Source organism: Ranitomeya variabilis, chromosome 1, assembly GCF_051348905.1.
Source record: "Ranitomeya variabilis isolate aRanVar5 chromosome 1, aRanVar5.hap1, whole genome shotgun sequence".
In the NCBI taxonomy this organism is placed as follows: domain Eukaryota; kingdom Metazoa; phylum Chordata; class Amphibia; order Anura; family Dendrobatidae; genus Ranitomeya; species Ranitomeya variabilis.
In genome coordinates this window covers 725724190-725868368 of record NC_135232.1, presented here as the reverse complement: position 1 = coordinate 725868368, position 144179 = coordinate 725724190, and the positions used below count along the sequence as shown (strand labels likewise).

The 144179-nt window shown below is 44.2% G+C and overlaps 1 protein-coding gene across 2 annotated transcripts; it reads left to right on the top strand.

Annotated features, from left to right (window-relative positions):
* Positions 1-58112: 58112 nt before the first annotated feature.
* PRIMA1 (proline rich membrane anchor 1) lies at positions 58113-142950 on the top strand. 2 transcript variants are annotated; one of them, XM_077268245.1, is made up of 5 exons: positions 58113-58723; positions 65755-65870; positions 67009-67177; positions 111885-111996; positions 140827-142950. In XM_077268245.1, the coding sequence occupies exons 2-5, from the start codon at positions 65787-65789 to the stop codon at positions 140897-140899; spliced, it is 438 nt and encodes a 145-aa protein (XP_077124360.1). In that variant the 5' UTR covers positions 58113-58723; positions 65755-65786; the 3' UTR covers positions 140900-142950. The 2 variants fall into 2 exon arrangements, with proteins under 2 accessions (XP_077124360.1, XP_077124368.1); XM_077268253.1 differs by having other exon boundaries at positions 58114-58723; positions 67009-67156.
* The last annotated feature ends 1229 nt before the right edge of the window (positions 142951-144179 follow it).

The following is a 144179-nucleotide window of genomic DNA, read 5'->3' as shown; positions in this document are numbered from 1 at the left end:
CCTAACGATCCCTGTGTGGCCTATCATTAAAAAAAACAAAAAAACACATAATCAGGTTCCTCGTATCATGTTCTCATACACTTTATGCAGTTAATAGCCCTCTGTGTCTGTACTGTTACATACTTAGGCAGTTAACTGGTTCATGCAGCTTTACATGAACACCCGAGCCTTACACTATGGCTGGTCCAAATAACTAAAGCAATTGTTACCATCCACCTCTCGTGTCTCCCCTTTTCCTCATAGTTTGTAAGCTTGCGAGCAGGGCCCTCATTCCTCCTGGTATCTATTTTGAACTGTGATTTCTGTTATGCTGTAATGTCTATTGTCTGTACAAGTTCCCTCTATAATTTGTAAAGCGCTGTGGAATATGTTAGTGCTATATAAATAAAATTATTATTATTTATTATTATGTTAAGCCATCCGGACCTGGTGATTTTTTGGGCCGGGGCCCATTGATCGCCAGTCTCACTTCCTCTTCTTTGATCGCTTCTGCCAAACCGCCCAGCAAGAGGTCAGCCCCTGGCTCAGGAACAGCTTCAGCCAGGAAAGCCGACATCCTGTCACGATCCAGTTCCTTCCTTCCCAAGAGGTGCGAGTATTATGAACTGACGACCTCCAAGATCCCTGATCTGTGCCTTCTCAGGGATCCCGTACTGTCCATCAGCCCCGTCACTATCTTACTATTCACTGACATCTTGCAGCTTCTGTAAGGTTCGGGCGAGTAGTACTTCACGTAGTCCCTCTCAAAAACCAAAGATGCGTGCCTATCGTACTGACACCTCTTTAGCAAGGAATTCACACTGGAGATCACCTCACGGCGACCCCCAGTCGAGACAAGATGCTCGAGTTTCCTCCTCAGGCTCTGATATAGGCGATCCCTGTTCAGGCTTCTGAGGTTCGAGAGTTGCCGGAAGAATCTCGCCACCCGATGTTTGAACATCTCCCACCACTCAGACTTAGTGTTACTTAGGCCCAGCAGCAGTACCTGGCTCTGAAGAAATTCCTCAAAGGACCGTCTTACAGCTTCTTCCTCAAGGAGTGACAAATTCAGCTTCCAGTAACCTCTTCCCATTCGAGGAGTCTCTGTAACGCTCAGAGAAAACATAATCAAACAGTGATCGGAGAACTCCACCTCCACAATCGACAACGGCGAGGAGACGGCCTCCTCCTTCAAATAAAAACTGTCTAACCTAGAACTGCACTGACCATCTCTAAAAAAGGTGAACCCCGGGTGGCCTGTATTGTGCCGGTTGTGGACATCCATCAGGTGTGCCTCACTTACTATCCTATTTAGTGCGACGCAATCGAAAGCCAGCCGTGACGTTGTTGAAATCCCCTCCAAAGACCACCTGCCGACTCGAAAATAACAAAGGTTTGATCTTCATGAAGAGACACTTGCGGTCCCACTTGGACTGGGGACCGTAGATGTAGATGTTAATGAGCCGAAGCTCCTGTCCCCCCCATGGAGACATCTAGGATCAAGCATCTCCCCATTTCTAACTCGATCAATCATCTGCATTCAACCACTGCGTTCTTAAAAAGGACTGCCACCCCGCTATACGGCTCGGCCACAAGAGACCAGTAGGAGGGCCCATGCCTCCACTTCCGCCTTGCTTTATGCATGGTTGATAGGTCAGTCAACCTGGTCTCTTGCAAAAACAAAATGTCGGCGTCAAGTTGGCCGAGAAAATGAAAGGCCGTGTACCTTGCCGCTTCTGACTTTATGCTGGCAACATTAATGGTTGCCAGCGTCAACGGGGTGGGTGCCGCCATCATGATTGATTGAATTAGATAGCCTTTTTCTTCCCACCCCCAACAGTTTCACCCTCTTCCTCTGACAATGATGAGCTTTTAGTGCGCTTAAGACAAACAGACTCATCCATTCTCTCCTTACATACACTCTGGCCCTTGTCTGGTGGTCCTGAGGTAGTCCCCCCCAGAAGGCTTTGTATTTGCCCCCTGAGAAGAAGACCCAGCGACCTCCTGAGCCCCAACAACCTTGTCCGCAACCTCCGGGTCCCCATCACCCCCCTCTGGAGGGGAGTCCTGGAGGGCCCGGAACCGGTTAGAGAGATCCACCAGAGGGGGGGCGGCTGGACCTTCCAATGGCACCTGGATCAGGGCTGGAGAATCAGAGGGGTCACGAACCCCGGACCCTTTTCTTTTGCTGTGACCACTCCCCCTCTCCCTCATTCAGACTGTCACCTGATGAAGGTTCCTGGGCAGACATGGCGTCCTTTTGCTCCTCCCTTTCAAGTCTCTTGACTTCCTCGCTCAATTCGCTGTCTGTAGGATCCTCAGCTGCAAGTGAAGCACCCGGGTCAGAGTTTAGGATCATTACTCCCTGCCCCCTGTTCCCATGGCGCTGCTCGTGCCGCCTGATATTGGATGGCGGCAGCCTGCTCCTCACCGGTTCCCTGCCTCCTCTGCCCCTACTGGTCCCGGCGAGATTAATCCCGGCTTTCACCTGTCCCGCACTTGCTGCTTTCAGGACCGCATTGGCAAAGGAACGTGGACAGCGACTGAACGGGTGACCGAGGTCACCACACAAGTTACACCTAATCCTGCCACAGGTAGCAGCGAGATGGCCGAGGTCCCCACACAGTGCGCATTTCTGGGTGGTACACTGCACACTGAAGTGTGTGGGGCTGTCGCACCTGTGACAGACCTTAGGTTGCCCCCGGTAGAAAATCAAGATCCTGTCTCTTCCCAAAAATGTTGAGGAAGGGATATGGGTAATGGTGTTTCCTGAAACCTTCAATTTCACCATGAAGGTCCAGGCTCCTGACTAGATACCATGCTCGTCGAGGGTCTTTTCGGGAATACCGACGATGTCGCTGAATCGTCCAACCCAGGTGGAGATGTCGACACAGAAAAGTGACTCGTTACTGGTCAAAACGGTCACCTCCCTGACTGAGTTCTGGCGGAAAAACCGTGTCTCTCTATCCAGAAAGACAGATCAACCTCCCTCCCCTCTACATTTATGGAACTCTCCCCTTTCCTCAGGGCGTCCAGGAAGTGCTGCTGCAATTCACCATCCTCAGGGTCACCAGACAAGGGCGCACTACTACCCCCAGCAGTGACAGCTCTTGAATAGCTTGGGCCTGAAGCCCCCGTCACCGCTGGGGGGGCAGCGGGACCACTACCTGCTTCCCCTCCACCAACACCAGTAATGCTCTCCTCATTCACTCCACCACTACTCCCATCATTTGCTACATCACTACTCCCATCATTCACTCCACTAATACTCCCATCATTTCCTGCACAGCTCCTTTCATTCCCCTTACCATTGCCACCACTTCCCGTCACTTTATTACCAGTATTCTCACCACCATTTGTCCCAGTGTTCTCTGCACCTTCCACAGTCACATCCATTCCTTCCTCACTTGTGTCTGGCTTCTCTGCACTCACACCTGCTGGACCGGGGGAGGGGTGCAGCACCACACTCGTTTTCCCTTGATTGGTGCTCTGTTGTGTCTCTGGAGCGCCCTGCCGCATGCCTTTTCTGTTGAGACGCACTGCGCCCGTCACAACAGTGCGCCCCCCTTTCACCGCACCATGTTCCTTAGACCTGCTCCCCACAGCCCCGGCCAGCTCAGCTGCAGTGAGTAGGGATGGAGTCTGCCCACACCGTCCCCCTTTCGCAATGGTGTGGATAGCCCCCTCGTCCTCCCCGGCCCCGGTGATAACCGGCTTAGCCGCAGAGGGCAGGGAGGGAAACTCCTCGGGGTCCCCTATGTTCAGCGCTGTGAGTACCTCCACAGCCTCGCCCCCTGCACTGTTCCCCGCACAGACGGCAGCACCGCCGGACGTCCTCCTCCTCTCCCCACCTTGCCTATGCCCCGGACCGACTGCAGAGCCTGTGCCTTTAGGTTTGGTGGGGTTTACACAGGAGGTGGTAGGTGTAACATCAGCCATAGGTACATATTTGTAACTCACCACCTCCCATGCAGTCTCCTTCGTCTTCTTCTTCCTCTTCTTGGTTTCCTCTGCTGGCTTATCCTCACCAAAGGAAAAGCGGTCCAGGTTTACTGGAGACTCCAGCTCTCGGATCTCCTCTAGCAGACCGCACTCCTCCTCTTCCTCCGCTGACACTCCAGCCTGTGCTGTCAGAGTCCTCTGCCATGCTGGGATGCCGCTTCCCTGTTATTGGCTCTACGACTTACTCTCCCAGCTTGTTCCAGCTTGTAAGACTCCAGTCACAGCCACATCATCGTCCTCCTCCTCCTCGTCACTTAGGACACCGGCTGGTGGCTCTCCTGAGGTATTTAACCCCTTCATTTCTGAGAACCGCCACTGGTTCTTAAACCTCTCCAGGAAGGGACCTGCCCTTTTCTCAATCCCCTCCCAGAGGAGCACTAACCGGACCACCTCATCTCTGAGGGCTCTGAACCTCTGGGAGGTTGCAGGTCTCTCCTTGTTAGAGGCTCAGGTGTTCAGGATCTGAGCCACCCACAGCTCCTCCTTCAGTGCTTTGCTGGCGTCCTCATACTCTCGAGGCATGGCGGCCACTCAGGAGGAAAAGGAACTCGTGGACACGCCGGACCTCTTTTCCCCCCAGGATGTTCGTGGGCTCTTCTTCCTGGGGCCTGGGGTGCCCCTGTCTCCCTCTCTGGGCAGACGATGAGACATCTCGGGGTTGGTGTAGGTGTGTATGGTTTTCCTCACCCGTTCCGACCTCCTCACTCCCTCTTAAGCCGGTTGCTGCTGCTGCTCTCTGTCCCCCGCCAGCACAGACCGGGGACCAGAAGCCTGGGAAGCCATGCCGGCCTCCCAGGAAGCCTGCCTCTCCCTGGGGAGAAGAGAGGCAGACTCTGGGCCTCCTCCTGGAAGTGCTGGAGCTCACAAGACAGGTGCTGCTCCTAGCAGGGTGTGACTGATTGGGGGCACCTGTCATACAGTCTCCTCCCCCAGTAATGGCTGATAACAGGGAGTAATAGGTTGTAGTCATCTGTCCAGCAGCCAGCCCCTCTCATGCTTGAAATGACTGATAACAGGGAGTAATATTTATGGCTTCCGTTTTTTAATTTTGTTCTTATAAATTCTTGTTGAAATAAAGATCTATTTTGTCTATTTGTTTTCTATGGGAGTAATTTTTTGTAAGTTTTCCCTCCAGTCTAAAAAGTCTAAAATTGGGAAAGTTAGTCCAGTGGATAATTTCAAAAATAGAAGAAAACGAAGGAGTTTCCAACTTTAATATGTAAACAGACATTTATTCGCTTTACGTGTGTTACATAGAGTCGGGAAAGTACCGGTAGTGAGGATTCCGAGAATATCCTGACTTACATCCGTACAACTCCCGATGCGTATGATCAAGGTGATGGTGGTCACTTACTGCGGTATAAAATCTGGTATGCGGCGCCGCTATGTTTAGTGAGGTTACAGTTACATACAGGTCAGGATTCCAAAATAGAAATAACTGGAAGCCATTTATATCAGAGATGATAAAATATTCATCCATGTTTCCAATTATACACAACTCCGGCCTAAAATAGAAAAGCGCCAGTGATGCGCGATACCAGAGGGATGCAGACTGCGCAGGTTAAATTAATTCCGGTTTTCAGCACAATCCTAAAAGACATATTGCACATCATTCACTTACGCTCCATCATAGAGGAAAGGTTTCTGAAGCATCGGGGAATCCATTAAAGGTAAGTAGTAATCAAAAGGGAAGTTAGTGGTCCAATGTTATGTAAATAAAGCTAAAAATGTGCACACCGAAGAGTTCTGCAACTTTCTGATATACTAGGTTTTTCAATTCTTCATTATTTTGAAGATCTCCTCTTCATGTCAGTGATTGAAAACCTTGTTTACATCCAAAGAATACTCCTGGAATAACTTTGTTACATTTGTATCCAGTCTAGACAAACATCTGTGAGCCTGATACCATGTGCCAGTGCAGGTGAAATGTACCAAACTATCAGGACAGGAGAGATTTGTGCTGCCAACAGGTTCAGATTTCAGATCTATAATAAATTAGTGGATACGATGGAATTTCTGAATAGCGCTATGGAATATGTAGGAGCTATGTAAATGAGAAATAATAAAAAAGAGTTTCTAAAATGTACATAAATGAGGTGAAAAAAAGCAAGAAATAAGAATAATGTCTATCCTCCTCCCAGGACACTCTATTATAATTATATCATTCATAATTAAAGGAATATTCATTAGAACTAAATACATAGTTTAATCATTACCAGACTAAGAAACGAAAGCAGAAGATATACCAGATGATTGCCAGGTTATGCCAGCTGTACATATATAGTTATATATAGGAGATACCCAGGTTATACCAGTTGTACATATATAATTATATTCAGGAGATGCCCAGGTTATTCCAGCTGTACATATATAATTATATACAGGAGATACCCAGGTTATATCGGCTGTACATATATAATTATATACAGGAGATGTCCAGGTTATACCAGCTGTACATATATAATTATATACAGGAGATGCCCAGGTTATACCGGCTGTACATATATAATTATATACAGGAGATGCCCAGGTTATACCAGCTGTACATATATAATTATATACAGGAGATGTCCAGGTTATATCGGCTGTACATATATAATTATATACAGGAGATGTCCAGGTTATACCAGCTGTACATATATAATTATATACAGGAGATGCCCAGGTTAGGCTAGTTTCACATTAGCGTTTAAATCCACAGCGTTTAAAACGCATCCGCAAGTGGTGGAAAAAACGCATATAAACGCGTACAAACGCAGCATTTTTTAGACGCATGCGGTTAAAAAAACGCCGCGTTTGTACGCGTTTATATGCGTTTTTTCCTGCGTTTGCGTTTTTGGTGCGCATGATGAGAAATTTCACAAGAGAAAAATCAAGATAACCAGACACCGCCAATGGGACTACAGAGGGCGTGTATTATGGGATCTCTATATATAGACCCTAGGGCTACTGAAATTTTAACAGTTTGCTACTGTATCCTGTGTCATGATGGATCTTCGCATGGAGCGCTTTTATTTCAACCTGGATTTCAGCTTCAAGCTGTTTCTTGCCTGTGCTTTTGCTTGGGAGCAAGACAGAAATCGTGAAAGATGGAGAAGGAGACAACGTAGACAAACAGAGAAATGATCCAGCTGGAAGTGGAGGCAGTTTAGACTTTGTGAGACTAAGAAGTCTTACTCATGATCTCAGATCATGAGTAAGACTTCTTAGTTGAAACGCGTTGATCCTCCTCACTGGTGTGCCAGGTGTTTGCTATGTAAACATTTTTCTTTTTGAAGAACTATTTATCGCTTTAGTTGTCTAATAAAGTCTCACAAAGTCTGAACTGCCTCCACTTCCGGCTGGATCATTTCTCTGTTTGTCTTCATTTGCTGTGGGCGCTCACCCCGAACCGTGCTGGGCGTTGGCAGGTCTGGGGATTTTGTCTAAGACCGGTAAGCTGACTACATTCCTTTTTTTTTTTGCTATTCACAAGGAGACAACGTAGGCGTTTTTGGAGGCACCCCATTATCGAACTACGTGAGAGCCGTGGAGCCTATCACATGCTCTATGCCGAGCTTAATGCCAACCCGGAGAAATTCCAGGAATACACACGAATGTTGCAAGACTCGTTCCGGGATTTGCTTTCTCGTGTCCAAGGAGCCATACGGCGACAGGACACCCAGCTCCGTAGAGCGATTCCACCGGAGGAACCTCTGCTGGTTACATTAAGGTACGTTCAAAATCTAAACCAATGACAGTCCAAATTTAGTGTTTTCTGACATGTATTTATTGGCTATTTTCCTTTCTCTCTTTAGCGTAACCACACCATAAAAAGAATAGATTGTAATGTTTTTTGTGTGTTTTTCTTCCAGATTTCTGGCAACTGGAGAGAGTTTATCATCCCTCCACTTCCAATACTGGCTTGGAATATCCACCCTGTCCGGAATAGTTGTGGACACCTGCCGGGCTTTGTGGAATGTACTCCGGGATGAGTTTATACCCCTACCCACCTTGGACATGTGGTTTGAAATTGCGGAACAATTCTGGAGTGTGTGTGATTTCCCCAACTGTTTAGGAGCGGTGGATGGAAAGCACATCCACATTATCAAACCAGCCAGAAGAGGATCGGAGTACTTCAATTACAAAAAATATTTTTCTGTTGTGCTCATGGCAATTGCCGATGCGAAGTGTCGCTTCATCGCCGTGGACATTGGAGCTTTTGGCCGTGGCAACGATTCCCAGACTTTCAAGAACTCGGATATGGGCCGCCGTGTGTATGGCAAAAATTTCAATTTTCCCCCGACACAACCTCTCCCCAACACTCAAGGTCCACTGATGCCATTTGTTATGGTTGGGGATGAGGCCTTTCAGATGTGTGAAAACCTACTGAAGCCCTATTCCAGTCGGGACTTGAACCACACTAGAAGGATCTTTAACTACAGACTGACCAGGGCCCGAAGAACTGTAGAGTGTACCTTTGGCATTCTGGTCGCTAAATGGCGCATTCTTGCATCAGCCATTAATCTAAAAGTGGAAACAGTCGACGAGGTGGTCAAAGCCTGTGTGGTTCTACACAATTACATAATGGTTAAGGAGCAACCCAACATTGAACTGGATGAACCAGTTGCAAACCCACTGCCCGATTTCCAGCATCACCCACTGCGGTCAACTGCAGCAGTTGGTAACATGCGGGACCAATTTGCTGCCTTTTTTGATTCAGATATTGGACGTGTGTCATGGCAGGACAACGTTGTGTAAATGTCCTGTTGTAATTACATCTGTAGCAGTAATTTTCTACAATGATAATAATATTTCTCATTAATAAACTTTAGTTTTGGTTGTGTTGACCGTGTCTCCTATCTTTTTCCTCTCCAAACCAAGGCTGTCCTAAAACTGCCAGTATTTGATCTGTATTTAATATCAGTTTTTGTAATCCAAAACCAGGAGTGGGTGATAAAGGCAGAGGTGCTAGTTAATATGTTAATATCATAATTTACCTCTAATTGTTCCACTCCTTGTTTTGGCTTACAAATACTGATATAAAACACTGGCCACATACTGCTAGTAATGGCAGCCATGTTTCTTTATTGGTAAGCTTGTTGACGTCATTGCGTCATGATTCTCTTCTCCTGTATCCATTGAACACAGACTGAAGAGACAATGACTGTCACACTATCTATACTCATCAAGTCAGGTGTCAGAAATAAGGAATTCATGATAAACATATACAGGCTCATGAATTCACTATTTCTGACACCTGTGCAGGTAAGCATAGATATGTAGTGTGTGACCACCATTGTCCCTCAATTTGTGTGTAATAGATTATGTTTAAAGAAGAGAAAATGGTGGTTATACAAGGCAGTTCTCTACTCACCAGGTCAGGGGTCATAACTAATGAGTTTTTTGACACCTGGCCTGTTCAGTAGAGGTCTGCACTGTATTTCCACCATTTACTCTTCAGACTGCCACACTAGGCACAGACAAAAAGAGATTATGGAGATACATGTAATATTTTTTGGCCCACCTCATATCTGTATACTAAAGACACAAAGCTGCAGTCTTTTTATTTTTAACTACTGGAGATATGATGTGGCCCAAAAAGTAAGTGTGTGGCGAACTTTCTTGGCGCACGGTGTGTGTTGCCGGAGGCGGAAGACACAATTTACCAAACATAATTTTGGCAAATCAAACTTTTTTTATTTTGTTAACAACTAAAAAATGTATTTACTGCGCCGGCTTGGGGTAGAGTGATGTAAACGGGGGGTGTGAAGCACTGAGGCCTGGCTAACCGTGGAAGACGCAGAGATAGCAGGAGAAGGGGCAATTAAACTAGAAGGGTCTGGAAGTTCGGGGATGGGGCTTGACACATGAGAGGCTTGAGACGCACTGGAAGGGTGAGACAAACCTGACATTACAGACACATTGGGAGGTGAAGGGGGAGGAATGCTAAGAGTCCTCTGTTTTTTTTTTCTGTGCTTTTTTTTTTGGTTTGCCTGGTTGTGGGAGGTCTTGGTGGGCTCATATGGCGTGGCGTGGTGGCGGGTGACCTGTCAGGGTCCGGCTGCACTGTGTCAGAGTCCATAGTGCTCGTAGAGCGTGCAGCCATGCCAGAGTCCATAGTGCTCGTAGAGCGTGCAGCCATGCCAGAGTCCATAGTGCTCGTAGAGCATTGTAACTCCGGAGAAAAAAGAGCAATCAGGTATAAAAATATGAAAACGTTTTATTAGTGAATGATAAACAGGAAAACATACAATAAAGTGCATAAAAAGTAGCAGGGGAGGACCCAAAGGGAAACCGCAGGACTCTAAAACTGAGTGCCCAGACACTAGACGCACAGCACGAGTTCAGCTCTCAACCTAGCATAAAGTGCACAGTGCATGGTGCAGTAACAATGCCGCATCTAGGCAGCATGTCCGGTTTTTACCCCATCAGTAGCCGCATAGTGCTGAGACAATATAATAATAAATGACCCCTAGGGGTGGAATGCTTACCAGGCAATAAGTTGAAGGAGTCCCGGGCCGGGTGTGCGTGTCCCGACGCGCGTTTCGCGGGTAACAAGCCCCGCTTTCTCAAGGGAATATAACAATAGCCCAGACAGGACCTTATATTGGCCTTTGACCTGACATGTGACATTATGCCGGCCAATCACAGATGGGGTTAGCGGCGCATGCGCACCGTGATTGCCAGACTCTCGGCCAGAGAAGCAGAGCGTCATCGTCGTCACATGAGAGAGGGGAGGAGGAGCAATCCCCCGTCTCATGGAAGAGGATAAAGACACGCCGCTGCACAGCCGAGTGCCGGCACCGCAGCACGCACGCGCGCCCCCACTGCGCCACCACTGTAGAATGTATGTACACAAAACGTGTCTGAAAGTGCAGAGAGACAGTCCTAAGAGACAGAGTATAAATACTATACATGTAAATGCAAAACCATATAGGAATAAGATATGCCGGTTCCAATGTGATCTGGAGTATACGGAGTTGCATGGTGTCCCATCTTTTATGCATATTCAGACACTCCAGAAGCAGAAGTATTTCAAACATGGGCGGGTTGATGGTAAACAGCCATATCCAATAAAGGTATCATGCCTGGGGTAACAGAAATAATGAAAAATGGACAAAAACAAAAAAGGTTAAAAACAGTGAAATAAAAACAAAAACCACACGCCCAAGCCCCAAGGAGAGGGCAAGAAGACAGGAACAATAATTTTTCTTTTTTTTAAAGGAATAAATATACATCTATGTGTAGACCAAAAAATACTCAGAGAAAGGAGGAAAAAGAAAGTGACTCATTTAAACCTCTTGGGATCATGGTGTCTAAAACCACAATCCATTTAGCCTCTACCTGTGCAAGTATTTTTTTGTAACTCCCCCCTAGGATCCCCAGGTGAATAACGTCGATACCCCGCACCATCAATGATGTGGGGTCACATCCATGAAATTGCCTGAAGTGGCGCGGGATGGTTTTAAGGAGGGATAGATCAGTCACTGTCCTGGCCGCGCCAATGTCCCGCACGTGCTCACGCACACGTACTCTAAGTTCTCTTGATGTCAAACCGATGTAGATTTTTGAACAGCCACACGTGGCATAATAAATGACATTGGTGTTCCCACACGAAATACGGTGCCTAATATCGAATTCTCTTTTACCATCGGATGATTTAAATGTGGTACATCGCAGGACATTCGCGCATGCCAGGCAGTGACCACAGGGTATGGATCCAACAATGGGCCCTCTGGACCCAAACGGATTAACTCTAAATGGAACATAATGACTTTTCGCCAGAAGGTCTTTTAAATTTTTTGATCTCCTGGCAGTCATAGAAGGACCCATCCCTACTGATGTTTGTAAAGAGGGTTCAGCCCCCAAGATGGATCAGTATTTTTTGAGAATATTACGCATCTCCTCCCATTCATGATTGTAAGTCGAGATATACCTAATCGGGCCATTGTCACGGGTCCCTTTTCTCGTCCTTGAGGGCTGTAGTAGATCATTACGAAAGGTCTCTCTAGCCCGTTGGTAACCCCGTTTGATGCATCTATTCGAGTAGCCGCGTGCGGAGAACCGTGTTTTAAGATCCGCACACTGGCTCTCGAATTTTGCATCTGACGAACAGATCCGCCTCATCCTCAGGAACTGGCCAACCGGGACGGCCCTAATCATAGATGGATTATGAGCAGAGGATGCAAGGATAAGTGCATTAACCGATGTTGGTTTGCGATAAACATCCGTCTGGATGCGACCAGTGTGGTCCACCTCAAAAGTGACATCCAAAAAATTAACTTTTTTGATGTCATAGGTATAAGTTAGACGGATATTTAAAGCATTCTGGTTAAGTGTCCCCATAAATTCCCCGAGCTGCTGCACCGTCCCGTCCCACAAAAAGAAGACATCGTCTATATAACGATGCCAGCACAGCACATGGGAGGCGGCCCGTGGGCCCTCGTCCCCAAACAAAAATCTCTCCCAGGAGCCCAGGAAGAGATTTGTGTACGAGGGCGCACAGGCCGCGCCCATGGCTGTGCCACGCGTCTGGAGGTAAAAGCAATCTTTAAAGACGAAGTAATTGTGGGTAAGGATATAGTGCAGCAACTCGAGGATAAGCTCACAAAAAGGGCCGTCCCGGTTGGACGCACCGAGGAAGAGGCGGACAGCCTCAATACCATGTTGATGATTAATGCAAGTATATAGGCTTTCTACATCTGCTGTCACCAGCAACGTGTCATGATCCACAAGAATGCCATCAACCCTCGCCAGGGCGTCCGTCGTGTCACGTACATAGGATGGAAGTGTTTCCACCAAAGGTTTTAGATAAAAATCTATAAATTGGCAAATCGGATCACATAGACTGCCGATTCCTGATACTATAGGACGCCCAGGGGGGTCGACGGCATTCTTGTGGATTTTGGGCAATAAATAAAAAGTTGAGATTTTAGGAAACCTAACTGTCAGACCCTCAAGGACTTGTTTAGTAATTAGACCCTCATCAAGGGCCCTAATTAGGATTTTTTGGAGATCCAATGAAAACGTGGATGTGGGATTAAAGGACAGTCTGCGATAAGTATCTCGATCCCTCAATTGGCGAAATGCCTCGCGTTCATATTTATCTTGAGGCCAGATGACTATGTTGCCCCCCTTGTCAGCCGCCTTAAAAACGATATTGGGTAATTTTTGGAGATCTGAGATGGCCGTCCTTTCATCTTTTGTGAGGTTATCAAAGCGCCGTCTAGTAGACAGTTCCTTGAATTCCTCTGTTACCAATCTCGTAAAGATGTCAATAGCAGGACTGAGTGACAAGCGGGGGAACCTAGCCGATCTGGCCATAGCGGAGGATGGAAACCTACTTGTACTGGGGCCCTCCTGCTCCTCCAGGAGGTCCTCCAAGTCATGAAGGGTCTCTCTCTCGATCTCAGACATCAGTTCACATGACTCTTTCTTATGATGGAGTTTTCTGAGAAGCAATTTTCGAGAGAATAAGTTGAGGTCCTTCATGGCTGTAAAAAAGTTGAACGAATTAGTAGGGGCAAAAGAAAATCCCTTACTCAGTACCCTTACTTGGGTCTCAGTTAGTGTATATTGGGAGAGATTCACTACCTGTAATCCTCCCTGCTGGTTAGAATTCCCTCCAGTTTGTTTTGATTTAGTTGTCTGTCTTGTGGTACGTCTAGCGGTAGATGTATTTGTTATGGAACCACCTTGTGAGGAACCCAAGACACCACCAGACAGATTAGATCTCCTGGAATTTGATCGAGATCTTAAATAGGAGGAATTTCTCGACTGAGGCCTTGACCGACTGTACGCATTTCGCCACTTATAAACACGTTGGGAGTTTCTTGCCACGTCTCATTGAAATTTCTTCGTTTTAAGCGACTGTACCTCTTGTACCCATTTTTGAGAAAGAGTATCAATTTCCTCATTGAATTTTTTTAAAGCATCATTACTCAACTCACGATGAAGTGTCACCTGAATATCCTCAATCTCTTTTTCAAAGGAGATTAGAGTTGCAGAGTTCATATCTCTGAGGAGTTCGAGGAATCCTCTAGAGCAGGCATTCGCATAGTTCTCCCATCTATTCTTAAAACCCTCGTCCAGAATCGGGAATGACGGGAAAACCTGTACTCTGAGCCCTCTTGGTATCAGGTCTTTTTGGATATATTTTTCTAGGAACGCATGGTTCCACCAGACTCGAATCCTTTTTCTATACAAATCCTTAAATTTGTTAATATCGTCCTGTACAATCTTATCAATTCCCCCAGCATACCCCTCGGGGTCGTCCTGCATCACATCATTAATTAAGGTGCGCCACGCATGGTCACGTGCGCGAAAATCCATCTCAGGTTTGAGGTCAGCTGTGAGAAACACAGAAACAATTAATAAATAACACAACCTCAATGGCATCATGTCAGTGCCACACATGTCATTCAACACAGATATGACAGGAGCCACACAACAAAAGAACCCGCTCAATGGAAGATATTGTGACTCCGGAGAAAAAAGAGCAATCAGGTATAAAAATATGAAAACGTTTTATTAGTGAATGATAAACAGGAAAACATACAATAAAGTGCATAAAAAGTAGCAGGGGAGGACCCAAAGGGAAACCGCAGGACTCGTAGAGCATGCAGCCATGCCAGAGTCCATAGCGCTCGTAGAGCGTGCAGCCATGCCAGAGTCCATAGTGCTCGTAGAGCGTGCAGCCATGCCAGAGTCCATAGCGCTTGTAGAGCGGAAGGCCATGCCAGGGTCCTGCTGCATCGTGGTGGTCACTGTACGGAAGGCCATGCCAGGGTCCTGCTGCATCGTGGTGGTGGCGGTACGGAAGGCCATGCCAGGGTCCTGCTGCATCGTGGAGGTGGTGGTACGGAAGGCCATGCCAGGGTCCTGCTGCATCGTGGAGGTGGCAGTACGGAAGGCCATGCCAGGGTCCTGCTGCATCGTGGAGGTGGCGGTACAGAAGGCCATGCCAGGGTCCTGCTGCATCGTGGTGTCAGTGGAGGAGGTCCAAGCAGGAGCAGCGGATGTCATGGTGGTGGCGGTGGGATGTCCAACTGCACTCGGCATGGTGGTGGTGCTGTAGTGGTGTCCGGCTGTGGAAGGAATTGAGGTGGCCGTGCAGTGGGATGCAGCAGAGGTCGGCATTGAGGACAATCGTGACAGTGAAGGCACAGGTGGATATGCCCCCACTGTCTGCTGGAAATACCGACTCTGCTGCATAGCCTGCTCGTAAGCAGCATTGCAGTCCTGTATGACACTCAGCTGGAGATCAGGAGTAAGGTGTTCCAACATGCCCTGCACAATTTGATTAAAAAAATGATGTGCTGGCCTCTGGAGGTTGGCTTTCACTTGATCAAGGCTTTTGCTGACCTCCTGGATACGTGCATTTAAGAGGTTATGTGAAACATCCATTCGGTCACCCAAAGCCTTGATTGCGTCGTGTAAAACCGAGCTCAAGTGCAAAAACTCGGGCATGAGTGACCTGTCCGCAGCCCTCTTCCACTGCCGGGAGGAGCCCCCAAAAAATGGGGCAGTGGAAGAGGACTGCGAAAGGGGAAGACCTGATGGACCAGCTCCCTGGTCTCCAGTTAGTGTGGAAGGCCCACTTGCTGCTGCGCTGCTGGATGGCTGGGACGGGTCCGTGGCTGTCGGATGAAGGACCGCTCCAGAACCTGGGCCAACAGTAGTGCGGTATGTGCTGTGAAAAAAGGAAAAAGAAAATTACTATCAAAAATTAACCAGACGCAAAATCCTGTGGAATGTAAAAATACAGATTATGGCAATACAATACAACCTAATGCACGTGATAAGTACTTACGTTCTCTGGGCAAGGACCGGTCTTAAAAATGACAGTACTCGATGGTATTTGTATCGTCTGATCCTTGCTCCTGAACCACTGGGAACACGGCTCTCTTGACGCAGGTCCTTGTTGAAGCGGTTCTTCATCGAACGCCAACGTGTTTTGACTTTGGCCACTGTTAAAAAAAAAAATTGTCGTCAGAAAAAGTACTTTTGGCCGTGCTCACACAACTGTGTGTGATGAGAGAAACTCCAGAGAGTTTCTTTCATCACACACAGTCGAGTGAGCACGGCCAAGGTCTCTGCTACTTCACACTGCAGTGCAATACTTACCAAATGCAGCTCGGACCCGTGTCGGGGCGTTGTCCCAGCCATCCCACATCGCTTGGGCCACCTCATTCCATAACCGCCGGATCGTGACGTTGTTTGAGTGCAGTGGATCCCGGGTATCCCACAACGGGACTCGCTCCAGGACCAGGGTGATAAGGAGGTCATTCTCTATCAGATCATCCTCCCGTTGTGAAACCTAAAAATTAAAGAAAGTCATTAAAGTTTGCTCAATTAACATAAGGAAAAGAAAGAAAAAAGATCCTGAGAAATGGCATGAATAGGAAAGTCAACATACAAAAGGAATCCAGAAGAAAAATGTAAAGAAATACGAGTGGAAAGAAAGGAAGATTCAAGAATATTACACTGAGGACAGTCAGCCTTGTATACGTACCCGCTGCCGTCTTGCCACCGGACCTTGACTCCGCTGCTCCTGCCCTGTCTCTGCCGCAGTAGAAGAGCTCTAAAAAAAGGAAAAAATCAAATTGTCACATGTGTCGATGTGACAGTGAATACTTACCAATCTGACGAGGCAAATACTCACCTCACTGACATGCTCCACTTCCGACTGTCCTTGCCGAAACTCCTCACCAGATGAAGAATCCAAAGAAGACATTCTGATGCATGTAGAAAGAAAGAAATGGCAGAAATTAGGACATGTAGAGACAGAAAATAGAAAATGAAGGCATTGGCTAGGATATACTCACATTGTTCAGGGTCTTGTTTTCCTCCAAGATGTAGCCTGTCTGTGTCTCGTCTGCTTCAGAGTCTGGTGAGAAGTGACCTGCAACTGTCCACACCCTCCATTTATCACCTTGATGGTGGGGGGTGGCTTATCAGTGTCTAGACATGTTTTTCTCAATTGAAACGCATGCATTCAAAAACGCAACAAAACGCATGTGCTTAAAAACGCATGCGTTTACATTGACAGCGATGCGTTTTTTTGTCGCAATCGAACGCATGCGTTTCCTGGCTGCAAATAGACGCCTCTAGAAACTACTACATGTTGCATTTCCACGCCAAGCTGCAAACGACGGGACGACGCATGCGTCGTCAAACGCGACAAAACGCGAACAAAAAAAACTGCATGCGTTTTTAATGTTAAATATAGGAAAACACGACGCATGCGTTTATATGCGGTGCAAACGCTGCGGCCACAAACGCAAATGTGAAACCAGCCTTATACTGGCTATACATATATAATTATATACAGGAGATGCCCAGGTTATACCGGCTGTACATATATAATTATATACAGGAGATGCCCAGGTTATACCAGCTGTATATATATATATACATATCTAATATATAAAGCTGAATGTGTGTGTGTGTGTATGTATGTATGTATGTATGTATGTCCGGGATTGGCATCTGAACCGTAGCAGCTACAGCCACAAAATTTTGCACAGTCACACGTCTGGACCCCGAGAGCGTCATAGGCTATGTTGTGAGGTGAAATTTTAACCCCGCGCTTTCCAATTCACCAAACAATTTTGCCCCTATCTACATAATGGGGAAAAAGTGAAAGGAAAAGTGTTGGAGGCGTCGCAGCTACAGGCACAAAATTTTGCACAGTCACACGTCTGGACCCTGAGAGCGTCAAAGCTATATTGTGAGGTGAAATTTTAACCCCGCGCTTTCCAATTCACCAAACAATTTTGCCCCTATCTACATAATGGGGAAAAAATGAAAGGAAAAGTGTTGGAGGCAAATTAACAGCTGCCAGATGTGAACAAGGGGGACTTAAAGAATGACAGCGATGGCACCAAAGAGTATATACTGTACAGTTGCTAAGGTGGGGCCCCAACATGGGATAATCACACCACCACGGGGATATGAACACACACACAAAATGCGCCACACACTACCACGTGCTCGAACACATATACCACTCTCAGTGCACATTTCACCACACATACACCAACCTCGCCACATAAAAGTAGAAACACAAAAGTCGCCGCTCAAAACTCGCCACGCGCAAAACTCTCCACATGCAAAACTCGCCACACGTGCAAAACTCGCCACACGCAAAACTTGCACACGCAGAAAAATTGCCACACGCAGAAAAATTGCCACATGCACAAAAGTTGCAACACATGCAAAAGTTGCCTCACACAAAACTTGCACATACTCAAAAGGCACCACACATAAAACTCGCCACGCGCAAAACTCGCCATGCGCAAAACTTGCTGCACACAACTTGCTACACTAACCTGTCACATGCAACTCGACACACAAAAAGTTGCTACACGCATGTCGCCACACAAAACTCATCTCACAAAAGTCCCTACATGCATGTCGCCACACGCAACTCAACACACACAACTTGACACACGAAACTCGCCCTAAAACACACACAAGTCTGGTATCCTTCAAAAATAAAAATCTGATTAATAAGCAGACAAACTACAAGAGCAACAAATGTACCATATAGGAATCCGGCAGCTGTCAGTCACATGACCAGTCTATTATGTGTATGTGTGAGCTAATATATACTGCCAGGGGGTGGGCTTACTGTTGGCTGGGGATTTATCAGGCTGCCATTTTAGCTTACAAATACTGAGGTAAAAATACTGACCAAATAACGTGTGAACGAGGGCTAATACAGGAGGAGATGACATACAGCTATATACTATATACAGGAGATGACACACAGGTATATACTATTTACAGGGGAGATGACACACAGGTATATACTATATACAGGAGGAGATGACACACAGATATATACTATATACAGGAGAGATGACACACAGGTATATACTATATAGAGGAGGAGATGACATACAGGTACATACTACATACAGGAGGAGATGACATACAGGTATATACTATATACAGGAGGAGATGACACACAGGTATATACTATATACAGGAGCAGATTACCTACAGGTATATAGTATATACAGGAGGAGATGACACAGGTATATGCTATGTATAGGAGGAGATGACATACAGGTATATACTATATACAGGAGATGACACACAGATATATACTATATATAGGTGAGATGACACACAGGTATATACTATATACAGGAGATTACATACAGGTATATCTAATATATAAAGCTGAATGTGTGTATGTATGTATGTGTGTATGTCCGGGATTGGCATCTGTACCGTCGCAGCTACAGCCACAAAATTTTGCACAGTCACACGTCTGGACCCCGAGAGCGTCATAGGCTATGTTGTGAGGTGAAATTTTAACCCCGCGCGTTCCAATTCACCAAACAATTTTGCTCCTATCTACATATTGGGGAAAAAGTGAAGGGAAAAGTGTTGGAGGAAAATTGACAGCTGCCAGATGTGAACAATGAGGACTTAAAGAATGAGAGCGATGGCGACAAAGAGTATATACCGTACAGTTGCTAAGGTGGGGCCCCGACATGGGATACTCACCACACACGGGGATATGAACACAAACACAAAATGCGCCACACACTACCACGTGCTTGAACACATATACCACCCTCAGCACACATTTCACCACACACACACACCAACCTCGCCACATAAAAGTCGAAACACAAAAGTCACCACTCAAAACTCGCTACATGCAAAACTCGCCATATGCAAAACTAGGCTCACGCAAAACTCGCCACACGTGCAAAACTCACCTCATGGAAAACTCACCTCATGCAAAACTTGCACACACAGAAAAATTGCCACATGTACAAAAGTTGCACCACATGCAAAAGTTGCCTCACACAAAACTTGCACATACTCAAAATGCACCACACATAAAACTCGCCACGCGCAAAACTCGCCATGCACAAATCTTGCTGCACACAACTTGCTACACTAACCTGTCACATGCAACTCAACACACAAAATGTTGCTACACGCATGTCGCCACACAAAACTCATCTCACAAAAGTCGCTACATGCATGTCGCCACACGCAACTCAACACACACAACTTGACACATAAAACTCGCCCTAAAACACACACAAGTCTGGTATTGTCCTTCAAAAATAAAAATCTGATTAATAAGCAAACTACAAGAGCAACAAATGTACCATATAGGAAATACGGCAGCTGTCAGTCACATGACCTGTCTATTATGTGTATGTGTGAGCTAATATATACTGCCAGGGGGGAGGGCTTCCTGTTGGCTGGGGATTTATCAGGCTGCCAATAGCAACCAATCACAGCTCAGCTTCTATTTTGCTACAGTTAATTAACCTGAGCTCTGATTGGTTAATATAGGCAACAAAGACATTCTCAGTATAACAAAGCTAATATATGTTGTGAAATGCTTCTATTTGCTTAGTTTTGGCCTTTTAATAATTACATTTCTATCTATTTGTTTTGTGGTTTTTGTGTGCAGAATAAATTTTTGTTAACACATTCTATTTTGCTAACAGCAGTCATTAACCCGGGCGAAGCCGGGTAGTACAGCTAGTCTAATATATAAAGCTGAATGTGTGTGTGTGTGTATGTATGTATGTATGTATGTATGTCCGGGATTGGCATCTGAACCGTCGCAGCTACAGCCACAAAATTTTGCACAGTCACACGTCTGGACCCCGAGAGCGTCATAGGCTATGTTGTGAGGTGAAATTTTAACCCCGCGCTTTCCAATTCACCAAACAATTTTGCCCCTATCGACATAATGGGGAAAAAGTGAAAGGAAAAGTGTTGGAGGCGTCGCAGCTACAGGCACAAAATTTTGCACAGTCACACGTCTGGACCCTGAGAGCATCAAAGCTATGTTGTGAGGTGAAATTTTAACCCCGCGCTTTCCAATTCACCAAACAATTTTGCCCCTATCTACATAATGGGGAAAAAATGAAAGGAAAAGTGTTGGAGGCAAATTAACAGCTGCCAGATGTGAACAAGGGGGACTTAAAGAATGACAGCGATGGCGCCAAAGAGTATATACTGTACAGTTGCTAAGGTGGGGCCCCAACATGGGATAATCACCACACCACCACGGGGATATGAACACACACACAAAATGCGCCACATACTACCACGTGCTCGAACACATATACCACCCTCAGCGCACATTTCACCACACATACACCAACCTCGCCACATAAAAGTAGAAACACAAAAGTCGCCGCTCAAAACTCGCCACGCGCAAAACTCTCTACATGCAAAACTCGCCACACGTGCAAAACTCACCTCATGGAAAACTCGCCACACGCAAAACTTGCACACGCAGAAAAATTGCCACACGCAGAAAAATTGCCACATGCACAAAAGTTGCAACACATGCAAAAGTTGCCTCACACAAAACTTGCACATACTCAAAAGGCACCACACATAAAACTCGCCACGCGCAAAACTCGCCATGCGCAAAACTTGCTGCACACAACGCTAACCTGTCACATGCAACTCGACACACAAAAAGTTGCTACACGCATGTCGCCACACAAAACTCATCTCACAAAAGTCCCTACATGCATGTCGCCACACGCAACTCAACACACACAACTTGACACACGAAACTCGCCCTAAAACACACACAAGTCTGGTATTATCCTTCAAAAATAAAAATCTGATTAATAAGCAGACAAACTACAAGAGCAACAAATGTACCATATAGGAATCCGGCAGCTGTCAGTCACATGACCAGTCTATTATGTGTATGTGTGAGCTAATATATACTGCCAGGGGGTGGGCTTACTGTTGGCTGGGGATTTATCAGGCTGCCATTTTAGCTTACAAATACTGAGGTAAAAATACTGACCAAATAACGTGTGAACGAGGTCTAATACAGGAGGAGATGACATACAGATATATACTATATACAGGAGGAGATGACACACAGGTATATACTATTTACAGGGGAGATGACACACAGGTATATACTATATACAGGAGGAGATGACACACAGATATATACTATATACAGGAGAGATGACACACAGGTATATACTATATAGAGGAGGAGATGACATACAGGTACATACTACATACAGGACGAGATGACATACAGGTATATACTATATACAGGAGGAGATGACACACAGGTATATACTATATACAGGAGCAGATTACCTACAGGTATATAGTATATACAGGAGGAGATGACATACAGGTATATGCTATGTATAGGAGGAGATGACATACAGGTATATACTATATACAGGAGGAGATGACACACAGATATATACTATATATAGGCGAGATGACACACAGGTATATACTATATACAGGAGATTACATACAGGTATATCTAATATATAAAGCTGAATGTGTGTATGTATGTATGTGTGTATGTCCGGGATTGGCATCTGCACCGTCGCAGCTACAGCCACAAAATTTTGCACAGTCACACGTCTGGACCCCGAGAGCGTCATAGGCTATGTTGTGAGGTGAAATTTTAACCCCGCGCGTTCCAATTCACCAAACAATTTTGCCCCTATCTACATAATGGGGAAAAAGTGAAGGGAAAAGTGTTGGAGGAAAATTGACAGCTGCCAGATGTGAACAATGAGGACTTAAAGAATGAGAGCGATGGCGCCAAAGGGTATATACCGTACAGTTGCTAAGGTGGGGCCCCGACATGGGATACTCACCACACACGGGGATATGAACACAAACACAAAATGCGCCACACACTACCACGTGCTTGAACACATATACGACCCTCAGCACACATTTCACCACACACACACCAACCTCGCCACATAAAAGTCGAAACACAAAAGTCACCACTCAAAACTCGCAACGCGCAAAACTCGCTACATGCAAAACTCGCCATATGCAAAACTAGGCTCACGCAAAACTCGCCACACGTGCAAAACTCACCTCATGGAAAACTCACCTCATGCAAAACTTGCACACACAGAAAAATTGCCACATGTACAAAAGTTGCACCACATGCAAAAGTTGCCTCACACAAAACTTGCACATACTCAAAACGCACCACACATAAAACTCGCCACGCGCAAAACTCGCCATGCACAAATCTTGCTGCACACAACTTGCTACACTAACCTGTCACATGCAACTCGACACACAAAATGTTGCTACACGCATGTCGCCACACAAAACTCATCTCACAAAAGTCGCTACATGCATGTCGCCACACGCAACTCAACACACACAACTTGACACATGAAACTCGCCCTAAAACACACACAAGTCTGGTATTATCCTTCAAAAATAAAAATCTGATTAATAAGCAGACAAACTACAAGAGCAACAAATGTACCATATAGGAAATACGGCAGCTGTCAGTCACATGACCAGTCTATTATGTGTATGTGTGAGCTAATATATACTGCCAGGGGGTGGGCTTCCTGTTGGCTGGGGATTTATCAGGCTGCCAATAGCAACCAATCACAGCTCAGCTTCTATTTTGCTACAGTTAATTAACCTGAGCTCTGATTGGTTAATATAGGCAACAAAGACATTCTCAGTATAACAAAGCTAATATATGTTGTGAAATGCTTCTATTAGCTTAGTTTTTGCCTTTTAATAATTACATTTCTATCTATTTGTTTTGTGGTTTTTGTGTGCAGAATACATTTTTGTTAACACATTCTATTTTGCTAACAGCAGTCATTAACCCGGGCGAAGCCGGGTAGTACAGCTAGTATATATATATATATATATATATATATATATATATATATATATATATATATATATATATATATATATATAATTATATACAGGAGACGTCCAGGTTGTGGCAGCTGTACATATATAATTATACACAGGAGATGCCCAGGTTATACCAGCTGTACATATATAATTATATACAGGAGATGCCTAGGTTATACCAGCTGTCCATATATAATTATATACAGGAGATGCCCAGGTTATAGCGGCTGTACATATATAATTATATACAGGAGATGCCCAGGTTATAGCGGCTGTACATATATAATTATATACAGGAGATGCCCAGGTTATAGCGGCTGTACATATATAATTATATACAGGAGATGCCCAGGTTATACCGGCTGTACATATATAATTATATACAGGAGATGCCCAGGTTATACCGGCTGTACATATATAATTATATACAGGAGATGCCCAGGTTATAGCGGCTGTACATATACAGTATAATTATATACAGGAGATGCCCAGGTTACACCAGCTGTACATATATAATTCTATACAGGAGATGCCCAGGTTATGCCAGCTGTGCATATATAATTATATACAGGAGATGCCCAGGTTATACCAGCTGTACATATATAATTATATACAGAGGATGCCCATGTTATACCAGCTGTACATATATAATTATATACAGGAGATGCTCAGGTTATACCGGCTGTACATACATAATTATATACAGGAGATGCCCAGGTTATACCGGCTGTACATATATAATTATATACAGGAGATGCCCAGGTTATACCAGCTGTACATATATAATTATATACAGGAGATGCCCAGGTTATACCGGCTGTACATATATAATTATATACAGGAGATGCCCAGGTTACACCAGCTGTACATATATAATTATATACAGGAGATGCCCAGGTTATACCACCTGTACATATATAATTATATACAGGAGATGCAAAGGTTACACCGGCTGTACATATATAATTATATACAGGAGATGCCCAGGTTATACCACCTATACATATATAATTATATACAGGAGATGCTCAGGTTATACCAGCTGTACATATATAATTATATACAGGAGATGTCCAGGTTATTCCAGCTGTACATATATAATTATATACAGGAGATGCCCAGGTTATACCGGCTGTACATATATAATTATATACAGGAGATGCCCAGGTTATACCAGCTGTACATATATAATTATATACAGGAGATGCCCAGGTTATACCGGCTGTACATATATAATTATATACAGGAGATGCCCAGGTTACACCAGCTGTACATATATAATTATATACAGGAGATGCCCAGGTTACACCAGCTGTACATATATAACTATATACAGGAGATGCCCAGGTTATACCAGCTGTACATATATAATTATATACTGGAGATGCCCAGGTTATACCAGCTGTACATATATAATTATATACAGGAGATACCCAGGTTACACCAGCTGTACATATATAATTATATACAGATGATACCCAGGTTATACCAGCTGTACATATATAATTATATACAGGAGATGCCCAGGTTATACCGGCTGTACATATATAATTATATACAGGAGATGCCCAGGTTATACCACCTATACATATATAATTATATACTGGAGATGCCCAGGTTATACCAGCTGTACATATATAATTATATACATGAGATGTCCAGGTTATACCAGCTGTACATATATAATTATATACATGAGATGCCCAGGTTATACCAGCTGTACATATATAATTATATACAGGAGATGACCAGGTTATACCAGCTGTACATATATAATTATATACAGGAGATACCCAGGTTACACCAGCTGTACATATATAATTATATACAGACTAGACTGTGGCCCGATTCTAATGCATCGGGTATTCTAGAATATGCATGTCCCCGTAGTATGTGATTCGCGGCAGACTGTGCCCGTCGCTGATTGGTCGAGGCAACCTTTATGACATCATCGTCGCCATGGCAACCATTATGACATCTACGTCAATACTGTGCCCGTCGCTGATTGGTCGAGGCCTGGCGGCCTCGACCAATCAGAGACGCGGGATTTCTATTATGACATCATCGTCGCCATGCTGTGCCCGTACCTGATTGGTCGAGGCCTGGCGGCCTTGACCAATCAGAGACGTGGGATTTCCAGGACAGACAGACAGACAGAAAGACAGACAGACAGACAGACGGAAAAACCCTTAGACAATTATATATATAGATGATACCCAGGTTATACCAGCTGTACATATATAATTATATACAGGAGATGCCCAGGTTATACCGGCTGTACATATATAATTATATACAGGAGATGCCCAGGTTATACCACCTATACATATATAATTATATACTGGAGATGCCCAGGTTATACCAGCTGTACATATATAATTATATACATGAGATGTCCAGGTTATACCAGCTGTACATATATAATTATATACATGAGATGCCCAGGTTATACCAGCTGTACATATATAATTATATACAGGAGATGCCCAGGTTATACCAACTGTACATATATAATTATATACAGGAGATGCCCAGGTTATACCAGCTGTACATATATAATTATATACAGGAGATGCCCAGGTTATACCAGCTGTACATATATAATTATATACTGGAGATGCCCAGGTTATACCAGCTGTACATATATAATTATTGAATACACAAAGAAAGCAAAAAAAGAGCAGCACTGTCACCATTCCACGAAATCACCAGCAGCTAGTAGCCAAATTCGCAGATGCAATTTCTTAAGCTGTATCAACCATAAGACCACGGGTGCTCCTCTCCGAAAAAAAGTTCATATGAAAATATCTTAATGAAGAAAAGGTAGGGAGAGCACTCACCGGTCATCTGTAAAAACTCTTCTTTATTAAACAAATAACATCCAGGCGGAGACGGAGGCCGGGGGAGAGAGGGAGCAGGGGTGGACGACGGCCGTTTCGCGCTAGTCCTGCGCTTCTACGGGTCCCGTAGAAGCGCAGGACTAGCGCGAAACGGCCGTCGTCCACCCCTGCTCCCTCTCTCCCCCGGCCTCCGTCTCCGCCTGGATGTTATTTGTTTAATAAAGAAGAGTTTTTACAGATGACCGGTGAGTGCTCTCCCTACCTTTTCTTCATTAAGATATTTACATATATAATTATATACATGAGATGCCCAGGTTATACCAGCTGTACATATATAACTATATACAGGAGATGCCCAGGTTACACCAGCTGTACATATATAACTATATACAGGAGATGCCAGGTTATACCAGCTGTACATATATAACTATATACAGGAGATGCCCAGGTTATACCAGCTGTACATATATAACTATATACAGGAGATGCCCAGGTTATACCAGCTGTACATATAAGTTAGGTATCTTCTGTGTGGAGTTCTATACCAGTGTATACACGATACATAATTTACCCCAGCTGTGTACAGGGCAGTGCAGTGTAACCATCACATGCTGTAGTAACATTTGTATAAACTGTAACAGCTGGGAATGTTTGGATCTGGATTGTATCTCTCTGACCTTCATACAACCCATAAAATACATTTATGTGTTGTGACACCCGGACTGATGCTGCTGAGCTCACACATTGCTGGGTCTATTGTGTGTTACTCTCACTTCTAAGAATGAGATTGAATATTAATTCTGTATTGACACAATAGGCCGCATATTGCATGTACACAAGGCTCCACGTCTACAAACAGTGAACGGCTACATGTGCATCCTTCTGTACATCTCCTCCCAGCCTCCATAGCAGCCATAACAGTGACCCTCAGGGCTATCACCCAGTTTTCTATAGAACCTACTTGGCACTTATAGCCAGCACCCTTTCCCTGCGGCAGTGCTCCATCCATTACTGCACATATTGTAATTTTATTCATGAACCATGAAGGCCAGGATGAAAATTGCTTAAGAGCAAATGACTAAGAAAATGATTTTTTGGTTTTCTTCGCAGAACAAGAAAATCCTCTTTTCACCGACCAGTTTGTAACTGGAGGAAATGTGAAACAGCGATCAACAAAATTGTCAGCGACTAACAGAGCCAGCGGGAAACCATCACTACAGAATAATGAAGTCTACCGCAGAAGAGAAGGACACAGTGCGAAGTCTCAGCAGAGGCCATGTGCACTGAGCCAGAGTATCTATGCTGTCTGATGCTGGCTCGTGTATCTAAGCCTCTCACATGACACCGCCTTATGTATCTGTGTCAATCAAGACTTCTTCCTCAGGAAGAACAAACCACCATTCTTCAACTCACCTGAATCTTTATTTAGATAATCCTATAGACTGTAAGCTTGCGAGCAGGGCCCTCATTCCTCTTGGTATCTATTTTGAACTGTGATTATTGTTATGCTGTAATGTCTATTGTCTGTACAAGTCCCCTCTATAAGTTGTAAAGCGCTGCGGAATATGTTGGCGCTATATAAAAAAAAAATATTATTATAATTATTATGATTATTTATGCAGCAGCGCAGATGGTATCCACAAATATTCCAGATTTAATGTTATAATACAAATTTATGCGATACAATTTGCTGAACTGAAGTATCTAAGCATACTGCCCATTGCTAGACTTACATATATCATAAGTAATACGGAATTCTAAGCTTGTTATACTGTGTACATGTGTGTCTTAGGCTACTTTCACACTAGTGTCGGGAGGCCCGACGTACCGACATACTGTGCAAGCGCCACACAACGGGAGCAGCGGATGCTGTTTATCTGCGCATCCGCTGCCCCATTGTGAGGTGCGGGGAGGTGGGGGCGGAGTTCCGGCAGCACATGCGCGGTCGGAAATGGCGGACCGTCGGCACAAAAAAAGTTACATGTAACGTTTTTTGCGGTCCGCCACAACACGACGCAACCATCGCACGACGGTTGCGACGTGTGTCAATACGTCGCAATGCGTCGCTAATGTTAGTCAATGGGGAAAAAACGCATCCTGCAGACGACTTTGCAGGATGCGTTTTTTCACCAAAACGACGCATTGCGACGTATGCAAAAAACGCTAGTGTGAAAGTAGCCTAAGAGTAAGACTATCATGTGTGATACCGTGTGCAGAGCCAAGTATCTGATCCCAACTTATGTAAGAGTGTTTTCTGTTTCGCTACGTACATTCAGTATACAAGGACTCAGATTGTAGCTGAGAGCCCTCAATCCAGTAGCGTAGCTACCAGGGGGGCAGAGGGGGCGGTCGCCCCGGGCCCTGTGCTCGGAGGGGGCCCACCCGGAGCTACGCTACTGTCAGGGCCGGTGTTGGGGGCCCCTGCCTCCGTTATGGATTATCTTTTATTTCCCCTGGGTTTGGACTGCGCATGTATCTAAATGCACGGTACAAATGTGATCACACACACAGGGAGTCAACAGAGAAGGAATCAAGGAATGACAGGCCTCCAATCAGAGTGCAGGGAGTGAGTCATGTGACCGCTCTGCAGTCTGTGGAGGAGAGGAGGAAGGGAGGTCACTCACCCAATCCCGGCTGAGCGCGCTCTCCTTCAAAGCTCCGTGCTGCAGAAGTGATCAGATCCAGCAGCAGCCAGGACACAGGGAGACTCTGCCTCTGAGCTGCGCTCACTGTCTGCACTGACTAGGAGGAGCCTGAGAGCCGAGGAGCAGCAGCCAGGACCAGAGGACACACTGCACAGAGCAGGTGAACTGATGAGTATCGTGGCACATGTCATTTAGTATTTTTTTTATGTCTAATCTGTTGCTTTGAATACATACATACAGGTATATAAAGCAATGAAGGTTCTTAAACTTGTATGTCTTGTTTATCCTGCAATCAGGACAGACACTGAAAACTGACGTGATCGATAAGTGTCTTGGCACATAGAATTTATTTCATGTGTTTACAATAGCACAAAGATATATCAGATCTGGTGGTGGTGTGAATATACACAGACTAGGTTTTGGAAAGTTTCTTGCCTGACATGATAAAAATGAAAGACTGACATGTGGACTGACAAGTATCTTGACAAATGACACTATATGTAGGCAGATCAAAGCATAAAAAGATAGGCATATAAGTTCAAGAATTCATTTGGCTTTTCAGTTTTATAGGTTTTGCCTATCATGCAGGCCCCATCTGGCGGTTTTTGCTATATACGGTATATATCCACTAAGTTACATTAATATGGAGATCCTCTTTGGCAGTGGCCATTGCATTGATCATGGGGACGAGATGGCCACGTTAGACCAGTAACTCAGGATCAATGATTGCATTGGCTGCGGTACGGACTCAAAGTGTAATAATATTTATCTTTTTGCATGTTTTTTCACAGCTGCTTTCGGTGGAGTTTTTGTTTGGACATTTTAAAAGTATCTTAATAAATTTTATATTTTAGGGGATGTTTATGTTAGAAGTTAGTCCTGTACCCTTGTAAAACTATATACTCTGTAATCTGAAGTATCTAAATGGCCAATATGGCAGGAAATGAGAAGGTGATAACAGAGAGCACTAGTTAAGAGAAAGGGGGTCTGAGCCAGCTCCCTGGATATAGGGGTTGTGTAGTCAACAGTTGCTCACTATGGGCCTGATTCACCGTCTCTCCTGCCTTGATTGACATGGCTGATGTCTCCTATGTCATCCACTGTCTGTCCGTCTCTCGCACCTGCACAGGAGGGAACATTAAGGCATCTTATTTATTTGACTGTATACGAGTTGGTGACTCTAGGTTCAGCACCTGTTCACACTTAGTCTATGTTTGGATGTGACGGTCAGTTTTTTTAAATTTGTACCCATATAAGGTCTGGCCAGCATCTGTACACCCTTACATAGTGTTCTAGAATGCACTTTATATGTCGCAAATCCTCTATGCAAGGCACAAAAAAGAGCTGTTATAATACTCACAGACAGCGCTGTCTGGGCGTCTCTAGTCTTGATCCGACGCCTACCCTCTTCTTGTGATCGCTGTCCCGCTTCATGTGGAAGATGCATTCTACATCATGCATTCAGTGTCCTCTATCGCACTCCTGTGCAGGTGCACTTCTCTTTGTCCTGCTGAATTCAGAGCACAGTATTGTAGTGCGCATGCGCCGGCTTTATTTCCAGGTCATCAGCACCCTTTGGCGCATTCGCATTACAGTACTTAGCTCTGCACTCAGCAGCCCAGAGAGAAGTGCACCTGCACAGGAGCGCGATGGGTGACACTGTGTGGATGATGTAGGATGTGTCATCCAGATGAAGCAGTAATGGAGGATGGCGATCTTAAGTCAAGACCAGCTATGCCTTGGTGAGCGCAGTTGGTGAGTATAATGAGAGGTCATTTTTATGCTTTGCAGAGGGGATTGGGAACAGATTTACAGCCTTCCATAGAGAGGCTGCCTATGCATTAGGATGCATTACGCTATATAGGCTGCCTATGGGGAGTGCATTATACTATATTGAGGACTATCTGGTGTATTATGCTATATGGAGGCTATCTAGGGGGCCATCATAGTGATGGAGCCATTTAACAGTTAAGGGGTCAGTATACTGTGAGGGTGAATACTATACAGTGAGGGGGCATCCTACTGTGTATAGTGGAGCTGTAAAAGGGGAGACTCGGGACATTATTAAATGTAAAGTGGTCACTTATTGTTATAGGGGAACTCAGGTTACTGTGACTATCAAAGGGGCACACAGAGCATTATTACTTTCTAGGGGGTAAAATATGGGCACTGTGTGCAAGTGCCCTAGAAAACAGAATTTAGAGGGTACAGAGAACCACACAGCAGGTGCAGTAATAGGGTCACATACGGCAGCAGCGGCTCATTATTGGGGTATCGGGCAGTAATAGGGACACATACGGCAGCAGCGGCTCAGTATTGGGATATCAGCAGGATGAGGAGTTTGTGCAGGTTGGGAATAGATGGTGATGGGGCTGGAATGTGAGAAGTGAAATGTGTCTTTGTTGTATTCTCTGCAGGTGAGTCCTGGCTGGAAGAAGTTGTCATGTCGGTCTGGGCCAGATGGAAAAGACGGGAAAAATGAACAATTCCGTCAGAAAGGACGTCAGCGGTAAGTCATTAACTGTAACTGTACTGTGATCTCTTATATGTTCTGTAGGACTGGTATCTACCACTGACCATATGGCGGTAATATCCATATTGGTCTTTATATAGAGATTATTTTCAGTAACATCGCGGTCATCTGCTGAGGTTCTCCTCCACTATTAGGGTGCGTCACACTATCAGTGTTTGGTCAGTATTTTACATCAGTAGGGCTCTTTTCCATTTGTGAGAATCACGTCCGATTCTCACAGGATAAAACCATGCTGTAGCAGCGGCAATCCAGAGCGGAGCATGAGGCGGTACAGCAACACGTGGAGCTGCACGCTCCGCTCTGGATTGCTGGTGCCACAGCATGGTTTTATCCTGTGAGAATCGGACGTGATTCTCGCCAGTGGAAAGGAGATCGTATTTGTAAGCCAAAACCAGGAGTGGGTGATAATACAGAAGTGGTGCATATGTTTCTATTATACTTTTCCTCTAATTGTTCCACTCCTGGTTTTGGCTTACAAATACTGATGTTAAAAATACTGACAAATACTGATAGTGTGACAGCAGCCTTAGGGTGCGTCACCCAGCTGTATTCAAGGTTACCTGGTTAGGGGCCCACTCAGAAGTTTCGCCCCCCCTGAGCCAAAACCCTAGCTACGCCCCTGCCTCAATCCTCTTGGTAGCTGTTGAATGTGTTACTTTAAAGGGAACCTGTCACCCCCCAAAATCGAAGATGAGCTAAGCCCACCAGCATCAGGGGCTTATCTACAGCATTCTGTAATGCTTTACATAAACCCCCGATGTATCCTGAAAGATGACAAAAAGAGGTTAGATTATACTCACCTAGGGGCAGTCCGATCAGATGGGTGTCGCGGTCCGGGACCTCCTATCTTCATCAGATGACGTCCTCTTCTGGTCTTCACACTGTGGCTCTGGCGCAGGCGTACTTTGTCTGCCCTGTTGAGGGTACAGTAAAGTACTGCAGTGCGCAGGCGCTGGGCCTCTCTGACCTTTCCCGACGCCTGCGCACTGCAGTACTTTGCTCTGCCCTCAACAGGGAGACAATGTACGCCTGCGCCGGAGCCGCAGCGTGAAGACCAGAAGAGGACGTCATCATAAGAAGATGGGAGGCCTGGACCGGACCACAACACCCATCGAACCGGACCGGGACCGCCCCTGGGTGAGTATAATCTAACCTCTTTTTCTCATCTTTCAGGATACATCGGGGGCTTATTTACAGCATTACAGAATGCTGTAGATAAGCCCCTGATGACGGTGGGGTTACCTCACCCTCGATTTTGGGGGTGACATGTTCCATTTAATGTCTAATATTGTCGGTACAAGTCCCCTCTGATCTGTTAAGTGCTGCAGAATATGTTGGTGCTAAGAAGTAAAATTAATATATCCACTAAAGTCAAATACCACTAGGTGGCGCACTAGGTTAAAGAAAATTTATATAGGCACAAAAGTAGCCAGATACAAAGCTACAATACATTGCATTAAACAAGATGTTCTACAGTGTGAGAACTACAAATTCCAAGGTACCTGACAATCCCTGAAGGAAGTCGGGTTTATAAATTGTCTTCATAGAAAATCAACAACTTTTTTTTTGTAGTTCTTGGAAAATGTATGGGTTATGGATTTTTGACTACAATCAGAGATTGGCGCAGCTCCAAAATACAACTTGCACAGTGTAACATCTGTTTCTTCTAAAAAGAGCAGTCAACCCTTACCCCACAATAGCTGACGCCTGACGGGGAGAATCGGTTACTGATATGAAATTCGCTGAATGATCCACAACAACTATGTTCAACCAAAGGGTGAAGTACACATAGGCCGGGGTCACACTTGCATGTGCAATGCGGGAAACATAGAAATACATGCAGCTGAACGCTCCGGTCCCGATTGCCCGTGGCAGTGCTGGGTATTGATGCGAGAGACTTGCGTGAGTTTCCCGCATTGCACACGCAAGTGTGACCGTGGCCGTACTTTGGACTGACAAAACCGGGCCTATAAGCAGGGTAAATATGGCCCATAATTTTGATATCCAACCTTGTGCCGGTTGTATGAACATAAACTCCAGACTATAATAATAATGTGGTGTAAGGTTATATGATAAAGTAGAAAGACACAAAATGTCTTCTAAACTATCACAGCTGCAGATCCTCCCGTGAAAAAGAGTAAACTACTATACTGCTCTTATGTACAAAAATGCTGCTCTTATGTAAAGGAATATAAATGCTATAATACTGCCCCTATGTACAAGAATATAACTACTATAATACTGCTCCTATGTACAAGAATATAACTACTATAATACTGTCCCTATGTACAAGAATATAACTACTATAATACTGCCCCATGTACAAGAATATAACTACTATAATACTGCCCCTATGTACAAGAATATAACTACTATAATACTGCCCCCTGTGTACAAGAATATATCTACTATAATACTGCCCCATGTACAAGAATATAACTACTATAATACTGCCCCTATGTACAAGAATATAACTACTATAATACTGCTCCTATGTACAAGAATATAACTACTATAATACTGCTCCTATGTACAAGAATATAACTACTATAATACTGCCCCCTATGTACAAGAATATAACTACTATAATACTGCCCTTTATGTACAAGAATATAACTACTATAATACTGCCCTTTATGTACAAGAATATAACTACTATAATACTGCCCTTTATGTACAAGAATATAACTACTATAATACTGCTCCTATGTACGAAAATATAACTACTATAATACTGCCTCTATATACAAGAATATAACTACTATAATACTGGAAAAGAGAGAGCAATGAAGATCAGCTCACCTCCTCTCAGTCCCAGCGCACGGATCATGCAGTGCTGCAAGTAGTACGAAGGAAAAGCAGAAGTCCAGCATGGGTGATGTCCATAAAAAATACCTTTTATTCCATTTTTGTTAAAAGCACATAAATCCAAAGTCCATCTTCATATCCATAGACACAAAAACGGGTGATTCCTACCAGTGACAGTCACAGGCTTAAAGTGCATTAAAATCAAACGCGTTTCAACGGTCTTGCCGCCTTACTCATTGTGATAAAAATAAAACGAAAGAGGGCTGCCATATAGGACTAGGCCCATTAGGTTACACCCCCTGATCTTGCAGACAACAGAAACAGGGCAACACCTACAGGTAATTAGTGAGTTTAGCCTGAAATTTGCATGTACAAATACTATGCTTAAGGTAGGAGAAAAAAAAAACAAAAAAAACACCATGGCTATTTTTCTTTTTATATCTCCCCCTCGAAATGGAGCTTTAACCCTTTCAATCCCGCGGACCTCCAATGAGCTGACGTCCCTGTCTGATGCAGTGAATAAAATCACCCATAATCATTCAAACACTTCATCCATAAACACAACCAACAGAGAGATATGGTGGATGTATCAACTTAGGTCCAGAGCCCCCCTAGGCATCAATATCCGGCAGGATCTTATGAATTATTATGAATGATAATTCTTGCATATATGGTGTTTGTTTTTGTTTTTTTTTCTCCTACCTTAAGCATAGTATTTGTACATGCAAATTTCAGGCTAAACTCACTAATTACCTGTAGGTGTTGCCCTGTTTCTGTTGTCTGCAAGATCAGGGGGTGTAACCTAATGGGCCTAGTCCTATATGGCAGCCCTCTTTCATTTTACTTTTATCACAATGAGTAAGGCGGCAAGACCGTTGAAACGCGTTTGATTTTAATGCACTTTAAGCCTGTGACTGTCACTGGTAGGAATCACCCGTTTTTGTGTCTATGGATATGAAGATGGACTTTGGATTTATGTGCTTTTAACAAAAATGGAATAAAAGGTATTTTTTATGGACATCACCCACGCTGGACTTCTGCTTTTCCTACTATAATACTGCTCCTATGTACAAGAATATCTATATATATATAATCATCTAAGGGGCACGTCCGTCTGTTTGTCTGTCTGTCTGTCACGAAAATCCCGCGTCGCTACCAGCCGCTACCAATCAGCGACGGGCACAGTCGGGCCGCGAATTTGCCCCTTCCTACTCTCTGTCAGTGCCCCCTCCATACTCCCCTCCAGTCAGCGCTCACACAGGGTTAATGGCTGCGTTACACCATGTTATGCCGCGGTGTAACGCAATCCGTTAATGCCGCTATTAACCCTGTGTGACCAACTTTTTACTATTGATGCTGCCTATGCAGCATCAATAGTAAAAAGATCTAATGTTAAAAATAAGAAAAATAAATCATTATATACTCACCTTCCGGCGCCTTTCCCGCTTATCGCGATGCTCCAGGCCATGCATTGTGGTCTCGCGAGTTGATGACGTAGCTGTCTCGCGAGACCGCTAAGTCATCTGGGTGATTTCGCAATGCTTCGCTGGGAACGGAGGCTGGTGGCCGCATCGCGCGCATAGGGACAGCTTCACTGGATGCCGGAGGGTGAGTATATAACTATTTTTTATTTTCATTCTTTTTTTAACAGGGATACGGTGCCCACAGTGCTATATAGTACTTGGGCTGTGTTATATACTGCGAGGCTGCTATATACTACGTGGGTAGTGTTATATACTGTGTGGCCTGTGCTATAAACTGCGTGGGCAGTGTTATATACTACGTGGGCAATTTTATATACTACGTGGGCAATGTTAAATACTACGTGGGTTGTGTTATATACTGCGTGGATGCTATATATCACGTGGGCTGTGTTATATACTACGTGTGCAGTGTTATATACTATGTGGGCAGTGTTATATACTACGTGGGCTGTGTTATATACTGCGTGGATGCTATATATTACGTGGGCTGTGTTATATACTACTTGGCAGTGTTATATACTACCTGGCAATGTTATATACTACGTGGGCAGTGTTATATTCTACGTGGCAGTGTTATATACTACTTGGACAGTGCTGTATATGGCGTGGGCAGTGTTATATACTACGTGGGCAGTGTTATATACTACGTGGGCAGTGTTATATACTACGTGGGCAGTGTTATATACTACGTGGACAGTGTTATATACTACGTGGACAGTGTTATATACTACGTTGGCAGTGTTATATACTGCGTGGGCTGTGTTATATACCACATGGGCTGTGTTATATACTGCGTGGGAAGTGTTATATACTACGTGGGCAGTGTTATATACTACGTGGGCAGTGTTATATACTGCGTGGGCTGTGTTATATACTATGTGGCAGTGTTATATACTACGTGGCAGTGTTATATACTACATGGCAGTGTTATATACTATGTGGGCAGTGTTATATACTATGTGGGCAGTGTTATATACTACGTGGGCTGTGTTATATACTGCGTGGATGCTATATATTACGTGGGCTGTGTTATATACTACGTGGCAGTGTTATATACTGCCTGGCAGTGTTATATACTACGTGGGCAGTGTTATATTCTACGTGGCAGTGTTATATACTACTTGGGCAGTGCTGTATATGGCGTGGGCAGTGTTATATACTACGTGGGCAGTGTTATATACTACGTGGGCAGTGTTATATACTACGTGGACAGTGTTATATACTACGTGGACAGTGTTATATACTACGTTGGCAGTGTTATATACTGCGTGGGCTGTGTTATATACTACATGACAGTGTTATATACTATGTGGGCAGTGTTATATACTACGTGGGCAGTGTTATATACTACGTGGGCTGTGTTATATACTGCGTGGGAAGTGTTATATACTACGTGGGCAGTGTTATATACTACGTGGGCAGTGTTATATACTACGTGGGCAGTGTTATATACTACGTGGACAGTGTTATATACTACGTGGACAGTGTTATATACTACGTTGGCAGTGTTATATACTGCGTGGGCTGTGTTATATACTACATGACAGTGTTATATACTATGTGGGCAGTGTTATATACTACGTGGGCAGTGTTATATACTACGTGGGCTGTGTTATATACTGCGTGGGAAGTGTTATATACTACGTGGGCAGTGTTATATACTACGTGGGCAGTGTTATATACTACGTGGGCAGTGTTATATACTACGTGGGCAGTGTTATATATTACGTGGGCAGTGTTATATACTACGTGGACAGTGTTATATACTACGTTGGCAGTGTTATATACTGCGTGGGCTGTGTTATATACTACATGACAGTGTTATATACTATGTGGGCAGTGTTATATACTACGTGGGCAGTGTTATATACTACGTGGGCTGTGTTATATACTATGTGGCAGTGTTATATACTACGTGGCAGTGTTATATACTACATGGCAGTGTTATATACTATGTGGGCAGTGTTATATACTATGTGGGCAGTGTTATATACTATGTGGGCAGTGTTATATACTATGTGGCAGTGTTATACACTACGTGGCAGTGTTATATACTACATGGGCAGTGTTATATACTACGTGGGCAGTGTTATATACTACGTGGGCAGTGTTATATACTGCGTGGGCAGTGTTATATACTGCGTGGGCAGTGTTATATACTGCGTGGGCTGTGTTATATACTGCGTGGGCTGTGTTATATACTATGTGGGCTGTGTTATATACTACGTGGCTCCTATATACTACATGGCTGTGCTATATACTACGTGGCTGTCTGTGCTACGTGGCCTCTGCTATATGCTACGTGGCTGCTATATATATACATACAGTACATACATACACTGCGTGCAGAATTATTAGGCAAGTTGTATTTTTGATCACATGATACTTTTTATACATGTTGTCCTACTCCATGCTGTTCAGGCTTGAGAGCCAACTACCAATTAAGTAAATCAGGTGATTTGCATCTCTGTAATGAGGAGGGGTGATGTCTAATGACATCAACACCCTATATAAGGTGTGCTTAATTATTAGGCAACTTCCTTTCCTTTGGCAAAATGGGTCAGAAGAGACATTTGACGGGCTCTGAAAAGTCCAAAATTGTGAGATGTCTTGCAGAGGGATGCAGCAGTCTTGAAATTGCCAAACTTTTGAAGCGTGGTCACCGAACAATCAAGCGTTTCGTGGCAAATAGCCAACAGGGTCACAAGAAGCGTGTTGGGCAAAAAAGGTGCAAAATAACTGCCCATGAATTGAGGAAAATCAAGCGTGAAGCTGCCAAGATGCCATGTGCCACCAGTTTTGCCATATTTCAGAGCTGCAACGTTACTGGAGTAACAAAAAGCACAAGGTGTGCGATACTCAGGGACATGGCCAAGGTAAGGAAGGCTGAAAAACGACCACCTTTGAACAAGAAACATAAGATAAAACGTCAAGACTGGGTTAAGAAATATCTTAAGACTGACTTTTCAAAGGTTTTATTGACTGATGAAATGAGAGTGACTCTTGATGGGCCAGATGGATGGGCCAGAGGCTTGATCAATAAAGGGCAGAGAGCTCCGCTCCGTCTCAGACGCCAGCAAGGTGGAGGTGGGGTACTGGTATGAGCTGGTATCATCAAAGATGAACTTGTTGGACCATTTCAGGTTGAGGATGGAGTGAAGATCAACTCCCAGACCTACTGCCAGTTTCTGGAAGACAACTTCTTCAAGCAGTGGTACAGGAAGTCGGTATCATTCAAGAAAAACATGATTTTCATGCAGGACAATGCTCCATCACATGCCTCCAACTACTCCACAGCATGGCTGGCCAGTAAAGGTCTCAAAGAAGAAAAAAAAATGACATGGCCCCCTTGTTCACCTGATCTGAACCCCATAGAGAACCTGTGGTCCGTCATAAAATGTGAGATCTACAGGGAGGGAAAACAGTACACCTCTCGGAACAGTGTCTGGGAGGCTGTGGTGGCTGCTGCACGCAATGTTGGTCGTAAACAGATCAAGCAACTGACAGAATGTATGGATGGAAGGCTGTTGAGTGTCATCATAAAGAAAAGTGGCTATATTGGTCACTCATTTTTTGGGGGTTTGTTTTTGCATGTCAGAAATGTTTTTTTCTAAATTTTGTGCAGTTATATTGGTTTACCTGGTGAAAATAAACAAGTGAGATGTTAATATATTTGTTTTTTATTAAGTTGCAGTTAAAACTTAGCATTTAATAATACACCTAAAATAAAAATATAAATAGAAATTGTGTACATAAAGTGCTCGTGATTAACAGTGCACTAGATAAAAAATGGCACAATCTCACCCAAATTGTTAGCTGGCCCTCGGAATTCTGCTCCATATACCATGAGACCAGATGATGGGGAGAAAGGACATCAAGACCAAACAAACGACATAGGGGGGAGTGGGGAACACGGGGGCCTCTTTACCCTGTCGTGCCCTCTGCAATTAGCTCCCGCCCTTACAAGGGCAGTACCCAAGTGTGAGTCTATTTTTCGGTGCCCCTGGTAAATATAGCCACCCTGAAAAAAAGTGTGTGTCTTCCCTACGCGTTTCCCCACCCGTTTGGGGGGTTCATCAGGGGAAGTTTATCCGGGCTAAAGAAAAACGGACGAAGTCACCTGCAGTGGCAGGGTATGACCTCTCTGTATGCCGAGATCCTGTGTATAAGAAAAAATGGTCTCTCTTTTCAGGGTGGCTATATTTACCAGGGGCACCGAAAAATAGACTCACACTTGGGTACTGGATGGTAAAGAGGCCCCCGTGTTCCCCACTCCCCCCTATGTCGTTTGTTTGGTCTTGATGTCCTTTCTCCCCATCATCTGGTCTCATGGTATATGGAGCAGAATTCCGAGGGCCAGCTAACAATTTGGGTGAGATTGTGCCATTTTTTATCTAGTGCACTGTTAATCACGAGCACTTTATGTACACAATGTCTATTTATATTTTTATTTTAGGTGTATTAATAAATGCTAAGTTTTAACTAGGATTTAAAGGGCTGACTTTGCTGTATTTGTTTGATATTTTGAGTCAGAGACATTCAGAGTAGACTTTCTGGGTGGTTGTATTGCTTATATTCTTTTATTAAGTTGCCTAATAATTCTACACAGTAATAGTTACCTGCACAAACAGATATCCTCCTAAGATAGCCAAATCTAAAAAAAACCACTACAACTTCCAAAAATATTAAGCTTTGATATTTATGAGTCTTTTGGGTTGATTGAGAACATGGTTGTTGATCAATAATAAAAATAATCCTCTAAAATACAACTTGCCTAATAATTCTGCACGCAGTGTATTCTAGAATACCCGATACATTAGAATCGGGCCACCATCTAGTAACTACTATAATACTGCCCCCTGTGTACAAGAATATAACTACTATAATACTGCCCCCTGTGTACAAGAATATAACTACTATAATACTACCCGTATGTACAAGAATATAACTACTATAATACTGCCCCCTATGTACAAGAATATAACTACTATAATACTGCCCCTATATACAAGAATATAACTACTATAATACTGCCCCTTGTGTACAAGAATATAACTACTATAGTACTGCCCCCTGTGTACAAGAATATAACTACTATAATATTATCCGTATGTACAAGAATATAGCTACTATAATACTGCCCCCTATGTACAAGAATATAACTACTATAATGCTGCTCCTATGTACACGTATATAATCAGGGTATGTTTCCACGGGGTGTATTGCTTGAGATTTTGCTGTGGATTGGACACTGCGTACAGCTGCAGCGTCCATTCCGCAGCGTCCAGATGTTACAGTATAGTGGATGGGATTTTATGAAATCCCATCTCCACTATGAATACAAACAGACCTGCATAACCGGACATGCTACGCGTCTTTATAGACTGCAGCAAGGCTATTTATCTTGTGGAGATGCTCAGTCTCCGCAAGATAAATAACACAGTCTATGTATAGGATGTGGTCAGGGCCAGCGTCAGCACCCGGCGTACCCGGGCAAGCGCCGGGGCCCTGGCGAGACAGGGGGGCCCATTCAGGGCCGGCATTAGGGGCAGGCAGCTGCCAGTGCCTAGGGCCCCCGCTTCCCCAGGGGCCCTCAGCTAGCGGCACATCACGCAGCCGCTATGGGGCCCCTGTGAGGCAGGGGGGCCCGCCTGCCACCAGCGTCGACTCCCCCGCTGCATTGAACTATACCGGTGTCTGCCAGTAAAGTTCAAAGCAAATGATGGAGGAGAGAGCGTCACCTGACGCTCCCTCTCCCATCAATCCCCGCTCTGCCTCTGACACTGTGGGTGCGCGATGACGTCATCGCGCACTCGCTGTGTGACAGGCAGTGCAGCGGCAGCCGCTGAGACCGGAGCAGGGAGCAGCGCGGCGCGGGCACGTTGAGAGGTGAGGAGTGTGGGGGTTTTTTTAACTATAACGGTGAGTACTGCACTATGGGGCCATTCTTGGGGGGAGGGGGGCTGTGCTGTATACTACATGTCTGTGCTATATACTACATGGCTGTTCTATATACTATATGGGCCATGTATATACTACGTGGGCTGTTATATGCTACGTGGGCTGTGCTATATACTACATGGCTGTTCTATATACTACGTGGGCCATGTTATATACTATGTGGGCTGTTATATGCTACATGGGCTGTGCTATATACTACATGGCTGTTCTATATACTACGTGGGCTGTGTTATATAATATGTGGCTGTGCTATATACTATATGGGCTGTTATATGCTACGTGGGCTGTGCTATATACTACATGGCTGTTCTATATACTACGTGGACCGTGTTATATACTATGTGGCTGTGCTATATACTATATGGGCTGTTATATGCTATGTGGGCTGTGCTATATACTACATGGCTGTTCTATATACTACGTGGGCTGTGTTATATAATATGTGGCTGTGCTATATACTATATGGGCTGTTATATGCTACGTGGGCTGTGCTATATACTACATGGCTGTGTTATATGCTACGTGGGCTGTTATATACTACATGGCTGTGTTATATGCTATGTGGCTGTGTTATATGCTACGTGGGCTGTTATATACTACATGGCTGTGTTATATGCTATGTGGCTGTGTTATATGCTACGTGGGCTGTTATATACTACATGGCTGTGTTATATGCTACATGGGCTGTGTTATATACTACATGGGCTGTGTTATATACTACATGGGCTGTGTTATATACTACATGGCTGTTATATACTACATGGCTGTGTTATATGTGATCATGAATCGTGGTATGTGTTAAAGGGGGGGCCCACTGAGACTCTTTCACCCGGGGCCCTCAAAAACCTGGAGCCGGCCCTGGATGCGGTGATTCCGCATGTGTTCAATGAACACATGCGGAATCACCGCGTGTACAAAAGGGGGCAGTGCTTTGGGCAGAGCTGGGTATCCGATGCATTAAAGCGCTGCCAATATGCCCGGTGGACACATAGCCTTACTATAATACTGCTCCTATAGACAAGAATATACCTACTATAATACTGCTCTTTATGTACAAGAATTTAACTACTATAATACTGCTCCTATGTACAAGAATATAACTGCTATAATACAGCCCCTATGTACAAGAATATGCATTACCGTGTAAAGGTTAGGGTAACTTCGAAATTTCCTTATTTTTGAAAGAAAAGAACAGTTTTTTCCAATGAAGCTAACATTAAATGATTCAGAAATACACTCTTTACATTGTTAATGTGGTAAATGACTATTCGAGCTGCAAACATCTGGTTTGTAATGCAATATCTTCATAGGTGTATAGAGGACAATTTCCAATAACCATAACTCCAGTGTTCTTATGGTACTTTGTGTTTGCTAACTATGTAAGAAGGCTAATGGATGGTTAGAATACCCTTGAAAACCCTTGTGCAAGTATGTTAGCACAGATGAAAACAGTTTGGCTGATTAGAGAACCCTGTAAACCTGACCTTCCTTTGAGCTAGTTGAGAATCTGGAGCATTACATTTGTTGGTTTAATTAAACTCTCAAAACGGCCAGAAAAAAAGAACTTTCATGTGAAACTCGACAGTCTATTCTTGTTCTTAGAAATGAAGGCTATTCCATGCAAGAAATTGCCAAGAAACTGAAGATTTCCTACAACGGTGTGTACTACTCCCTTCAGAGGAGAGCACAAACAGGCTCAAACCAGAGTAGAAAGAGAAGTGGGAGGCCCCGCTGCACAATTGAGCAACAAGACAAGTACATTAGAGTCTGTAGTTTGAGAAATCGATGCCTCACAGGTCCTCAACTGGCAGCTTCATTAAATTGTAAGCGCAAAACGCCAGTGTCAACGTCTCCAGTGAAGAGGCGACTCTGGGATGCTGGCCTTCAGGGCAGAGTGGCAAAGAAAAAGCCATATCTGAGACTGGCTAATAAAAGGAAAAGATTAATATGGACAAAAGAACACAGATATTGGACAGAGGAAGATTGGAAAAAAGTGTTATGGACAGACAAATCCAAGTTTGAGGTGTTTGGATCACACAGAAGAACATTTGTGAGACGCAGAACAACTGCAAAGATGCTGCAAGAGTGTCTGACGCCATCTTCCAAGCATGGTGGAGGTAATGTGATGGTCTGGGGTTGCTTTGGTGCTGGTAAAGTGGGAGATTTGTACAAGGTAAAAGGGATATTGAATATGGAAGGCTATCACCCCAATTTGCAATGCCATGCCATACCCTGTGGACAAAGCTTGATTGGAGCAAATTTCATCCTGCAGGACAATGACCCAATGCACACCCCCAAATTATGCAAGAACTATTTAGGGAAGAAGCAGGCAGCTGGTATTCTATCTGTAATGGAGTGGCCAGCGCAGTCACCAGATCTCACCTCCATTGAGCTGTTGTGGGAGCAGCTTGATTGTATAGTACGCAAAAAGTGCCCATCAAGCCAAATCAACTTGTGGGAGGCGCTTCTGGAAGCATGGGGTGAAATTTCTCCAGATTACCTCAGCAAATTAACTGCTAGAATGCCAAAGGTCTGCAATGCTGGAATTGCTGCAAAGGGAGCATTATTTGATGAAAGCAACGTTTGAAGGAGAAAATTATTATTTCAAATAAAAATCTTTTTTTCGAACCTTGCCAATGTCTGGACTAGATTTTCAATTCATTTGGCAACTCATTTAATTAATAAAAGTATGAGTTTTCATGGAAAACACAAAATTGTCTGGGTGATCCCAAAATTTAGAACAGTAGTGTAACTACTATTATACTGCTCCTATGTACAAGAATATAACTATGATAATACTGCTCCTATGTACACGAATATAATTACCATAATACTGCTCCTATGTCCAAGAATATAACTACTATAATACTGCTCCTATGTACAGGAATATAATTACTATAATACTGCCCCTATGTACAGGAATATAACTACTATAATACTGCCCCTATGTACAAGAATATAACTACTATAATACTGCTCCTATGTACAAGAATATAACTACTATAATACTGCCCTCTATATGCAAAACATAATTGCACTAGCAGCAAAATCTCCATATCTATATATCTTACAGAAAGCAATGATAAGAGTTTTTCACCCTTGACATATGCTGCTTTTCCATCTAATCGCTTTGTTGGCTTCTATAGGGTCATGCTAGCTGATGGCAGTCTATAGAGTGAAGCACTATGTGTGACGTACAATAGTTATATATAAACTGCAGCCTTTGTGATGGGATTGATTGTAATTCTTCATATGAATGACCTGACAGGCCAAGAACACAGTCTCCGAGGGCAGCAGCTGCATGGTATATTTTATACTTTACAGGGTAAGTACTGCAGCATTTAAGCTCATCCTATTGCTAGGGAGAGAATCTTCTTGCCTGCTATGCTCTAATTACTTTCCAGTAATTAGGTAAGACCCCTGATGTGCAGAAAAACAGCAGCCTGATTAATAAATGCCAGCGTTGGGATTAAGAGGTGGCTGATTGTTAAACAGGGGTGCAGGAGATAGAAAGTGTGTCCCTCCGCTCCTGCACATGTACTGGTATCAATCACTGCACAATGTGTCAGGATTAGGGAATGCCTGGGCATCACTAGTGATGATATATGCCAAACATCTGCAGGAATGGAGAAATCAGCAGACTATACATTGATTTCTGAGATATGTTGGATGCACCAAGGATAGCGGCTGATGGATGACCTGTTAATGGTAACAAACCAAAGTCAGAGAGAAAAGAGAAGAGCACAGAAAACATCATCATCATTCAACATCAACTCATAGGTGCTGGCAGTCCCCATAGTGAAGAATATCAAAAGGGGCATGATATCGGAGAAACTGAGCCTAGTGTGGTCACCTTTCTCTAGGGAGACTAAAAGACCACCTTCCCTAAAGTAAAACTGCAATGAGAAACTTCTGTACACATTTACACTGTGGTGAAACAATGTTGCAATGTAACAATTCCAATATTTTATTTTACAAATGTCAAGCAATTAGATTTGTGGACACCAAAGACCATGGACCCCATAATAAAGAAGTAAATGGGTGGTGGTAGCATGGTAGTTAGTTTTGCTACAAAGAGAATGAGGTCCTGATAGTTGTTCCTTTTTCCTCTTGGCCCAGTTCTCCACTCAGTTGCTTGCAAATAACAACATTATTTTGGAAATGGGAGTCCTGCAGTGGTTCTTCTAACTCAGTAGCAAAATGTTTGGTTCAAAAAGATCCTCTCCAACCATGATACCTGTACACTATGCTTCTATGGGATGCACCTACACTGCTCAAAAAAATAAAGGGACCACTACAATCCCACATCCTAGATATCACTGAATGACACATGCAAATCTTTATTCATTACATAGTGGAATGCATTGAGAACAATAAAACATAAAAAATAATCAATATAAATGAAAATTAATATGTCATGGAGATTTGGATTTAGAATGATACTCAAAATCAAAGTTGAAAATAAAATTACAGGCTGATCCAACTACACTGGAAATGCCTCAAGACAAGGAGATGATGCTCAGCAGTGTGTGTGGCCTCCACGTGTCTGTATGACCTCCCTACAACGCCTGGGCATGGTCCTGATGAGGCTGCGGATGTTCTTCTGAGGGATCTCCTTCCAGACCTGGATTAAAGCATCAGTCATCTCCTGGACAGTCTGTTGGTGGATAGAACAAGAAATGATGTCCCAGATGTGCTCGAATAGATTCAGGTCTGGGGAACAGGCAGGTCAGTCCATATCATCAATACCTTCATCATGCAGGAACTGCTGACACATTCCAGCCACATGAGGCCTAGCATTGTCATGCATCAGAAGGAACCCAGGGCCCAGAGCACCAGCATGTGGTCTCACAAGGGGTCTGAGGATCTAATCCCGATACCTAATGGCAGTCAGGCTACCTCTGGCGAGCACATGGGTGTCTCTGCGGCCCTCCAAAGAAATGCCACCCCACACCATTACTGACCCACTGTCAAACCAGTCATGCTGGAGGATGGTTCATGCAGCAGAATGTTCTCCACGTCGTCTCCAGACTCTGTCATGTCTGTCACATGTGCTCAGTGTGTCTGCTGTCATTTGTCAAGAGCACAGGGCGCCAATGTTGAATCTGCCAATCTTGGTGTTCTCTGGCAAATGCCATTTGCCATGCACAGTGTTGGCTGTAAGCACTGGCAGCCTCATCTATTTGGACAAGTTCTGCTGCCATGAAACTGGCTATCTAACCTCTCCTGATGATCCCAATACGGGAGAAACACGTTGAGTGTGAGTATGTGAGCTCTGATGCACAGCTGTGCCTTATGAAACACCACCGTGGAACAGATAAGCGGATGCATTGTTATCCCCTTTTTTTTATTATTCTAACTGTGATGCTTATCTGTGGATACTATTGATATGGGGTGTCCAGGCACATGTTTATTATGCTTAGATGTGATTTTAATATTTGGCACCTGTATATCAGCATCGTAAATAGTAGCCATTTGTGGTGATAACAGGTTGCTATACATAGAACCATATAATATTTGGCATTATATTGTTGGTTAAGGTGCCTATCAGTGTCTGTATTTATAGCAGACCATTTGTCCTTCTATCATTTGATAACTAAGATAAATAGTGATATCCTAATAGGGACCCTGGTGGTGATTCCTAGTCACCTGGTCGTTACATATGTATGAAAGATTCTGAGTGCTTGTCCAGACTGTCACTGTACTTTACACGAATAGCTCCTGCCTCCTACTTATGACGCATTATATATCTAATTTTGCATACCACTAGATTGCTGGATCTGTAAGCAGCAAAAATTTGAGACACACGCCAACCTGGCTGTCTATTTCTCATTTAGCGTCTTGCCAGGGCGTAGATAGGAGTGCAGGGACAGCCGACGTACGAGTGGGGGCGCCATTTCTCGTCATCTCAGGGTGCCAACCTCTGCAAATAGGTAGGCTATCAGACAGATTGGCAGTTAGGGACAGCACACTTATATTATCGCGACGTCGTTTGGTGACTGTAACACAAGATAGGAATCACCTCACAGAATATGTCCTGATGTTTATAACAAGCTGAACAACCTTAGCTATATTTTTGTTTGAGGTATTGTGTGGATAAGGTCTTATAGGCCTTTTGATATATACAGATTAGGTACTGATCTTTTTTGACAGAGATATCATTCCAGTATCTAGTGAGAAAGACTGAGTCATCTCAATAGTCTTTTAATAAACTTACCTTTGGATTTTTGTGCTTCTTTGTATTGACACTCAACACAAGTGCACCTTCATTGGTAGTGGGACTGAATATTTTATCTAGTATTTAATAAAAGTTAAATTTTAAAGGGTTTTTGATAGTAAGCCTGTAAGCACAACACCCACCCTCATGGAGTCTGTTTCTGACAGTTTGAGCAGACACATGGATTGTTAGTAGTCACTGGAGGTCATTTTGCAGGGCTCTGGCACTGCTCTTCCTGTTCCTCTCTGCAAAAAGGAGGAGGTAGCGGTCCTGCTGCTGGGTGTTGCCCTCCCATTGCCCCCTCCATGTCTCCTCTTATCTGCTCCATACTCTGGACACTATTCTGACAGACACAGTTACCCTTCTTGCCACAGCTCGCATTGATGTGCCATCCTGGATGAGCTGCATTACCTTAGCAACTTCTGTGGGTTGTAGACACTGCCTCATGCTACTGTAGACCAAAAAATGGGGCAAAATATTATGTAAGCTCCACCATATCGTAATCACAGAAACCCAAAAGAAAAATGGACACTCGAGTTAATAAAATATTAGAAAATTTATTGAGATTTACTCTCAAAGTTATGGTAGTTTGAACCATTAGCCCACAAATAGTATTTTGTTATTTATTTTCAATACGTTTTTCTATAAAACTTTGAGATGATTTATATTTATGAGTAGTCTTGTATGAAATACATAGTGGCTTATATATTTAACCTGCATTGTTCTTTTACTGTACGTGGCACTAGGTTGTTGTCCACTTTCTTCTATTTTGCATCCTTATTTTACTATAAATCTGTATTTGTTGATTGAATATAAGTTTTAGAGTAAATCTCAATAAATTTTCTAATATTTTATTAGCTCGAGTGTCCATTTTTCTTTTAGGTTTCTCATGCTACTGTACCTCTAGTGGTGAGAGCAAAAACAAAATGCAAAAGTGACCAAAACAACAGTCAAAAGGAATGAGAACAGAGAAATGGTCTATGGTCACCCCTTGCAGAACCACTCCTTTATTGGTGTTATCTTGCTAATTGCCGATCATTTCTACCTGTTGTCTGTTCTATTTGCACAACAGCAGGAGAAATTGATTCACAATCAGTGTTGCTTCATAACTGGACAGGTTCATTTCACAGAAGTGTCATTGACTTGGAGTTACATTGTGTTGTTTAAGTGTTCCCTTTATTATTTTGAGCAGTGTATTATGTGGCTATTAGACACTATCACTGCTTAGATTTGTGAATTCCCACAATGTTCTCATTATTCCTCATCTAACTGAGCAACCAAGGCCCAGAAATCAATGGTAAAAAGGTTCTGACCCCAATTATCAGCTTGTTTCATAAATTCATTAGGAAAAGTCGGCCAGAACCCTGTATATTAATCCGGAGCGCTAATGACTTTTATTCATTATTGAAAGGTTTCATCAATTATTCAGTAGTTTCCTGCATGATCAGAAAATTCTCAGGGGCAGATTGGAGGGGACTCAATGCTTGTATTTGTTTTCTATGTTTTGTGATACATTTGGATTCATGGCCCATTATATAATGCATTAGTCAAGATATGCAAATAACTATGATTGGCATAGGGGTTATACAAATAGGGAGGGTCAGTTTAGGCTACAAAAGTATCCAATAAAGGGCATTACCTTGTCTCTGTTGCCTGCTGGGCCCACAAATAACACTGCATACCCCTTTTGCACCTGTATGGGGTTGTGCAGTAGCATGAAGTCAACTCTTCTTCTCCACCTGGGGGATAACCACTAACAGCAACTTTGTCAGGTGTCACCAAACTTTCAGGAGACCTATAATGGCACAAAAATCTGCACTCATGCAAAAATGTATCCCCCAGTACTGTCTCTTATTGCAATGCAATCGGAAGACCAGTCTCAACCAAGCGTCTACTAATGACATCGCCACTACAGCTCTGGTTGTGAAAAGTTTAATTGGCAGTTGTAGTCCTTTTATTCTGTGCTTGAACCAGGAAGATTAGTTTGAGCAACGGTCTAAATCTCTAGCACAAAGACTCAATGTTAAAGGTTCTGAAGTGCAGTTCTACTAATGGCTTCTAGGGTCCTTTGCACGACTGACACCCCAGTGCTTAATGGATCCCTACACTTTTTAGGACACAGCACTTTCCCTGGTATTACTGATCGCCTCATTAACCAGAGTTGGACAGACCACCAATAAGATTTCCTGGAAAAGCCCCTTGAAGGACCTAAAGTCTTAAACAATTTCATTCTGCCCCACAGACAGCAGAGGGTCCCTTTGCAATATTAGACTATTGGTCCCTTGCTTCCATCATCATAATGCACCCCACATGTCTCTCTCACAATCCACCAGTAATTATGAGCCATGAAACCCATCACTTCAGCCCCTTAATCGAAGCTTCTTATTATTGCACTTGATAGTGGCCCCTATAAGCGACAGGGGCCCTGTGCAGGGCAGTATGGCATCCCCTTGGCAGATCCAGGAACATATAGCACAGTATTCCAGCGCAATGCAGCGCCCCCTGGTGTACTGTTCTCACTTTTGCAGTCGTTTATCTGACGTCTTCTATTACTGTTCTCGAACTGCACATTTGAAAAAGATTAAGTTAAGAATCAAAATAAGGGGGATGGGAGATAAGCGGCAGACTTGGATTTATTCCCATAAATATTAGGAAATACAATGTCGCGGATTATGTTCTCCTCCTTTAGTTAGTTTAGGACAGTTTTACAAGTTTGAAGGTCACAACTTATGGGTAATTCTCCTGTCCGAGTAATACAGATCGCAAGATGCAAATCTCTTTATTTATGTATCTCGCCGCTGATCTCATGCCAAGATGGAGGCTTAGGCGCTGTCACCGGGGCATCACAGAAGTTTGCATGATCTTTGTTTAGAGGGAGCTTTGCCGTCACTGTCAGCGGGAAGAAGAGCGGCGCCCCCCGGCGCATTCACAGGCCGCATTAACGAACGCCTTCCCATCTCTTGTTTACTCCACATTTATTGGCTGCTTAAGATTTCCCCGAGTCGTGCTGTAATGCACCTCACAGAGGAGTTTACTGCCAGGCGGCCCCTAATCTCCCCCCTCCATCCCCGGCTTCTGACATGACAATCTGTTGCAGGAAAAATGACAGGGAGACACCGAGCGAGGATTACCACTCAAGACGAGGATGAGAGGCAGCAAATTAATTCTGGAAAGCAAATATTCTGCCTCCACCCAAGTAAATATTCTGCAGGAGAAGATGGATGGATGGATGGAGCAGGCTCTCGGCATTAACCACATAGGCACCAAAACCAATGCCTAGCTGATCGTGGTTATCGGAGTTGAACCCCCTCCTTTTTTTTAATAGGAGCATTGGTTTCCCCCATTAGGGTTAAAGCAGCAAAACGTCTGCCCCTCATACAAACTTATATATAAGGCGACCATAGACTTCAATGGAGTTTTCAAGCTGGCTGATCCCTTTAAGAAGCATAATTGGATCTTCACAGCCTATTTTAGGACATATAGGCTCCCCCTATAAAGAGACAGCTCCGTAATATATGACTATTCAATTAGCACCAATTACTACTGATTATAATGGGTGCAGGGACGAGTATTGAGGGTGACCCATTGCAAGAAGCTAATCTTGGGGGGTAGGAGACACCCACAGTGATGTCACAGAACACAGAAATCACACAGAGTGATGTCAGTGTCATGTAAACGTTTGGGCACCCCTGGTCAAAATTACCATTATTGTGAACAGTTAAGCAAATTGAAGATGAAATGATCTCTAAAAGGCCTAAAGTTACAGATGACACGTTTACTTTTAATTTTAGGCAAAAAATATATATACAGTGCAGATATAATACACATAATGATGTCACAGTGCAGATATAATACACATAGTAATGTCACAGTACAGATATAACATAGTGATGTCACAGTACAGATATAACACACATAGTGATGTCACAGTACAGATATAATGCACATAGTGATGTCACAGTACAGATATAATACACATAGTAATGTCACAGTACAGATATAACAAAGTGATGTCACAGTGCAGATATAACACACATAGTGATGTCACAGTACAGATATAATGCACATAGTGATGTCACAGTACAGATATAATACACATAGTAATGTCACAGTACAGATATAACAAAGTGATGTCACAGTGCAGATATAACACACATAGTGATGTCACAGTACAGATATAATGCACATAGTGATGTCACAGTACAGATATAATACACATAGTAATGTCACAGTACAGATATAACATAGTAATGTCACAGTACAGATATAACACACATAGTGATGTCACAGTACAGATATAATGCACATAGTGATGTCACAGTACAGATATAATACACATAGTAATGTCACAGTACAGATATAACATAGTGATGTCACAGTGCAGATATAACACACATAGTGATGTCACAGTACAGATATAATGCACATAGTGATGTCACAGTACAGATATAATACACATAGTAATGTCACAGTACAGATATAACATAGTAATGTCACAGTACAGATATAACACACATAGTGATGTCACAGTACAGATATAATGCACATAGTGATGTCACAGTACAGATATAATACACATAGTAATGTCACAGTACAGATATAACATAGTAATGTCACAGTACAGATATAACACACATAGTGATGTCACAGTACAGATATAATGCACATAGTGATGTCACAGTACAGATATAATACACATAGTAATGTCACAGTACAGATATAACATAGTGATGTCACAGTGCAGATATAACACACATAGTGATGTCACAGTACAGATATAATGCACATAGTGATGTCACAGTACAGATATAATACACATAGTAATGTCACAGTACAGATATAACATAGTAATGTCACAGTACAGATATAACACACATAGTGATGTCACAGTACAGATATAATGCACATAGTGATGTCACAGTACAGATATAATACACATAGTAATGTCACAGTACAGATATAACATAGTGATGTCACAGTGCAGATATAACACACATAGTGATGTCACAGTTCAGATATAATGCACATAGTGATGTCACAGTACAGATATAATGCACATGGTGATGACACAGTACAGATATAATGCACATAGTGATGTCAGAGTGCAGATATAATACACATAGTGATGTCACAGTGCAGATGTGCAGATATAATGCACATGGTGATGACACAGTACAGATATAATGAACATAGTGATGTCAGAGTGCAGATATAATACACATAGTGATGTCACAGTGCAGATGTGCAGATATAATGCACATGGTGATGACACAGTACAGATATAATGAACATAGTGATGTCAGAGTGCAGATATAATACACATAGTGATGTCACAGTGCAGATGTGCAGATATAATGCACATGGTGATGACACAGTACAGATATAATGAACATAGTGATGTCAGAGTGCAGATATAATACACATAGTGATGTCACAGTGCAGATGTGCAGATATAACCAGATATAATGCACATGGTGATGACACAGTACAGATATAATGAACATAGTGATGTCAGAGTGCAGATATAATACACATAGTGATGTCACAGTGCAGATGTGCAGATATAATGCACATGGTGATCACACAGTACAGATATAATGCACATAATGATGTCACAGTACAGATACAATGTACACAGTGATGTCATAGTACAGATATAACGCACATAGTCATGTCATAGTACAGATATAATGCAAATGGTGATGACACAATACAGATATAATGCACATAGTGATGTCAGAGTGCAGATATAATACACATAGTGATGTCACAGTACAGGGATAATACACATAGTGATGTCACAGTACAGATATAATGTAAAATGCAAATAAATAATACACCGTTCTAGTGCCCATAGTTATTACTAACTGCACTTTATGTCTAAGTGAAGAGAAATATCCAAACTAAAGGCAGAGAATAACTTCTTGCAAACATCACAGTTACAGGAAAATGCTCTGTAAGTTCATAAAAAAGACAATCCCTTTAAGGAAAGCACCTAGAGGCAACATTACTTTAAAATCACAGTAATTTGTCTTTCTCATTTAATCTCCGCACAGTTGGTACTGCCTTCTAACAAGAGGTTCTGCAGCAGTCAATGAAGGGCGCAGGTTGTTCATATTGATGAACATAATAAAAACCCGAATGAATGAATGAATGCAGGAGCCTTTATTAGTCAGCCATTGTGTCTTCAGCCTGGAAGATTTGGCTGCAGTATCTCAGCCTGCTGAGCCCCCGGGCGACTTTCTCTTTCATGTACTGCCATGTATGTAGATGGCCAAGTGTATTATGGTCGGTGTTGAGCAGAAGTGCTGAAATAGCTTGGGGAAGCGCAGGAATCGTGTCCGTCCTTCACTGAAAAACTATAGAACTGAACCCTCAAGATACATTAAGGCTCCGGCAGACCATCCTGAAGAAGAAGGAGACTGAGCTCCAGGATGAATGTATTATAGAACGTACACGCGTCAAATGGACGGATGAGAGCAGAGATTGACTGACATTTACAGTAGGATCGTAATTAAAGGATGTGTGTGCCTTCTAACATGTCAGATTTATGGGTGGTACAATCCTATTGGTTTCAATCTGATAAAGAGCGGACCCCGGCTGATTTGTAGGGGGTCACTTACATTCAACAAATGACCCGTAAGTGAAATATATGGGCGATTGCTACCAGGGGTGTAATTATAATATGTGCAGGGATTGGAATCGCACACTGGCCCTGGAAACTAGGAGGGGCAAAAGGTTCCTTTGCCACTTATGAAAAGACCTGTGATAGTTGGGGGCCCTATAGGACATTTTGTATGGGGGCCCACAATCTTCAAGTTATGTCAATGGTAGCCACTAGATCAAAACCCTTAGGGTATGTGTCCACGTTCAGGATTGCATCAGGATTTGGTCAGGATTTTCCATCAGTATTTGTAAGCCAAAACCAGGAGTGGGTGATAAATACAGAAGTGGAGCATATGTTTCTATTATACTTTTCCTCTAATTGTTCCTCTCCTGGTTTTGGCTTACATATACTGATGAAAAATCCTGACCAAATCCTGATGGAATCCTGAACGTGGACACATACCCTTATTGTAGCTTCTGCCCTGGATCCTTATAGTTAGAGGCAATACAACAACAACCGAGCCCACTGGGGGACACAGACAGGAGAGGCCCCTGTGCAAAAAAAGTATATGGGCACTTTGCAGCCCAATTCATCAAAATGCTAAATTCCACTTGTTTTGAAGCTGTAGTGGCCCCTTACAACTCGGGCCCCTGTGCAGCTGCACAGATTGCACCAATGATATGTTGAGCCCTGATGGGGCCCATAGAGAGAAATGGAGCCCTGCCGAAGTCGGCCACATGGCATAGTTTACTGACCGAAGAAAATCTGTGCAGGAATCCTTTCTCCTACAATGTTAGCAACCAGATTGTGATGAATCAACCAAAGCACTATAGTAATTTGTAGCCCTTAACCCCATTGCAAAATCCTGTAAGGCAATCAGTGGCCCCACGTCCGATAAAGCAGGGGTGGGGAATCTTTTTTCTGCCAAGGGCCATTTGGATATTTATACCATCCTTCGGGGGCGTTCAAACTCCGCCCACAAAGTACATCGTGAGTCTGGTACTGGGGTCAGGACGTAATCTTTCATTGCATGCCCTTCAGTGTTCAGTAGTGAGCACTGCATGTGTGTGCTAACAGAGCAAGAAGAAATTAATGAGCTTGTGGCAATCAAAATACAGCTCCCTGCCCAAGATTGCGGTCCCCGAGAATCTGCCCGAGGGCCTGATAAATGGTCATCGAGGGCCATAAATTGCCCGGGGGCCTGAGGTTCCCCACCCCTGTTATAAAGAGACAGTTGAGACCATAGTGGAATAAAAGAGAAGACATTTCTTCTTCCCTCTTCACACAAACTTGGTGCTTACAAATCTCACATAAGATGCAGCACTTGGTGGTTGCAGTTCACACTACGTGTCGGCATTGCCATAATGTTAGTGTATGTCACACTATGGTCACATTATACTACACATTATTGTAAAAGTCGTTTCTCCAATGTAAACCTCTATTATGCTGTGCCCATCTATGCTACACTAGATGTCAGCGCCGCATACTGTCACTATTGCAGCAAACTATACTGAAGTGTGTTTTGTTTTGTTTTTTAAATGTATGAAGTTTTGGCTAAAATTATTTTTGCAATTACGTTGCACTGGATATTGCTGGCTGCAATAGTTGATATCTGTCAGAATTACCAAAGTAACTTTTCTTCCCTTTTCTGACCTCCTGGCAGCTAATTTATGATCCTGTGAAAGTTAAGCAGAACTTTGTGTTCATAAATCAGCTGAGAAGAGCTCAGAAAAAGGAATATAAGGGTTATAAACCCTCCTGCTGGAGCCAACTCACTGACATGGCCTCATTTAACTCTTACTCTGGCCAACAAGAGACAGTGCAACACAGGGGCTATAGAAGGCAACTGGTGCAAAATGTTGCAAGCAAAAATACACAGACTTAAGAAGCTAGAATGGTCCCAGAGGGTGTCCATGTCTTTTGTAGATGACACCCCAGCATTGAATTATAAAAACTTATACAATGTCCTAACAGATTTCGTGCCTCAGTTCTTCACTAGTTGCATGCTTGCTGCCAGAGAGAGACCTTTTATTGCTTAGCTCTAGAAGCAGAGAACGGTGAAACCAAAGGTTATTAAAAAGTTGCTAAACGTAACTACCCAGCACCAGAGGGGCCCTATAATACAATAACATAATGGAGACTGCGCTCTCCTTGGTAACTACCACAGAGCCCTGTGCACATTGCCCAAAGGATGGGACAACTCAGTCAGTAATGTCAAAAAAAATGGCAACAGCACTAGGGTCTTGAAAGAATAAAAAAGTGCGACTTTATTACCACCACATAGTGCTCAGCAATGAGCCTTTCTCATATATTAAATATAGATTGTGTGCATGAGCAATAAATCAAAAAGTATGTTCTGTAGCATGGCCGGGAAATACGGCTGAGCCCAGTCTGGGTTTTACAGCATCCTCCATAAATAAACATCCAACACCCCATTTCTCTCTTCATTTCACTCCCTATTCCTTTTAAGAAGATAGCCCCCCATGTGGCCACATACATGGAGATCAAATGGACCATCATATAGTCAGAATCTTCCATGTTCACATCATTACTGAATTGATTCTGTCACATATTTCCTTCTTTCTTGGGAGAGTTCTGAACCTTACCTCCGTCAGGACCATGCACAATGCTGAGTACACTGCACACTGTGTATATAACATCAATAGAACTGCATAGTGATTATTGATGAGCGAATGTGCTCATATAAGGTGTTTTCTGAGCATGCAAACAGGCAAGCCCCACACGTTTCAGCTATCAAACAGCCTCGAAGACTCGGACATATTTTTCGAGCATGCCGAAGTGACTCAGATAGCACCCGAGCATGCTGAGATAACACCATATCCGAGCACGCTCGCTCATCACTAATAGTGATACTACTATTAAAGGGAAGACTTGGCCCCTGGTGGTGATTGCCAGTACTGCACTTATTTTTTCTTTTTCATTTCTTTGCCTTTCTTTGGGTATTATTTTAGAAAGGGAAGGTGAGAAGGCATGAATCCATAACCCTTCCTATACCACTTATTGTGTCAGTCTAGGTGCTTAATATGCTCAGTGCTGCTACTCCATACAAGTTTCCTTGCCTAATGTGTATATATGCACAGGACAGTTCTTTCATCTTGATTGTAGGATGCAGTTTTTTGCATTTGTATTATCTCTTCCAAGCCCCTCTCTCCTTCACTGTCTATAGGTTATGATTCCAGTAGGTCCTGAGTGCAAGATCCAAAACTAAGCCTCTCCCCATATGGTTCTACTTTTTCTGAAGACTGTGAAAACCCTTGTGTCTGGAGAGAATCCAGGATCTCCCTCCCTCCCCACTGGAATCATCCACACCATTTAGATCCCAGTCAGGTGCAGGGGCATCCCCCCTTCTAAGCAGGAGGAGTGGGCAGAGGAGCAGCTCCCTCCACCTATCCAGGATCATGTGGCTCTAGAAAAAGGGAACAATCAAACAGCACTGAGTGCCAAATACACAATGGACTCGCTAGATGGGGATGAAAAATCACTGCAGTATGCTGAGGCTAGATTGCAGCCAGCCCCTGGCTCTGCTCCTGGCTCCCTGTAATTCTGCATTCTCCAGCCTCAGCTGCTGGGGATGTGACCTGTAGTTGGGCTCTGTGCAGACTGGGATTTGCAGGAGAGTTTGGAGGAAGCATGGAGGATGTTACCTTCTTGGGGGGGTTTCCACCCTGCTCTGTCTCTGGAAGTCTCTGCTTGTGAGTCAGCTGCACTTTTACTATCATAATAGACACCTCAGGACTGGTTCTTGGAGCAGCCAGGGGCATAGAAGGGGAAGAGGGTGGGAGGTGAGGGCTCCCATACTGTCCAGGAACTCCAAGAAGATGAAGCCAAGCTGGGGTGAGGCAGAGACATGGGAGACATAACCTCCACCAGGGGAGGACCTGCTTCCCCACAAGCTGGTAACTTTTCCCTGAAGGGACCGGAGACATCTGGAGACCCCAAGACCCCAACAACCACAGAGGTAAGTCAGCATGGGCTCCCTGAAAGTGCAGCCTTGTCAGCAGTGCCCCACGATGCCTTCACTCCCTGATATTTACCTTCGTTGTTTATGTGTTTGCTACAATGTTGCACTTATGGAAACTTTGATACATAAATGATAAAGCTCTGCTCACCAAGCCACATGTCACCAGATGTGTGCCCACCCAGCCCTGCTCACTGGTCCTCTACAAGGGCAACACCTGAGCATATATCATTCCTGTCCATATATACTAATATAGAAGCAGTCGGTGCAGGGCATAGACTGAGCTGTGACTTGCTCCAAGCAATTCCTGCAAGGAAAGAGTTAAGAAATCCTTTCCAAGGAAACCAAGCAAAGTAAACCGTGCACCTTATGCATCTTCAGCATAAAGCAAGCTCCAGGGACACATCCAGTTAAGATTTGGCAGAGTCTCCCCCTCCTGAAGTCACAGAATCTGAAGCCATAGCAGAGCAGTCCTCAGAGCCCAGGAACATCACAGCTTCAGAGGAATCTGGGACTGAAAGTTTATCCCTGTCATTCCTTGTGCCCAGAGTGCTCTCCACTCACTACTGGGACTTTTCTCCATAGAGGTGACCAGAGCCAGTGGTAGCACAGGGCATGGACTGCTGCTCCAGGAAAGTCACCTTAGAGTTCTCCATCTATGGAGGGCCTTCTGCAGGTGGGACTACAGGATAATAGTCATGGACTGTCTATGTAGCCTGCTGGGAGTTGTAGTTTTTCAACACGTTGGGGATCGCTATTGTAGAACAGTGGGGCACAGTCACTGCAGTTACACATGGGCGAAACTGGAAACATAGGAGCCATTATCTGCCACTGGAAGGGGTGTGGTGACATAGAAAGTGGCGCACTCTGCAAGTATGGCGCAAATTCTGTAGATAACAGCCTGTCGGTTGGATCACATCATGGATCGCTCCAGGTGGTAGGAGCCACAATAAGGACACATGATGGACCCCGTTGTATATAAAGCAGTTTATACAATGGGGCACATTCTTATAATTACTTGGGATAGACTTTTTTTTATATAATAGAGCATTGGCTATGCAGTCTGTGAAAATAGGGTTGAGGCTAGCTGCCTACTATCCCTGGGATAAAGCAGAGTGCCTAGCATTTATTAATAAATATTGTTATAGTGACAACCTATCCAGTAGCGCAGTACACAGACTAATATCTCCAATCACCCCTGTCCAATGGAGCTCACAATCTAATCTCAATATTCATCACCCAGCCTACAGCTCCCACATCTCTATCTCCTAGAATGTACAATCTAATCTCACGATCGTACTCCCATAAGGCCTCTTTCAGAAATCCGTGATTCTTCTGCAAGTTCTTTGCTATGATTGTTATGGGCTACAACTAAAACTCGTATGACCGAGTAGTCCGCCAAAAAAAAAACAACAGACTGGGGAATTATTTATTGTAGTTATGGATCAAACTCTTTAAAAAAAAAAGTCTATGGGTCCTTGAGGAAAAATAAAAATGAAAAAAAAAAAAAAAATTAGACAAGATTCCAATACCATTGTGGTAGCATTCTAGTGCTGTCGGATTATCGTGTTTGATAAGTAAAGCTTAAAATAAACTTTGCATAAGAAAACAGATAAAACTGATGGTAAAAACTGGCACTGATGGAAATCTGATCCACAACAATGATGAATATTATCCCAGAGTTTTGCATGCAAGAAAAATCACTGTAGTCGGAAAGAGCCTTAGCTTCCATCATTCCTGAGGCCTGGAGTTCACCATGCAAATCACTATCCCACAAAACAATCCCGTCTCCTAGAGGTTACAAACTAATCTCAATATCCCCCCAAGAGGGTATTACTCCCACCCTCCCTGTCGCTCACAATCTAATGTCAGTATCCCATAGCCAAAGCATAACTCCCATCCTCCTTGTCCCCTAGAGGTCACAAGCTCATCTCACTATCCCACTAACAAGGAATAACTCTCATCCTCCTTGTCCCTGGAGCTCACAGTCCGGATTCTTAACAGAACAGGCCGGGAGAACATAGAAACACCAGGCCGAGTCCAGACAAGTGTGATGTATTTTGGATGAGGCCACAGATCCTGGTGGCACCCGGCACCATAGTATGAGCTGACAATAGCTCCGCTGTCTGTCAGGGGACGGATTAGGGAGGGTGTAAGGATCCTTATTCCCTGTACATCACTACTACACTCATCCAGGGGTCACTGTGTGGGGAGTCAAGAGTTGAGTGAATTTTTGAAAATTCGGTTTGGATAACGATCGGCAGCGAATATTGAATTTGTAATATTTGACGAGCGTCATTGGAGTCAATGGGAGTTGAATTGGCCGAATATGTATAGACCCTATCTTGAAACATAAATTCGGCACAAATAGGGTACCAATATGGCAAATTCAGAGTCGGCGATCATTTCCGAACAAATTCGCTCATCTCTAAGTGAGGACAGGGTAGAGTTGCAGGAAAAGGCAGCAGTGGTCACCTTACTTAAACTTATGGCGGCACAGACAGATCTAGCAGTGCTGAATTGTCCATTGTCTCTATATGTTTAGATTTACCCGCAGTCCTATGTAAAATCACAACTTACATGTTTTGATATCACCGTGAACTATGCCAAATACAGCTCTGCTGCCTCTCACCAACTCTACTATTCCACCTCTGACATTTCTATGTCCCAGGCTATGACTGACGCATCTGACAGACTTGAATTTGACCGTCCCTAACAAACTTGACTCTGCTGCATCTGATGTGCTCCTCTTTAACTCCTGCTCATCCCTAACACAAGTGACAAACTCAGCTCTGCACACTGATAACGCCTGGTCAATGGAGACTAACATCAAAGACTCTTCTTTGTGTTCCGGTCAATGCATTCTATTGATCCCTGTAATCAGCCATTTTAGGCTGGCAAATTACTGACTAGGCAAAATGCAAAGTGAGTTTATTTATTTATTTATTTTTATGAAGTTTGGGAGCTGGAACCCAGATCCAGCAGAGGAGGTCGCCTCTCCTATTGGAACTTTCCTTTACTGCAAATTATTATTTCTAAGCTCCTGCAGAAAAGGTTGTGCGGCCCAAACTGTAGCAGACCGTCTTTTATTTATGTGTTTTGTAACAATCACAAATAATTCAGAATATCTGACAATCCGGCACCTATTCAAATACTATAAGAATCCTAAATATTTCATCTTCCGGACTCTCAGAATCCTAGAAAATAATCCATATCTGATATCACCCAATTTATGAACAATTAAAGAGATATTCCCGTGTAAACAGTATGTTGCCGTTTCTTTAACATCAATGATATCGTTTTATCTCTCTCTGTTATCACCTGTAAGTGGCGCTGTTGTTTCCGCTATCACATGGAAGCACAAACTGCCTGCCTCTGTCCACAGCATTTCCTAAAATGAAACAACAAAAGATATTTTTATGGTTTAATATTCTTTACATTATTATAAGTGCAAACATGAAGGATGTAGGTTACCCAAAGAGAAACACACTCAGGGTAGAGCCTACTATGGATCCGCATCTTCAACCATTTCATCTACCTTGATAGTAAATGTTGCAACAAGTCTTAATTAAAAAGAAACATTTAAGTTAATGATTTTCCTACTCAGCTGTGGGCAAAACTCAGCATCATTATATAAAGATTTCCTCTTTATTCTATTGAAGAAGAAAAAGTTACAAAACTCAACATTTATATACATAAATACATAAAGTGACTGCACCAGCAGAATAGTGAGTGCAGCTCTGGGGTATAATACGGGATGTAACTCAGGATCATTACAGGCTTAGTAATGTATGTACACAGTGACTGCACCAGCAAAAAAGTGAGTGCAGCTCTGGAGGATAATACAGGTTGTAACTCAGGATCAGTAATGTAATGTATGTACACAGTGACTGCACCAGCAGAATAGTGAGTGCAGCTCTGGAGGATAATACAGGATGTAAACCAGGATCAGTAATGTAATGTATGTACACAGTGACTGCACCAGCAGAATAGTGAGTGCAGCTCTGGGGTATAGTACAAGATGTAACTCAGGACCAGTAATGTAATGTATGTACACAGTGACTGCAGCAACAAAACAGTGAGTGCAGCTCTAGGGTATAATACAGGATGGAACTCAGGATCAGTAATGTAATGTATGTACACAGTGACTGCACCAGCAGAATAGTAAGTGCAGCTCTGGAGGATAATACAGGATGTAACTCAGGATCAGTAATATAATGTATGTACACAGTGACTGTACCAGCAGAATAATGAGTACAGCTCTGTGGTATAATACTGGATGTAACTCCGGATCAGTAATGTAATGTATGCACACAGTGACTGCACCAGCAGAATAGTGAGTGCAGCTCTGGAGTATAATACAGGATGTAAGTCAGGATCAGTACAGGATCAGTAATGTAATGTATGTACAGTTGTGGCCAAAAGTATTGACACCCCTGCCATTCTGTCAGATAATACTCAGTTTCTTCCTGAAAATGATTGCAAACACAAATTCTTTGGTATTATTATCTTCATTTAATTTGTCTTAAATGAAAAAACACAAAAGAGAATGAAGCAAAAAGCAAAACATTGATCATTTCACACAAAACTCCAAAAATGGACCAGACAAAAGTATTGGCACCCTCAGCCTAATACTTGGTTGCACAACCTTTAGCCAAAATAACTGCGACCAACCGCTTCCGGTAACCATCAATGAGTTTCTTACAATGCTCTGCTGGAATTTTAGACCATTCTTCTTTGGCAAACTGCTCCAAGACCCTGATATTTGAAGGGTGCCTTCTCCAAACTGCCATTTTTAGATCTCTCCACAGGTGTTCTATGGGATTCAGGTCTGGACTCCTTGCAAAATTCTTTGGTATTATTATCTTCATTTAATTTGTCTTAAATGAAAAAACACAAAAAGAATTTCCTAAAGCCAAATAGGATATATTTCCACACCAAACATAAAAAAGGGGGTGGACAAAAGTATTGGCACTGTTCGAAAAATCATGTGATGCTTCTCTAATTTGTGTAATTAACAGCACCTGTAACTTACCTGTGGCACCTAACAGGTGTTGGCAATAACTAAATCACACTTGCAGCCAGTTAACATGGATTAAAGTTGACTCAGCCTCTGTCCTGTGTCCTTGTGTGTACCACATTGAGCATGGAGAAAAGAAAGAAGACCAAAGAACTGTCTGAGGACTTGAGAAACCAAATTGTGAGGAAGCATGAGCAATCTCAAGGCTACAAGTCTATCTCCAAAGACCTGAATGTTCCTGTGTCTACCGTGCCCAGTGTCATCAAGAAGTTTAAAGTCCATGGCACTGTGGCTAACCTCCCTAGATGTGGACGGAAAAGAAAAATTGACAAGAGATTTCAACGCACGATTGTGCGGATGTTGGATAAAGAACCTCGACTAACATCCAAACAAGTTCAAGCTGCCCTGCAGTCCGAGGGTACAACAGTGTCAACCCGTACTATCCGTCGGCGTCTGAATGAAAAGGGACTGTATGGTAGGAGACCCAGGAAGACCCCACTTCTAACCCCGAGACATAAAAAAGCCAGGCTGGAGTTTGCCCAAACTTACCTGAAAAAGCCTAAAACGTTTTGGAAGAATGTTCTCTCGTCAGATGAGACAAAAGTAGAGCTTTTTGGGCAAAGGCATCAGCATAGAGTTTACAGGATAAAAAAAGAGGCATTCAAAGAAAAGAACACGGTCCCTACAGTCAAACATGGCGGAGGTTCCCTGATGTTTTGGGGTTGCTTTGCTGCCTCTGGCACTGGACTGCTTGACCGTGTGCATGGCATTATGAAGTCTGAAGACTACCAACAAATTTTGCAGCATAATGTAGGGCCCAGTGTGAGAAAGCTGGGTCTCCCTCAGAGGTCATGGGTCTTCCAGCAGGATGATGACCCAAAACACACTTAAAAAAGCACTAGAAAATGGTTTGAAAGAAATCACTGGAGACTTCTAAAGGGGCCAGCAATGAGTCCAGACCTGAATCCCATAGAACACCTGTGGAGAGATCTAAAAATGGCAGTTTGGAGAAGGCACCCTTCAAATATCAGGGACCTGGAGCAGTTTGCCAAAGAAGAATGGTCTAAAATTCCAGCAGAGCATTGTAAGAAACTCATTGATGGTTACCGGAAGCGGTTGGTCGCAGTTATTTTGGCTAAAGATTGTGCAACCAAGTATTAGGCTGAGGGTGCCAATACTTTTGTCTGGTCCATTTTTGGAGTTTTGTGTGAAATGATCAATGTTTTGCTTTTTGCTTCATTCTCTTTTGTGTTTTTTCATTTAAGACAAATTAAATGAAGTTAATACCAAAGAATTTGTGATTGCAATCATTTTCAGGAAGAAACTGAGTATTATCTGACAGAATGGCAGGGGTGTCAATAATTTTGGTCACAACTGTACACAGTGACTGCACCAGCAGAATAGTGAGTGCAGCTCAGGATGTAACTCAGGATCAGTACTGTAATGTATGTACACAGTGTCTGTACCAGCAGAATAGTGAGTGCAGCTCTGGAGTACAATACAGGATGTAACTCAGGATCAGTACAGGATTTATTATGAAGATAACGCATGTACACAGTGACTTTTTTATCTTTCGTGTAACATTATTGGCGTGTGCACATGACGTCTTTTAAACTCAGTTGAGCCTGCCAAGATTTTTAAGTGGATTTTTCAGGAAATGCTGCTTTTTGAAAAAAGCAGCGTCTTTAATCTGTCTTTGTGGGATTCTCAAGGGCTTCTTTATTTAGTTTGTAGCATCTTCCATGCAGATGCCAGAAGAAGGAATGGACACTTCTTTTAACCATTTCACGTCTTTTTAAACTTGAGGCGGTTAGAAAACGATCAAAAGACTGAACATACAAGTCGTTTTGACATAGAAATACGTGTTCATTCTTTTGACTGTTTTTAGGGCACTTTTCAGGCAAGTTTCAGAGCAGACCCTCCTGAAAATAACGTCATGTGCACATACCCTTACAAGACCACCCTCCATATTTGTGCCTTGTCTCCAGTAACTTTTTGGCTTTTGTCCCAGTTTTGCAGGTTGTGACCGTTTCTTCGGGAGTTATGCAGAACACCAGGAGCTTCTGCCTCCTGTCTCCCACCCTCCTCATTCACTGTCTAACACTCCCCCTCGCTGGACTCCTGCAGGTAAGTAGCCGTCAGATCTGAGTGCAGCATGTCACATCATTTACATTGGAAAGATCTACTGTGGTCAGGCTGCATCAGAGAGCTGAAAACTCTCCTTCTGACCTGGTCCTGCGCTCACTGCTGATGACTGTCACAATGTATCATGGAGGTTCCATCTCCCAGACTGCAGGTCGTTTTGAGCCATATATGATGACATTTTGCCGACTTCTCACAGTGATCATTCATCTTGACTTGAGCTTTGTTTTGGCCCCATGTCGTCATCCCCGCTCCCTGCATAAATCCCCACTGTCTATATTTAACAGGAGATATTTGATCCTTATTTGTGTATATGAAATGAGCTTTAATGAAATCTGCTATTTATACAGCCACCTCCTGCTCCATAAATGGTAAGATCTGCAACCAACAATTAGGTCGGGATAATGGGCCTATACCGCAGCTGAATGTTACACTGAGGCTTACTGGAGCCCTCAGCCCCTACGTTCCCATTACTGGCCACAGCAGTGGTACATACAAGGGTCACCCTCATTTAATGGGCACCACAAATGGGCAAATATCTCGCTTCATATGCAATCCTATAATGGTGTTACTTGTAGAGCGCAGTTCACATTTGAACCAGTTAGTTCTCATTAATAGCAAAAATCAAGTAAGTTTAAAGTAGATGATGGTCCAACAAGTAGCTGCTATGCAGGGTAGTTTCCCTAGTTGACAGTATAGAGACATTTTTCTTCCTTCTGTTTTGCATACTTTTTTTCCCAGCTAGCATTGCAAGATCTCTGCACAGAAAATCAGAACCTTCCTTATGTTATATAATGTGACTTTCATTAATTAGCACCTTAAAGGGGTTCTCCGGGACTTTAATATTAGTAACCTAGTCTAAGGATCAGTCATAGATGGATTGGTGGGAATAAGACCTCTACCAATCAGCTGATTGAAGAGGTGGCGTCACACAGGAACTGATAGAGCGCCATACATAGTCTAGTGGCCTTGAATGGTACTGCAGCTCTCTGCCATTCATGTGCATTGTCCTCTGCTGTATTCTCTATAGAAACAAATCGTCATCACAGCGTCCATATCCTGAGTGGTAGAAGCTCTCCAGAATCATGCACAATGGAGTCACTAACCCTTGCCTTTCTTCTAGATTGCTCAGGCTGAACTCCAGAAGACGTGCTCTAGATCCACAGTGGAAAATGTACCCGGCGGTTGTCAGCAAGTGTGTCAGTGCAGACCCCCACCGCTACTGCCTCCACCTCCTCCTCCGCCACCACCACCCAGACTCTCTGCCCCCAGTGAGTACCCCGTGACAACCAGTGAGTACTAAGTGTGAAGTGTGTGTTAGATTTGATGTATTGGATATATAATTGTGAGTCCACATGAGGTCACCGCCACATTGGGAAAGAGAGAGAATGCCGATCCTGTCCTCAGGCAGCATTATCACAGGAGAAAAGAAAGCGGCTCTGTGGCAGCGTTCTATCCCATCAAGGTTGTGTGCACACCGGCACATATTTTCCATCCAATATTGTGGGCAGAAAATCCGCTATATATTACCAGAGCGGAAAAGTGCATGAAACATTACTGGACCATACAGACATCGTAAATCAAAAACCTGCAGAGACAATTGATGTGCAGTTCAGGCGGTAAATCCCATGAATGTCAATTAATGCTGCAGGTTTTCACAACAAATTTCAGACTTTGCCATAGGCAAACAGATTCTTCCCTTCCTGGGGTCTGGAAATGCCCTGGCTGCTGCTACTCATCTGCCCAGAGCTCACGTGCCCGGGCTACTGACTGGGAGCAGCAGCTTCCTGCCGCCTTTCTGCTGCTAACCCAGCCCACTCAGTAAATCCTTGCTTTCCCTTATTCTACAACAGTGACACATATAGGAGCATGGCAAAACAGGGCAAACACAGCATAACATATTACCATTGGAACAATGCAAACACAGAAGTTAGCACATTAAAACTAGATGACATATGCAGTGCAATATATATATATATATATATATATATATATATATATATATATATATATATATATATATATATATATATATATAAATGCCTACAAGTAGTATTCAACCCCCTGCAGATTTAGCAGGTTTAATAAGATGCAAATAAGTTAGAGCCTTCAAACTTCAAACAAGAGCAGGATTTATTAACAGATGCATAAATCTTACAAACCAAAAAGTTTTGTTGCTCAGTTACATTTTTATAAATTTTAAACATAAAAGTGTGGCTCAATTATTATTCAACCCCTAGGTTTAATATTTTGTGGAATAACCTTTGTTTGCAATTATAACTAATAATCGTCTTTTATAAGACCTGATCAGGCCGGCACAGGTCTCTGGAGTTATCTTGGCCCACTCCTCCATGCAGATCTTCTCCAAGTTATCTAGGTTCTTTGGGTGTCTCATGTGGACTTTAATCTTGAGCTCCTTCCACAAGTTTTCAATTGGGTTAAGGTCAGGAGACTGACTAGGCCACTGCAACACCTTGATTTTTTGCCTCTTGAACCATGCCTTGGTTTTCTTGGCTGTGTGCTTTGGGTCGTTGTCTTGTTGGAAGATGAAATGACGACCCATCTTAAGATCCTTGATGGAGGAGCAGAGGTTCTTGGCCAAAATCTCCAGGTAGGCCGTGCTATCCATCTTCCCATGGATGTGGACCAGATGGCCAGGCCCCTTGACTGAGAAACAGCCCCACAGCATGATGCTGCCACCACCATGCTTGACTGTAGGGATGGTATTCTTGGGGTCATATGCAGTGTCATCCAGTCTCCAAACGTCACGTGTGTGGTTGGCACCAAAGATCTCGATCTTGGTCTCATCAGACCAGAGAACCTTGAACCAGTCAGTCTCAGAGTCCTCCAAGTGATCATGAGCAAACTGTAGACGAGCCTTGACATGACGCTTTGAAAGTAAAGGTACCTTACGGGCTCGTCTGGAACGGAGACCATTGCGGTGCAGTACGTTACTTATGGTATTGACTGAAACCAATGTCCCCACTGCCATGAGATCTTCCCGGAGCTCCTTCCTTGTTGTCCTTGGGTTAGCCTTGACTCTTCGGACAAGCCTGGCCTCGGCACGGGAGGAAACTTTCAAAGGCTGTCCAGGCCATGGAAGGCTAACAGTAGTTCCATAAGCCTTCCACTTCCGGATGATGCTCCCAACAGTGAGACAGGTAGGCCCAACTCCTTGGAAAGGGTTTTGTACCCCTTGCCAGCCTTGTGACCCTCCACGATCTTGTCTCTGATGGCCTTGGAATGCTCCTTTGTCTTTCCCATGTTGACCATGTATGAGTGCTGTTCACAAGTTTGGGGAGGGTCTTAAATAGTCAGAAAAGGCTGGAAAAAGAGATAATTAATCCAAACATGTGAAGCTCATTGTTCTTTGTGCCTGAACTACTTCTTAATACTTTAGGGGAACCAAACAGAATTCTGGTGGGTTGAGGGGTTGAATAATAAATGACCCTCTGAAAAGACTTTTCACAATTTAAAAAAAAAATAAACAAAGAAATAACATTCTTTTTTGCTGCAGTGCATTTCACACTTCCAGGCTGATCTACAGTCCAAATGTCACAATGCCAAGTTAATTCCAAATGTGTAAACCTGCTAAATCTGCAGGGGGTTGAATACTACTTGTAGGCACTGTATATATATATATATATATATATATATATATATATATATATATATATATATATATACATAACATAGACAATTTAAAGGAGAACTTCCCACAATGAAATAATATGACCATATTTGCAGGGTAATACACAGGAGTACATAGTACGATAACATATTTACCTGTGACGGCACATAATGAACACGAGGCATAACGTATAAAATGGGTAAGATGTGCAAACGGACCGCATGGCCTCCGCGTGGGGGAGGGGCAACGAGGTTCTCCACCAACCCCTTACATATGTATAGAGCAATGTTCCCCAACTCCAGTCCTCAGGTCCCACCACAAGTCAAGTTTTCAGGATTTCCTTAGTATTACTATCAATGTTATGCCAGGTTCTCTCACCTGTGTAATATTAAGGAAATCCTGGAAACATCATGTATCGGGGTTTGGGAAACACTGGTAATAGACTGTAGGGATGACCTCACAGAATGCAATTTAGGCATGAAAATTGTCAGTGGATTTTGACACAATCTTCCTGAAAACTTGGCAATGCTCCCACTTGGCATAAACTCTGCAGTTTGTTTTTTCTTTGGAGGGCTTTTTTTTCCCAATCCGAAGCATTTAAGGGTATGTGCACACGTATTTTGGAGCTCTGCGGATTTTTCCGCAGCGGATTTGAGAAATCCGCAGGTAAAAGGCACTGCGTTTTACCTGCGGATTTACAGCGGATTTTGTGCTCATTCCACCTGCGGTTTTATACCTGTGGATTTCTATAGAGGAGCAGGTGTAAACCGCAGCGGAATCCACACAAAGAATTGACATGCTGTGGAATGCAACCCGCAGCGTTTCTGCACATTTTTTTCTGCAGCCTTGGGCACTGCGGATTGCGGTTTCCATAGGTTTACATTGTACTGTAAACGCATGGAAAGTTGCTGCGGACCCGCAGCTGCAGATCCGCTGCGGATCTGCAGCAAAATCCGCAACGTGTGCACATAGCCTAACAGTCCAAATTGGATGAGATTTTACGTAAAGTTCATGATGTCCACTATACATGTTAAAACAAGATTTCTTTTGTGCATTTTTCCCTATAGTCTTTTAGGAGGTCTCAAAGTCAAAATTGCATTTTAAATGCAGAATCACTATTTCTGCACTAAAAATAACACATTTAAAAAAAAGTAACACAAAGGCAACAGGCAGAACATATTGCTATTGTGCGTCTTGGTGCAAACACCAATGAAAACAGCATAATGTTTATGCACATGGAAATACGACATTAGTGGCATGCAGACTTGTGGTGGATTTTGCTGAACATTCACCACAGATTTCACCCTTAGGCCGGAGTCACACTACTGTTGAATACGGATAAAACATCGCATAGCACTCGGACCAGTATTCATCTATGGGGCAGCTCACTTCACCATATTTTTATCTTGGCTGTTTTCAGTGTGGGAGTGAAATTGCAGCATGCTGCGACTGTGACCGACACTCGGACGACTCTCGACTCACTTGCACCCTTATAAGCCTACTAGCTGTACTACCCGGCTTCGCCCGGGTTAATGACTGCTGTTAGCAAAATAGAATGTGTTAACAAAAATTTATTCTGCGCACAAAAACAACAAAACAAATAGATAGAAATGTAATTATTAAAAGGCAAAAACTAAGCTAATAGAAGCATTTCACAACATATATTAGCTTTGTTATACTGAGAATGTCTTTGTTGCCTATGTTAACCAATCAGAGCTCAGATTAATTAACTGTAGCAAAATAGAAGCTGAGCTGTGATTGGTTGCTATTGGCAGCCTGATAAATCCCCAGCCAACAGGAAGCCCTCCCCCCTGGCAGTATATATTAGCTCACACATACACCTAATAGACAGGTCATGTGACTGACAGCTGCCGGATTCCTATATGGTACATTTGTTGCTCTTGTAGTTTGTCTGCTTATTAATCAGATTTTTATTTTTGAAGGATAATACCAGACTTGTGTGTGTTTTAGGGCGAGTTTCATGTGTCAAGTTGTGTGTGTTGAGTTGCGTGTGGCGACATGCATGTAGCGACTTTTGTGAGATGAGTTTTGTGTGGTGACATGCGTGTAGCAACTTTTTGTGTGTCGAGTTGCATGTGACAAGTTAGTGTAGCAAGTTGTGTGCAGCAAGTTTTGCGCATGGCGAGTTTTGCGCGTGGCGAGTTTTATGTGTGGTGCCTTTTGAGTATGTGCAAGGTTTGTGTGAGGCAACTTTTGCATGTGGTGCAACTTTTGTACATGTGGCAATTTTTCTGTGTGTGCAAGTTTTGCATGAGGTGAGTTTTCCATGAGGTGAGTTTTGCACGTGTGGCAAGTTTTGCGTGAGCCTAGTTTTGCATATGGCGAGTTTTGCATGTAGCGAGTTTTGCGCGTGGCGAGTTTTGAGTGGTGACTTTTGTGTTTCGACTTTTATGTGGCGAGGTTGGTGTGTGTGTGGTGAAATGTGTGCTGAGGGTCGTATATGTGTTCAAGCACGTGGTAGTGTGTGGCGCATTTTGTGTTTGTGTTCATATCCCCGTGTGTGGTGAGTATCCCATGTCGGGGCCCCACCTTAGCAACTGTACGGTATATACTCTTTGGCACCATCGCTGTCATTCTTTAAGTCCCCCTTGTTCACAACTGGCAGCTGTTAATTTGCCTCCAACACTTTTCCTTTCATTTTTTCCCCATTATGTAGATAGGGGCAAAATTGTTTGGTGAATTGGAAAGCGCAGGGTTAAAATTTCACCTCACAACATAGCCTATGACGCTCTCGGGGTCCAGACGTGTGACTGTGCAAAATTTTGTGGCTGTAGCTGCGACGGTTCAGATGCCAATCCCGGACATACACACATACATACATACATACACACATACACACATTCAGCTTTATATATTAGATGGGTGCGAGTGAGACAGCACACATCGCTCAGATATCATCCGAGTGATGTGCGTTATACACTGACCCTGGCAATGGAGGAGATGGAGAAAGTCATTTCTCCGCCTCCTCCGCAGCTGTGCTCCTCTCCGCTGTGTGCGAGAGCCTCGGAGCACAGACGCATGACACTCGGCTCCTGCTGACAGCAAAGCAGGAGCCGAGGGTCATTAGCACAAGCTTTTTTTTCTCCACAGTGGGAGGATGGGATTTGGATAAATGTTATCCACTTTGCTGCAGATTTTCCGCCCGGTGTGCACATACATTAACAGCTCTTACTTATAGCAAGTTTCGAATGGAATGAGTAGAAGGGCTCTTACATGCCATCCATGTTTTTTAGGCCACGTGCACACGTTGCGGATTTTGCTGCGGATCCGCAGCGGATTTGATGCTGTGGATCTGCAGCAGTTTTCCATGCATTGTACAGTACCATGTAACCCTATGGAAATCAAAATCCGCAGTGCACATGCTGCGGAAAAAAACGTGCGGAAACGCAGCTGTGTTTTTTCTGCAGCATGTCAATTCTTTGTGCGGATTCTGCAGCGGTTTACACCTGCTCCTCAATAGCAATCCGCAGGTGTAAAACCGCAGGTGGAATCCGCACAAAAACCGCAGGAAATCCGCAGGAAGTCCGCAGTGCGGTTTACGTGAGGATTTTGCAATAACAGTGCGGAAAAATCTGCACACCAATCCGCAACGTGTGCACATAGCCTTACAAATTGCACTCATACCTATGATAGCATATGGGTCTCTTCGAATGACCGTAATTTTTTGCAGACCGAGTGGTCACTGCAAAATGATGGAGATATATCCGATATTGATTGACGTGTTGGATCAAAATCAACAATTCAAGTCTATACATCCATTAAAAAAAAAAATCAGACCTCTCCAGGATGCCATACGAGGGCTGTCCATTTTTCATTCACTGACTGATATATCAGAGGAAAATTGATGAAGCTCAAACTAATTTGTTTCCTTTGAGGAATGACCAAGGTTTGACCAAGGGATGCATGAGCCCTAACTAAGTATCCTTGGTGGGACGCTCTACCATCGCCTGCCCACTATAAGTACAGGAGCGAGACACCTGCTCATAGGTTGCATGAATGGTGAAACATGGCTAAAGAGAAGCAAGTGGTAAAACCTTGTGCGGATACAGATACCTTTAACTCAGGCTCTGATTTCCAATCTGAAATACCAAAATCCCACCCTGGAAAGTAAAGCTCTAAATCAATCCCTTTTTTGGGAATCGTTAACCTTCTCAATTCCAATCACTTAAAGGACAGCATGAACCCCAATAATGAATAGAGACCCCCAATAATGAATGCAATGTGTTCTGCTATCCTTCCTGCAGGAGCAGCCGTCGCATTGTACATACTGTTCCCTCCATATGGTACACTTTGGAAACAATGGAGGTAATGAATGCCACTCTATGCAGACGGGTCCACCTGTAATTGGACTCCATGACCTTGTTGTTAGGCTGGCTTAATAACTCTTTCCTTTCTAGATCCATCAGCTTTGAGGGAACAGAGGTTTTACTCTGAGACAGACAAAACATCTATGGTACCACGGGTAATAAAGATTAGATAGGAGAAGAATTATAGGCGGCTGCAAAATGAAAGTTTGGGATTTTCTGCTATATTTGCGTCAGGCACAATAGTCTGGGAAGAATATACCAGGAAGTGACTCTGTGATACTTTGCACTTTTTTTTTTATTATTATCTATTTTCTATGAGTTATTGATTACTTTTGTCCTGTGTTGAACTCCATGATGGAGAATACATTGGCCATTTTACTAATACAATCCAACAGCATAAATTCAGCCCAAACGTCCGTACATGTGGAGAACACGACTTGCTATAGATTTGACACATCTGGGTAGAAGTCACTTTTTTGTTACTTAATCAAACCGTTAGGGCTCATTCCCATTGCAATGAAATCGGATGAACACAATCTGATTAAAAATCTGATTGCATTCGGACCAATCTTATTGTATGATTGTGTGTTCATCTGAGCTTTTTTTTTTCAGCTCGGATCGGATCACGATCGGACTGGAAAAAAGTTGCTGCATGACAAAAAAATCGCACAGTACTCAGACCATGTGAGTGCTGTCAAATTTTTACAGACCGATCTCCTTTGAAAAGCCGGCAATTCATGTGCCGCGTACAGTAAAATCACAGGGTGACAGGTTAGAATAGATATATACACATAGAATACATAGATATATAGATATCAGTGACACACACACACATATATATGTATATACTGTATATTACATAAATAGAACAAAAGCCAGCAATTCAGCAGCCACGTACTGTATAATCACAGCAGGACCCGACAGGATAGAAGAGATGGATTACATACAGTAAATACACATAGAATAGGTAGATATATAGATGTCAGTGACAAATACAATTAGTACAGTGTGTGTGCAGCTTTCTGTACATGTATTTAATTATTAAAAGATTATTTTTCGGAAAAAAATGGCGTGGGCTCCCGCATAATTTTCTTAAGGCCGGTTTCACACGTCAGTGGCTCCGGTACGTGTGGTGACAGTTTTCTCAAGTACTGGAGACACTGACTCACGTAGACACATTAAAATCATTGTGTCTCTGCACATGTCAGCGTGTTTTCACGGACCGTATGTCCGTTTGAAAAACACGGAGACATGTCAGTGTTCGAGGGAGCGCACGGATCACATGGACCCATTAAAGTCAATGGGTCAGTGTAAAACACGTACCGCACACGGATGCTGTCCGTGTGCCGTCTGTGTGCCGTGCAGGAGACAGCGCTACAGTAAGCGCTGTCCCCCCAGCTTGTGGTGCTGAAGCCGCCATTAATTTCTTCTCTCCAGCAGCGTTCATTGTTTTTTTTATTTTTTTTGCGGTTGAAATAAAGTTCCCGGTAACCAACCCCAGTGATGAATATGTATGTTGCTCCACCTCCCATAGGGGTGGAGCCGCATATTCATCACTGTAATGAGCGGTACCACGTGACCGCTCATACAGGACAAGCTGCGACGCTGAGAGGAAGCATCGAGGGAGCTGGGTGAGTATTTTATTTCCAGCGGGCGGGCGCACAGGGGTTGGGAGGGGGTGGGAGGGGGTTGGTTACCGGGAACTTTATTTCAACCGCAAAAAAAATAAAAAACAATGATTTTTCATTCCTTCTCTCCAGCGAACGCTGCTGGAGAGAAGAAATGAATGGCGGCTTCAGCACCCAAAGCAGGGGACAGCGATTACTGTAGCGCTGTCTCTTGCACGGTCCATGTGGCCGGAAATTAGCGCATCACCGACCCCCGTCGCATCACGCCGATCAGAGGTCGGCGATGCTTCAGAATAGTAACCATAGAGGTCCTTGACACCTCTATGGTTACTGATCCCCGGCAGCTGTGAGCGCCACCCTGTGGTCGGCACTCACAGCACACCTGCATTTCTGCTACATAGCAGCGAACATCAGATCGCTGCTATGTAGCAGAGCCAATCGTGTTGTGCCAGCTTCTAGCCTCCCATGGAGGCTATTGAAGCATGGCAAAAGTTAAAAAAAAAAAAAGTAATAAAAAATGTGAAAAAAATAAAAAATATAAAAGTTTAAATCACCCCCCTTTCGCCCCAATCAAAATAAATCAATAAAAAAATAATCAAACCTACACATATTTGGTATCACCGCTTTCAGAATCTATCAATAAAAAAAAAAGCATTAACCTGATCGCTAAACGGCGTAACGAGAAAAAAATTCGAAACGCCAGAATTAAGTTTTTTTGGTCGCCGCGATATTGCATTAAAATGCAATATCGGGCGATCAAAAGAACGTATCTGCACCGAAATGGTATCATTAAAAACGCCGGCTCAACACGCAAAATATAAGCCCTCAACCGACCCCAGATCATGAAAAATGGAGACGCTACGGGTATCGGAAAATGGCGCAATTTTTTTTTTTAGCAAAGTTTGGAATTTTTTTTCACCACTTAGATAAAAAATAACCTAGTCATGTTAGGTGTCTATGAACTCGTACTGACCTGGAGAATCATAATGGCAGGTCAGTTTTAGCATTTAGTGAACCTAGCAAAAAAGCCAAACAGGTGTGGGACTGCATTTTTTTGCAATTTCACCGCACTTGGAATTTTTTTCCCGTTTTCTAGTACACGACATGGTAAAACTAATGATTTTGTTCAAAAGTACAACTCGTCCCGCAAAAAATAAGCCCTCACATGGCCAAGTTGACGGAAAAATAAAAAGTTATGGCTCTGGGAAGGAGGGGAGCGAAAAACGAACACGGAAAAATGGAAAATCCCAAGGTCATGAAGGGGTTAACCCCTTAATCCCATATGACGTACTATCCCGTCAAGGTGACCTGGGACTTAATTCCCAGTGACGGGATAGTACGTCATATGCGATCGGCCGCGCTCACGGGCGGAGCGCGGCCGATCACGGCCGGGTGTCAGCTGACTATCGGAGCTGACATCCGGCACTATGTGCCAGGAGCGGTCACGAACCTCTCCCGGCACATTAACCCCCGGCACACTGTGATCAAACATGATCGCAGTGTTCCGGCGGTACAGGGAAGCATCGCGCAGGGAGGGGGCTCCCTGCGTGCTTCCCTGAGACGATCGGTACAAGGCGATGTGCTCACCTTGTACCGAGCGTCTCCTCCCTGCAAGCCCCGGATCCAAAATGGCCGCGGGGCTACTTCCGGGTCCTGCAGGGAGGTGGCTTACCAAGTGCCTGCTCAGAGCAGACGCTGGTAAGCCAGGAGCAGGGCACGTCAGATCGCTGATCTGACACAGTGCCCTGCAAAGTGTCAGATCAGCGATCTGTCACTATACAGTCATGTCCCCCCTGGGACAAAGTAAAAACAAAAAAAATTTAAATGTGTAAAAAAAAAAAAAAAAAAATCTAAATAAAGAAAAAAAATATACCGTATATACTCGAGTATAAGACGACCCTAGTATAAGGCGACCCCCCTAATTTTGCCACAAAAAACTGGGAAAACTTAATGACTCGAGTATGTCGATGCAGATGCTCCATAGAGATATTTGCCCTATATAGTGCTGCACAAGCGTTATGGCCCCATACAGATGCTCCGTACAGTCACTTGCCCCATATAGTGTTGCACAAGCGTTATGGCCCCATACAGATGCTCCGCACAGCCACTTGCCCCTTATAGTGCTGCACAAGTGTTATGGCCCCATACAGATGCTCCGCACAGCCACTTGCCCCATATAGTGCTGCACAAGTGTTATGGCCCCATACAGATGCTCCGCACAGCCACTTGCCCCTTATAGTGCTGCACAAGTGTTATGGCCCCATACAGATGCTCCGCACAGCCACTTGCCCCATTTGCTTTTGCTGCCATAAAAAAAAAAATCACATACTCGCCTCTCTTCGCTCAGGACCCCGGCACTTTTACCTGCTCCTCGTGCGGCTCAGTCTTCGGCACTGACGTTCAGCAGAGGGCGCGCACTGACTACGTCACCGCACCCTCTGACCTGAGCGTCACTGCCAGAGGACGATGAAGACAGAGCCGCACTGGAACGAGGAGAGGTGAATATCGCGCAGCGCTGCGCTCGCCCTCCCCGTATACTTACCTGCTCCTGGCGCTGTGTCCCTGCTTCTTCCCCGGCGCTGCATCTTCTTCCTGTATTGAGCGGTCACCGTTACCGCTCATACATTAATGAATATGCGGCTTCACCTCTATGGGAGGTGGAGCTGCATATTCATTTCTGTAATGAGCGGGACCATGTGACCGCTCAGTACAGGAAGAAGCTGCAGCGCTGGAAGAAGCAGGGACGTCCAGGGACCGCGCCGGGAGCAGGTAAGTATAACTACACAGCCCCCGCCCCCCCTCACCTGCCGACCCCCGGGTATGACTCGAGTATAAGCCGAGAGGGGGACTTTCAGCCCAAAAAAATGGGCTGAAAATCTCGGCTTATACTCGAGTATATACGGCATATATATATTGTTCCCATAAATACATTTCTTTATCTAAATAATAAAAACAAACAGTAAAAGTACACATATTTAGTATCGCCGCGTCCGTAACGACCCGACCTATAAAACTGTCCCACTAGTTAACCCCTTCAGTGAACACCGTAAAAAAAATAAAAAAAAAACCGAGGGAAAAAACAACGCTTTATTATCATACTGCCGAACAAAAAGTGGAATAACACGCGATCAAAAAGACGGATATAATTAACCATGGTACCGCTGAAAACGTCATCTTGTCCCGCAAAAAATGAGCTGTGACACAGCATTATCAGCAAAAAAATAAAAAAGTTATAGTCCTCAGAATAAAGCGATGCAAAAATAATTATTTTTTCTATAAAATAGTTTTTATCGTATAAAAGAAAGCGCCCCCCCCCCCCCAAAAAAAAAAAAGAAATTCATTAATAGCTGGTTTTTGGTCATTCTGCCTCACAAAATAAAAATACAATAAAAACATCAACTCGTCCCGCAAAAAACAAGACCTCACATGACTCAGTGGACCAAAATATGGAAAAATTATAGCTCTCAAAATGTGGTAACGCAAAAAATATTTTTTGCAATAAAAAGCGTCTTTTAGTGTGTGACAGCTGTCAATCATAAAAATCCGCTCAAAAAACCCGCTATAAAAGTAAATCAAACCCCCCTTCATCACCCCCTTAGTTAGGGAAAAATAAAAAAATTAAAAAAATGTATTTATTTCCATTTTTCCATTAGGGCTAAGGCTAGGGTTAGGGTTACGGCTAGGGCTAGGGTTGGGGTTAGGAGTGGGGCTAGGGTTAGGGTTGGGGCTAGGGTTAGGGCTACAGTTAGGGTTAGGGCTACAGTTAGGGTTGGGGCTAAAGTTAGGGTTAGGGTTGGGGCTAAAGTTAGGGTTAGGGTTTGGATTACATTTACGGTTGGGATTAGGGTTAGGGGTGTGTCAGGGTTAGGGGTGTGGTTAGGGTTATGGTTGGGATTAGAGTTAGGGGTGTGTTTGGGATAGGGTTTCAGTTAGAATTGGGGGTTTCCACTGTTTAGGCACTCCAAACGCGACATGACGTCCGATCTCAATTCCAGCCAATTCTGCGTTGAAAAAGTAAAACAGTGCTCCTTCCCTTCCGAGCTCTCCCGTACGCCCAAACGGGTTTACCCCAACATATGGGGTATCAGCATACTCAGGACAAATTGGACTACAACTATTGGGGTCTAATTTCTCTTTAACATTTTTGTGGGGAAAAAAAATAATTTTTATTTTCACGACTCTGCGTTATAAACTGTAGTGAAACACTTGGGGGTTCAAAGTTCTCACAACACATCTAGATAAGTTCCTTGGGGGGTCTAGTTTCCAATATGGGGTCAGTTGTGGGGGATTTCTACTGTTTAGGTGCATCAGGGGCTCTGCAAATGCAACGTGACGCCTGCAGACCAATCCATCTAAGTCTGCATTCCAAATGGCGCTCTTTCCCTTCCGAGCTCTGCCATGCGCCCAAACGGTGATCCCCCCCCCCCCCACATATGGGATATCAGCGTACTCAGAACAAATTAGACAACAACTTATGGGGTCGAATTTCTCCTGTTACCCTTGGGAAAATACAAAACTGGGGGCTAAAAAATAATTTTTGTGAAAAAAAAAAAAAAAAAAAGAATTTTTATTTTCACGGCTCTGCGTTAAAAACTGTAGTGAAACACTTGGGGGTTCAAAGCTGTCAAAACACATCTAGATAAGTTCCTTAGGGGGTCTACTTTCCAAAATGGTGTCAATTGTGGGGGGTTTCAATGTTTAGGCACATCAGGGGCTCTCCAAACGCAACATGGCGTCCCATCTCAATTCCAGTCAATTTTGCATTGAAAAGTCAAACGGCGCTCCTTCCCTTTCGAGCTCTGCCATTTATTATTATTATTATTTATTGTTATAGCGCCATTTATTCCATGGCGCTTTACAAGTGAGGAGGGGTATACATAATAAAAACAAGTACAATAGTCTTGAACAATACAAGTCATAACTGGTACAGGAGGAGTGAGGACCCTGCCCGCGAGGGCTCACAATCTACAAGCCATGCACCCAAACAGTGGTTTACCCACACATATGGGGTATCGGCGTACTCAGGACATATTGTACAACAACTTTTGGGGTCCATTTTCTCCTGTTACCCTTGGTAAAATAAAACCAATTGGAGCTGAAGGAAATTTTTTTGTGAAAAAAAGTTAAATGTTAATTTTTTTAAACATTCCAAAAATTCCTGTAAAGCACCTGAAGAGTTAATAAACTTCTTGAATGTGGTTTTGAGCACCTTGAGGGGTGCAGTTTTTAGAATGGTGTCACACTTGGTAATTTTCTATCATATAGACCCCTCAAAATAACTTCAAATGTGATGTGGTCCCTAAAAAATATTGGTGTTGTAAAAATGAGAAATTGCTGGTCAACTTTTAACCCTTATAACTCCCTAACAAAAAAAAATTTTGGTTCCAAAATTGTGCTGATGTAAAGTAGACATGTGGGAAATGTTACTTATTAATTATTTTGTGTGACATATCTCTGTGATTTAAGGGCATAAAAATTCAAAGTTGAAAAATTGCAAAATTTTCAAAATTTTCGCCAAATTTCTGTTTTTTTCACAAATAAATGCAAGTTATATCGAAGAAATTTTACCACTATCATGAAGTACAATATGTCACGAGAAAACAATGTCAGAATAGCCAAGATTCGTTGAAGCGTTCCAGAGTTATAACCTCATAAAGTGACAGTGGTCAGAATTGTAAAAATTGGCCCGGTCATTAACGTGCAAACCACCCTTAATTAAACCATACTTACAACCTCGCCCATTCCACCGACGCCATTGTTTTCTGCAAAAGAGTTAAAATAAAAAAATAGAATTATTCTTACCGTTAATTCGGTTTCTAGGAACCTTCCACGACGGCATATGGAGGTTGTCTCTTTGCCCTAATGGGGAACAGGAAACACAGAGAGGTTAAAAGGACCTCCCACCTCCCACTTGCCAGTGACTCACAACTGAGACCATAGCACCGGTTTACCTTCGGAATCCCAGAACTAGTCTAGGAATATGTATCAGGTGGGAAATTAGCGCCGTCGTGGAAGGTTCCTAGAAACCGAATTAACGGTAAGAATAATTCTATTTTCTCTAGTCACCTTCCACGACGGCATATGGAGGAATACCAACTAATTTGGCACTAGGGAGGGACAACGACCTGGAGAACTTTACGGCCGAAGGCTAAGTCCTTATTGGACAATACATCTAATCTATAATGCTTAGAAAAGGTATGGAGTGAAGACCACGTTGCTGCCCTACAGATCTGCTCCAGAGATGCACCTGCTCTTTCTGCCCAGGAAACTGATGTAGATCTGGTTGAGTGGGCCTTGATCCCTACTGGAGGCTTTTTGTTTTGAGCGAGGTAGGCTTCCGTTATAGCTTTCTTGATCCACGTAGCAATGGTACTTTTGGCTACTTTTTTCCCTTTTTTGTTTTGTCCTGAGAGATGGACAAAGAGGTTATGATCGATTCTGAGAGCACGGGTCTGATCTAAGTATTGTAATAGAATACGCTGGACATCTAGAGTGCTGAATTTTCTTTCTTCCAAGTTTGCAGGTTTATGGCAAAAGGTCGGTAGAACGATCTCTTGGGAACGATGAAAGTCAGAGATAACCTTTGGAAGAAAAGAAGGATCAAGACGAAGCACAATTGAATCATCTCTTACTAGAAGATAAGGTTCTCTTATAGACAAGGCCTGTAATTCACCAACCCTTTTAGCCGAAGTAATGGCTACCAAAAACACAGTTTTGTAGGCCAGATTTTGTGGAGAACAGGAAGACAATGGATCAAAAGGTGGACCTGTCAGACCTTGGAGCACCACATTGAGATCCCATGGGGGAACTATGATTTGTTTCCTAGGATTCATTCTAGTTGCTGATGTCATAAACCTTTTAATCCAGCGATGACCTCCTAGATCTTGATCAAAAACAGAGCTAAGTGCAGAGACCTGGACCTTGAGAGTACTGGGCCTAAGACCTATTTCCAAGCCTTTTTGTAAAAAATCTAATATAATAGGTATATTTGGCTTGAGAGGGTCTGGAAGGTTAGGCAGACAAAACGATGAAAACTTTTTCCAGATTTTATTGTAGATGGCGTTGGTTACTGGCTTTCTCGATTTTTGGAGAGTAGCCATGACAGGGATCGATAATCCTTTTGCTTTTAATACCTGGGCTTCAGCAACCACGCCACCAAGTTCCATTTCTGAGGGTCTGAGTGGAGAATGGGACCCTGAGAGAGGAGATTGTCTTTTATTGGTAACATTACCGGCCCATCCACTTGTAGTTGGATGATCAAGTTGAACCAACTTCTTTTGGGCCATAATGGAGCTATCAGAATAGTCGGAGTCTTTTCTATCCGTATCTTTCTTAGAACCTTTGCAAGATTTGGGATTGGCGGAAATGCATAAGCTAGGTGAAAATGCCAGTCTTGGATCAAGGCATCTATCCCTCTGGGATTGCCTCTTGGGTTCAAGGAAAAAAGGTTTCGACTTTTGCGTTCTGGTGAGAGGCAAAGAGGTCGACATCTGGAAGACCCCACTTGTGTACTAGCATGTTGAACGTTTGAAGATCCAGGCTCCATTCGCCAGGATGAATATCCTGCGAGATCGTAACGATATCGCTAGAACGTCACGAATCGTGCCGTCGTAGCGATCAAAATTGCACTGTGTGACAGTACCCTAAGAGTGACATTCCCTCTCGAAGAGTAGGAGATCTCATCTCTTTGAACTTCCTGATTTTTGCTACTAAAGGAAGTCTGTGATCATCTGGAAGAAAGGGCATCTGTTTTGCCGAGTCCAGAATCACTCCCAGAAATCTCCTGGTTTTTGAGGGTTGAAGCTGGGATTTTTTTATATTTGGAATCCAGCCTAGGGACCTCAATATCTCTAGGGTGGTTGAGACATGGGATATCAGGGTTATCTCGGTGGGAGCTACTATCAGGAGATCGTCCAGATAGGGCACTATACAGACACCTTGTTTCCGGATAAATGACACCACTTCTGCCATTACCTTGGAGAACACCCTTGGTGCCGAGGAAATGCCGAAGGGAAGGACTCCAAACTGATAGTGCTCCACTTGATGACTCCCCTGTATCGCAAACCTGAGATATTTTCTGTGTCTTGGGTGAATAGGAATGTGGAAATACGCATCCTTTAGGTCGATGGTAGCCATAAAGGAGTGATGTCCTATCAGAGGAATTGCAGATTTTACAGACTCCATCTTGAACTTGCGATATTTCACATGTTGATTTAGACCCTTCAAGTTTATAATAATACGGACGTCCCCTGAAGGTTTGGGTACCAGGAAAAGTCTGGAATAATGTCCTTTTCCCCATTCCGATTGTGGAACTGGGGAGATCACGTTTGACCTCACAAGATCTCTGAGACCCAATGACAACAAACTGCGATCTCTTGATGTCGAAAGGGTAGTAATTTTTAGACACTGAGGGGGGGGAGAAATTAACTCTATTAATAGGCCCTCCTTGATAACGTTGAGAACCCAGTGGGAACTGGTGATATTTTCCCACTGACCCACATATTTTGAGAGTCTTCCCCCCACCGGGTCGGAGTCATTGTTTGTCCTGTTGGGACTGCTGCTGCTGCTGCTGTTGTGGGACAAAAATATTTTTTCCCCTACCCTTTGGGTAGCTCCATCTGCCGGTTTTACCTTTACCTCTCGCTTGAGAGGGCTGAGACTGTGGGCCACGAAAAAAACGTTTCCTAGTTTGTTTTTGCTCCGGGAGCACTTTTTTCTTGTCGGTAGCCTTGTCAAGAATGTCATCTAAGGCTGGACCGAAAACATAATCTCTTTTAAAGGGTATGACACACAACTTGGCTTTAGAGGTGATATCAACGCTCCATAATTTAAGCCAGAGAGCTCTTCTGGCAGAGTTGGAAAGTACAAGGGATCTGGCGGCAACTCTAACAGATTCCAGAGAAGCGTCCGCCAGAAACCCAGTAGCCTTATGCGGAATAGGGAGTGAATCCAATATCTCGCCTCTTGAGGTACCTTGAGATATGTGTCTCCAAATTTTTCCAGCCAGCAGGAGAGGGCCCTAGCCACACAAGTAGAGATGACGTTAGCCTTAAGGACAGACGTAGAAGTTTCCCATGATTTTCTCAGGACACTTTCAATCTTCCTATCCATAGGATCCTTCAGTTGTGAAGAATCCTCAAAGGGGAGTGCAGTTCTTTTGGCAACTCTAGCCACCTGCACATCAACCTTAGGAATGTCCAATTTAATAAATTCACCCTCTAGAGGAAATCTATGTTTCATTTCTGAAGGGGTACTGAGTCGTTTCTCAGGCAGTTCCCATTCCTGATCAATCATACTAACAATGTTAGCGTGAACTGGGAACCCCACTCTCTTCTCCGATCTAAGCCCACCAAACATCTGATCCTGTATGGACTGCGGTTCAGGTTCCTCTTCTAGTCCCATAGTGTTACGGACAGCAGACACTAGATCCTCAATGTAATCTGAGAAAAAAAGGTATTTCCTGACCTCAGCCTTGGGTGATACTGGATCTTCCCAGCCAATAGATGAGGCATGAGAGAGGTCTGAATCAGAATCAGATTCAACGACCTGAATTTTCCTCTTCTTAGCCGGGGAATGGGGTGGTGGAGGTGGAGGAGTAAAAGCTGCCAAGGAAGATTGTACCTCCTATTTTACAAGTGAGTGAATTTCATCCAGCAGAGATGGTTGCTCAGCTTTTATTATCCTGTCAGTGCATGGCTGGCAGAGTTTTTTTTATCCCAGTTAGGAGGGAATTTAACAGAACAGACTGGGCACTTCTTTCTATAGGTGGCTTTAGGGGCAGACTTTTCTCCCTGAAATATATAAAGGGAGAAAGAGGTGAGGACGACTAACCCCCTAACGATACTACCTCCCGGATCCCAACCCTGCAAACACTCACAGTAGCAGGGGTAGCGCTGGGCTCCGCAGACGCAGGGCACAAAGAACCATCCATACTGGGGAAATAGCCTTACCTCAGTGGTGGTTCAGCAGGATTTTATAGACGCCGTCCTAGCACCTGCCTCCAGCAATTAGACATTCCCCCTCCCCCTCCAGGATCCATGTGAGGGAAGCTCTCAGGCTCGACACGCCGGCCGGCGAACCCGAAAGTACCGGCTTCAGGGAGATATGAAGAAACCGGAAGTGACGCGCGAGAGCCGCTGACGTCACTTCCGGAACGCCGAGCTGACCGCATGGAGGGGGAGAACGACGGGCAGCTCAAGGAGGAACCCGGTCGGGGATCCCAGGCCTGCTTTGCCCTCGTGGGGGCGCGGGAAGGCCGGGAGGGGGTCCCGAGGTACCTGCATGCAGGACGATGGGAGCAGCATCGGGGGAGGCTCAAAGTGACCGCCAGCTGCCCGGCTTTAACAGGCAAAGCCTGAACAAGGTACTGCAGTCGCCGGCCACTACAGCACATGGACACGTCTCCCTGTCCCATGGGGAACAGGAAAGACACTGGCAAGTGGGAGGTGGGAGGTCCTTTTAACCTCTCTGTGTTTCCTGTTCCCCATTAGGGTAAAGAGACAACCTCCATATGCCGTCGTGGAAGGTGACTAGAGAAAATAACAATATTCCTCATCTTTCCACAGAGAAGATGATAGTCCATGACGGGTCTAGCTATGCTACATCTAGATGGCGGGCTGCATGGTTGCTTGAGAAGACTATACAGCCTGTCATCCAGCAGAGACACTGAACGGCGTCTGCTCAGTGTCTCCCTGTAAACTCCTATTCCCTGTTTGACGGCACCACGAGCGTGAGAAAGTTCTCCCTCTCAGTGTCATCAGGCAGATCCTGTCTGATGGCACCGCAAGCAGAACTTTCTCACGCTCGCGGAGCCGTCAGACAGGTAATAGGAGTTCATCACGAGACACAGGGCAATGTTAGCACACGCCATTTTTTTTTTCAGAAGAATAATCTTTTAATAATTAAATACATGTACAGTAAGCTGCACACACACTGCACCAATTGAATCACTGCGCATCTATATATCTATTCTATGTGTATACACTTTATATAAACCATCTCTTCTATCTTGTTGGCTCCTGCTGTAATTTTATACTATGTGGAGCTGAATTGATGGCTTTTATTCTATCTACTAAATATATAATATATATATATATATATATATATATATATATATATATATATATATATATATATATATATATATATATATATACTGTATATATATATATACTGTATATATATCAGTGACATCTTTATAGCTATTCCATTCTAACCTGTCACGCTGTGATTTTTCAATTTACATGGCTGATGAATTTCCAGCATTTCATATCTATCTATCTATCTATCTATCTATCTATCTATCTATCTATCTATCTATCTATCTATCTATCTATCTATCTATCTATATACAGTAATAAGGTAAAAAGTGAAAAACAGCACAAAAAATGGAAAAAAAATGGACTCTATTGCCCAATGGCGTGGCGACGTTTCAGATGTGATATCCTTTCTCAAGCCATCAAGCATATCTATCTATCTATCTGGCTGTCTATGTTTTGAAGAATATTTCATTTGAAAACTATGTGTAAATGACATAGAGGATTGCTCTATGTAAAATCTCATGTTAAAACCGCATTGCAGTCGGATAGCAATCGCACTGCATTCGAATGTAAATCGGATGCTAGGTGTGAAAAATTGGATTGTACTCGCATGAAAAACGCATGACACTCATCCGACTTTGCATGCGCAAAATAGGACCGATTTTAAAATCATTAGTGTGAGTCCGACCTTAGGCCCCAATTCATCAGAATTCAAAAAACTGTTTTGGTCTTTTGATGCCAGTTCTGGCCTGCCTTTAGGTATGTTCACACTGCTTCTTCCTCTGACGGTCAAAATTATTAGTTTTTGAAGCAGAAGACAATTCTGGAAACTATACTTTTCCCTTTTTCATCTTTTTTTTTTTGCATTTTTTTTTATTTTATGAGGAGTTTTTCTATTTTTTTTTTCATACTAGCATATTCACATTGCTTTTTCTGCATCTTTTTGCAGATATTTTTTAGAATGCATATAGGGAATTTGGCACCTCGTACTAAAGCGCCCCCTTCATCAATACTGAAGTACAAAACATTAGTTCTGGTGAGTCTTGGAATTCATTTTTTTTCCTTTTAAAACCTTAATGTGCACAAAAAAACTTTTGCACAGAAAAATCAAGTTTGTGCAAATGACCACTCCACTCACCCATGCACAGTTTAGGGTACCGTCACACAGTACCATTTACATCGCTACGACGGCACGATTCGTGACGTCGCAGCGTCGTATGATTATCGCTCCAGCGTCGCAGACTGCGGTCACACGTTGCAATCACGGCGCTGGAGCGATGCCGAAGTCCCCAGGTAACCAGGGTAAACATCGGGTTACTAAGTGCAGGGCCGCGCTTAGTAACCCGATGTTTACCGTGGTTACCAGCGTAAAAGTAAAAAAAAAAAAACAGTACATACTCACCATCTGATGTCCGTCAGGTCCCTTGCCGTCTGCTTCCTGCTCTGACTGAGTGCAGCCGTACAGTGAGAGCACAGCACAGCAGTGACGTCACCGCTGTGATCTGCTCTCACTTTCCGGCCGGCAGACAGTCAGAGCGGAAAGCAGACTGCAAGGGACCTGACGGACATCAGATGGTGTGTATGTACTGTTTGTTTTTTTTTACTTTTACGCTGGTAACCACGGTAAACATCGGGTTACTAAGCGCGGCCCTGCGCTTAGTAACCCGATGTTTACCCTGGTTACCAGCGAACGCATCGCTGGATCGCTGTCACACACAACGATCCAGCGATGACAGCGGGAGATCCAGTGACGAAAGAAAGTTTCAAACGATGTGCTACGACGTACGATTCTCAGCTGGGTGCCTGATCGCAGTAGCGTGTCAGACACTGCGAGATCGTAACGATATCGCTAGAACGTCACGAATCGTGCTGTCGTAGCGATAAAAATGCCACTGTGTGACGGTACCCTTAGAGCTGAGAAAAGCGTGGATTGTGGCTCATGGGGTCGCATGGTGCACTGTCTTTACATCCTGCAGAGACTTGTTTATGTGCCTCCCACTTATCGTCAATCATGCAGCATCACATTATACTGCTCCCTATGGTTGTACAGGCTTTGTGTATGTGTGACCACACATACAGAAGTCTTTGGGCCACAGTATTAGACTGGACGCTGCCTCCCCACTCTTAGATTCTTATGTAAGGTGCTGCCCATGCCCCACTTTCCTAAACTGTCTCCATTAGATCCCACAGTGTCATAATACCCAGCTTTTCCAGCAGCAGATAAAGCCCAATGACAAGAAATTCTGACTGCAGATAATACCCGTCTCATTAATTCTGCACGATAGTTTTTATTAATATAGCGTTGTGAATTAAGATCCGAGTCATCCGGCCTCTCTGCAAAAGTGCTGGAAATCTCCGCTTCTTTCAAGTCATCCTGCGGCTGTGGGGTTATCGGCTTTCACTCAAGGCCTCGCTGCTGCAGGAAGCGGCTTCAGATCTGTGCTAGACATGTAGTGTGGATTACTGGAATAGACGCCTCGTGTTTCCTCCAAATTAATGTTCTGCCAGCAACAGGGAAAGAACAATTTAAGAAGTCTCCCGAAACGCGGCCATCTCTGAAAAGCTACCGCTGGTCAAGGCTCACACCTAACACGTTTTGAAGGAAACCACTCATACAGGATGTTATTCTTGGATGAAAGAAAAATCTGCAGATCTCACAGGTCCTGTACCCCAAGGACGCTGATGTCTCCGCAGTGATTCCATATTCCATCCTTAGTCATTGTGTTCTGTAACCTGAATTCTGAGTGGCACTCAAAGACCTGCAGCTCAAACCTCTGCTAAAAACTGTGTACACCATGACTAGCAGAATAGTGATTTCAGCTCTGGAATATAATACAGAATGTAACTCAGGATCAGTAATGTAATGTATGTACACAGTGACTGCACCAGCAGAATAGTGAGTGCAGCTCTGGAGTATAACACAGGATGTAACTCAGGTTTATTAATGTTATGTATGTACACAGTGACTGCACCAGCAGAATAGTGAGTGCAGCTCTGGAGTATAATACCGGATGTAACTCAAGATCAGTAATGCAATGTTTGTACACAGTGACTGCACCAGCAGAATAGTGAGTGCAGCTCTGCAATATAATGCAGGAGGCAACTCAGGATCAGTACAGGATCAGTAATGTAATGTATGTACACAGTGACTCCACCAGCAGAATAGTGAGTGCAGCTCTGGAGTAAAATACAGGATGTAACTCGGGATCAGTACAGGATCGGTAATGTAATGTATGTACACAGTGACTGCACCAGCAGAATATTGAGCACAGCTCTGCTCAGCTGCTACTCATTGTGTCGATTGTGGGTGCGGTCGCCACTGATCCTGCTGTCTGCTCCTGAGCTCCAGAGAACCACCAGCTCTCCACCGAGGGACCTGCTCTCTCTCCTACCCAGGGAGGGAGTGGGTTTCCTGGGATGAGTGAAGGAACCAAGTCCCAGGCTTCTGCTTCCCGGACAAGGCTGGCGGGGGGGGGGTTGGGTTGGCAGAAGAAACCAGCAACCGCCTGCACATCAGAGGACTCGGGTGAGACGCTCCGCCAGGAGTCACAGCTATGTGGCTCCTACTCCCCCCAGGTCTGCAGAGACCCAGAGAAGCCGCAAGGCTTCCAACATGGAGAAGCCTGCTAGTGTGCATGATGGTGGTCCTTCCAGAGGAAAGCTGAGTGCTCACGGAGGTGAGGCTGACCTTACTGAGGGAGGTTGGGGGCTGCAGAGACCCCAGGAGTCTGTGTCCAACTATGGCTCCCAGGTCATGAGCCACCTCCGTGAGTATCAAGATGTGAGTAAGACCATCAGGAGGCTTCGGGAGGAGCTGCGCTGCACAAGCAACAAAGCTGCAGGTTCCTCCAAACCCAGGAAGACTAAACTCCAGGCAGAGGTAAAGAGACTTAAGCTTGAAATTAATGAGCTTGAATTGAGGAAAGCTTTTATTAGAGAAAAAATTGGACCATTTAAAGAAAAACTGCAAAATGAAGACCGATTCAGAGAAATAGCTGATAACAGAGAGCAAAGGCAGATGGGGCTGTAGCCTGAGAGCCAGGTGGATGATGATGATGATGAGGAGGAGGATGACCAGCAGAAAGCCCCACCTGGCGTCCTGGAAAGACACCCGCAGGCCACGTGCAGCGAGCTGCCTGAAGGACAGGCGACGTTAACATCTGGGCGCAGTTCTGCTGGCTTTGGGGAGGACAGTGACAACAGCGGCCAGGGAGGGGCACTAATGGCGAAGATCAAGCTCCTGGAGTCCCCAGTGTGTCTTCAGAACTTCCATCTTGGTGATGATTTACCAGAGGAGGCACCTGGGGGCCAGAAGAAAAAGACAAAGAAGACCAACAAGCCAAAGCTGCAGGAAGTGGTAAACTATGTGTATGCCCCCCTCCCTGTGCCCCCTGAGTCGGCTGCAGGGTCAGCTCGTTGTATAAGCCCCGTTGCCCAGCCCGACTTCTGCTGTGGATCCGGTGCAAAGGCGTGGGGAGATTAGAAAGCAACGTAGTGAGGCGCAGAGCTCCATCTCTGCTTGTAGTAGCAAGGACGTAGCAGCAGGTGCATCAGCTGAGCGGCTGGACAGTGAGGGCGGCCCGTCGGCGGGCGTACGGTCAGGCCACGATACTGTGGTCCACTCCTCAGTGAATTGGGGAGCGGCCCAGTATTGGGGGCAGCTCTGGTAGCCTCGGCGCTCCTGAATGCTGTTGCCGCTGATCACTTAGTTGAGGAGCGACGGCAGTGTGAGGGGGTTGCTGGGGCTGGGAGTTCCTGTCCTCCCACTAAAGTCCTATTCTGTGTTGGTGCCACTGGTCAACAAGATGCTGATATAAAGGATCAGCAGCGCCTCACAGCTGTGAATGATCAGCGGCGCCTGGCATCAACTGTGAAAAAGCGGAAAATGCCAATAGATGATGCGGAGGGCACACGTAAGACCAGGGGTGAGGTCGCCTCCAGTTCTGTGGAGGAGAGTCAGCCCCTTGTGCCTAATGATACGGAGGTCAAAATGTCACCCCCTGTTATCACTGGTCCAGCAGGAGTGAATGTGGTGGTGGGTATGGATGAGGAAAATTCTTTGTCTAGTGGTGTGGTTGCTGGTTTGGTTGAGGGTGAGGTGGTTATGGAGGTGGGGAATAGTGATACTGTTGGTGTGGATGTGGTCACTGGTCTGGTTGCCCCCCCGGTGGTGGCAGCACCTGTCAAGAGTTATGCCGCTGTCACCTCTGGGGGAAATAGGGCGTCCTCCTCGTCTTCGGGCTCTGGGGATGGCATGTTACAACGGCGTCTCTTGGAGGCTCTAAAGAAAGGGGAGAGATCACTAATGGTAGAGGGTCGAGAGGTTGATCTATCCTTCTGGATAGAGAGGCATGGCCTTGGAGCCTTCCGAGAGCAAAGAGGGGGGATACAGTGTGGTCCCTCCCAACAGTCGGGTCGGGTAGTGTGCGTAGGAATGTGGTTTGTCTTCCGTGGAGGGGCAGTGATGCGTGTCCTCCAAGGTCGAAGTTTGTGGAGCTCCTGCTGAGGATGGGCTTCAAGGTGATTGACATCTACGCCTTGATACATCCCTATTCAGATTTTTATTTTTGAAGGATAATACCAGACTTGTGTGTGTTTTAGGGCGAGTTTCATGTGTCAAGTTGTGTGTGTTGAGTTGCGTGTGGCGACATGCGTGTAGCGACTTTTGTGAGATGAGTTTTGTGTGGTGACATGCGTGTAGCAACTTTTTGTGTGTCGAGTTGCATGTGACAGGTTAGTGTAGCAAGTTGTGTGCAGCAAGATTTGTGCATGGCGAGTTTTGCGCGTGGCGAGTTTTATGTGTGGTGCGTTTTGAGTATGTGCAAGTTTTGTGTGAGGCAACTTTTGCATGTGGTGCAACTTTTGTACATGTGGCAATTTTTCTGTGTGTGCAAGTTTTGCATGAGGTGAGTTTTCCATGAGGTGAGTTTTGCACGTGTGGCGAGTTTTGCGTGAGCCTAGTTTTGCATATGGCGAGTTTTGCATGTAGCGAGTTTTGCGCGTGGCGAGTTTTGAGTGGTGACTTTTGTGTTTCGACTTTTATGTGGCGAGGTTGGTGTGTGTGTGGTGAAATGTGTGCTGAGGGTCGTATATGTGTTCAAGCACGTGGTAGTGTGTGGCGCATTTTGTGTTTGTGTTCATATCCCCGTGTGTGGTGAGTATCCCATGTCGGGGCCCCACCTTAGCAACTGTACGGTATATACTCTTTGGCGCCATCGCTCTCATTCTTTAAGTCCCCCTTGTTCACATCTGGCAGCTGTTAATTTGCCTCCAACACTTTTCCCTTCACTTTTTCCCCATTATGTAGATAGGGGCAAAATTGTTTGGTGAATTGGAAAGCGCGGGGTTAAAATTTCACCTCACAACATAGCCTATGACGCTCTCGGGGTCCAGACGTGTGACTGTGCCAAATTTTGTGGCTGTAGCTGCAACGGTGCAGATGCCAATCCCAGACATACACACATACATACATACATACACACATACACACATTCAGCTTTATATATTAGATATGTGTGAGAGGAGAGAATGAGCGGCTCAACCAGTGTTCATTATACTGATTATTTTCTGTCTGATATTTCTGTTTTGTTTCTGTTATTATTGTTATGTTTTTCATTTTTATAATAAAAGATCTACAAAATGTAACTCAGGATCAGTAATGTAATGTCTGTACACAGTGACTGCACCAGCAGAATAGTGAGTTATGCTCTGGGGTGTAATACAGAATGTAACTCAGGATCAGTACAGGATCAGTAATGTAATGGTTGTACACAGTGACTGCACCAGCAGAATAGTGAGTGCAGCTCTGGGATATAATACAGGATGTAACTCAGGATCAGTAATGTAATGTTTGTACACAGTGACTGCACCAGCAGAATAGTGAGTGCTGCTCTGGGGTATAATCAGGAGGTAACTCAAGATCAGTAATGCAATGTATGTTCACAGTCACATTGGTCAGTGAACTACATTCATTTGGATGTTAATCATTGTGTATGTTCCTCGGGTATACAATGTTCACTTAGATCTTCGGCTTCTGTGGTGCCATTGGACATTGAAGGGGGTTGGACCATAGTAGTGGGGAGCAGGGATTTTGGATTTAGTGCATTAGTGTTTTTAGACAAGGAAAAAAGTAACATGACGGGTGATCTTGTTTCTCAGACTCACGGTTATATGCTCTCTGTTGCTTTGTCGTCTAACGGACGGTCGTCCTGTGTATTTAATAAAGTGGAAACAATCTTAAGCTGTGCTATAAATAGCTACAGGAAACAATGGAGACTTTGGCCCATTTCCTTAATAGAATACAGCCAGCGACCCTACAAACACTGCGGCGGAGCTGTGATAACGTGATGATCCTGCCGCTGTCATTAACGCCATCTTGTGGATTGCGCAGTCCTGCAGCTCATTAGCGCGGCGCCGTCATGATTAAATTGTGCTACATTTAATCTTTAGAATAATTGTTAATTGTGTAGAAGGAGAAAACACGGATTATCTGCCGCTGTTGACATAAATCTGCCCTAATTAACAACCGCTGCTTTTAGAAATCCGTTTTTGTTCCGCTGCTGGCTGAGTTATATTTAGAGATTCATGATCCAGGGAAATAACGGTTCTGCTCTATGAGGAGCTTAGATACTTTGCAGTTTTTGTGCTTTTATCATTGAAGATGCATAATTGATGATGATTGGGAGGAGCCTAAACAAGTCTGTGCAGGATGGAAAGACAGTACACTATGCAGCCCAACAACCTGTCACAACTTTATCTTACCAAGTTTTATGTGTTCTCTCATACTACAACCAGTGGGATCACAGCCTCCAATTTAATGTGAAGCCATACGATTAAGGAAGCATGGAAGATGTTTACACAAGTCTGTGCATCAAGAAAAAGGCAGTGTACTGTGCAGCAGGGGAAATGTCTGCCAGTATATATAGCTGCATATATTGAAACAGTGGTCACTCGGGACAGTGTGGAGCTGCATATGTCCAGCAGGTGAATTGTCTGCACACAGTTACTGGATTAGTCAGAATATTCCGGAACAATACAAACTTTTAAGAATTCTGCTAGACTGCAGCTCTGCAACACCAATAGAGATAAGGAATAAGCTTCGGTGGTAGATTCCCTCTCTGATAACTGTCTAATCAATGAGGATAGCATCTCCTACCTACAGGCTATGGCTCACCATCATTTCAGAGGATGATTGCTTCTTTTCTTCTTATCTGCTGTGTACATGGAGGGAATGGAAACAACAGAATCACCTTCAACGCCAGCAAAGTTTCTTTATAAACTCTTTTTTTTTTGTAGTAGATTCATATAAACCTGAGAAACTCCATCTAACAATTACAGGGATTGTCCACAATGTAATCAATGCAGGACTGAAAATACAGTGTATTCTCCCCTCCTGCATTACATACTGTGTATGCTCCCCTCCTGCATTACATACAGTGTATACTCCCCTCCTGCATTACATACTGTGTATGCTCCCCTCCTGCATTACATACCGTGTATGCTCCCCTCCTGCATTACATACCGTCTATGCTCCCCTCCTGCATTACATACCGTGTATGCTCCCCTCCTGCATTACATACCGTGTATGCTCCCCTCCTGCATTACATACCGTCTATGCTCCCCTCCTGCATTACATACCGTGTATGCTCCCCTCCTGCATTACATACCGTCTATGCTCCCCTCCTGCATTACATACAGTGTATACTCCCCTCCTGCATTACATACCGTGTATGCTCCCCTCCTGCATTACATACCGTCTATGCTCCCCTCCTGCATTACATACCGTGTATGCTCCCCTCCTGCATTACATACCGTGTATGCTCCCCTCCTGCATTACATAGTGTATGCTCCCCTCCTGCATTACATAGTGTATGCTCCCCTCCTGCATTACATACGGTGTATACTCACCTTCTGCATTACATATGGTGTATACTCCCCTCCTGCATGACATACAGTGTATGCTCCCCTCCTGCATGACATACAGTGTATGCTCCCCTCCTGCATGACATACAGTGTATACTCGCCTCCTGCATTACATACAGTGTATGCTCCCCTCCTGCATTACATACAGTGTATGCTCCCCTCCTGCATTACATACAGTGTATAGTCACCTCCTGCATTACATACAGTGTATGCTCCCCTCCTGCATTACATACAGCGTATGCTCCCCTCCTGCATTACATACAGTGTATGCTCCCCTCCTGCATTACATACAGTGTATAGTCACCTCCTGTATTACATACAGTGTATAGTCACCTTCTGAATTAAGTACATTCAAAACCTATAAGAAACAAAATGAGCAAGAACCCTGCTGTAACTAAATAAGTAAAAAATAAAAAGTGCATTTAAATAACACAGGGTTCTTAGTAGTACTGTTTTTGATCACAATATAGTGTATACTCCTCCTGCATTAAGTACAGTGTATACTCCGTTCTGCAGCAGTGCCCGTTCTACTGATGTCAGCACCGCTGTTCCATGAGAGTGACATCAGATTGTTGTATCACGCAGGGCTATGGAGTCAGAGTTGTGAAGTCGTAGTCAGAACAAAATGGAGCAACTCCTATCATATATATACTTTGGGTGCAGTAGTACAGTGCAGGATGTGAGAAAGTTATGAAATGTCCTATATATACTGTATGGAGCATTATATGGGGCCCATACTGTATGAAGCATTATGTAGGGCCCATTATTCTGTATGGAGCATTATATTATACAGGCAGCACGGTGGCTCAGTGGTTAGCACTGCAGCCTTGCAGCGCTTGGGGTCCTGGGTTCAAACCCCATCAAGGACAACATCTGCAAGGAGTTTGTATGTTCTCCCCGTGTTTGCGTGGGTTTCCTCTGGGTACTCTGGTTTCCTCCCACATTCCAAAGACATACTGAACTGGAGCCTTGGAAAAGTTCCTACACTCAAGTTCATATGAGTTCATCCAGCAGAGGGTGCCTCTCTGCGACTCAATGTAAGTACAGATCACCCAGCTTTCCTTTCAGCACCCGGGGTTTACAGGCATGAGCGAGTGCTTTAGCACAGCTCCTGCCTGTAAAATGATTTAACCCCTTCAGATGGATTTACTTTGTGGGACGTGACAGATCAACAGAAGGTATGTATATTGCTTTAGCACAGCTCCTGCCTGTAAAATGATTTAACCCCTTCAGATGGATTTACTTTGTGGGACGTGACAGATCAACAGAAGGTATGTATATTGTTGGTTTATTATTTTGCAGAGCGAGGGTCTTCAGGTGGATTGAGAGAGCAATAAAATATTAAAACAACCTGTGTGTTTATTTCATTAAAATACTTTTTAATAATGTGTGTGTGTGTTTTTAACCCTTTCATACAATTGGATTAATAAGGGATAGGTGTCATAATTGACGCCTCTCCATTATTAATCTGGTTTAATGTCACCTTACAATAGCAAGGTGGCATTAACCCTTCATTACCCCATATCCCACCGCTACACGGGAGTGGGAAGAGAGTGGCCAAGTGCCAGAATAGGCGCATCTTCCAGATGTGCCTTTTCTGGGGTGGCTGGGGGCAGATGTTTGTAGCTAGGGGGGGCCAATAACCATGGACCCTCTCCTGGCTATTAATATCTGCCCTCAGTCACTCTGGCGGAGAAAATTGCGTGGGAGCCCACGCCAATTTTTTCCGCCATTTAACCCTTTATTTTAGCAGCTACAGCACCCAAATTTTGCAAATACACACTACTAACATTAGTAGTGTGGAATATGCAAAAAAAGGGGGATATGAGATGGTTTACTGTATGTAAACCATGTCTCATATCATGTCGGGTTTGGGAAGGAGAAATGAAAAGCCGGCAATTGAATTACCGGCTTTTCACATATATCGCGCTGAATTAAATATAAATACAGAATATATATATGTGTCTCAATGATATATATATATATATATATACAGTATATATATATACACTGTCTATATGTTTAAACGAACATTTGAGCACATAAATCCATTAGATGTCGGTTTTGCAAGCCTGCGAGAAAATCTCGCAGTACGGATGCCATACGGATTACATACGGAAAATGCCATGCGCAAAATACGCTGACACACCCTGCCTACGGATGACATACGGACCACTATTTTGGGGACTTTTCTGCGTATTACGGCCGTAAAAAACGGACCGTATTTACATACGCTGAGTGTGAGGCCGGCCTAAGGCTGGAGTCACACACAATGTATAAAAATACAGTCTATTTTTTACAGACCAAATACGCAGAAATGTTCCCTGAACAGTGATCCGTATGTCATCCGTAGTCAGGGTGTGGCTGCGTATTTTGCGCATGTAAACCTCCATATGTAATCCGTATGGCATCCGTACAGTGAGATTTTCTCGCCGGCTTGCAAAATGGACATATAAAGGATCCATGGGCTCAAATATTCGTGAAAACATATATACAAAGATATACTGATAGGGAATTTAGATTGTGAGCCCCATTGGGGACAGCGGTGATAATGTGTGCAATCTGTAAAGCGCTGCGGAATATGTTAGCGCTATATAAAAAATAAAGATTATATACAGTCCATATATATATATATACAACCCCTGGCAAAAATTGTGGAATCACCGGCCTTGGAGGATGTTCATTCAGTTGTTTAATTTTGTAGAAAAAAAAGCAGATCACAGATATAGCACAAAACTAAAGTCATTTCAAATGGCAACTTTCTGGCTTTAAGAAACACTAAAAGAAATCAAGAACAAAAAATGTGGTAGTCAGTAATGGTTACTTTTTTTAAAAACCAAGCATAAGGGAACAATTATGGAATCACTCAATTCTGAGGAAAAAAATAGGAATCACCTTATAAATTTTCATACCCAAAAATAACACCTGCATCAAATTAGATCTGCTTTTTAGTCTGCATCTAAAAAGGAGTGATCACACCTTGGAGAGCTGTTGCACCAAGTGGACTGACATGAATCATGGCTCCAACACGAGAGATGTCAATTGAAACAAAGGAGAGGATTATCAAACTCTTAAAAGAGGGTAAATCATCACGCAATGTTGCAAAAGATGTTGGTTGTTTGCAGTCAGCTGTGTCTAAAATTTGGACCAAATACAAACATGGGAAGGTTGTTAAAGGCAAACATACTGGTAGACCAAGGAAGACATCAAAGCGTCAAGACCAGAAACTTAAACCAATATGTCTCCAAAACAGGAAATGCACAACAAAACAAATGAGGAACGACTGGGTGGAAACTGGAGTCAACGTCTGTGACCAAACTGTAAGAAACCGCCTAAAGGAAATGGGATTTACATACAGAAAAGCTAAACGAAAGCCATCATTAACACCTAAACAGAAAAAAACAAGGTTACAATGGGCTAAGGAAAAGCAATCGTGGACTGTGGATGACTCGATGAAAGTCATATTTAGTGATGAATCTCGAATCTGCATTGGGCAAGGTGATGATGCTGGAACTTTTGTTTGGTGCCTTTCCAATGAGATTTATAAAGATGACTGCCTGAAGAGAACATGCAAATTTCCACAGTCATTGATGATCTGGGGCTGCATGTCAGGTAAAGGCACTGGGGAGATGGCTGTCATTACATCTTCAATAAATGCACAAGATTATGTTGATATTTTGGACACTTTTCTTATCCCATCAATTAAAAGTTTGTTTGGGGATGATGAAATCATTTTTCAAGATGATAATGCATCCTGCCATAGAGCAAAAACTGTGAAAATATTCCTTGAAAAAAAGACACATAAGGTCAATGTCATGGCCTGCAAATAGTCCGGATCTCAGTCCAATTGAAAATCTTTGGTGGCAGTTGAAGAAAATGGTCCATGACAAGGCTCCAACCTGCAAAGCTGATCTGGCAGCAGCAATCGGAGAAAGTTGGAGCCAGATTGATGAAGAGTACTGTTTGACACTCATTAAGTCCATGCCTCAGACTGCAAGCTGTTATAATAGCCAGAGGTGGTGCAACAAAATACTAATGATGTTTTGGAGTGTTTTTTTTGTTTGTTTGTTTTTCATGATTCCATAATTTTTTCCTCAGAATTGAGTGATTCCATAATTTTATCCCTATGCTTGGTTAAAAAAAGTAACCATTACTGACTACCAAATTTTTTGTTCCTGATTTCTTTTAGTGTTTCTTAAAGCCAGAAAGTTGCCATTTGAAATGACTAGTTTTGTGCCATGTCTGTGATCTGCTTTTTTGTACAAAATTAAACAACTGAGTGAATATCCTCCAAGACCGGTGATTCCATAATTTTTGCCAGAAGTCGTATATAGACTATTGTTCTGTAAAAAAAAAAAAAAAAGCAACAATATCCCATACCTTTCCGGTGACCAGTCATGTCCCACGCTGTAAATCCATCTGAAGGGGTTAAGTAAATTTACAACCAGGAGCCTGCTAATGCATGGTGACATTAACCCTTTATTACCCCATATCCCACCGCTACTGGGGAGTGGGAAGAGAGAGGCTAAGTGCCAGAATAGGCGCTCTTACAGATGTGCCTTTTCTAGGGGTGGCTGGGGGCAGATGTTTTTAGCCGGGGGGGACCAATAACCATGGTCCTTCTCTAGGCTATTAATATCTGCCCTCAGTCACTGGCTTTCCCACTCTGGCCGGGAAAATTGCTTAGGAGCCCACTCCAGTTTTTTCCGTGATTTAACCCTTTATTTGAACACCTAGAGCCACCAAATTCTGCACACAGACACTTCTAACATTAGTAGTGAGGAATATGTAAAAAAAATAAGGCATATGAAATGGTTTACTGTATGTAAACCATGTCTCATATCCTGTCGGGTTTGATAAGGAGATAGCAAAAGCCGGCAATTGATTTACCGGCTTTTAAGCTATCTAGTGCTGTATGAAATATAAAAATGTGTGTATATATATATATATATATATATATATATATATATATATATATATATATATGTGTCTCCGTGACATATAATAATAATGATCTTTATATAGCGCCAACATATTCCGCAGCGCTCTACAGTTTGACATATATATATATATACCTATGCTATGTGTAGACATTTATTCTATCTATTCTATTCTAACCTGTCAGCGTGATTTTACTGTACACCGCACTGAATTACCGGCTTTTCTATAGAACACCGCTGCGTATTTATCGCAAGTCACACTGATGGTCCGTGCGTAATCCGTATTTTTCTTGCCCCCATAGACTTTAATTGGTGGATTTTTTGCACAATACGCTGACAAACGCAGCATGCTGCAATTTTCTAAGTACGTAAAATACACCTGCGAAATATATGGCAGATAGGAGCTGGCCCATAGAGAATGATTGGTCCGTGTGCAATGCGTTGTTTTTGCGCCTCTCATACATCCGTAAAACTCACTAGTGTGACCCCGGCTTCATAGATTGTAGTCTCCTGTCCTACAGTTGCCTCCCCCAATAATGGCTGATAACAGGGAGTAATAGATTGTAGGTCTTTTTTATTATAGAAAAATACTTAACGTGACACAACTACGATATATTACAAAATAAAACACAACACGACAAAACATAAGAACAAAACTCCAATCAGACGACAGAATCAGACACAAATCACGAGGAATAAACCAGAAATGGAAACAAAATGGAGAAAGTTGCTGACCTACAAATCAGAGACAAAAAATAAAAATTCAAATAAAATAAAGAAAACAAAACTAAGGGGAAAAAAAAACCAAAATAACCATAACTACATGAATACCCCCGTAAAATAATAAATAGTATAAAATCATGTAAGACCCCCGGCCCAGCTTCATTCATAGTACTATATACAACCCCAACTACATTCACACCATCCTATATACAACATTATATACAATATACACACTATAAACACATTACACTAAACCAAATATTATACAACACCGCAAACACAACAAATACCTACTGGTCCCACTGCCTTACCTTACAGCCACCCCCTTACACCACCACATTCACCCTACAACAAACCTAAACACAAAACAGTATACAAAATTAACAATTTTTTTATTTATTATTTATTTTTTTAACCCCTTAATGACCGCCAATACATCTTTTAACTCAGCTGAGAAATAAGAGAATAGCCTCCCCATACAGGTGACAATCCAGCAGCTGACAGCTGTCCACTATAGCTGACAACTTGCTGTATCAGCCACGATCAGTGTTTGCACCGTCCAAATCTGTTTAACCCCTTAGAGGCTGCTGTCAATAGTGACTAAATCATATAAATGGTTAACAGTGTGGGGGCTTCCTCATTATACCAATTGTTGCCCTCAGATCATGATTGTGTGGTCCTGATGTTTGCCTTGGCAATTCATGACCAAATAGCCGCCTTAGAGTCTGTAAAGGCACAGATGATTGGCCTCGGGGAGACCAAAACATCCAACACCGCGGAGACACCATCACGTGTTTCTCAACGCAGTGATCTAGAACACTGCCCCATCCCTTATGGGAAATATGCAAATGCATGTAGAGTAGCTGCGGAGACACCATCACGTGTTTCTCAACGCAAGCAGTGAATAGCCAGGTCTTTCCCCGGGAAGGAACAACCACGGGAGGGGCAGCATCCAATAAAGGAAAACCACCTATGCCAAAACATGGTATCCATCCACAGACAGCTGTTTCGGGGTATTTGCCCCTCATCAGTGTGGAGTAGGAATCTGGCTATTAGGAGCAGTGCCTAGTAAAAAGGCTGTAAAGGCACAGATGATTGGCCTCGGGGATGGATACCATGCTTGCAATAGGTGGTTTTCCTGTATTGGATGTTTTCCTTTATTGGATGCTGCCCTTCCCGTGGTTGTTCCTTCCCGGGGAAAGGCCTGGCTATTTACTGCTTGCGTTGAGAAACACGTGATGGTGTCTCCGCAGCTACCAAGGGTTAATAAACTACCTGACTGCAGTTTTCAATATGTTAGGTGGTGCTGTTTTTAAAATGGTATAACTTTTGGGGGTTTCCCAATATATAGGACCCCTAAAGGCGATTAAAACATGGGTAGGTCCCTAAAAAAATAAATTTTGTAAATTTCCTTGAAAAAATTAGAAATTACTGCTACATTTTTAAACCTCCTAAAAAGCAAACAAAATAACATAACATTTTACAAATGGTGCTGATGTAAAGCCGACATGAGGGAAATGTTGTTTATTACTGTTTTGCTGTGGTATGACTATCTGGATTAAAGGGATAATCATTCAAAGTTTGAAAATTGCTATTTTTTTAACATTTTTCTCAAATGTCTTATATTTTTTATATTTTTTTTTATAAATAAACGAAAAGCATATTGATCTAAATTTACCATTATCATAAAGTATAATGTGCCATGAAAACAGTCTCAAAATCACTGGGATATGTTGACGCATTCCAGAGTTATTACCACATATAGTGACACTGGACTGATTTTAAAAATTTGGCTCCGTCACTAAGGCGTTAAACTATATATAAACACACACCTGCACTAAAGGTACCATCACACTAAACGATATCGCTAGCGATCCGTGACGTTGTAGTGTCCTGGCTAGCGATATCGTTGTGTTTGACACGCAGCAGCGATCAGGATCCTGCTGTGATATCGCTGGTCGTTGATTAAAGTTCAGAACTTTATTTGGTCGTCAGATCGCCGTGTATCGTTGTGTTTGACAGCAAAAGCAACGATACCAGCAATGTTTTACAATGGTAACCAGGGTAAATATCGGGTTACTAAGCGCAGGGCCGCGCTTAGTAACCCGATGTTTACCCTGGTTACCAGTGTAAAATGTAAAAAAACAAACAGTACATACTCACCTTCCCGTCCCCCGCCGTCCGCTTCCTGCACTGACTGAGCGCTGGCCGTAAAGTGAAAGCACAGCACAGCGGTGACGTCACCGCTCTGCTGTTAGGGCCAGCACTCAGTCAGTGCAGGAAGCGGACGCCGGGGGACGCGAAGGTGAGTATGTACTGTTTGTTTTTTTACATTTTACACTGGTAACCAGGGTAAACATCGGGTTACTAAGCGCGGCCCTGCGCTTAGCAACCCGATGTTTACCCTGGTTACCCAGGGACCTCGGCATCGTTGGTCGCTGGAGAGCGGTCTGTGTGACAGCTCTCCAGCGACCAAACAGCGACACTGCAGCGATCGGCATAGTTATCTGTATCGCTGCAGCGTCGCTTAGTGTGACGGTACCTTAACCCTCCACCCCTGATCCAGCGCTGGCCACAAAGTTCAGGAATTAAGTCAGCTAGGATCAGGCCCCAAAGTTTTTCCCCGGTCGGGGCATGGGCCAGGCCAGATCAGTCTCTTATCACTGCCATTAAACCCCCATCCCCCCTCCCAACCTAAGACTCTCTATTATACACAATATATACAATACACTATATACAATATATACATAAACCACATCACAGAACACAACCTACATACTCACCACCCAAGGCTCAAGTTTGATGCCTGCAAACCTTCTATTTCAGGAGACAGAAATACAAAACAAAAACCTAGGGTGTAAAGACATCAGCCCACCACCAGGAGATAGGAGTGCTAATGGACTAAGGTACCCCAAAGGAGAAACCCCTCTAAAGATGGGCTGCCCTCCGGGCACACAGTCTTTCGCACTCCAGAGAACGCACCTTCACCAGAGCATCTAGGATACTGCTACAAACTTCAACTACACAGAAGATTTTACTCTGCGTCGAAACTCAAACTCGTGCGTTCCACGTGAAATACCTGACCACTGCGCTGACTAAGAATAAAGTGGCCCGGTCCCTTCTCCCGAGGTCTCTGAACGCTGCATAGGCCACTCGGAATAGGACAGAGTGGCCAGCTGCAGCCAACCAATGGAAGCGCCCACCCTGTTGTACACCTCTGTATTAAAGGGACAATTAAGCAGGAAGTGCTCCATGCTTTCTAGCATGGTAGCACAAGCCTCACGGGGACAATTCCTGTCCTCGGAGCTCCTGTACTTCAAATTGTCCCTCACAGACAACTTACCTTGGAAGCAGCGCCATGTCAAGTCCCAATACTTCTTGGGGATCCTGCTAGAATTTAACAAACTCAACCCAACCTCTAGATCCCGACTTGTGCAGTCCTTGAGGACCAATGGTCTCTGAAAATGCGAAAGCGAGACCCGCATTTCGAGGAGTTTCCTTAAGAGGGACCTCACCTCCCACATTCCCAGACCCCACTGGCGCAACATTTTCAGAGCCAGGATAACATAAGCCAGGAGATACCCGTGCTGTGTGCGAAAAACCTTCAATCTTCCCCCTGTCTCCCATTCCTGGAAGAAAGGCTGAAACCATCCCTTGCAGGAGAATACCCACGGAGGAGCCCTCTCTTTCCAGAGGTTTGCCAGGTTAACTTTCAAAAAGGTGTTCACTAGAAACACCATGGGGTTCACCATATTCAACCCTCCTAGTCTCCTCATGCGGTAAGTGACCTCCCGTTTGACTAGGTTTAGTCTATTCCCCCATAAAATCTGGAAGAACAGACTGTAGACTTGTGTCCAGAGAGGCACCGGCAAGGCACAGACGCTGCCCAGATAGATTCGCAAGGGGAGCAGAAAAGCTTTGCACAGGTCAACCCTTTCCCTCAGGATCAAAGACCAACCCTTCCATTGGTCCACTCTTTGGTGACACCTTTGATTCTGCCTTCCCAGTTTTTCGTGGGGTAATCACCCTGGCCAAATTTGTTGCCTAGGACTTTGGCATGTCCTTGGGGTTCGGGGACAAGACTGGGACCAAGGAGTCCCTAAAGGTCCTAAAGAGCTCAGATGTTAAGCCACCTGGATCTGGTGATTTATTTGGGGCCTGAGCCCATCAATCGCCAGTCTCACTTTTTCTTCTTTGATCGCTTCTGCCAAACCGCCCAGCGAGAGGTCAGCCCCTGGCTCAGGAACGGACTCAGCCAGGAAAGCCAACATCCTGTCACGATCCAGTTCCTTCTTTCCCAAGAGGTGCGAGTAGTATGAACGACCTCCAAGATCCCTGATCTGGACCTTCTCAGGGATCCCGTACTGTCTATCAGCCCTGTCACTATCTTACTATTCACTGACATCTTGCAGCTTCTGTAAGGGTCGGGCGAGTAGTATTTCCCTTATCCCTGTCAAAAAACAAAGATGCGTGCCTATTGTACTGACACCTCTTTAGTAAGGATTTCACAATGGATACCTCCTCGGGCTCTGATACAGGCTATCCCTGTTCAGGGTTCGGAGGTTCAAGAGTTGCTGGAAGAATCTCGCCACCCGATGTTTGAACATCTCCCACCACTCTGACTTAGTGTTACTTAGGCCCAGCAGCGGTACCTGGCTCTGAAGAAATTCCTCAAAGGACCGTCTTACACCTTCTTCCTCAAGGAGTGACGAATTCAGCTTCCAATAACCTCTTCCCATCTGAGGAGTCTCTGTAACGCTCAGAGAAAACATAATCAAACACTGATGGGAGAACTCCACCTCCACAACCGACAATGGCGAGGAGAAGGCCTCCTCCTTCAAATAAAACCTGTCTATCCTTGACCTGCACTGACTACCTCTAAAAAAGGTGAATCCCGCGTGGCCTGTTTTGTGCCGGATGTGGACATCCACCAGGCGTGCCTCACTTACTATCCTGTTTAGTGCAACGCAATCGGAACAGTGCGCATTTCTGGGTGGTACACTGCGCACTAAAGTATGTGGGGCTGCCGCACCTGTGACAGACCTTAGGCTGCCCCTGGTAGAAAATCAAGATTCTGTCCATCCCCAAAAATGTTGAGGAAGGGATATGGGTAACGGTGTTTCCTGAAACCTTCAATTTCACCATGAAGGTCCAGGCCCCTGACCAGATACCATGGTCGTCGAGGGTCTTTTTGGGAATACCGACAATGTCACCGTATCGTCCAACCAAGGTGGAGATGTCCACACAGGAAATTGACTCGTTACTGGTCAAAACGGTCACCTTCCTGACTGATTTCTGGTGGGATATCGCAACAGGGAAGAAACCCTGCCATTTGGGGTGACCGCGAGCCAGCTCATGGTGAGACCAGAAAAGCTCAAGGTCCTCCGGTCTCACGAAGCTGACATCGAAGTAGGAGGTCCCATAGGGATGGATCAAGGCGAAGATGTCATATGCCGTGAAGCCCATCCCCAGCAGGAGCTCAGCAAGCTTTGACCGATCAGGACAGGCATCCTTGCTTACCCACTGGAGACGGGCCACGTTCCTACAGTTACTCCGCTACCCCGGTGTCAGCAGAGACCAGACAGTCTCTGCCCCTCTATCTCAGAAGGCGGAAAGACAGTGTCTCTCTATCCAGAAAGACAGATCAACCTCCCTCCCCTCTACATTGATGGAACTCTCTCCTTTCCTCAGAGCGTCCAGGAAGCGCTGTTGCAAGTCACCATCCTCAGGGTCACCAGACAAGGGCGCAATACTACCACCAGCCGTGACAGGTCCTGAATAGCTTGGGGCGGAAGCCCCGCCACCGCTGGGGGGGGCAGTGGGACCACTACCCAGTTCCTCTCCACCAACACCAGTAATTCTCTCCTCATTCACTCCACTACTACTCCCATCATTTGCAGCTCTACTACTCCCACCATTCACTCCACTATTACTCCCATCATTTCCTGCATAGCTCCTTTCACTCCCCTTAGCATTGCCACCACCTCCCGTCACTTTATTACCACTATTCTCACCACCATTTGTTTCACTGTTCTCTACATCTTCCACAGTCACATCCTCCCTTGTCTGGCTTCTCTGCATTCACACCTGCTGGACTGGGGGAGGGGTGCAGCACCACACCCGTTTTCCCTTGATTGGTGCTGGCTCTGTGTTGTGTCTCTGGAGCACCCTGCCCCCCTACTGCAGCAGTTTGCACTTTATTATTCTGGGCCCGCTACTTGTTGGAGGGCGCCACCTGTCCTGCACCCACAGACTTCAGGGTCCTGGTGTCACGCTTGGGTGCTGGAGCACACTGTCCCCCCGTCGCAGCAGGGCACCCAGTATTCCCCGCAGATGATTTTTCCTGCTTTTTCTGTGCTTCTCCGTTGAGGCGCACTGCGCCCTTGTCACAACAGTGCGCCCCCCTTTCACCGCACCATGTTTCTCAGACCTGCCCCCCACAGCCCCAGCGTCGGCCGGCTCAGCCGTATTGAGCATGGATGGAGTCTGCCCACACCGTCCCCCTTTCGCAACGGCGTGGACATCTCCCCTCACCCTCCTCGGCCCCAGTGATAACTGGCTTAGCAACAGAGGGCAGGGAGGGAAACGCCTCGGGGTCCCCTATGTCCGGCACCGTGAGTACCTCCACAGCCTCACCCCCTGCACTGTTCCCCGCACAAACGGCAGCATTGCCAGACATCCTTCTCCTCTCCCCACCTTGTCTATGCCCCGGACCCATTGCAGAGCCTGTGCCTTTAGGTTTGGTATGGTTTACACAGGAGGTGGTAGGTGTAACATCTGCCATTGGTACATATTTGTAACTCACCACCTCCCGTGCAGTCTTCTTTGTCTTCTTCTTCTTCTTGCTTTCCTCTGCTGGCTCGCCCTCCCCAAAGGAAAAGCGGTCCAGGTTCACTGGAGACTCCAGCTCTCGGATCTCCTTTAGCAGACCGCGCTCCTCCTCTTCATCCGCTGACACTCCAGCCTGTGCTGTCGAAGTCCTCTGCTGTGCCGGGGGGCGGCTTCCCTGTTGTCGGCTCTGCGACTTACTCTCCTGGCTTGTTCCAGCTTGTCGGACTCCAGTCACAGCCACATCGTCGTCCTCCTCCTCCTCACTTAGGACGCTGGCTGGCGGCTCTTCTGAGGTATTGAACCGCAGCTGGTTCTTAAACCTCTCCAAGAAGAGACCTGCGCTTTTCTCAATCCTAACTCGGTGGAACACTAACCGGACCAACTCATCTCTGAGGGCTTTAAACCTCTGGGAGGTTGCAGGTCTTTCCTTGTTAGAGGCTCCGGTGTTCAGGAGCCGGGTCTCACGCAGCTCCTCCTTCAGCCCGGTCAGTGCTTTGCCGGCGTCATCGTACTCACGCAACATAGCGATCACTCGGGAGGAGAAAGAACTCGTCGACTTGCCGGAGCTCATTTCCCCCCAGGATGTTCCTGGGCTCTTCTTCCTGGGGCCTGGGGTTCCCCTGTCTCCCTCTCTGTGCGGACGATGAGCCGTCTCAGGGTTGGTGTAAGTAGGTACGGTTCTTCTCACCCGTCCTGACCTCCTCACTCCCTCTTGGGCCGGTTGCTGCTGCTGCTCTCTGTGCCCCGCTGGCACAGAATGGGATAGAGAAGCCTGGAAAGCCATGCCGGCCTCCCAGGAAGCCTGCCTCTCCCTGGGAAGAAGAGAGGCAGACTCTGGGACTCCTCCTCGAAGTGCTGGAGCTCACAAGACAGGTGCTGCTCCTAGCAAGGTGTGACTGATTGTGGGCACCTGCCTACAGTCTTCTCCCCCAGTATTGGCTGATAACGGAGTAATGGACTGTAGACTCCTGTCCTACAGGCGCCTCTCTCTACCCTTTGTGAAGGTGTACACAGGCTTTGTGCAGAGATCTAGCTCTCCTCGCCTGTACTGTCATTCATTTTAATTAGTGTCCATCAGATATTTTGTCTTTCCTCAGAGCACAGGATCGATATTTGCTATTACTCTGCGGCTCCAATATGACATAAATATGTTCATCTGACAAGAAAGGTCAGGCAGCGTAAAATATGATGGCCGCTTGAGACCTGTTTGCCCCACCATCCGAGAGCTGCTTTGCACAATACATTATACAGTACTGTGCAAACATTTTAGACTTGTGTGGAAAAAATTACTGCATAGTAAGAAACTTTCACAAATAGAAGAGTTATTAGTTTATTGTTATCAATGAACAAAGGAAAATGTAAATGCCATCAATATTTGGAGTCCTGGGGCCCTGATCTCACATTATCCCGTCTGTCTGACAGAAGGATCCGCACAAGCCTCATACACAGAAGATCTGGGGTCAGGTCTCCAAGATGTTTGGAGCAACCTCCCACTGAGATCCTACTGATGATGGAGGTGACGGGCAGTCACCAGATACTGATGATTGAGGAGTCGGGCGATCACAAGATATGGATGATGGAGGAGACGGGCGATCACCAGATATGGATGATGAAGGTGACGGGCGGTCACCAGATACTGATCAGGGAGGTGACAGGCTATCACCAGATACTGATGATGGAGGAGGCGGGCGGTCACCAGATTCTGATGATGGAGGCGATGGGCGGTCGCCACAGCGACGGAGCACCTTGGGCCCACCAGAGAAAATCATTCTTGGGGCCCAATATGCAGCTACATAGAAATAAACACAAGACCACCAATTGTGCGGTAAAACACGTCTTAATTATGTAGAATATAATGTAGCCCCCTCATAGAATATAATGTAGCCCCCCTCATAGAATATAATGTAGCCCCCCTCAAAGAATATAATGCAGCCCCCTCTTATAGAATATAATGCAGCCCCCTCTCATAGAATATAATGCAGCCCACCTCATAGAATATAATGCAGCACCCCACAAAATATAATGCAACCCCTCATAAGGTATAATGCAGTCCCCACCATAGAATATAATGTAGCACCCTAATAGGGTATAATGCAGCCCCCATCATATAGTATAATGCAGCTCCCCCATAGAGTATACTGTAGCCCCCTCATAGGGCATAATGCTACTTTCCACCTCATATAGTATGATGTAGCCCCCAGAATATAATGTAGTCCCCTGAGAGAATAGTGCAGCCCCACCACAGAATATAATGTAGCCCCCCATAGAGTATACTGTAGCCTCCTCATATAGTATGATGTAGGCCCCCAGAATATAATGTAGTCTCCTGAGAGAATAATGCAGTTCCTCCACAGAATATAATGTAGCCCCCTCATAAAGTATAATGCAGCCCCCCTCATGGGGTATAATGCAGCCCCTCTCCATCTCCATCATTGTTCTCCCCCACCACCCCTATCATTACCCTTTCCACCACCTTCATCATTGCCTTCTCCCCCACAACCCCTATCATTGCCCATTCCACCACCACCATTATCTTTTCCACCACAACCATCATTGTCCTTTACACCACAACCATCATTGCTTTCTCCCCCACCAACCCAATCATTGCCCATTTCAAAACCCCCAACATTTCCCATTTCAACACCTCCATCATTGCCTCCCCCCACCACCATCATTGTCCTTTCCACCACAATCATCATTACCTTCTTCCCCAAAACCCCATCATTGCCCATTTCACCACCTCCATCATCGCCTCCTTCCCCACCACCCCCATCATCCTTCCCCACGACCCCATCATTGCCAATCTCCAATACACCCATCTCCAACACACACATACACACACTCACAGCATCGCACCACTCTATCTCACTCAAACACACACAAAGCACTGCACCCCATACACACACACACACCACTGTGCCACTCTCTTACATTCACACACAAAGCAACGCATCACACCAAATACACACACGCACACACGTACGCAGACAGACACACAGCACCACTCACCTCTCACAGCACATCCCGGCAGCCTCTTCCTCGCCGGCAGCTTTCTATCTGAAACAGTCTCACGCTGAATGATGACGTCATCCAGCTGCGCTGTCTCAGACAGAAAGCGCCGGACAGAAACCGCACGCTGGGATGTGCTCTGAGACGTGCGTGTATGTAGTGCGGTGCTTTGTGTGTGAGTGTGAGAGAGTGGTGCGGTGGTGGTGGGGCTTTACATGCGGGCAGTGTTAGCTGCAGCCTGCTGCTAATGCTGCCCACTATTAAAGTGAAATGGTATTCACTCCTCTCCATGCCCATGGGGGCGTGGAGAAGCGTGAATATTCATTTCTCTTTAGCAGCGGGGACAGGCGTGGCTTCCTTTTACCCGCTGCTGCTCCACTGGCACAGGGCAGGCCCCCTTGACTCAGGGGCCCCATAGCCACTGGCTGGGGGCCCCTAGAGCAGTGAGGGCCTTAGGCAGCTGCTGGCCAGTATGCCAGCAGGTGTCAGTGCATGGGCCAGTACGACCCTGGGTCGCCAGCTATTGATGAAGGAGGAGACATCGGTCACCAGATACTGATGGAATTTAGATTTCTCTTATGTTCATTCACTTTGCATTTTATTAATTGATAAAAAAAACTACTAACTCTGCTCTATGTGAAAGCTTCTTACTTTGAAGTATTTTTCCACACCTGCCTAAAACTTTTGCACTGTACTGCATATTCTTAGCCCACTGTTTGCTCAAAAAAAGTCTGAAATCATATATCGAAGCCACAATATCATTTTTTGCACACAGTTCCTATGCGGACCGATTCTGATCTTGCAGTGATGTGTTACTTTAGGGCTTATTTTTGTTGTACTATTCTCCGGTCAGTAATTTTTTAGCAGCACGCTGGGAGTTGTAGTTTGGGGGTCTCCGTGTTATCGCTTTATATCCTTTCAACTCACCCGGTGACTTTGTCTTTTCAGTTAAGATCCCGCAGTGCTGCGTGGAGGAGACCTGGTGGCATTTCCTGCTCATCATTCTGGCAGCCGTCGTCCTCTTCATAGTGGTTATTATGTGCTACAAGGCAATAAAAAGGTGAGATACGGAAGTCCGAACACATAGGGTAAGCTACTACTGCTGCTATGGGGTTCATGTAGAAGGGAGGTCACTATTTAGGTCAGTCACGTCACATTAAGTTAATTCAACTGCAATACCGGACACTACCTGAGGATTAGAGTGGCGCTGTTCCTATCAGTGACATCTACTTTAATATAGGCTGTAAAAAATGTATGAAATGTAGAAGAAACAAAATTTTATTGTCCCCCAAAGTGTGCTTAAAGGTAAATTATCCTCAAGAATCCACAATTACCACAGGGATTGCTACAAATGAACAAATTGTGAAGGTTTTGTGGTCTTGGCGATGATGGGGCATCCTGTTGCCACACTGATTGGTGCACTGCTGGTTAAATTAATTGCTTTGCTTTACCCCCTGCTCCTCAGCTGTTTCCATAATTATACAGTAAGAGGTAACTAATGAGGCGGCCGTTGATCTCCGGCAGAGAGAAGTGCTGCACTGAATCTGCAGAGACTGGATGATAATCACGTAGTGTAAAGATGTTCATGTGTAAGAGAAGTATGAAAGTAATACAATGCAGAACACTACAACCCCCAACATGACTGTAGCATAATCAATGAAAAGACATTCATATAGCACATAATTATTATTTGGGTATGGGACTAGAGTTTATTGTCCTCTCTCAATAAATCAATTGCAGAGACTGACTATAGTCACGTGGTGGTGTACTTCAAATATGCTCCGTTTTAACTGGCACCTGTGGCCACAGTACAAATATTGGATAGGACACCATCATATGATACCTCCCCTTGAGAAAGCTATACATGAAACGTGCATCGGGGCAGTGCTGGTGGGCTCACTCAATTCTCCTTCACCATAGGTAAGCAAGATTACTTATATTTCACTTTTTCTGTTTCGCCATTTTGTCTATGGCTACTTGGCCTTGGTTTCTTGAGATTGATTGAATATGTCATTTTGGATACTACAATCCCCAACATGACCACAAAAGAAAAAATAGTGTACCAGTCCTAAAGTAGAAAAAATCAATTTTATTAGAGCTAAAAACTATGAGACAAATCAAACAGTGACAGCAATGGGTTAAAACCGGCGCACAGGCCGTAGCTACAACAAAAGAGGAACAACATGGCACCCATTATAGAGAACATAATGGTACAAGCGTTTTTTGGCTTTTGTTTTTGTGCATTTATGTATATTTGCTTTTGCATCGGTGAATTTAGTTGTGTCTCTTTATTAAGTTCACTATGTGTGGTCTTTTGATTTGATATGGTGTATTACCCATGGCACGTTGCCATATTGCTGCAATCTGTGTGCAATATTTATTTATTTGGTCATGCATCATACCATATGAGGTCTCTATAATATTGCATATTTATGGCTTGTTATTGTCTTTCTGCTTCTTTTTTCTTATTTTTGGGTATATTTCAATGTATATACATATATGTATTAAGTATGCATGTGCGCTCTGCTTTATGGGCGCACCTTACCTTTACTAAGATGGCCGCTTCCACATTTCCGGTTACAGCTCTGACACACACTTCCGGTTTTCCGTCCCTCTATTCCGTCCCCCCGCGCCTGATCACATGGGCCCATGTGTATCGGCGTGGTGGGCGGGATTTGAGTTGATGGATTTCCGGTGGCTCCTGTATATGAAGACGGGGAATTACATCTCGGGTATGCCTCCCTTGAGGAAGGGACACCCGAAACGCGCGTCAGGAGGAAGGGGACATCACGGTACCTGCCGTATATTTATTTTCTATCTACACCGGTACGTTTCAGCCCATATGTTGTCCTGTTCATATGCGTTCCCACAGTGGATTATGGAGCATATATAGATTATTTGCCTATGGATGGTCTCCATGTGGGCTTGTACCATTATGTTCTCTATAATGGGTGCCATGTTGTTCCTCTTTTGTTGTAGCTACGGCCTGTGCGCTGGTTTTAACCCATTGCTGTCACTGTTTGATTTGTCTCATAGTTTTTAGCTCTAATAAAATTGATTTTTTCTACTTTAGGACTGGTACACTATTTTTTCTTTTGTGGTTATGTTACTTCTTGGTGTGTCCTGCACACTTGTATCCATTTAGGTTTCCCTGCATGGTACCATGATGGTTCTATTGTTTGGGTTCCTTATATGCTTTCTACAATTTCATATAATCCCCAACATGACTAGAGCTCAATTATGTTATACTCTACACTTTGGATACTACAACCCCCAACATGACCCCCTAGAAATGACGATAATACAATCCTATTATAATCTACCCATAGGGTACTACAACCCCTAACATGACTATAGCACAATTCTGTTATACTCTACTCATTAGATACAACAACACCCAGAATGACAAGACCCCTTTAAATGGCTATAATATGATCCTATTAAATATATTCTGCACATAGGGTACAATAACCCCCGACATAAGACCTCTACAAACCTATAAATATTATATTCTGTATACTGGACGTGACCATATTACACTTCTAATGTATCCTTACACATGTGAGGCAGTGACCGGTGTTATATGTGAGGGTCGCTATGTGTCCCCCAGGATGTGCAAAGAAGCATATTAAGGCCGTGGGAGTGCATTGCAGTCACAGGCATAGCTGTGATTGCAATGCAAAATAAAAGAAAGTTTGGTCTTGGGTAAGCTATTTGCCCAAGGCATATTTAAGAAAATGAGGCATGGGCTTTTATTTTTGGAGCGAACCACAAGATGGTAGTGGAGCAGTTCGCTCCCTCCAGACCGCGTCTTACAAGTGGCCCATGGTCACAGATTTCATTTAAAAACCCGGCAGCAAAGGGATGGGTGTGTCAGATTTGGTTTGTAAACTTGCAGCGGGTGGCTCTGCAAGATTCAGCCTGTGTGAGATAACACGGAGCCAAGCAGAGCCAAAAGGCCTGGCACCCCTCAGCATAGTACGGAGGTGCAGTCGCCCACAGCAATCCGTCCCGGATACAGACTGTCTTGGTTCCCGAATGCAATCTGGAGGACTCTGCATGCTGTTTCTTTTGTGAGTTTTTTGGACATTAAAAGACATTTGTTTTGAACTTTCCTGTGGTCCCTTCCTATCTGTCACCCTGCACGAACACTGCTGCATTACACACAGAACACTACAACTCCCAACATAACCCGACTACTGGACATACTGTAAATAATTCTATTATACACTGTACATAAACACTACAACCCCCAGCAGGACGATAATACTGTTTTATTACAGCAGTTTCCCAGTTTTGGTGTCATTGATCATCTGTGGGACACATCATTAGACCATGTGTGTTATTGTAGTGACCTGCTCGCTGTTATCAGCCTGTGTTCTCTCAGCTGCTGTCACTTTTTTGGATCCATTACAGGAACTAAATAAAGAAACCTTGTAATGTTCCCATCTAGGGCGCCCCGGCGTATTAATAGCAGGGTCACCCGTCTCCCCGCTGCGCGGTCCCCGCTCTATAATGAGGCAGCAGAACAGAAGCCGAGCGCAAATCTGAAATATACCACAGGGTATAGAAGACACTCATGTAGGGTCCAACCCCAGAATTCCAGAATATTGGGGACATTCCTGATAATCCAGCATAGGGGTATCTTTGGGAAAATAAAAAAGTATTTGGATTATTGGATGCCAGATTATTAGAGTTACTGGATAATTGGATGATAAATTATACAAATTTTGAACAATTGGATGCCGCATTATTCTAGTTTTTGAATTATTGGATGCCACGTTATTATAATTTCTGGGTAATTGGATGCCAGATTATAAGAATTCTGGATTATTAGATGACATATTTTTTAGAGTTTCAGGATTATTGGTTTCTAGATTATAATAGTTTCTCAATTGTTGGATGCCAGATTAGAGTTTCTGAATTACTGGATGGCAGAAGTTTCTGAATAATTGGATGGCGGATTAATGGACTTTAACTGTAATTAGAGTATTTTAGTAGTTGTCCCAAAATGTGCTGCACAGGTTGGACACTCTGCTGGCCACACTCCCCAACTTTTTGTGTTTTCGTCCCAGTCGCAGTCCTGTTTTTGTCTTCTTGGAGAGCCCGATCCTGAAAGGGTTTATGAATAGTCATAGGGGATTGTGTGACAGCTTCCCGCACTTCATGGCTGGATGCACAGAATCTGCAGGTTTATTGCAGAGCTGGGAATTGGTGAGGAGATGGGGAGAACATTGCAGTGACGGCACAGCGGCTTTATTGTGATTGATGAGAAGGCAGATGGCAGAAGATCATGAATAATAAATTAAGATGAGGGTGGGAGAACCCAGAGTCTCTGAGGAGAGAGGAGCTCACACATTGGGATGCTAGTTGTGCACTAAGGGCTCTTACCCATATGTGTGAAAAAAAAGTTCTGATATCAGGACCAAAAAAAAGGATGAGTGTCATGCGAGTGCTGAGCGATTTTCACACCTAGCATCCAATTTACATCCGAGTGCAGTGCGATTGCTATCCAACTGCAATGCGATTTTAACATGAGCTTTTACATACAGTAATTCTCCACGTCATTTACACAACGTTTTCAAAGGAAATATTCCTCAAAACACACACACACATTATACAACCCCTGGCAAAAATTATGGAATCACCGGCCTTGGAGGATGTTCATTCAGTTGTTTAATTTTGTTGAAAAAAGCAGATCACAGATGGAGCGCCCCCAGACGCAGGGCCGCGGGGTACTCGGTACCGGGCCTCTCTGTCTCGGTCTTGGGGTTGTCACGGTGGCTAGACCCGGTCCGTGACCCTGCTAAGGGGCGTCCAATGAAAGATGAGATGATGGTGCGTGGTGTAGGTCGCGATGAATAACGAGGACACAGGGTTGCAGTCTCTTTACCTCTTTACTGAAGGCTTCAGGATCCTCAATCCAGAGTACTGCTAACAGGGCTGGCTGAGACCGGCCGGTCCGAAGGCACCTCCAGAGTTCCCTTTGCAGGTGGAAATCAGTGCCTACCTTCTAGCGCCTGTGTGTTGTAGTACTTCCCTGCTGAGCACCACGGGATAGTCCTCACATCTGTTGTGTCTGTTTCTGATGTTCTTTCTCGCAACTTGTATCTATTCTGATGTTCTTCTCCGTCCCCCAGATGATATGGCTAGGACGCACCCATATGACGGGTAGGCCTGGAGTTTTTCCCGGGACCCTAGTGTCGCCCCTCTCCCACAGTTGCCTCCTATGTCGGCTTAGGTGATTTAGGTGAGACAGCCAACCTATAATTAACTGCCCTGCCGTTGGTTTGAAGTAATGCTTGGAGCCTAATACTTCCTCGGCGTTCCGGCCACCGGCTACGCGCCTCAGTAGGATGTTGCCTCGATCTTACGGCACGACTCCTACTGGTGTTATCTCCTTTTTGCCGTGATCTCGTTTCTCACTTCTCCACAATAAACCTCGCTTTTTGTCCTTTCTTGAGATACCGCCGCAATGTAGTGCAGGCGCGGTTCCTTAACGCTCTGTCTTGTTCGCTAGGCCCCCCTGAATCTTTCCCCGCAACAACCTCTGCCACAGGATGTTGCCTGGTTCCAACCCAGTCAGCTTCTGACTAACTTCCTATCCAACCCCCAGTTTTACCAGATTGTGAGGAGTGGCCTAATACATAGTACCCTTTGCTCCCCCTGGATGCCAGACTGTGAAGTGTATTGGTGTCTGTGATACCTGGTCAGGTGAACTCCTTAAGTGCCATCGGACATACCATCACTCCCCTTAGTGGCAGAGCAACAGTACTGCAACGACCAGGACTCTGGGGTGCTGCACAGACATGGCACAAAACTAAAGTCATTTCAAATGGAAACTTTCTGGCTTTAAGAAACACTAAAAGAACTCAAGAACCAAAAATGTGGTAGTAATGGTTACTTTTTTTTTAATCAAGCATAGGGGAAAAATTATGGAATCACTCAATTCTGAGGAAAAAATTATGGAATCACCCTGTAAATTTTCATACCCAAATATAACACCTGAATCAAATTAGATCTGCTTGTTAGTCTGCATCTAAAAAGGAGTGAGCACACCTTGGAGAGCTGTTGCACCAAGTGGACTGACATGAAGCATGGCTCCAACACGAGAGATGTCAATTGAAACAAAGGAGAGGATTATCAAACTCTTAAAAGAGGGTAAATCATCACGCAATATTGCAAAAGATGTTGGTTGTTCACAGTCAGCTGTGTCTCAAACCTGCACCAAATACAAACAACATGGGAAGGTTGTTAAAGGCAAACATACTGGTAGACCAAGGAAGAAAGAAGAAGGAAACATCCAGCTCAACGAGATAGTGAAAAAACGTGTCGTTCCTTTATTCACTTCAATAATATATGTGGAGGATAAAAACATCAGCAACAACAGGAATAAAAACAGTATCAACGCGATTCTGGTGACAGAGCACCCTTAGTCATGATAACATATCATGACTAAGGGTGCTCTGTCACCAGAAACACGTTGATACTGTTTTTATTGAGCTGGATGTTTCCTTCTTCTTTGATCCTTCTACGCCCTGACACAGCGGTTCCGTGCTCCGAGTATCCAGAGATGTCAACTATGGTGAGCTGGACTTTGCTTTGCTCTATTATATAGACCAAGGAAGACATCAAAGTGTCAAGACCGGAAACTTAAAGCAATATGTCTCCAAAACAGGAAATGCCCAACAAAACAAATGAGGAACGAATGGGTGGAAACTGGAATCAACGTCTGTGACCGAACTGTAAGAAACCACCTAAAGGAAATGGGATTTACATACAGAAAAGCTAAATGAAAGCCATCATTAACACCTAAACAGAAAAAAACAAGGTTACAGTGGGCTAAGGAAAAGCCATCGTGGACTGTGGATGTCTGGATGAAAGTCATATTCAGTGATGAATCACGAATCTGCATTGGGCAAGGTGATGATGCTGGAACTTTTGTTTGGTGCCGTTCTAATGAGATTTATAAAGATGACTGCCTGAAGAGAACATGCAAATTTACACAGTCATTGATATGGGGCTACATATCAGGTAAAGGCACTGGGGAGATGACTGTCATTACATCTTCGATAAATGCACAAGTTTACGTTGATATTTTGGACACTCTTCTTATCCCATCAATTGAAAGGATGTTTGGGGATGATGAAATCATTTTCCAAGATGATAATGCTTCCTGCCATAGAGCAAAAACTGTGAAAACATTTCTTGAAAAAAGACAGATAAGGTCAATGTAATGGCCTGCAAATAGTCCGCATCTCAATCCAATTGAAAATCTTTGGTGGAAGTTGAAGAAAATGGTCCATGACAAGGCTCCAACCTGCAAAGCTGATCTGACAACAGCAATCAGAGAAAGTTGGAGCCAGATTGATGAAGAGTACTGTTTGACACTCATTAAGTCCATGCCTCAGACTGCAAGCTGTTAGAAAAGCCAGAGGTGGTGCAACAAAATACTAGTGATGTTTTGGAGTGTTTTGTTTGTTTGTCTTTCACGATTCCATAATTTTTTCCTCAAAATTGAGCGATTCCATAATTTTTCCCCTATGCTTGGTTAAAAAAAGGAACCATTACTGACTACCACATTTTTTGTTCTTGATTTCTTTTAGTGTTTCTAAAAAACAGAAAGTTGCCATTTGAAATGACTTTAATTTTGTGCCATGTCTGTGATCTGCTTTTTTTCTACAAAATTAAACAACTGAATGAACATCTGGATCGCCCCGCCTGGGCCGTGGGGTACTCGGTACCGGGTCCTGCGGTGTTCACAGGGGGATGTCACGGTGGTGACCCGGTCCGTGGCCCTGGGCCCATATAAAAGGGAAAGGTCTTTAAAGGGACTAAAGTTTGTGTTCGTGACGCCACCTGTGGTATTCGGTCAGTGGGGGACCGACACTGCTTTAAGGGGTCCTCTGAGGTGATGTTATGGCAGCTAGATGGTATAACTTCCCACAGGTGAAGTGTATCCCCAGGGCTCTCGGTGTGTAGATGGAAGATGGTGAGAAGTGCAGTAAAGAATGAGGACACAGGTTTGCAGTCTCTTTACCTTAGTTTACTGAAGACTTCAGCATCCGCAGTCCAGAGCACCAGATCACAGGGCAGGCAGGGTCTCACCGGTTTGAAGGCAAGTTAGGAGTCCCCTTACCCAGGTGGAAATCAAAAGCCTTCCTCTAGCGCCGCGGTGGTGTAGTCCCTTATGGCTTAAAGCTCCACATAAGGTCCTCACAGATGTTATTTCTCTCTCTGTCCCCCGGGTAGAATAGGACATAACCCGTATAACTGGTGACTTGAGGCTGTTTATAGGGACTCTAGTATACCCTGACCTCGGAGGGTGCCACCGTGCCTCCTGGGTGTTAGGTCGGACAGGTAACGTAGAATTCAGCTGTCCTGCCGGTCTCTGATGTAAGTCATAGAGGTCCTTACAACCTCGGTGTTCTGGCTACCGGTCTCTGCGCCTCAGAAGGAGGCAGCCTGCTCGGGGCTGGTCTCCCCCTGGTATCCTCTCCTGTGCTTTGCTCTCCTGCACGCTCTCTGCAATGTATTCGGCTTTCTCAATGTCTCTTTCCAGGAGCTGCTGCACTGCAACGGCACAGCTCCGTAAAACCTTCTGCTGTCTCAGACTAATCCAGTCCGTCTCCTGACTGGACCTTCCTGGAACTAACTGACCTTCCCTACAGACTACCAGATATATATATATATATATATATATATATATATATATATATACAGTTAGGTCCATATATATTTGGACAGAGACAACATTTTTCTCATTTTGGTTATAGACATTACCACAATGAATTTTAAACAAAACAATTCAGATGCAGTTGAAGTTCAGACTTTCAGCTTTCATTTGAGGGTATCCACATTAAAATTGGATGAAGGGTTTAGGAGTTTCAGCTCCTTAACATGTGCCACCCTGTTTTTAAAGGGACCAAAAGTAATTGGACAGATTCAATAATTTTAAATAAAATGTTCATTTCTAGTACTTGGTTGAAAACCCTTTGTTGGCAATGACTTCCTGAAGTCTTGAACTGATGGACATCACCAGACGTTGTGTTTCCTCCTTTTTGATGCTCTGCCAGGCCTTCACTGCGGTGGTTTTCAGTTGCTGTTTGTTTGTGGGCCTTTCTGTCTGAAGTTTAGTCTTTAACAAGTGAAATGCATGCTCAATTGGGTTGAGATCAGGTGACTGACTTGGCCATTCAAGAATATTCCACTTCTTTGCTTTAATAGACTCCTGGGTTGCTTTGGCTTCATGTTTTGGGTCATTGTCCATCTGTAGTATGAAACGACGACCAATCAGTTTTGCTGCATTTGGCTGGATCTGAGCACACAGTATGGCTCTGAATACCTCAGAATTCATTCGGCTGCTTCTGTCCTGTGTCACATCATCAATAAACACTAGTGACCCAGTGCCACTGGCAGCCATGCATGCCCAAGCCATCACACTGCCTCCGCCGTGTTTTACAGATGATGTGGTATGCTTTGGATCATGAGCTGTACCAAGCCTTCGCCATACTTTTCTCTTTCCATCATTCTGGTAGAGGTTGATCTTGGTTTCATCTGTCCAAAGAATATTCTTCCTGAACTGTGCTGGCTTTTTTAGATGTTTTTTAGCAAAGTCCAGTCTAGCCTTTTTATTCTTGACACTTATGAGTGGCTTGCACCGTGCAGTGAACCCTCTGTATTTACTTTCATGCAGTCTTCTCTTTATGATAGATTTGGATATTGATACGCTGACCTCCGGGAGAGTGTTGGTCACTTGGTTGGCTGTTGTGAAGGGGTTTCTCTTCACCATGGAGATTATTCTGCGATCACCCACCACTGTTGTCTTCCGTGGGCGCCCAGGTCTTTTTGCATTGATGAGATCACCAGTGCTTTCTTTCCTTCTCAGGATGTACCAAACTGTACATTTTGCCACTCCTAATATTGTAGCAATTTCTCGGATGGTTTTTTTCTCTGTTTTCACAGCTTAAGAATGGCTTGTTTCACCTTCATGGAGAGCACTTTTGACCGCATGTTTACTTCATAGGAAAACCTTCCAAATGCAAGCACCACACCTCAAATCAACTCCAGGCCTTTTATCTGCTTAGTTGAGAATGACATAATGAAGGGATTGCCCACACCTGTCCATGAAATAGCCTTGGAGTCAATTGTCCAATTACTTTTGGTCCCTTTAAAAAACAGGGTGGCACAGGTTAAGGAGCTGAAACTCCTAAACTCTTCATCCAATTTTAATATGGATACCCTCAAATGAAAGCTAAAAGTCTGAACTTCAACTGCATCTGAATTGTTTTGTTTAAAATTAAATTGTGGTAATGTCTATAACCAAAATGAGAAAAATGTTGTCTCTGTCCAAATATATATGGACCTAACTGTATATATATATATATATATGTCACCTAGTAAGTAGGATCAAAAGCTCCCCCTGGTGGCCTGGAGTGTGAATGTGTTGCATGTTTGTGGTACCTGGTTGCAGTTATCTCTTCTTGCCTTCAAGCGTAACATCACTCTCCCCATGAGGAAAGCAATGCTACTGTGATGACCCGGACCCTGGGGCGCAACGCATCCTCCAAGGCCGGTGATTCCATAATTTTTGCCAGGGGTTTTATATATATATAGAGAGAGAGAGAGCGAGAGAGAGAGAGAGAGGGAGGTGTGTGTGTGTGTGTATATATATATATATATATATATATATATATATATATATATATATATATATATATATATATATAAATTGGAACAGCATCAAGTACTACCATACAAAACATGCAGAGCTCTTCTGACCAGCAATCCAATGATCACCAATAATAAATTAAAAAAAAAAAAAAAAAAAAAGACCAGCACAAAAGAAATGAAAAAAAGTGGACTTTAATGCCTGAACGGCATGGCAACGTTTCGGATGTGTTATCCTTTCTCAGGCTTGAGAAAGGATAACACATCCGAAACGTTGCCACGCCGTTCAGGCATTAAAGTCCACTTTTTTTCATTTCTTTTGTGCTGCTCTTTTTTTTTAATTCGCCCTTCCCTACTTCCCTCCAGTCAGTGCCCCCTCCCTACTCCCCTCCAGTCAGTGCCCCCATTGCGGTTTAACAGTCCGTTAAACGGACTTCGTTACACCGTGGCATAACGCAGTGTAATACAGTCCGTTAACGCTGCTATTAACCCTGTGTGACCAACTTTTTACTATTTATGCTGCCTATGCAACATCAAAAGTAAAAAGATCTAATGTTAAAAGTAATAATAAAAAAAAAAATCATTATATTCTAACCTTCCGGGCGGCTTTCCCGCTCTTCACGATGATCCGGTCCCAAGAATGCATTGCGGCAATGACTGGAGATGACATAGCGGTCTCGCGAGACCGCTACATCATCACGTGTTATTGCCGCAATGCATTCTTGGGACCGGAGCGTCCCAAGGAGCATCGCTAAACACCTGGGCTGGACCCGGGGGCCGCCGGAAGGTGAGTATTTAACTGTTTTTTATTTTAATTCTTTTTTTAACAGGGATATGGTGCCCACATTGCTATATACTACGTGGGCTGTGTTATATACTGCATGGGCTGTGTTATATACTGCGTGGCCTGTGTTATATACTACGTCTCTGTGCTATATACTACGTGGGCTGTGCTATATACTACGTGGCTGTGCAATATACTACGTGGCTGGGCAATATACTACGTGGCTGTGCTATATACTACGTGGCTGTTTTATATGCTACGTGGGCTGTGTTATATACTGCGTGGGCTGTGCTATATTGTCTAATCATGTGATGGGTTCATGGGTGTGGTTAGACATATAAAAGAAAGGCTAATGCTTAACACAGGAGGTGGAGGTGTTAGCCTCCAGAGTGTGTTAAGGCTCCAGGACTGAGCCTGAAGGACTGGACACTTGTTTTTCCTTTTCCTGAGCTAAAGGCTATTTGTTTTCTGTTTTGCTATGTGGTTTATGGAGCAATAAACCCTGTGAACTTTTAATGGAATGTGCCTCCTGAGTGTCAGCCGTCGCACCTGAGTGAGTGAAACCCCTACAATTGGTGGTAGACGTGCGGGCAGCGTTCCCAGCTGAGACATAAGTCTATTATTGAATGTCCTGGGTCAAGTCTATTGCAAGCCAGCAAGCATTGCCGGGGAAAATGGAGGACCTGCTGAAACACTTGGTCCAGTCGCAGTCACAGCAGCAAGAGACCAACAGGCTGTTGATGCAGCAGATACAACAGAGCCAGCAGGAGCAACGGCAGCAGATACAATAGTACCAGCAGGAGCAACGGCAGCAGATGCAGCTTCTGGCAACCGCCATCCAGGGCAGGACGAGCACCCCAACCCCAGGTCTGGCTGATGACACCCACGTCCGGAAGACGGTAAGATGCGCATTGCAGAAAATGACCCCCGGGGATGATGTTGAGGCCTTCCTGACGGTGTTTGAGAGGGTCGCTGAGAGGGAAAAACTTCCGCCAGAGCATTGGGCAGAGGTACTGGCGCCATACCTGACGGGAGAACCTCAGAAGGCGTACTATGACTTGACCTTGCAGGATGCCAAGGAGTATCACAAATTGAAAGCCGAGATTCTCGTACGTTTGGGGGTGACACTGACTGTTAGGGCACAGCGAATTCACTGCTGGGCCTATCACCGGGACAAACCGCCTCGCTCCCAAACGTTTGACCTGTTGCACCTGGTCCAGAAATGGCTGCAGCCAGAGTCCTCTACGCCTGCACAGATGATAGAACGAGTGATGATGGATCGGTTTGTGCATTCCCTCCCGAGGCCCATACAGACTTGGGTTGCCCAGGGTTATCCCCAGAATGCCGACGAACTGATCGGACTGGTCGAGAGATACCAAGGGATGGAAGGCTCCTTCGGGAGGCAGCCCATGCCGTACTGGGGGTCCCAGAAAGGTGCTGAGTCCCAAAAAGGGGTGGGGCGTCCAAGGTCACAAAGGGCGGGGGAGGTGGTGCCCAAGGTCCCTACGGGTGATATTATTTGCTGGAGGTGCCACAGGCCAGGACATATAGCTGCCCGTTGTTCCCAGACCACTGAGCAGATGGACTGCAGCATGGGATGCCGTAGTTCATACTATGCATATCCAGCCTGCAGTGTGAACTCTCCGCTCAACGAGGGGCCTCAAGCGTGTCCCGTAAAGGTGAACGGTCGAGCAGTAACAGCACTGTTAGACTCGGGGAGCTTAGTGTCCCTGGTGAGGGCCACTTTTCCTCTCCACCTGCTCCCGGGAAAGAAGGTCGGCGTGCGGTGCATACATGGTGATGCAAAGGACTACCCTATGGCCAGGGTGGATATTGAAACAGCGTGTGGCACTGAGTCCCATGAAGTCGGCGTCGTTCGGGACTTGTTGCACCCTATAATTATTGGCCGGGATTTCTGTTTGTTCTGGGATTTGTGGGGAAAGGGTTCTGAGGTCGCTAGCAAGAGTAGGGAACCAGTGAACCCTAAAAAGGTATCGTCACACCCAGAGACAGACAGGTTTCCTTTTTGTGTCCTGGTTGGGGATGAGGAGGAAGTGTCCCCTGCATCTGACATTCTGGAGTTAGATTTAACCGGTAAAAATTTTGGGACTGCCCAACATAGGAACCCCACTCTGAGGGAAGCCTTTAATAATGTCACAGTTATTAATGGGGTTGTACAGGAGCCGGGGGCAGACACAAGATTTCCCTATTTTCTGATGAGTGGGGAGTTGTTGTACCGGGTCACGAAAATAAGGGAGAAGTTGGTAGTGCCGGGTCCATATAGACGGAAGGTGTTGGACATGGCCCATTCACACATCTTGGGTTGCCACCTAGGGGTGGAAAAAATGCAGGAACGGGTTGTGCAGAGGTTCTATTGGCCTGGGTGTCACCGGGAAATAGTGAACTATTGCAGGTCCTGCCCTACATGTCAGCTAACTGCCCCCACTCCTCATTTCCGGAGCCCCCTTGTGCCATTGCCCATTATTGAGGTGCCATTCGAGAGAATTGCCATGGACTTGGTCAGTCCCTTAGTTAAATCAGCCCGGGGCCATCAGTATATATTAGTCATCCTGGACTATGCCACACGCTATCCCCTGAGAAATTCTTCCTCGAAGAGTATAGCCTGCGAGTTGGTCCATGTGTTTTCCCGGACAGGTCTGCCGAAGGAGATCCTGACTGACCAGGGGACACCTTTCATGCGCAAGGTGATGAGGGAGTTATGCAAAGTCCTGAAAATCTCCCAGTTGAGGACCTCGGTGTACCATCCCCAGTCAGATGGCCTTGTTGAGAGATTTAACAAGACACTGAAGAGAATGCTGAGAAAAGCTATAGAGAAAGATGGTAGAGACTGGGACTGTCTCTTACCATATCTGATGTTTTCCATTCGTGAAGTTCCACAGGCCTCCACAGGGTTCTCACCGTTTGAGCTTCTACATGGCCGACATCCGCGAGGACTCCTGGATATAGCCAAGGAAACCTGGGAAGCCGAAGTCACGTCCCACAGAAGCGTCATTGAGCATGTGGCCCTGATGCAGCAGAGGATTGCAAATGTGATGCCTATCGTGAAAGCACACCTCCTCCAGGCACAAGAAGCTCAGGCCAGGGTCTACAACCGGTCTGCAAAAGTTAGGCAGTTCAATCTGGGAGATCGAGTTCTTGTGTTAGTTCCGACGGTGGAGAGCAAGTTCTTGGCCAAATAGCAAGGGCCATATGAGGTCGTCGAGAAGCTTAGTGAGGTAAACTATAAAATTCACCAACCAGGAAGACGGAAACCAATCCAAGTCTACCATGTCAACCTCATCAAGCTATGGCAAGATAGAGAGCCGGCAGTTACTCCATCTTTGCTAAGCAACCCAGAAGGTGAGGTTGGAGGGGTTACTATAGCGAAGACGCTATCGAAGGCCCAGAAACAGCAGTGCCGGGAGTTACTCCAGAAGAACAGGGACCTGTTTTCAGAGTTGCCAGGATACACGAAGGTCATAGAGCACGAGGTCCTGACAGAGCCACATGTGCGGGTGAACGTGAAGCCCTATCGAATTCCTGAGGCCCGTTGAGAAGTAATCTCCAAGGAGGTGGAGCGTATGTTGAAGCTTGGAGTCATTGGGGAATCCAAGAGCGGTTGGTTGAGCCCAATTGTCCTGGTCCCAAAACCTGATGGGGAGCGGAGATTTTGCAACAGCTATCAGAAGTTGAGTGAGGTCTCCAAGTTCGACGCATATCCTATGCCCCGCGTTGATGAGCTCATCAAAAGACTTGGGCCCGCCAGGTATATAACCACCTTGGATTTGACGAAAGGGTATTGGCAGATCCCCATGGCACAGGAAGCCAAGGAGAAGATGGCGCTTTCTACACCAGATGGATGCTTCCAGTATGTCCGAATGCCGTTTGGCCTACAGTGAGCTCCGGCGACCTTCCAGAGGGCTATAGATAGAATCCTTGCACCCCATAAGCCATACGCTGCTGCGTACCTGGATGATAACGTCATCTTTAGCCCGGACTGGGAGAGTCATCTGGAAAAAGTCCAAGCGGTGTTTGATGCTCTAAGGGAGGCGGGGTTTACAATAAACCCGAAGAAGTGTGCCTTGGGTAAGGAAGAAGCTAAGTACCTAGGATATGTAGTGGGCCGTGGAGAAATAAAACCCCAAATCAGTAAAGTGGAGGCAATTCAAACATGGCCAAAACCACTCTCCAAAAAGCAAGTTAAAGCCTTTCTGGGGATCGTGGGATATTACAGGAGGTTCATCCCAAACTTCGCCATGGTGGCTGCGCCTCTGACTGATCTGCTAAAGGGGATGAAATCAGTAATGGTTAACCCCTTCATGACCTTGGGATTTTTCCGTGTTCGGTTTTCACTCCCCTCCTTCCCAGAGCCATAACTTTTTTTATTTTTCTGTCAATTTGGCCATGTGAGGGCTTATTTTTTGCGGGACGAGTTGTACTTTTGAACAACATCATTGGTTTTACCATGTCGTGTACTAAAAAACAGGAAAAAAATTCCAAGTGCAGTGAAATTGCAAAAAAAGTGCAGTCCCACACTTGTTTTTTGTTTGGCTTTTTTGCTAGGTTCACTAAATGCTAAAACAGACCTGCCATTTTGATTCTCCAGGTCAGTACGAGTTCAAAGACACCTAACATGACTAGGTTATTTTTTATCTAAGTGGTAAAAAAAATTCCAAACTTTGCTAAAAAAAAAAACAAAAATTGCGCCATTTTCCGATACTCGTAGCGTCTCCATTTTTCAAGATCTGGGGTCGGTTGAGGGCTTATTTTTTGCGTGCCGAGCTGGCGTTTTTATTGATTCCAATTCGGTGCAGATACGTTCTTTTGATCGCCCGTTATTGCATTTTAATGCAATGTCGCGGCGACCAAAAAACGTAATTCTGGCGTTTCGAATTTTTTTCTCGTTACGCCGTTTAGCGATCAGGTTAATGCTTTTTTTATTGATAGATTGGGCGATTCTGAACGCGGCGATAACAAATATGTGTAGGTTTGATTTTTTTTTTATTGATTTATTTTGATTGGGGCGAAAGGGGGCTGATTTAAACTTTTATGTTTTTGTTTTTTTTCACATTTTTTTAACTTTTTTTTTTTACTTTTGCCATGCTTCAATAGCCTAATAGAAGCAGGCACAGCACGATCGGCTCAGCTACATAGCAGCGATCTGCTGTTTGCTGCTATGTAGTAGAAAATCAGGTGTGCTGTGAGCGCCGACCACAGGGTGGCGCTCACAGCTGCCGTGGATCAGTAACCATAGAGGTCTCAAGGACCTCTATGGTTACTATTCAGAAGCATCGCTGACCCCCGATCATGTGACTGGGGTCGGCGATGCGCTCATATCCGGCCGCCCGGCCGGATGCGGTAGTTATATGCCGCTGTCTGCGTTTGACAGCGGCATTTAACTAGTTAATAGGCGCAGGCAGATCGCGATTCTGCCCGAGCCTATTGCGGACACCGCGGAGCCCTGCATCAAAGCAGGGGAGCTGACCTCGGACGTGCTATCCCGTCCGAGGTCAGTAAGGGGTTAAATGGTCCGAAGAGACAGAGTCAGCCTTCCAAGAAATGACAGAGGCTCTGTGTAAGCAACCCGTTCTGATGGCCCCAAACTTTAAGAAAGAGTTTATTCTTTAAACAGATGCAGTCCTTTCCCAAGAGCTACATGGGGAGGAGCATCCTGTTCTCTATCTGAGTAGGAAGCTGTCCTCGTCTGAAAAGAATTACTCAGTCGTAGAGAAGGAGTGTTTGGCCATAAAGTGGGCGGTGGACACGTTACGGTACTATCTGCTGGGACGTAAATTTAGACTGATATCCGACCATGCCCCACTTAGATGGATGAGGGAAACGAAGGGTAGAAATGCTAGGGTCACCCGTTGGTTCTTAGCCCTGCAGGACTTCAGTTTCCATGTGGAACATAGGGCCGGGAAGCCGCACGGTAATGCTGATGCCCTATCAAGAATCCCTTGTCTAGTGGGGGAAAGTGCCAAGCCCCACGGCTTTAGGCAGAGGGGGAGGTATGTAGCGTGGCTAAAGGTTGTATAGTCGACGGGAGATATGTGTCACATAGGTGGCTTGTCGCTGTGACCTAACCATGCCTATCTGTGTGTTTTAGGACCTGTGGTGATGTCATAACCACATGTCTAATCATGTGATGGGTTCATGGGTGTGGTTAGACCTATAAAAGAAAGGCTAATGCTTAACACAGGAGGTGTATGTGTGGAGGTGTTAGCCTCCATCGTGTGTTAAGGTTCCAAGACTGAGCCTGAAGGACTGGACACTTGTTTTTCCTTTTCCTGAGCTAAAGGCTATTTGTTTTCTGTTTTGCTATGTGGTTTATGGAGCAATAAACCCTGTGAACTTTTAATGGAACGTGCCTCCTGAGTGTCAGCCGTCGCACCTGAGTGAGTGAAACCCCTACAATATTATATATATATATATATATATATATATATATATATATATATATATATATATATATATATATATACAGTTCAGACCAAAAGTTTGGACACACCTTCTCATTTTAAGATTTTTCTGTATTTTCATGACTATGAAAATTGTAAATTCACACTGAAGGCATCAAAACTATGAATTAACACATGGCAATTATATACTTAACAAAAAAGTGTGAAACAACTGTAAATATGTCTTATATTCTAGGTTCTTCAAAGTAGCCACCTTTTGCTTTGATGACTGCTTTGCACACTCTTGGCATTCTCTTGATGAGCTTCAAGAGGTAGTCCCCGGAAATGGTCTTCCAACAATCTTGAAGGAGTTCCCAGAGTTGCTTAGCACTTGTTGGCCCTTTTGCCTTCACTCTGCGGTCCAGCTAACCCCAAACCATCTCGATTGGGTTCAGTTCTGGTGACTGTGGAGGCCAGGTCATCTGGTGTAGCACCCCATCACTCTCCTTCTCGGTCAAATAGCCCTTACACAGCCTGGAGGTGTGTTTGGGGTGTGTTTGGGGTCATTGTCCTGTTGAAAAATAAATGATGGTCCAACTAAACCGGATGGAATAGCATGCCACTGCAAGATGCTGTGGTAGCCATGCTGGTTCAGTATGCCTTCAATTTTGAATAAATCCCCAACAGTGTCACCAGCAAAGCACCCCCACACCATCACACCTCCTCCTCCATGCTTCACGGTGGGAACCAGGCATGTAGAGTCCATCCGTTCACCTTTTCTGCGTCGCACAAAGACACGGTGGTTGGAACCAAAGATCTTAAATTTGGACTCATCAGACCAAAGCACAGATTTCCACTGGTCAAATGTCCATTCCTTGTGTTATTTCGCCCAAACAAGTCTCTTCTGCTTGTTGCCTGTCCTTAGCAGTGGTTTCCTAGCAGCTATTTTACCATGAAGGTCTGCTGCACAAAGTTTCGTCTTAACAGTTGTTGTAGAGATGTTGTCTGCTGCTAGAACTCTGTGTGGCATTGACCTGGTCTCTAATCTGAGCTGCTGTTAACCTGCAATTTCTGAGGCTGGTAACTCGGATAAACTTATCCTCAGAAGCAGAGGTGACTCTTGGTCTTCCTTTCCTGGGGCGGTCCTCATGTAAGCCAGTTTCTTTGGAGCACTTGATGGTTTTTGCAACTGCACTTGGGGGCACTTTCAAAGTTTTCCCAATTTTTTGGACTAACTGACCTTCATTTCTTAAAGTAATGATGGCCACTCGATTTTCTTTACTTAGATGCTTTTTTCTTGCCATAATACAAATTCTAACAGTCTATTCAGTAGGACTATCAGCTATGTATCCACCAGACTTCTGCTCAACACAACTGATGGTCCCAACCCCATTTATAAGGCAAGAATTCCCACTTATTAAACCTGACAGGGCACACCTGTGAAGTGAAAACCATTTCCGGTGACTACCTCTTGAAGCTCATCAAGAGAATGCCAAGAGTGGGCAAAGCAGTCACCAAAGCAAAAGGTGGCTACTTTGAAGAACCTAGAATATAAGACATATTTTCAGTTGTTTCACACTTTTTTGTTAAGTATATAATTCCACATGTGTTAATTCATAGTTTTGATGCCTTCAGTGTGAATTTACAATTTTCATAGTCATGAAAATACAGAAAAATCTTTAAATGAGAAAAAAACACACACACATTTGGAAAAAAGTATTTTAATGAAATAAATACACATGGTGTTGTAATATCTCTATTATACGCTCAATTCAATTTAAGACCCTTGTCACCTGAAACAAAGTTAAAAAAAAAACCAACAATATCCCATACCTTTCCGGCGACCAGTCATGTCCCACGCTGTAAATCCATCTGAAGAGGTTAAATAATTTTACAAGCAGGAGCCTGCTAATGCAGCTGTTGACCCTGCCTGTAAAGACTGGGGAATTAATGGAATGCAGGGGAATGTAGCATCGAAGACTTGCGGTGCTGCGCCCCTGCTGGCCTAACCTCATGTGAACTCTAGCGTGGGAATTTTTCTGAATATTTTCTCATGCTACAGTTCATATGAGGTTATGCTAGCAGGGGGCGAAGCACCGCAAGTCTAGGTAGCTACGTTCCCCTGCATTCCATTCATTCCCCAGTTTTTATAGGCAGGGGCAACAGCTGCATTAGCATGCTCCTGCTTGTTAAATTATTTAACCCCTTCAGATGGATTTACATCGTGGGACTTGACTGTAATGCCGGAGAGGTATGGGATATTGTTGTTTTTTTTATTTTAACTTTGTTTCAGGTGACAAGGGTCTTCAATTGGATTGAGCGTATAATAAAGATATTACAACACCATGTGTATTTATTTCATTAAAATACTTTTTTTCTGGCTTTTCTGCTATTTAGCGCTGTATTAAATATAAATATATATATATATATACGTGTCTCACTGACATATATAGACTGCATATATGTTTTCACAAATATTTGAGCCCATGGATCCATTCTATGTCCATTTTGCAAGTCGGCGAGATTTCGTACGGATCCCATACGGATGACACACGGATAATTTTTGGAGAAAAAAATGCATCCTCGCATTGAATACGGATCAATGTTCAGGAGCTTTTCTGCGTATTACGGCCGTAAAAAATGGACCTTATTTCCCTACACTAAGTGTGACTCCGGCCTTAGGCGAAGTCGTAAGTATGGTTTAATTAAGAATATTAAAGGAGTCTGTGTCATTCTTGCAATTAAAGGACTTTATTCTTGGTGTGTGTGCTTTTATACAATGCGACTATGGGGTTAGTAATGGGGGCTTCTTATTGACACCTCTCTCCATTACTAACCGCGGGGCTTGATGTTACCTGACGGTAATATCAAACCCCCCCAACTATTACCCCACTTGCCACTGCTACAGGGCAAGTGGGAAGAGCAAGGCTAAGTGCCAGAATTGGCACAACTTAGAGATGCCCTTTTTCTGAGGCAGCTGAGAGCTGATGTTTTTAATCTGGGGGGAACTATCCATGGCCCCTTCCTAGGCTATTAATATCAGCCCGGAGCTGTCTGCATAGCCTTTGCTGGTTATTAATTATAGGGGGACCCTACGTAATTTTTTTTTAGGGTCCCCCATTTTATTAGCCAATAAAGGCTAATTATACAGCTGTGAGCTGATATTAATAGCCTGGGAATCTCCATGGGTATTACCCCCTTTCCAGGCTAGAAATATCTGCCCCCCAACTGTCTGCTTTCCATCTGCTGGCTACGAAAATTGGGCGGGAGCCCAGGCCATTTTTTTATGGAAAAATATTTTTTTCTTAATTAAATACATGTCCAGTAATTTGCACACACACTGTACTAATTGTATTTGTCACTGACATCTATATATATACCTATTCAATTTGTATTTACTGCATGTAATCCATCTCTTTTATCTTGTCGGCTCCTGCAGTGATTTTACAGAACACGGCAGATGATTTACCGGCTTTTCTTCTATCTATCTATGTAATATAAATACATACCGTATATACAGCACTGGCAACATTTAAGAGACCTCCACATCAAAACCTGGTCATAGGCAGCCTAATCTCCAGACCTGAACCCCATTGAAAACCTCTTGAATGTAATCAAGAGGAGGATGGATAGTCAAAAGCCATCAAACAAAGAAGAACTGCTTACATTTTTGCAGAAGCAGTGTGAAAAACTGGTGGAAAGCATGCCAAGAGGCATGAAAGCTGTGATTAAAAGTCATGGTTATTCCACAAAATATTGATTTCTTAACTCTTCCTGAGTTAAAACATTAGTATTGTTGTTTCTAAATGATTATGAACTTGTTTTCTTTGCATTATTTGAGGTCTGAAAGCACTGTTTTTTTTGTTTTGTTTTTTTAATTTTGAACATTTCTCCTTTACAGAAAAAAAATAGAAAATTTATTGCTTGGAAATTTGGTTGTCAGAACTTTATAGACCAAAAGAACAATTTACATTTTACTCAAAAATATACCTATAAAGAGAAGAATCAGACAAACTGAACATTTTGCAGTGGTCTCTTAATTTTTGCCAGAGCTGTATATGTTAGTGTTTGCTGGCTCTTCAAAGGACACCGGTGCGTAAAAATCGGACAGCACTCGCATGGTCCAAGTGCTGTGCGATTTTTCTCGCACTCATTGACTTGCATTGGCGAGTCTCGACCGAGACACGCAGCAAATTGCAGCATGCTGCAATTTTTTTCTCAGTCCGATTTCAGCTGAGAAAAAAAATTGCAGATGAGATGTAACTAGTGTTGAGCATTCCGATACCGCAAGTATCGGGTATCGGCCGATACTTGCGGGTATCGGAATTCCGATACTTTTGTGGTATCGGGTATCGGTATCGAAACAACATTAATGTAAAAATGTGTAAAAGAGAAAATTAAAATAAAAAATATTGCTATACTCACCTCTCCGACGCAGCCTGCACCTTACCGAGGGAAGCGGCAGCGTTCTTTGTTTAAAATTCGCGCTTTTCTTTCCTTTACGTGAAGTCCCGGCTTGTGATTGGTTGCGTCGCAGTCACATGGGCGACGCAACCAATCACAGCAAGCCGTGACGTAATTTCAGGTCCTTAAGGATTTTAAAATTACGTCCCGGCTTTGTGATTGGTTGCGTCGCAGTCACATGGGGACGCAACCAATCACAAGCCGTGACGTCACGGGAGGCTAAACACGCGCGCATTTTATTAAAATGCGCGCTTGTCCAGCCTCCCGTGACGTCCCGGCTTGTGATTGGTTGCATCGCGGTCAACCAATCACAAGCCGGGAGGCTGGACACGCGCGCATTTTAAAATTTTAAAATGCGCGCGTGTCCAGCCTCCCGGCTTGTGATTGGTTGACCGCGACGCAACCAATCACAAGCCGGGACGTCACGGGAGGCTGGACACGCGCGCATTTTAAAATGCGCGCGTGTCCAGCCTCCCGGCTTGTGATTGGTTGACCGCGACGCAACCAATCACAAGCCGGGACGTCACGGGAGGCTGGACAAGCGCGCATTTTAAAATGCGCGCGTGTCCAGCCTCCCGGCTTGTGATTGGTTGACCGCGACGCAACCAATCACAAGCCGGGACGTCACGGGAGGCTGGACAAGCGCGCATTTTAAAATGCGCGCGTGTCCAGCCTCCCGTGACGTCACGGCTTGTGATTGGTTGCGTCGCCCATGTGACTGCGACGCAACCAATCACAAAGCCGGGACGTAATTTTAAAATCCTTAAGGACCTGAAATTACGTCACGGCTTGCTGTGATTGGTTGCGTCGCCCATGTGACTGCGACGCAACCAATCACAAAGCCGGGACTTCACGTAAGGAAAGAAAAGCGCGAATTTTAAGCAAACAACGCTGCCGGTTCCCTCGGAGAGGTGAGTATAGCAATATTTTTTATTTTAATTCTTTCTTTTACACATTAATATGGTTCCCAGGGCCTGAAGGAGAGTTTCCTCTCCTTCAGACCCTGGGAACCATCAGGAATACCATCCGATACTTGAGTCCCATTGACTTGTATTGGTATCGGGTATCGGTATCGGATTGGATCCGATACTTTGCCGGTATCGGCCGATACTTTCCGATACCGATACTTTCAAGTATCGGACGGTATCGCTCAACACTAGATGTAACCCATTGAACAACATTGGTTAGAGTGCAATCCGATTTTTTTCTCTGATTGCACTCATCCGTTTTTCTCGCAAATGAGTATGAGCCCTTACAGCCTTAAAAGGGATTGTCAGGGAAAACATGGCTGCTTCTTCCAAAAACAGTTCATGTGTGTGCATAAAATAGGAACTAGGCGTTGTAAAGGCAATAACCCCATATCCCTAATATTACGCGCTGTAAATAAGGTCCCTTTTATGACTGCACTCTGTGCTCCTGTTTTATTGAGGCAGTTGGTGATAAAAATGAATTAAGATGCCGCCTTCTAGTGACATTTGCACTGCATGGTCCATAAAGTGAACTCTACAATAAAAGTCACACCCCGGCCCCTTATAAGACTTGGCCATAATGTAAAGTCCTGTATAACCATTCTGTCCTTGCTGTACAAGAATTCGGCTCCCTATATACGGACTTCATGGTGAGCTTTTGCTTTTACAGAAGAGCCAATCACAACAGGCAGAGCTGCATTGTAAAGTATGGAGGGGGATCGAGCAGCAGCCTGAGTGTTAGGGCTAGCGGAACGCACCGAGTAAATATAAATGTTTATTATTATTGATGCGTTCGCAGCCCGGGGTCCACCGTGCAGGGGAACCTGCTGCTAGTAAATGGTGGCACTATTTGGCGGTATAGACTAGCTCTGTTACCTCACAGAGTAGCCAAGAAAGGAAAGCACTGTGCCCTGTTAGACTTCACAGGAGCACAGGTTAACTGCCCATCAGAGAGCAGTCTGTGGTCATGCAAACATACAATCTCCTCACCGGAGGAGCCGGTATTCTAGGGGCTTATTTCAGCCAGGGCCCTAAATCCATGCACACAATCTCCTCGCCGGAGGTACCGGCATTCTAGGGGCTTATTTCAGCCGAGTCCCTGAACACACATAAATGACCACACTGGCGCATGCACGTAACAGATTCAATACTAGCGCATGGCCGTGCGGTCATGAGAGCCTTAAATAGCTGCAGCAAGTACAGGACCTTCCTAGAAGGACCAATGAGAGGCTGCTACAGAGCCTGAGCACCTTCAGGACCTTCCTGGAGGACCAATGGATTTAGCTGCAGTATCTGAACATGTGACCCTCGATCTCCACTGAGAGATCTTACTCTGGGCATGCTCAGAACGAGAAAAGCAGGACTTAGTCCCAGAAGCGTCTGCTCGCCGCTGCCCAGCACTGACTTCAATGGCAGAAGCTGGAAAAGCAGCAGTAACCCTTTGTACAGAGTCAGCCTGAGCGAGACACTGGGACCGATGTCTCCGCTGAGCAGGCTCCACTGCAGCAGGAGAAGAATGGGAGACCACAGCGGAGATGGCCCGAGATTCCCCCTGTGCAGAGGCAGGAACTCGACCCCTAACACTGAGCTTCTTATACAGGAAAAGATTTTGGAATTTCTCTACGTCTAAAAGACAAAGCAGCTAAGCTGCAATTTCTGCTTTTCTAAGGTAGTGCTTCAGTGTAGAAGATCCTGGAGGATAAGCGCAGCAGCCTAACATTATTATGAAACAATGTACATTTTCAACTGTGTTATCTTCTAAAACATAATGCTGCTAAGATGGAATCATGGATCCCAGCTGTGCCTTTTTAGAGTAATGCTGCAAGTTAAAGCATGGGAAAGCATGCATGTATCTGCATGTATTTACAGATGACTGATTAATACTGAACATCACTTAGAGGCACAACTATAGTGAGTTCAAGGGTTGCAGTCGCACCCGGGTGGGCTAAAAGGGCCCTTTGGCGCCTATGAGGCCAATTCTAATAAATACCCATGAGAACTGGTGTTCCTTTATGAGATTTTTAATTGGGGCCACAATAATCAAGTGTTGTAAAGTCAAATGGATGGTGTGCTGAGCTGCGGGCCGCTAGCGGGATTTGGTTACCCATACGATCAGCCGCAGTTTCCTCCAGCCCTGATGTAATTGCAGAGAACAGCATCAGCATAGAATTGATTTTTTTTTGCTTCCATTACACTCTGCTAATTGCCGCTTCTTTCCGTGGGGAGATTTTAAGAGCTGTCTGATTATGAAATCCTCCCATTAATAAGCTGGTGCTGGATCTGTCATGTCACAGGTGAAAATGCAAACGTTTGTTTGTCTGCCGCTGACAACCATTGTACCGTATCCCAACTTCTTATTATCCAGTCTGCAGACAATCGTGTTATTTCCTTCCATTACAGTCAGGATTTGAAAAGGTCTGCAGTCTCCATTTAAAAATGTCACTCTCATCTCCGCCATGATTGATGCGGTATAAATTGTGGCGGCGGCGTTTGCCTCGTGCGGACAGGCGGCTGGCGATTACAGTCTGGAATAGCCATTCGTTATCACAGTCAAAATTAATAGATGCAGCAAAACTTGCACAAACATCAAGACACAATGGAGCAAACATCTACGAGCAAATTCTTGGGAACAAGCATCATGACTCCAGGAGCATCTCTGCTCTAGTTTCTGCCTCCATCCAAAACCCTTTATTTACACAGCTGATGACTTGTTACAATGCATTAGGAGATCTGTGTCACTTCTGGGGTTGTCTCATGAAGAATTACCTATACTGATACAGCAAATCCTCAGCTGTGTAAGCAGTCAGGTCAAATTAGCTGCCTCTGGCCATCAATGACAATATTACCATTCATTGATATTTATTGTATCCAAACCAATGAGGGAACCTTAGAGCAATGGTCTCCAAGCGAGGGGCAAACTATAACTCTCAGCGTGCTCCAACAGCACTGCCTTATTGTAATGCAGTCTGGATCTGATTCTTTCTCAGCACATTGGTGTCCTAGGAAGACGAGATCCCCCTTCATTGAAGAGAGAATCCCATTTCCAGGTGACAACTCTAAACTCGTCTCGAGTGATGACATCATAACGGTTAACCCTTACATCACCCCTGTATTAACTTTAGCCCTAAACCAAGCATAACAGAAAACCATGGTGCCTAGAAATTACAAATCCTGTGTGTTCACCTGCACAATATAATAAATCATAGTCTATACTTATTTTCTACTTATCTTAAATAACACAGGGGCCTCCTCCAGTTACCAGTGAGCAGTGGAGGAACATTCATTGTGTTGGTTACACAAAGACTTTGTCCACTAATATGTGCCACAATGTGCAAGCTATAAACATTGTTAATGTTTATATGCAAACACATTACTGTACAGGATCAGTAGTGTAATGTATGTACACAGTGACTGCACCAACAGAATAGTGAGTGCAGCTCTGGAATATAATACAGGATGTAACTCAGGATCAGTAATGTAATGTCTGTACATAGTGACTGCACCAGCAGAATAGTGAGTGCAGCTCTGGAGTAGAATACAGGATGTAACTCAGGATCAGTACAGGATCAGTAGTGTAATGTATGTACACAGTGACTGCACCAACAGAATAGTGAGTACAGCACTGGAGTATAATACAGGATGTAACTCAGGATCAGTAATGTAATGTCTGTACATAGTGACTGCACCAGCAGAATAGTGAGTGCAGCTCTGGAGTAGAATACAGGATGTAACTCAGGATCAGTACAGGATCAGTAGTGTAATGTATGTACACAGTGACTGCACCAACAGAATAGTGAGTACAGCACTGGAGTATAATACAGGATGTAACTTAGGATCAGTAATGTAATGTCTGTACATAGTGACTGCACCAGCAGAATAGTGAGTGCAGCTCTTGAGTACAAGGATATAGTTTAGGATCAGTACTGGGATAAAAACTTATTGATAATTTACAGTGATGTGAAAAAGTGTTTGCCCTCTTCCTGATTTCCTATTCTTTTGCATGGTTGTCATACTTAAATGTTTCAGATCAGTAAACAAATGTAAATATTAGACAAAGATAACAAACGTAAACACAAAATACAGTTTATAAATGAAGGTCTTTATTATTAAGGGGAAAAGAAATCCAAACCTTCAGGGCCCTGTGTGAAAAAGTGATTGCTCCATAAACATAACTGGTTGGGCCACCCATAGCAGCAACAGCTGCAATCAAGCGTTTGCGATAACTGGCAATGAGTCTTTTACAACGCTCTGGATGAATTTTGGTTATTCATCTTTGCAGAATTGCTGTAATTGGAGGATTTTCAAGCATGAATCGCCTGTTTAAAGTCATGTCACAGCATATCAATCGGATTAAGGTCAGGACTTTGACTAGGCCACTCAAGTCTTAATTTTGTTTTTCTTAATTCATTCAGAGGTGAACTTCCTGGTGTGTTTTGGATCATTGTCCTGCTGCATAACCCAACTGTGCTTCAGCTTGAGGTCACGAACAGATGGACGAACATTCTCCTTCAGGATTCTTTGGTAGACAGCAGAATTCATGGTTCCATTTACCACAGAAAGTCTTGCAGGTTCTGAAGCAGCTGAACAGCCCCAAACCATCACACCACCACCATATTTTACTGTTGGTATGATGTTCCTTTTGTAAAATGCTGTGTTACTCCTACACCAGATGTACTGGGACATACACCTACCAAAAAGTTCAAGTTTTGTCTCATCAGTCCACAGAGTATTCTCCCAAAAGTCTTGGGAATCATCAAGATGTTTTCAGAACTGAGACGAGTCTTTTTTTTTTTATTGCATAACAGTATTTTTGCTTTGGAACTCTGCCATGCAGGTCGTTTTTGCCCAGTATCTTTCTTATGGTGGAGTCATGAACAGTGACCTTAACTGAGGCACGTGAGGCCTGTAGCTCTTTTGATGTTGTTGTGTTGTATTTTGTGACCTCTTGGATGAGTCATCGCTGCTCTCTTGGGGTAATTTTGATCGGCTCGCCACTCCACCGCTGTTCCATGTTTTTGCCATTTGTGGATAATGGCTCTCACTGTGATTCGCTAAAATCCCAAAGCTTGAGAAATGGCTTTATAACTTTTTCCAGGCAGATAGATCTCAATTAGTTTGTTTCTCCTTTGTTCCAGAATTTCTTTGGATCGCGACATGATGTCTAGCTTTTGAGAAGCTTTTGGTCTACTTCACTTTGTCAGGCAGGTCCTATTTAAGTGACTTTTTGGTGTGGCAGTAATCAGGCCTGTGTGTGGCTAGGGAATGTGAACTCAGCTTCCCAAATATGTGATAAACTACAGTTAATGTTTAGGGGAGGGAGGGGCAATCAGTTTTTCACACAGAGCCCTGTAGGTTTGGATATCAATAAAAACCTTAATTTAAAATCTGCATTTTGTTATTACTTGTGTCATCTTTATCCCATATTTAAATTTCTTGGTGATCTGAAACATTTAAGTGACAATCATACAAAAGGATAGGAAATCAGAAAGGGGTTAAACACTCTTTTATACCACTGTATATATCTGTCCTATCTTGATTATTTTTTTCCTGTTCCAATGTGTTAATAATGTTTGTCTATTTTTATTTGTCTACTATTCTTGTTTAAGGAAACCACTCCATAAAGATGAAAATGGTACAACTAGGGCTGCTGAATATGCAATGACCCTCGAAACAGCCTAGACGCACAGTACCAAGCATCATGGTCGCAGAACCCCCTCTACCCGTGCACCCTCTTGAAGGCGTTGAACTGCTGATTTGGAGAGGGGAAGCTTAAAAATGAAAGTTCTGTCCGAAGAGAACCGGGCATAAAGATGATCAGCGCTGGTTGTGTGGAGCCGAGCGCGAATGGAGCAAAAAAACTGTCAACCAGATCCTCACAATGGGCCACTCACTCCATAACTATAACTGCCCCTAAAGGGCTTAGGAATTGGCTGAGAGGTGGAGGAGGACAGCATCACCTGCATGCAGAGAATTTTCATACCCTGGAATACAAACCCTATTTTATTTTATCATGGGACGAGTCGTAAATGTAAAAAAAATATCCACAGATTTGCATGCACCTAATATTTAGGGTACACAGCAGCGGTGTCACTACTATGCAATAAACACAAGGCTGGTGTCTCAAGGGCGAGTACTTATGATAGAGACGACAGATTATCTCAAAATATCAGCAGCCCAATGCTGTGCTGGAAGTGCCAGACATGTAAGAGATTGGCGGCCATCACATACAATGCATGGAAATTGGATACATTGTTGCAATTTGGAACACTCTAAGGTTTTTGTCTGGCACCACCCATCACATTCAACCAATAATGACCAAATGAGGAAAGACAACATATATATCGATGGACTGAATTGGCGCTCGAGAGATCCTATTGAAGTTTCTGTAAAACATATAATTTATATTAATCTTCTTTTATATATTCGAATCCACAGTCAGAGACAATGAAGCTTTAATCCCATCTGGACAAGAAAGGATTAACCCAATGGCATGAACATTCTTCTAGGGCCTATAGCAGCCAATCAGATCTGTTGTGATTCTTAATGGCCGATTCTTTGGGTTACTTAAAAATGTTGCCCTCTTGTAAACTGATGGGAAATCAGCGGCAGCAACTGACCTGACTGATCTGTGCAGGAATAGGGGAAAAGCTATCTGATGTGACTATTTAATTAGGGTAGGATTGGACTTTGCAATCAGATTGTAGTCCTGTAAGTCATTGGGCTGTTGTGTCCCATAGACACATCCATGCACATGTGAATGCTTTGGGTCCTTGGTCGACCATCTGCTAAACTCTTACTTGCCAACTCTTCCAGAATAAAGGGGACCAAGCAGACTCCCGGAAGAGTTGGTAAGTCTCCGGGGAACTGCAAAAACCTTTCGATAACCAGAAATTTGGAGCAGTTTCTTGTGCCCTAGCATCAAGGAAAAAGAAACCGAGTCACTGCGGGGGTGGAAAATGGGTGTGAAATGGGTGGGTGTAGTTTATAAAAAGGGATGTGGGATGGGCTAAAAATTTCCCCAAAAAAATTCTCACTCGGTAACTTTATAAAGTTGGTAGGACTGCAATGGATCCAAATTGGCTTAGTGGTCATTAAAAGTGGCAAGTAATTACCGAATGCTTTGTCCAAGGTGGCGACAACCAGCACCTTAATGGCTGCCCAGTTACTTGTTTTCCATGGGCCCTTTCTATTCCATATACACTATGGTAGATTAACTAAATCATGGCCAATAAAAACCGTTCCCAGATGCCCACTTGGCATTTTAAATACAGCTTGACAGGCATATCCTTTAGCTTTGGCTCATCCTATAGAACCACTATTACACGTCTGTAGATTTTCCATCTTGCCTCAATGTAACATAACATATAAAAACTCCAAAAAACTTTTGATTCAGAGCAGATATTATAACATTATACGATTTGTGACTATTACTCGTGTTGAATCCAATGAAAATCTCACAGAATACCCCCATATATATGGATATCACATACTGCTCGAGCATCATCGTCTTTCCCATTCAGACTCGCTACTGCCGGCTTCACTCTCTCAGCCTGACGTGACCCCTTCCCTAATAAATGTGACTCCATTCTATGTCATGGATGATGATTTCTTTTCATGTATTCTGCAAACTTCACAGCTTAGCACAGCACGATGAACAGATTGTTTTACTGTGCGTGGATCCTGGTAGGGTAACTCACTATACCCCATCATAATAAACACCATATATTGACCTACATCTTGTGCTAATTTTTTCACAGGGGTGGGGACCTTTTTCTGCAATAAGGGGCTTATCTAGTGTGATTTTGTAGGATCATAGCACATACAGTCATAGCTGAAAGTGTTGGCACCCTTTAAATTGTTCCAGAAAATGAAGTATTTCTCCCAGAAAATTATTACAATTACACATGTTTTGTTATACACATGATTGTCTCCTTTGTGTGAGTTGGAACAACACAAAAAAAAAAAAACAGATAAAAACGGCAAATTGGACATAAATTTGACAAAAAAACTCAAAATAGGCTGGACAAAATTGTTGGCATCTTTCCAAAATTGTGGGTAAATGACTTTGTTTCAAGGATGTGATGCTCGTTCAAACTCACCTGTGTTAAGTAACAGGTGTGGACAATATGAAAATCACACCTCAAACCAGATATAAAGGGGAGAAGTTGACTAAATCTTTGCATTGTGTGTCTGCAAGTCCCACACTAAGCATATCATTCTATTGTATACCAAAAAAGGAATGAGGCCTACAAAGAAAAGAACACAGTACCTACAGGTGGTGGAGGGTGACAGATGTTCTGGGGTTAATAATTTTGTGGGGGCACCACAGGAGATGGTAGCATGGGATCCTACCCTTGACCTAAAAATACGCATAAGCGTATATAAGCATATAAGGGGTCACTGACGAAGCCACCGCTGTGTGGCGATACGCGTTGGGCATCCGCTTTCTTAGTGCCTGATCTTGCTAACATGGGGTATTATGGATTACATTTTGGGGCTCTGATATTGGCTGGTGCATTAATGGTTATATTGCCTGCATAGGTCTGGTATAGAGATATGATTGTCTGCGTACCACCGGGACTCTGTCTATTATCTTTGGTCTCAAACTGTGGGGGACCATCTGTCTCCTAGCTGTGTGTACATCCCATGGTCAGTAACTATATGTATACAGTTTGTATGTTTCAGTACTACATATTTATGATCTATTAAGGGAATTTCCATTTGTACACCACTGCATTGGTCTCATAGAGACCCCTTCTTTTGCTCTATTGATGATTGCTATTGCTAGGTTTTTGGTTAACAGAATCCGTTAGACTCATTTGGTGCACGCCAGTCACTTTATATCCTTTTGCTTATGCGCCTACTCGTGGCTTAATAACTAAACTGTTATCTGTATATTCTGTTACTGCTGCTGCTACATATTTTTGTACAAATACGAGTATGCTGTCCATATAGAGGT

What these genes read in the sequence shown, in the direction of transcription:
- PRIMA1 (XM_077268245.1), top strand. Translation starts at nt 65,787, where the DNA reads ATGCAGAACACCAGGAGCTTCTGCCTCCTGTCTCCCACCCTCCTCATT. An exon ending in CCCTCGCTGGACTCCTGCAG is followed by an intron (nt 65,871 to 67,008) that starts GTAAGTAGCCGT and finishes CCTTTCTTCTAG; the next exon opens with ATTGCTCAGGCTGAACTCCA. An exon ending in TGAGTACCCCGTGACAACCA is followed by an intron (nt 67,178 to 111,884) that starts GTGAGTACTAAG and finishes TTGTCTTTTCAG; the next exon opens with TTAAGATCCCGCAGTGCTGC.